A 115,554-nucleotide genomic window follows, 5' to 3' on the forward strand; every position below is an offset into this window, starting at 1 on the left:
GGGGTGGGACTGAGGACCCCTCCCGAGCCGCCTGCTCCCCCTGCACCCAGGGACGGCGGAGGGCACCCAGGGACAGGGCGTGGTGCTGTTGTTTGCCCTCCTGCCCCTGGGATGCTCAGCCCCAGAGGCATGGCATGGCATGGCATGGCATGGCATGGCATGGCATGGCATGGCATGGCGTGGCGACAAGGAGGGAGATGGGGATCAGGATGAAGACGCACACAGGAAGGGATAGGGATGGGCACAGGGACAAGACCGAGGACCGGGATGAGATGGGATGGGATGGGATGGGATGGGATGGGATGGGGTGATGATGGGGATAGGATAGCGATGGCGTTGGGGACAGGGATGATACAGAAGGATAGGACACGGGGGGAAGGTCCAAGCGCTGATCCCAGAGCAGGCCCGCCGGGTGCTGCTCCTGGGGGTGCCCAGGGGCCGCTGTCCCCCCGCCCACCCCCAGCCCCAGCAGCGGCTGCCGGAGCCGGTCCGAGGCGGGGGGTGCGTGCGCCCACGAAGGGTTAAGGGGGGCGGGGGGCTGAGGGGAGGGGGGTGTCGGCTCCGCCCGCTCCCGCCGTCCCCGGGAGATATTGTCATGCAAAAGCCCCCGGCGAGCGCAGCCTTTGTCCGCGCTCCCCCCGCCGGTATATTAACGGGCCGGGGCGGCGGCGGTGGCGGGGGCGGGCGGGGGCCCGGCGGGCAGGAGGCGGCGGGGACGGGCGGACGGCAGCCGGGGCCGCACCGGGCTCGCCATGGACTACTCCTACCTCAACTCCTACGAGTCCTGCGTGGCCGCCATGGAGGCGAGCTACGAGTTCAGCCCCTGCAGCCAGGCGGGCTCCTTCCAGTACAGCCCCATGCGGGGGGGCTTCGGGCCTGCGCCCGCCTGCGCCCCCCTCGCCTCCGCCAGCTGCGCCCTGGGCGCCCTCCGCGACCACCAGCCCTCGCCCTACTCGGCAGGTAAGGGACAGGGACCCCGACCCGCCGGGAGCCACCGGGGGCAGCCCCGGGACGGGCGTCAGGGAGCGGCCGCGCCGTCGGGGCTGACCGGGATCGGAACTGGCGGGGGACCGGGGCCACCGGCGCTCGGGACCGGCGGCTGCCGGGGATGTCGGGGCTCGGTGCCATCGGTTGCCGGAGCCGTCGGTCTCCTGTACCGTCAGTGTTCGATGCCGTCGGTGCCCGGGGCTGCGGGCTCCCGGAGCCGCCGCTGCCCTGTGCTGTCAGAACTCGATGCCGACGGTGCCCATTACTGCCGGTTCCCGGTAGCGCCGGTGCCCGATCCCACCGATTCCCGGTCCCGTTGTTGTACAGTACCGGCAGTGCTCGGTGCTGTCGGCGCCGATACCATCGGTTCCCGGTGCCGACAGTGCCCGTTCCTGCCCGTTCCCGGTGCCGCTGGTGCTCGGCACTGTCAGGATTTGTAACCATCGGTTCCCGCCACCGTTGGCGACCGATATCATCGGTTCCCAGTGACCCCAGTGCCCTACACCGTTAGTGTCCGATGCCGCCGGTCCCGGGAATTGTCTGTTCCCGGTGCCGCCGGTGCCCGTTCCTGCAAATTTCTGGTACTGTCGGGTTCTCGGTACCGCCAGTGCACGCTGCCGCTGGTGCTCGGTGCCGCCCGTCCCCGTTGCCGCCGGTGCTCGGCATTTCATGCCCGATGCCGTCGGTAGCGGCTGCTGTCGGTCCTTGGTGCCGTCAGTTCCCCCTGACATCGATTCCCGGTGCTGTGGATTCCCGGCACTAGTGGTGCTCGGTCCCACCGGTGCCCGGTGCTGCCGGTGCTCGAAGCCCGGGCTGGCCCTGCCCGGCTCGGTCCCTCCCGCCGTCCGTCCCGGGTCTCCCCGCTCGCCTCCGCCGCTGGGGATGAGCCCTCCCAAGCACGGCCGCGGATCCCCGAGGATCCATGGAGCTGTGGCGGCCCCAGAACGGGGCTGGGGAAGGTCCTCGCCCCTGCAAACCCACTCCCCGCTCCGCATTCGTTGCCACCGCGGAGGCGCTGCCTGTGGTTCCGCCGATAACGAAGGAGCTGCCGGTTGGCACCGGCACCGGCACCGCACTGCCCCGCCAGCCCTGCTCCCGCCCCGGGGCCCCGCGTCCCGCCGAACGAACGAGCGAACGGGGCCGGGGGTGCAGCGGGGGGCAGCGATCCAGCCCTGCCCTCGTCCTTCCCGCCCTGCCCGCGGAGTCTGCCCGGTTCATTGTGCCCGGTTCACCGTGCCCGGTCCATGCCCTGAGTCATCCTGCCCGGTCTACCCCTTCTCGGTTCACCGCAGCCCAGTTTGTCCTTCCTGGTTCATCCTTTGCCGATTCCTCTGCCCAGTGCATCCCCTTGCCCGTTTATGTATTCCCCGTCCATTTCTTCCTATGCGATCCTTGCCCAATCCTTCCTTGCCCTTTCCTTGCCTGCCCGGTTCACCCCTACCCAGCTCATCCTTCCCGATTCATTTATCCCTGGCCAGTGTCCCCTGCCCAGTCCATCCCTGCCCAGTCCATCCCTTCCCGGTTCATCCCTTCCCGGTTCATCCCTGCCCGATCCATCACCTGCCCAGTGTCTCATGCCTGGTCCATCCCTTCTCAGTCCATCCCTGCCTGATGCCCCCTGCCCGGGTGTCCCCCCGGTGCCCGCCACAGCCCTCCCACTGTATTGAGTCCTCCTTTCCCTCCCAGTTCCCTACAAATTCTTCTCGGACCCGTCGGGGATCAACGAGAAGCGGAAGCAGCGGCGGATCCGGACGACGTTCACCAGCTCGCAGCTGAAGGAGCTGGAGCGGGTCTTTGCCGAGACTCACTACCCCGACATCTACACCCGCGAGGAGCTGGCCCTCAAGATCGACCTCACCGAGGCACGGGTGCAGGTCAGCTCCGGGGAGGAAAGGGGGCTGGGGCTGGGCGTGGAAGGCTCTAATCCCCCTGGAGCAGGGACCCTGACCGTGGGACGCTGCTGCTCTGCTCCCTGCACTGGCAGGGGCGGCAGGCAGGGACCTGGCCTCGGCACTGCCGCAGTCGGGGGACACGCTGCTGTCACAGCCTTGCTCTGCTGGGAGCTCGGGGGGACAGCCTGACCCCCAGCAGAGCGCGGGCATTGCTTCGTGCCACAGCACCGTCACTGTCATGAATGATTTAGTGCAGTCCCAAACACCTCGAGGTTGCTGAGAGTCCAGGAAGGACAGAGAGTGGCCCTTTGTGGGTGCAGATGACCCCTGTGTCAGTGCAGATTCCTCCTGGGGGAGTCGGGACAGACACAGAGCCCCCGTGTGGATGCAGATCCTGCTCTGTGAGTGCAGACACCCAATCTATGCCAATGCAGACCCATCTTTGTGGGGCCCTTCTGTGTGGGATCCCCCCTGTGTCAGTGAAGGCCCCACTCTGTGGCTTCGGACCCCCTCGGGGAGTGCAGAACCTTTGTCCCCACAGGAATGTGGGACCCGCAGGAGTGGGGGTCCTGGCCCCCCCCCTCCAGGGGGATGGGGGAAGTGTGGAACCCCCTGCTGGCACCACGGGGAGCCGGGGCTGTGGGCTGTGGGCTCTGGCCGCACCAGGGGCAGGTGTGGGTGCAGTGTGGTGATGATGTCCCCTCCCCATTTCCCTCCCCTGCCAACACCGGAGCCCACGCCAGCAGCGCCTGGCGTCAGACTCACAAATCTACATTTTTGTGGATACGTGGATCCCTCTGGTGATGTGGGAGATATTTCCCCCGAGGGAAGGCAGGGTTGTGAAGCCCACTCCGGAGCCTGGGAGGGCTGCCTGCACCCACAGGCTCCCCGAAGCCCCAGGGACCGTGGCAAGGGGTGCTCCCACCCCCTCCATCCCCCTCCAGGTGTGGTTCCAGAACCGTCGAGCCAAATTCCGCAAGCAGGAGCGCGCCGCCAACGCCAAGGGTGCCAGCGGCACCGGCAGCAGCGGGAAGAAGTCGGAGCCACGCTCCTCCTCAGAAGACGACGAATCCAAGGAATCCAACTGCAGCCCGACCCCAGACAGCACGGCCTCCCTGCCCGCCGCTGCCCTCGGCAGCCCCGGCGGCAGCCTGAGCCCCAGCCCCGGCGCGGGGGCACCCCTGGGACCCGGCCATGCCCCCCAGCCCCTCAAGGCGCCCCTCTGGGCAGGGGTGGGGGGCGGCAGCGGAGCCCCCAACACGGCCGAGCTGCTGAAGGCCTGGCAGCCCACCGAGGCTGTGCCGGGACCCTTCTCCGGCGTCCTCTCCTCCTTCCATCGGAAACCGAACGGCATCAAGACAAACCTCTTCTGATCGCTGAACCACCGGATCCGGCTGCCCCCCGAACCCGCCTCGGCCCCCACCCTGCCCCCTGCACCCACCGCCCCCACCACGGAGCCAGCCACGACGCTCCAGCGAACGGGGACAGGGAGCGGGGACCGGCCCCTGCCCCCTCCCGGACCCTACGCTGAGCGCGGGCAGCTCCCGGCGACACCCGTGGGTGCTGCGGGACCACGGGGGTGCCAGGCGGGCGACACCAGCCCATGCCCAGCCAGCGTGGCCCTGGCCGAGCCTTCGGGCCTGGGGGCTCCCGGTGCACTCCAGGGTGGGGACAGATGTGGGGCTCCCCACAGCGCTGCGGGTGCTCCAGGAGAGCCCCCCTCGATGGTCTGTGCCGCTGGGCTGGGGGCGAGGAAGCACTTTATGGGGGGCGCTGGGCTCACCGGGGTACGCAGCGCCGGGCACTCCGCTAGGGACACGGTCCTCGGTGCGGGGAGGAGCTGATTTCACCCAGATCCCGCCTGCTGGCATGGATAACCCCCAGCAGGGAAGCAGACACCCCCCCAGCCCCGAAGGCTGTGGGCAGTAAATGCGGGGCTGGGAGGCTCAGCGCTCGCTGCAGGCGCTGCCACTGGGGACAGGGAGCCAGAACTGCCGGGCTGAGGTGGCCCCTCGAGGGGGGGATGGCTGCGGGATGGACCCCTGGCCGTGGGATGGAGCCCTGGCACAGCCAGTGGGGTGGCTCGGAGCGGCCGGGACCCCTTGCCAGCAGCAGGGCGGGTGCTCCCACTGAAGCTGGCACGGGTGCAGAGGGACCCCCGCACACCCCCAAAGGTTCCCCAAGCGGGGGTGGTGCTGGTGGTGCCCAGCCACCCACTACACCCTTCTGCTGTGCTGCTGGGTTTCGTGGCATGGTGAGGATGCTGGCAGCCCATCCATGGATCCCTGTTCCCCCTGTATCCCTCCCAGCTCCCCCGAGGTGGGTTCCCCACTTTTCTTTCGTTTTTTGGGGTTTTTTTTAACCATTCTGTAATTTATTACCCATGTTTGCAAATGCCACTAATCCAAATTAAACTTAATTTATTGACAGTGCTGCTGGCCCCAGCCCCTGTTGCACCCCACCCCCACCAGGGGTTGCAGGGGTGGGGGGGCTGCACAGTCCCCACCCTGCACTCTCTGAAACCCCCCAGAACCCCCAGGTGATGCCAGAGACCCCCAGCACCTCAGGGATTATTTTGGGTGCCCCCACTCCAAGACCCCAAGCAGCTGTAGGACGCTGAAGGGGCACCCCATGGAAGCCCCCTCAAGTGGGGTGAAGAGAGGGGTGCCCCACACAGCCCCCCTGGCCTCTGGGGGCCCTTTGGGGGGTGATGATGAAGAAGGTCTTGGGGGCATTGGGATGGTGACAAGGAGCATGCCAGGCTGTTAGGGGAGTGGTTTGAGGTACCCAAGAAGGGGACAAGGGAGCTGGTCCTCACCTTGCTGGGAGCAGTACAGCCAGCCTGGAGGGGTCACAGATTATGCCGGGACCCAGCTCTTCCCTCTGTGTTCCCACCTTGCCCCCCTCCCCACGCCGAGAGCTCCACCACACCCATTGCATGAACATGATAAAAATCACTCCAGGTTTACCAAACACCTCCAAACACAGGAGCTGGGGTTTAGTGGGGGGGACTTCACCCCCCCAGTAACAGAGGGGGGAGGTTGGGGTATGCTGGGGCACCTGGCCCATCCTTCATCTCAGCCGGAGTGAGGGGTGGGGGGGTCTGGGGGTAGCATTACCCCCACCCCCCCTGAGGACAGGGAGAGCCTGGAGGGAGCATCCCAGTGGGGAAAGCACAGTGGGAGCAGCCCTGTCCTGGGGACTCCCACCCTGGGGACCCTCCTGGAAGGACACTTGGCAAGGCTGGGGGCTGAGCACCCACAAGGAGACCCGGCTGCCAGCCCCGCTGTCCCCAAGGGAACACAGACCCCCGTGGGGGACAGACCCAGCCAGTGCCAATGGGCAAACTGGCTGGGATAGGGGGATCTGCCCCAGAGGCACTGCTGGTGTGGGCTGGGCTCTGGGGGAAGGCACTGAGCTGGCTCTGCTCTGACAGGATTCCCAGGCTGGGGATGGACTCCCAGCACGGGGACAGGCACTCCCAGAGTGGGGATGGGACCCCCATGGTGGGGACAGGGACTCCAGGGGTAGGGACGGAATCCCCAGAATGGGGACGACAGGACCCCTGGGAATGGAACCTCTGGGTGGGGTGGGACCCCTGGGAATGAGGACAGCACCCCCAGGGTGGGAACAGGGACCACCATAGCGGGGATGGGACCCCCAGGAATGGTAACAGGGACACCTGGGGTGGAGATGGAACCCTCGGAGATGGGGACAGGGACCCCCAGGGGTGGGGACAGCACATCCAGAGCAGGGATGGGGATCAGAGTGGGGGTAGAACCCCTGGTGTGCAGATATGAGGTCCAGGGTGGGGACAGGATCCTCTGGAGCTGGGACAGGGACCTACAGCAAGGGGATGTGCCCCCAGGGATGGTGAGAGGCACCCCCTGGGGGGAAGATGGGGATCTTCCAGGGTGGGAATGGGACATCCATGTTGGGGACAAGGACCCTGAGGGGGACAGGTGCCCTGGAGTGGGGACAGGGATGCCCAGGGTGGAGACAGGAACTCTCACAGTGGGGATGGGGACCTTCAGGGTAGGGACAGGATCCTTAGAGTTGGGGATAGGGACCCTGAGCTGGGCCTAGTGTTGTATGTGGGGGCTGGCTGAGCTATCCTATCCTATCCCATCCCATCCCATCCCATCCCATCCCAGGCATCATGAAGGCACTTGGGTCAAGACATGACTTTGCTCAGAGCCTCCTCCTCCTCCTAGCTGTGAGGGGTCATGGGGGGAGCCAGGTCCCAACCAGGGAGCCAGGTTACCCCCAAACACCTCTTCCCCCATCCCTTCTCCCAATAAATAAAAAAATAACTTAAATGTGAGGACACCCCATGGGTATCCTCGTGTGAAATTATCTGACCAGGACCCACCACCCCCTGACCCCCCACTCCCCCTTCCTACCCCACTACCCTGCACCCAGGGTGGGGGGTGGGCTGTGGAGGTCATGGGGTTCCCACTTGCTGCTGGTGATGGTGGGATGAATGGATGCAGGACATGGGGCTGTGGGATGAAGGATCCTCAGCTGCAGGATGCACAGCTGCAGGATCTGGGATGCACATCCATGGGACCCAGGATATGGGGTCACAGGATGCCGGGCTGCGGACACACGGCCACAGGATCTGAGGGATCTGGGATGCGTGGCCGCAGGATCTGGGATGCTCAGCTGCAGGATGCAGGGCCACAGGGTCCAGGATACATGGCAGCAGGATACAGAATGCACAGCCATGGGATCCAGGATGTACATCTGTGGGATGCAGGATGCTGGGCCACAGGACACACTACTGCAAGGTCTGAGACGCAGGGCTGCAGGATCTGGGATGCTGGGCCACGGGAAGCACGGGATGCTGGATGTGTGGTGGCAGCTACTTGCGGAGCTGCAGGCTCTCCAGAAGGACGCGCTTGTGGCTGGGCTCCAGCACTCCAGCCTCCTCCAGGTCCTCCTCTGTGATGTCACTGGGAATGAAGCACAAATATGGGGCTCTCTGAGGGGCACCCCAGACTTGGATGGGGTCCCCACGTGGGGGTGCGAGAGCCCCCACTCAGGCTGCTGGGTGCACACCCAGGCTCCATCCTGCCCCTGCTGTGGGGTTTTGTGACCCTCAGGGGGCACTGGGGATCCCAAGAGGCAAAGGGCACGTGGGAGCAGTGGGGACACCTTGGGGCAGCAGGGACCCCTGAGGGCAGCACAGAACCTTTGGGTGCCATGGGGCCCTCTGGGGGCCGTGGGGACTCCCAGGGGAAGTGGAGACCTGCAGTAGGCAGTGGGGAACCCCCAGGGATAGCGGGGACCATCAAGGGCAGCACCCCATCAGACCTCCCCAGAACCCAGGCATCATTGTGACCCCCTGGGGAAGACATGGACTCATTGGGGCTGGCCAGGCTGGTGGTGGGAGTGGGTGGGGGTCCCTCCCCACCATTCTGGGGGGGCTGCTCACCTGAGGAACTCCAGGTCGTCCCAGCCATTGCGCACCAGCCCCTCCTCGTACCGCTCCAGCCCCAGCGCCCGCAGCCACTCGCCCACGCCGGGAACGGTGCCCGCGCCACGGCCCAGCGCCTGCGCCCCAACAGCCTCAGCACCATTGGGCACCCCAAAGGGAGCCCCAGCTGAGGTGCTGAGGACCCCCACCCACCCTGCATCACCCACCTCCTCAGCCAGGTCCTCCTGGATGCTCTCCTGGATGGAGTGGGGAGGGAAGGCAAGGGGGCGGCCATAGTCAGGGTGCAGGCAGCGGGGAGGCAAGGCCCCCTTGGCCAGCAGCGGTGGTGGGGGGACCACCCTCCCCTTCCCACCCCCATAGTCCACCTCACTCAGCGTCTTGGCCATCTGCAGCACCGAGCAGGAGCGGTCATCCAGCAGCCCTCCCGGCAGGCCCCCAGGAGCAGGCAGTGCCCCAGCTGCAGGCAGCCCCCCGGGAACGGGCATCCCCCCAGCCCCCTCCATCCCAAATCCAGCCCTGGCGCCTGGGGGTGGCCGGGGGTGCAGCTTGGGCAGGGGAGCCTCTCCGAAGGCTGCAGGGTGGGATTTGGGGTCCTCACACCCACTGGATGCCAGTAGCTCCTTGGGGGTGCCCAAGAAGGTGTTTTGGGGGAGCTCCAGCTCCCGCGGCAGCGGCGGCGGGGGGAAATCCGGCGGGGGCAGGTTCAGGGTGCCGAGCTCCTCCTCCTCATCGCTCTCGCCACCGCAGCATGCCGAGGGGCACTGGCAGCGCTCCGGCACTGCCAGCTGCACCTTGGCCTTGGGGGGCTTGCCGGGGTCCCCTGGCACCAGCAGCTGGTGGGGGACCCCCTCCAGCACGTAGTACGCTGGGTTGTTGAAGCTGTTCTTCAGGGGACCCCCTGAGAGCTCTGGCACTGCCTCCGCCTTGGACCTATGGGGACAGGGTTGAGCATGGCACCCCCAGAGCAAGCCCCTCCCTAGCCCTGCCCGCGCTCCCTCACCGGCTCGGGGTGGCCTCGTCCCTGGGGGTGCTGCGGTGCGGGGCAGGGGGACGCAGAGCTGCTGTGGTGCTGCTCTTCTCGGGCTCCTCCGGGAGCTTCGCCAGGATGGTGGTGGGGGGCTCAGCACCAGCGGCCTTCCGCCCCACAGACCTGGCAACAGGAGGCGTTGGGTGGCCCACGGGGCTTGAACGTCCCCATCGGGGTTCATACCCCCAGGACAGGGCTCAGATCACCCAGGACAGGGCTCAGACCCCCTGGGATGGGACTCAGCAGCCCGGATCAGGGCTCAGATCCCCAGGATGGGGCTCTGCCCTCTAGGATGAGGTTAAGCCACCAAAACACGGCCAGAGCCACATTCAGAGGCTCAGAGCCCCATCCCTGCCCTGTGTGGCACAAAACTGGCATCAGGACTGTCCCCAGTCACATCCCACACACCAACCCAGAGGGATACTCTAAGCAATAGCTGTGCTCAGGTAAATCCCTCAGGCCTCCCGACCCCCAGGAACCGGTGCCCCCCACCCTGCCAATCCCTGTCCCCCATACTTGGCACTGTCCTGGGTGGCCCTGGCACCTAGCAGCACCTTCCCTTTGCTGGCTGTCGTCTCATCCTTATCGATGCTGATCCACTCTGCCAGGGAACAGGGGCTCAGTGGTGGAGTCCTCTCCCCAGGGTGCCCCCTTGGGTGAGGGGTGCTCACCATAGAGCCTCTCACGGGTGCCCAGGCGCTCCGTGGGCACCCAGACCTTCATGGAGCCACGGATATTGCCGGTCTCCTCACCACGGTGGGACAGGTAGGTGAGGAACTGCTGAGCTGTGCTGCCAATCATGGACTTCAGGGCAATGACACACTCCCCTGGGGGTGACAGTGGGAGAGGTTGGGGGTCTGCACCCCACGGGCCCCCCGGTGCTGGCACGGTGATGGAGTGGGCACTCACCGTAGGACTCGTAACCATCAAGGGATTTGACGGTGAGCAAGAGGTGCTGGTCCTGCAGGTACTCAATCTCAGAGAGGATGGGCTTCAGCTGTGGCCAAGGGAACGGGGTGCTGGCACTGAGCAGGGGTCTCCCTGTCTGCAGCTTCCCCCAGCACCCACCCTGCCAGCCCCCAGCCCCTCCTCACCGTGGGCAGCTGCCGGGATGACCACTGCACCTTGAGGAAGTTGATGTTGTCACTGCTCTGGCTGTCATTCTCGAAGCTCTTCTTGAACTCTGTGATGGTAGCAGGACATGGCATCAATCCTTTAGCCTTCCAGGATGCCATGAGCTTCCTGGGACCCCTCTCAAGCCCTCTGGAACCCCTCACTGCCATTCCAGTCCTCACCTTCCAGGCAGGTAGAATAGAACTCGATGAAAAACTTGGTGCGACTGGAAGTCTTCACGATGGCTTCTATGCTCTCAAACTCAATGTATGCCTGCTCTGAGGACTTGGAGAGCCCTCCATGGAAAGGCAAGGCATTGGAATCCCCCTGGGGCCTCTCCATTTAGAGGGAGAGGCTGGACCATGGAGGGGCAGGGGACAGCAAGGTATCCCCTAGGGCATAGGCACCTTTTTTGGAAACGAACTGGGATGTCACTCCCACTTCAAAGGAGCCGAAGACGGGTGAGTGGTCACTGGTGACAATGTCATCTGTGCACCCTGCAGCCAGTGGAATGGGGAAGAAGTTAGGGTGGAGTGGGGGACTGTCCCCAGAACAGAGTGCTGGAGTGGTTATAGTGCTCACCATAAGCGTTGCAGTTGACATGAGTCTCGGGGTAGGACTTCCAGAGGATGCGGTCACACCAGGATGGCACGTTGGTACGCACCTGGCAGGAGTGGGGAGTGGGTGGGGGTTCAGATTGGGGTGTCCTCCACTCCCCCAACTCCCCCTACCCCAGAACCTACCCCCGTGGGCTTCTGCTTGTGCCAGACATAGGTGTCCCTGGAGCCCCGCTCATAGCGGTAGGTTGGGGGGAAGGTGATCTCCTCCTCGCCTGCAGGGACAGCAGTGCGTCAGGACAGTCCCCACAGCAGGGGCTGCAGCACCAGACCGCCCTGGAGCCCCCCAGTCCTCACCGAAGCGCAGGAACACCTTGTGCTTCTCCTTCTCCAGATTGAGCTGATCCACCTTCAGCAGCGGCTCCAGCTCCTTGCGGCTGATGTAGTTGAGGATCTCCTGTGGGGACCAAGGTGTTGGCACTGGGCTGCAAGGGGAACCCTGACACTCCCACCTGCCTTCCCACCCCCAGCCACCCCTTCCCCTGACCTGGATGTCCATGTCTAGGCGGTAATTGAGGTCCCCAAACCAGAAGAGGTGAGTGAAGCGAAGAGAGATGTCAAAGGAGCTCAGCTGCTTATCCCCCAGTGAGAGCAGGCGCAGGATGTCCAGGTAGTTCTGGTTCCTCCTGAAGCAGGGGACACAGGAACAGAGTGTCACAGACATGAGGACAGGGCCTGTCCCAGCCCAGCCCAGGGTGGGGGTGCTCACCGTGCTGTCTTCTCATTGCCAGAGGTGAGGTGGCAGTTGACAAAGCCAAAGGAGGTGCCATTAAACATGAAGGAGACACCCACAGCGCCCTTGTTCCCTGTGAGGAATTGGGGACATGGGATGGGATCAGGCAACCCCTGATTCTACCTCAAGGATGGAGAGCCAGACGGCCCCAGGTCACGATGATGGGGCACAGTCCCCACCTGGCCAGCCACGCACACGCTGAGAGGCCTCCTCATGAAACACACCCCCAGAGTCCCCCTCATGCAAAGCACACTTATCCAGGGCCTCCACATGCAACACAAACATTCCAGAACCTTCCCCATGCACTGCACACAGAGCCCTCCTCATGAAACACCTGTGCTCTGGGCCCCCTCCCTGTGCACCAACAAACCCCTCCATGTGCAACACACGTCAGGACCCCTCCTTGTGCAACACTGGGACCCCTCCCCATGCAATGCCCACACACCAGGACTGCCCATCATGCAAGGTACACATGCTGAGATTCCTCCTCATGCAACACATGCAACAACAGGACCCCTCCCCAGTGCAGACACCCCAGGAGTCCCCCCAGTGCAGTGCACAGCTCGTGTCCCTCTGTGCCCTGCTGTGGCCCTACCCAGGGTGTTGGCGATCCCTGTCTTGACGCTGGAGGTGCTGACATGGCTGATGCGGTTCTCGTGCTCTGGCTTCACCAGCACCACCACCTTGATGTTCCACAGGGACTGCATGGCCACCTGTGGGTGCCAGCACCCTCAGCCCCCTGCCAGCACGTGCTGGGGCCCCCTGGGGCCACGGGGGCCCCTCTGGTGTGTCCACAGGGAATGCTCATTACTGCTTCATCCCAGCCTCTCCCACCAAGGGCTGTTCCCCATGGAATCCCACCACCATCCATCAGTATCCACAGCTACCCAGCACCAGGAGACCACCCCAAAATACCTTGTGTCAGCAGACCCAGAGCACCCACAGCCACCCAGCACCACGAGAGCACCTCAGAACAGCCGGTGTCACAGAGCCAGAGCGCAGCCACCCCTGGGACACTGAGCATCACACACCTCCACCACCCACCAGTGCCCGCACCCCAGAGCCCCCGGGGTCCCCTGGTGCTTACCGGGCGGTACTCAACCTCGGTGAAGTCCTTGAGGACGGAGCGCAGGAAGTCCACCCACTCCTTGTCTCCCAGGGAATTCTCCTGGGTGCCAAAGACGTAGATGTCGTGTGGTATGGCCATTGTCACCTCATCCAGGGTCTTGCCCAAGCCCTTGGAGGTGATCCAAGAAGTGATGTTCTTGGGGGGAGGAACACTGCCTGCAGGGGGGACAGCCCAGTTAGGGGGGGACCCCAGGGCCCTGACACCCCTTCGAGGGCTGCCCCTGGCCTTGCTCACCCATGTTCCAGGTGCCAATGAAGACAGAGATCATGTCAGGCTCGTCCTGGTGAGAGTGCTTGTTCTTCATCAGCTGCAGAAGCTGACAGAAGGCCTCACGTTTCTGCAGAAGGGGACAGTGAGCGGGGGGTAGAGGGGCTCCATACAACCCTTTCCCTCTTCCTACAACCCTCTCCCGCCCCCCTGCTTTGGCTCAGCCATAGCTGGCACCTTCTGGGTGTGGGGACCGCCCCAGGGACATCACCCAGCCATCAGGCACCGGTACCCAGTGCCTGTCCCTGAGGCCTACCAGGGCGCAGGGGTTAAATCCTGCCCCACCCCATCCCTACAAGGGACCCCTTGTCCCCCGCCCACCTCCAGCTGAGCATTACCCACCCGAGCACTGACAAAAACAAAGTCTTTCCGTTGCGTTTTATCCTTTTCCTTCTCAAAAACGATGCCCAGCTTGTTCTGCACCCGCTGTGACTTGATCAACTGCCGAACTGAGGAGGAAAGGAAAGAGCTTGGGAGAGTGCTGGCTGCTAGCTGGCTGCTGGAACCCCCCCAGACCATGCTTTGGGGGACCCCCCAAGATGGGGACACCCCCAGCATGAGGAAATCCCCCAGCTTCCAGCTCACCACTGAGCCTCACAGGGATGCTCCCCAGCACAAAGGGTGCTGGGGTCCCCCCAGACACCTCCCCACTCACTCTTGTCATGGGTGAAGGTGTTCCAGTCCTCCTGGGAGTCCTTCTGCTTCTTCAGCACCACTAGTTTACCCCCCTCCACATCCACGCTCAGCGTGTACTTCTGTGACTTCCCAATCTTGGTCAGGTCCCCCAGGGTGATATCCAGCTTCACCTGCCAGGGGACACTGGGATGAGGGAGGACACAGGGGACACCCCAGCACCCCATCTGGCATCGGGCCTCCCCCAGAGACACCTAGGGGTCTGTGCCCTCAGTGTCACTCTGGAGGTACTCAACTGATGCTGAAATCCCCTCAAAACTCCAAAACTGGGCAGGGCAGGGGGTAGGGTAGGGCTCACCTCGAAGGTCTGCACTGGGATGCTCTTGGCCTTGCGGGAGAGGGGTTGAGGAGGGGTGGCGGGGGTGGCTGAGCTCATCTCCTGCAGGGCCTTCAGTGCCTGCCAGAGCCCTAGCAGGATCAGCTGAGAGCCCACCAGTCCCCCAGCTCCACCAACCCAGCCCCCCACTCCCCCACTCCCACCAAACTTTCAAGCCCCACCAGCCCTCACAGTCCACAAGGGCCCACCAGCCCCCTCAGCCCCACCAGTGCCAGCTCCCAGTCTCACTGGTGCCTCAATCCCACAAGCCCATCCCCAGTCCCCCAGCCCCACCAGCCCAGCAATCTCTGCTCCAGTCCCACCAGTGCCCTCAGCCCCACAGTCTCTCTGGTTCACCCAGACCCCTCAGAACACCCCCATCAGGCCATCCACCCCTGCATCTCCAGCCTTACCTTCTTCTCGATGGAGGACAGGAAATCTTTCAGCACAGAGAGTTTCAGCACCAGGTTCTCCAGCTCCTGCTCTCCACTCTGCCCTGCTGTCTGGAACCCCCAGCAGGACACTCCAGCACTAGGATGTGAACCCCAGACCCACCCCAGAGCCTCCCCCCACCCCAAGTGGCAGAGCCCACTGGCAATCTGGGATGGGGTAGGAAGGTAGGTGTTTCTCCACAGTTTTGGGTGCAGTTCATGGTGGGGGGCTGCCACTGCTGTGTCCCCATATTCTCTTTACCTGTTGCAGGATTTTGGAGACCATGGGGGAGCTCTGCTGGTCAAACACCTTGGAGAGGATCTCCAGCCCTGCCAGCACCTTGTCCACCTCACTGGAGAGGCAAGAGGAGCCGGATCACTGGGTGGCACATACATCCTTCTGTCTGTTTGTCTGTCCCAGTGTCCGGCACTCACCTGTGCAGCCGTTTGCAGGAGGTGACGAGAGTCTTGTTGAGGTGGGGGAGGCTGTTGGCCCCTCCCTTCACCGCCTCCAGATCCAGGCTGTAGCTGCCCTTCAGGTACTCATGAGAGATGCTGCTGAGCCCATTGGTGCTACAGAGAGAGCACCCAGGGGGTGAGAGACAGCAGGGAGGAGCAGGGGACAGACAGGGGACAAGCAGGAGACAGACAGACCCTCACCTCTCCACTGGCCTCTCTGGCACAGATGGTCCCAGGCCAGTGGGGCTGAGCCCCGCTGAGGTGCCAGAGAAACTGGTGGAGCCGGAGCGTGGTGGCAATGGCGGCTTCTCATCCTCTCCATCTGCAGTGGGTCAATGAGGGGGCCAGTTACCACCACCCCAGGGGTGTCAGGACCCCATTCATCCACCCATGTCACCCTGCCATACCTGAGTAGTCCCTGTCCTCCACGGTCTCCTTCTCCTTCTCCCTCTCAACAGGGAAGAGCAGGGTGCAGACCAGCCCCTGGTTGGGCTGCAGGTACAGGGCAATCAGCTCACTGAGCGTCTTGAAGCGCCGCACCTGCACGCCCTGTGACGTCTGCGGGGACATCGGGACACTGGGACCATCAGCACCTGCAGCCACCATCACCTCACCCCCCCAGGTGGAGACAACACCAAGCAGGGAACCCACCATCCAGGGATGCCACCATGCAGAGATGTCCCCAAACAGGAACCTCCCCAGGCAGGGACACCACCATGCAGGGATCCCCAGGAAGGGATAACACCATGAGGATCCCCTTGTGCAGAGTTGTCACCATGCAGGGATGTTCCCATGCAGGGATGCTCCCATGAAGGGACCCCCTCATGCAGAGACTCCCATGCAGAGATCCTCCTATGCTGGGATGCCACCATGCAGGAACCCCTCCATGCAGGGACCCCCGTGCATGATGGGGGGCTGACCCCACAGCCCCACGGTGAGGACCCAGGGCCCGTTGCAACAAGGCCTGCAGGGTTGGTAGGTGGGCACACAGGGTGCAGGCAGCAGCCGTCCCTCAGCCTCCTCCCTCCCAGGGGCAGCTTTTCCTGCCTGCCTGGCCAGCACAAAGAGGGTTCTGTTGCTCTAAAAATATCCAGTGCCACAGCCGGCCAAGACAGGCACAGCCAAGCCATCCGGCACAGCCGGGCAGGCACGTGGCACGGTGCCAGGGCTGAGCCCAGCACAGCCAGAGGGACAGGTAATCCCACAGCACGAGGCCAACACTGAGCACTGCTGAGCCAGAGACCCGCAGTGCCCACGAGCCAGAGGTGCCCCATGCCCGCGCTGCCCACCTGCACGGCCAGGAAATCCTCCTCGTCCGGCAGGATGCGGTAGGTGTGGACGTGTTTCTGGAACCTGTGGCAGCAGGGAGGGCATCAGGGGGTGCTGGGGGGTGGGTGGTGTCCCCCCCACCTGCCTGCATGGCCCCTGCCAGCCCCAAAGGGATGCCCAGTACTCATCCAGTCAGACCCCTACTTCACCAGCACTGACAGTGAGGAGCTCCAATATCACCATTCCCCATGGAATGCAATGAGCTGACAGGGAACCCATGGAAAAGCCACGGGAAAATGCCTGCAGGATGCGTGCTGGGAGCCCGAGAGTGACTCCCCTGCGTGCTCCGGCCCCACAATTGACAGCACGATGTCCTTGGCAGTGCTGCTGCCCTGCTGCACTGCCTGTCTGTGCCAGAGGCACTGTCCCCAGCTCACGGCACAGGCAGGAGCTGGCAGGAGCAGGCAGGAGCTGGCAGCCAGGACACCAGGAAACAATTTATTTTCCTGTGGAAGCTGACAGGAACCAAGGACACGATCCCGGGGCAGGGGGTGATGGGCAGCGCTAAGAGATGGGGTGAAAACATCAGTGAGTGCAAGGAGCAGGACTGGAAGCCCTCCCCATTTCCCCATTTCAGGCACTCCGGGAGACAGGGAACCTCAGCACTGCCAGACCTCCCCACTCCAGGGCTGTCAGCAGGGACCGGGACTCCTGGGCTGGCCTCTGGCCACAGAGGTCACCATGAGCATTGAGGCTGCTGTCACCACACCGGAGCCACTCAGCTGCCGTGTCCCCTGCCCCAGTGGCAGCTCAACACAGGGCTGGAGGACTGGGACAAGGCAGCATCCATCCCTCCATGCTGTGCTGTGTCCCTGGACAGGGTGCTGTGTCCCCATGTCCTATCCCCCCCCTCTGTCAGGTCCCCTGGTGTCACCCTACAGTTCTGGTTACCCTGCCACCACCCCACAGTACTGGGTGCCCTGGTGCCACCATGCTCCCTGCAGTGCCAGGTACCCCATTTCTCCTGCCTCCTCTGGAGGTACAACCTACACCAGCATCGTTGGGGTCCTGCCAGATGCCCCAATGCCCAGTCAGGGTCATTGTGAGGGTGGGACCATGGAGAACTCTCCCAGTGGTAGGGGCTGAGTGGGAATCCACTATGGGGGAGCTGTATGGAAAACCCTGCTAGGATGGGTGAAAGGATCAGGTGTTCCCAGACTCAAAGGAGTCTGTGGGAGAATCCCAGCTGGTAGGATGAGGGGCACAAAGAGACACCCCCAAACGAGGGTAGCATAAGGGGTCTCTGGGGGAAGTCCTAACACACAATTGGGGTCTCCACAGCAGGAACACCATTGGAGGTGTGATGTGGGTGCAAGAGGAACCCCAGCACAGCACCAGTATGTGGAACTCCAGATTGGAGGGGCAAGGAGCAGGACCCTTAGGAGGAACCTCAGCTGTGGGGGACATCAAAGGGTTCTCTGTGGATAACTGGAGGGGGCTGGAGGGACACCCGACACAGGGGGTGGTGCTGTGGAGAGGGACTGCAGGGCCTCCTGGCTGCCCAGCCCCGCACCGCTGTCTGTCTGTCTGTCGGCTGCTATTTTGGTGAGCAGTGACGGGGAGGGGGGGCCAGAGAGCACCGGGCTGGCTACAAAGAGCCTTTATGCGGGAGCTACGGGACTCCCCTGTCGCTCTGACGTACAGCACCCTGCCACAACGCTGTCTGCACAGCGGGCACCCCACATCCCCACTGCTCTGTGGCACACACAGGGGCACCTACCACCCTGCTTCACCAAGAGCAGGATGTGGAGACCCTGGCAAGGGGGATACCGTGTGCCCACTGGCACCACCCTGGCACTGGTGTCCCCCATGAAGTGGCAGTGAGCCAGGATGGAAGGTCCAAGCCCCCACGCTCCCGTGGGACACCACACCAGGACTGTCCTCACTAGCACTGCTCACCAACCAGTGATGTCAGCATGCCCTGGGATGCCACTGCCATATGCTACCACTTCCCAATATGCAACAGTGAGGCCACAAGTGTGACACCCTGGTGTGCCACAGTGAGACACCCCAGTGTGCCATGGTGAGGGCACAGTGAGATGTCCTGGTGTGCCACATCCAGCCCGGTGAGTCCATGGCACACCAGTGGGAGGGTTAAAGGAAGCTGATGCTGCCGGGATCCCGCTGCAGTTCCCTTTCCTCCTCCTGATTCTGCAGCTATTTTTAGGCCAATGGCTCCACAGCCCTGTCCACCCACTCACAGGCAGTGGGGGTGCCTGGTGAGATCACAGCACCAGGGACTCCCAATAGCCCTTGTTGGAGTGCAGCCTCCCAACCTGGCATCCCCATGATGGGCTTTGCCATGCTGCGTGGTGCCAGTGCCACAGGCCAGCGACGTGGCACCCATGGCCTCCTCACCAAGCAGTGAGAGACACCAATGACAGACACACCTTACCCAGGCACCCATACCACAATGCTGTCTGCAGCCCCCTGTCACCCACACTGGGGCCACAATGCCCTCCCTCCAGCCACATGGCACCATTAGGTGCTGGAATTGCATGCTCTCCCAGTGCTGTGCCTGATGCTACTTGCCAGCCCAGCTCTGTGGTGGGGAGCCAGTGCCCAGAGCCACACTGTGTTACCCACATGGCTGGGAAACCGCATTTGCCACTGTCCACGGGGCAGGACAACCACACCACCATGGAGACTGCATGCCTGGCAACTGCACGTGGCACCAGCACACAGCAACCCCAGGCCAGGGCAGGCCAGCTCACAGAGCACTCCCAACTCTCCCACAGGCTCTCAGGGCACAGAAAAGCTTTGAGTTCAAGTGCCCTCACCACCACCCCACAACCACATCAAGGTCCAGGTGCTGGCACAGGTAGCCAGCCTCGAGCAGAGCCAGCAGCATGCCCCAGGAGCATCCCAGAATATCGAGTTGCCAGAGGCCCCAGGTATGGTGGGGTGCTGGGGTGCACCACTGGGCAAAGGCACTTCAGGACCCCCAGGGCTATCAGCCCTCACCTGTGACCTGGCACAAGCTGGGAGCCATGGAGTTCCATGGCACAACTCAAGGGCACAGAGCTGTCCCCCCTTCCCAGGCTGGGGACCCCCAGACATGAGGGCAGGAGCTGAAGACCCCCAGTGCCATGGGCAGGCTCAGGGACCCCAAGAGTGTGTGGCATGTGCCAGGACCCCCATCTCATAGACCCCCATGGTAGCAGGGGTTGGAGACACAGCCCCCCTGCAGCCAGCCCAGAGATTCCCAGCCCCTCCAGAATCTGTTGGTGTCAGGTCTCCTCAGACACACAGGCCACAGCAGATGCCACTGCCCTGGTGCCATGTTCCAGAAGTGCCAGTGTACCTCACCTGTACCCCAGGTCTCCCCGTGTCCGTGCCCCCCCAGCACCCACTGACCAGAACTGTCTCAGCCTTCCTGTGCCCAAATTCCTAGCAACCCCCACAGTACTGGTGACCCCCGTGTTCGCTGTGTCCCTCAGGTGGCTTTCCCTCTCTGTCTGTTGCCCTCTTGGTGTCCCCCCCCTCCCCAACAATGCTCCCTGCGTGCTCCCCTGGATCCCTTCCAGCGATTCCCCCCCGTCTGTGCTTCCTTGGCGCCCCCCTCCCGCCGTCGGTGCCTCTCCCACCGTTCTTCCCGGTGCTGTGCCAGTGCTTCCTTGGACACTCGCCCTGCGTACCACAGTGCTCCCCCGAATCCCTGCAGTGACCCCACCATGACGCCTCAGTGCTCTCCCCGGTACCTCTCTGGCGCTCCCCCAAATCTTCCCCTCTGCTGGCCCAGGAGCCACCCCCGGCTGCCCTCCCGACCCCCTGCTCTCCCCGGACCATCCCCGAGGCCCCTCTGGTGCCGCCCTGAACACTTCCACTCCTACGCCCCACTCTCCCCCGGTACCCCCGCCCCGTTTCTCCCGGGATCCCCCCCAAAGCTCTCGCCAGTGCCCCCTCAAGCTGCCCCCTGCAGCTCTGCCATGGTCGCCCCCGGTCCTCCCCCCGACTCCCTGCCCGTGCCTCCGCAGCTCCCCCGGCCCCGCGCCGGTCCCCTCCCGTTGCACCCCCTCCAGGCACCCCCGATGGCCGCTCCCGGCTGTCCCCCCATGCCCCGCCGGCACCGCGGGGGTGTCCCCCCGGCACCCCCCCGCCTGTACCCCACTCACAGCAGGCAGAGCGCGTAGGCCCCCGCCACGCTTTCGCTGTCCCGCACCAGGAAGCTGCCGTCCCGCCCGGCCCGCGCCAGCTGCTCCTCGGCCGCCGCCCGGCTCAGGTCCCGGTGGTACCAGGGGGGCACCGGCACCGGGGCCGCTCCTCCCGCGCCCCCCGCGCCCCCCGCGCCCGCCATGCTCCGCCGCCGGGGCCGCGCCGCGGGGCCGCGCTCTGAGGGGGAGGGGGAGCCGAGGGGCGGGCAGCGGGGCGGGGAAAGGTGGGGGACGGGGACATCCCGGGGACAGGCGGGGGCTTCGGGGGCTGGGGGCGCCGTGGGCCCCAGGGGGGCACCGATGAGGTACCCGGGGGCCCACGGGAGAGATCCGGTGGTGGCCACCGTGAAAGGCGATCGCGGGAGGGGACCCGCGGGGATCCTGGGGGAGCAGCAGGGGGAGCTCGGGGAAGCACCGGGAGAGCACTGGTGGGGTCCTGGGGGCGCACCCGAGAGGCACCGGGGCAGATCAGGGGCCCCGAGTAGGATGTTCAGGAGGGCATCGGGGGGTCTGACCGAGGGGCAGCGGCACCAAGGGGCGGAGAGCAGCGGGTAGCGGGCAGCAGCACTGGGGAGCACGGGGAGGATGAGGAGCACCGGGGCGGGGAGCACCCGGGAGGGGGAAAGTACTTGGAGAGATAGGGGCACCAGGGGAGCACCCGGGGCATACCGAAGGGAAGAGTGGGGGCACGGTGGTGTGAAGGTACCGGGGTGCTGGGCACTGGGGAAAGGGGGGCCGCGGTGGGGCAGGGCTGGGGCCGGGGGCTGAAGAAGTGGAGGCGCGACCGGGTTTCACCACCAAAACCGGGGACTTCTCCATGGGCCAGGGATTGGGAAAGTGCCACTCCACAGCTGGGAACACAGAGCATGTGGGGGGAAAAGGGACAACTGGGGTGGGCTCTGGGCCAGCGGAACTCCCTTGACAACCTCAGGGTCCCCGGGATATCCTCCCCTTTTTGCCCACAATTTTCCCAGTGTCATCCTGTGCACCCCAGGGTGTCAGTGACACCTGGGGCCCTGGAGCCGTGTCAGGTGCTAGGACACATTCATGGATCCCATCCTCCTGGGCCCCAGTGGCAGGCAGCCCTGTGCCTGTGCAGTGGTTTGGGGGAAGCAGTGCTGGATAGCCAGGTTGGTCGGTACAAATGAATAGGAGTGATGTCTGCTTCATCTCCCCACCAGAAGCAGGATGGGACAAACAGACACCCCCAGGTCCCTCAACCATCCTTTTGACCCCCACACCCATCACACAACACCCCAAGACCAAGCAGGGCAGCAGCATTTATTCATGAGCCACATGCCTCGGGCGGGGACACAGCTTGGGGACACCCCATGGAGAGGCACAAAGCAGCCTGGAGACCCCCCTGACCATCTACTGCCTGCTCCTGCCTGCAGCCCCTCCTGCTCAGAGCAGGGCCAGTAGGATGAGGGGCAGCAGGGAGAGCAGGATAGAGTGCGGGGAGTTTGGGGGAGCATCGCCATGGGCGTAATATTGGGCAACAGCAACATTGGGGTTCCCCTGCGCGGGGTCGAACCACATCTGGATGCAGCGGCCGCTGCCACGGTGGTGGGATGTGTAGCGGTAGGAGCCAGACCAGACCTGCTCGCAGAGCGCAGCCGCCGTGGGGAACACAAACTTGAACTTCTGGCACATGGCGCCCTTGGGACACTGGTTGGTGCCTGGGGGTGGGCAGAGGGTGAAGTGAGTGAAGGGCTCTGGGAAATGGGTGTTGGGGTGCACATGGGTCCCACTGGCATTGCTGGGGAAGAGAGAGTTGACCTCAAGGTGCCACAGGGTCTCACACCGCATTACCCCACACCCCATGAGGACCCTCACACCCCCTGACCCGCTCACATGCACAGGGGACTCCCACCTGACTGCCACCCCCACCCCATGGGGACCCTCACACCCCCGGACCCACTCACAGCCACCAGGGAGGGTGGACACAGCCTCCCCTGCATCAAGATGGAGGGTGAGAGGAGACCCACAGGGGGGTCGAGGCATGATGGGGGGTGCCCTGCAACCCCCACTCACCTGTAGTCCAGTTCCAGCCCTTGTGCCAGTTGACCTTGCAGGTGACAGCATCCTGGCAATCCTCCCACCACTGTTCACAGTCCTCCTGGCACAGTGGCACATCCCGGATCCGCTCCTTCCGCCAGCTGGTGTCTGCCTGCAGGGCCCCCAGTTTCCCCCAGTTCACCCCAGGGATCCTGGTGGGTGGGTGAGGGCAGGGTCTGCACCTACCTGGTCGATCCATGGCCCCAGGTTAGGGGAACACTCATAGAGACATGTGTCCTGGATGAAGTGGCGCTTGCACTTCTCTGGCATGGCCCCACAGTGGTCCCAGTTGAAGTTGTACAGGTAGGACTGGTCCCGGTGAGCTTCCAGACTGGTGTTGGCAGTGCAGCAGGCATTGTCCTTCCAGAGGACACACTGCACCAGGGCAGCCAGGGCTCAGCTGGGACCCATCAGGAGCCACCAGGGCTCAGCTGGGACCTGCTGCAGGTCCAGGAAAAGCACCAGTGCCCGTGACTGGGTGGCACTGGGTGATGGAATTCATGTTGGGGCACAGAGCCCCCCAGCCTCCATCCTGGTGACCCCACAGCACCAGTGGGTGCTGGTGCAGTGGATGAGGACTGTACCTGCCCGTAGAGCTGCCCCTCAGGGCCAGGCTCTGTTTTGTGGTGCTTGGCATCCATGCAGACGTTGAGCAGCGAGTCCTGTGTCACTGTCACTGCTGCGGTGGCAGCTGGCCAGGCCACCAGCAGAGCCAACACCGCTGCCATTGCTCTGCCAGGGCGACAGCAGGTCAGGACAGCAGCACTGAGACGCGGTCACAGCAGGGACAAAGTCCCCAGCTGCGCATGTGGAAGCACAGCAGCACATGGTCACTGCCCATGACCACCAAGAGTGGGGTCTGGGATCTTACCTGGGGGTGCCAGGGCTCTTACCTGAGGGGCAGCTGGGCTCCAGGTGCCGTGGAACGAGCACAGCTCATCTCAAAGGTCGTGGTGCAGCACAACCCGTAGCCACTGATCACGGGACGCAGGAATGCAGCGGATTGGGCAGCACTGAGGGCACGGAGGAGACAGTGCACCCCGCCCTGGCTCCCCACTGTGTCCTGGACTGACACTCGTGCCCATCCTGGCCCCTCATCAGCCCCACATGCAGCTGGGATTCATCCTCCTGGCGCCGGGCTGGGGCCAGCACCAGCCAAAATCCACTTATGGCTGTTTTTCCTTCCCTCCTGTGGGAGGTGGCCTGACTCCCTGACACCAGCACAAGGGGCAGGACCTGGCCCCCCAGCACCACAGGGTCCCTCTGAGTGACTGGGGGGGAACATCACAGTGGATAAGAGATGTTGCTGGCAGGGACAGGTACCCTGGCTTGGTCACAGATGGCCACAGGGTAGAGGCAAGTACCCCTCATTGAGTTCCAGGTACTCAGGGGATCACAGATCCCATGGAGGGGGGAGCAGATACTCCACAGGACAGCAGTCACTGTGGCTTGGGAGGGACAGGAACCCTCCAGAGTGAGACATGCCTCCGTCGGGGAGGGGCACGGGGGGGAAAATACCCTGCAAGGGACAGATACTTCCAAGGTCACACGTGATGGGGGGGGCAGACGTGCCCCGGGGATCACAGATGCCCTGAGGAGGGGGGAAGATACCCCCCGTCAGAGATGACAGATACCCCCCTCACAGGTGACAGATACCCCCAGCCATGGATGACAGTTGCACCCACAGGAGCAGATACCCCACCAGCATCACAGATACCTCCTCACTGGGGTCACTGGTACCTGTGGGGCTCACATACCCACCGTTAGTCACAAATACCCCCTGACGGGGGTCACAGATGACTCGGCGCTGCTCACCTACGCCCGGGCCCTCACAGCGGCCCCAGACCGGAGGGGGCCCAGACCATCACCTGTCAATCAAGCGGCGCCCCGCCCCCAGACGGCGTCCTAGGCCACGCCTCACTCGTTCTCCCCCTTGTGGGCCTGCACTCCTTCTGCGCATGCTCCGTGCCCTGTAACTGGTTCCGGGTCGGCTTCCGTTTCCGGCAGGGCGGCTGGCGCCGGCCTGGCGCTGCTCCCGGTGCCCCCGCCATGTCCACTCTGTTCCCCTCACTCCTGCCCCGCCTCACCGAGTCCCTCTGGTTCAACCTCGACCGGCCGTGCGTTGACGAGACCGAGCTGCAGCAGCAGGAGCAGCAGCACCAGGCCTGGGTGGGCACCGGCGTGGCGGGGAGCCGTGAGGCCGCGGGGCCGGGTGTCAGGAGGCCGGGGAAGGGTTCGGGGCCGGGGAAGCGGCCCCTGCTACTTCAGCGGGCACGGCCGCGGTGCTCGCTGCAGCCCGGGTGTCCCGGGACACGGGGCTGCTCCGCTGCGTGGCTCCCCCCGGGTGTTCACCGACTGTGCCCATGTTTCAGTGTCCTGTGCCTGTGCTGCCGGCTCGGGCACCGCTGCTCTCGTGTCCGTCATCCGTGTGTCACACCGGCTCGGTGTAGGCTGTTACCGGAGCTCCCCGGTTACTGTGGGGGGGTTAATGAATAAGATGCTGCTGAACCGAGACTCCTGCACTAGCTCCCAAATAATAAATTAACTAATTTCCCGAGGGAGGCGAGGAGCGATTTCTGAAACTGGTAACTGACAAGGGTTTTTGCTGTGAGCGTGTTTTGGTGCTGCAGTGCCCCTGAGTATGGGGGAAAGAACATCTATTTGATTAAAGTTTAGAAAAAAAATCAGTAATTAAGTTTTTATAATTAAATAATAAAGTTTAAATCAATTTAAAACCCCAGCACGTAGAAGAGGTTCCAAGTCCCTCTGGGTGGGAGATGCTGACGTATTTTAATTGAGCTTTAATTATCTGCTGTGGTTGTGTTTGTCTGTCTGATCAGATGTCCCAGATTTGGTTATTTTTTGATAAAGAAATACATAAACTTTGTTTTCGGGCTTTTGATGCCACACATGGGGACACCTCGACCCCTCTCAGCACCAGAGTGTCATTGAGATCACCCTGCTTGGTGTCAGGGTGTTCAGGCAGGGTGTTAAAGCTGCTTTTCCCTGCTTGGCTGGGGGATGCCAGGGAGGCAGCAGGACTCTAGGCATGGTCAGTCAGCCACACAAGCCAGCAGCTGAGCCAGAAGGGCCTGGTTGCTGGGGTGTCATGGAGCTGTTGGAGTGCTCAGCCCCCCTCTCTCCCTTCCCCAGCTCCAGAGCATTGCTGAGAAGGACAACAACTTGGTGCCCATAGGAAAGCCAGCATCCGAGGTGGGTGTGTGCACAGGGAAGGGGGGTGTGCCACAGGGCTTGAGGGGCAGACGGGGTTGCTGAAGCTGTTGTGTCCACAGCACTATGATGAGGAGGAGGAGGAGGATGATGAAGATGATGAAGACAGCGAAGAGGACTCAGAAGATGATGAGGACATGCAGGATATGGATGAGATGAATGATTATAATGAGTCTCCTGATGATGGGGAGATCAATGAGGTAAATAATGTGAGACCCCAAAGCAGGGGATGTGAAGTATGTGGGACCCTGAGCATGAGCTCCGGGGGCTGTCTTCTCTCCTTCACACCCTCTTATTAAGTTCTTGCTCTGGGGGAGATCTCAAACCTCTTTTTTTTCCCAGGTGGACATGGAGGGGACAGAGCAGGATCAGGACCAGTGGATGATCTGATTCTACCACAACCTCACCGGACCAGAGGCTGGGGGAGAGCCTTTGCCCCCCACAGCTCTGGGGGACAGTTCAGTGAAGCTCCTCCTGCCATGGGTGCCATGTGGGGCAGCAGGTTCAGAGTGAAGTCCCCCAGGGGAGCCAGAGGGGACACTGCCACCTGGCATATTGGGACTGACACATCTTTTCTAATAAACTCAGTTTTCAAGAAAACAACCCCAAATCTGGTGTCTGAGGCCACCAGGGCAGGCAGGGGGTAGGGCTGCTCCCCACCATCCACTGGTGTGCCTGGCCCAGCTCCCTGTGCCGTGCAGGCAGGAGCTCTATAGGGAATGAGCCCCTCGTTACCCACCGCACCCAGCACAGACCACAGCAGCCAGCGTGTTTCCTGCAGAGCCCTTGTTGAAGCCCAGGCAGGGTTTGGGGACCTGGCCCTGCCACGGTGACTGTGGCCACCACGGGGCAGGAGGTGCCTGCTCAGTGGGTGCCAGTGTAGCGGAGCTCAGCGATTCCGTCGGGAATGGTGCGGAAGTACTCCAGGCTGGCGCGGTGCACCTTGCAGTGGTATTTGCCGCAGGTCTTGGCGTACTGCAGGAAGTGGGGTGCCCCAGGGAAGAGGACGTTATCAGCCAGGATGGTGGCCCCCTCAGCCAGCAGCTGGTGGCTCTCCAGCAGCCGTAGATCCCGCAGGTAGCTGCGTTTCCAGTGATCCATGAAGACGAAGTTGGCGTTCATCAGGCCGTGCTTCTCCCGCAGGCGGGGTATCACCTCCTCCGAGGGGCCCACGATCAGCTCCACCTGTGCTGCATCACCCTCAGTCACTGGGGCGGGGAGGCAGTGTGCCCACCCACCCCCCTGCTTCACATGGAGCAGAATCTTTCTCTTCCCACATGCACTACCCCACAGGTGCCTCAGTCCCTGCAGCAAAGGACCCCCCACCCATCTCCTCCCTGGTTTCCCATGCAGAGCTGGGCTTTATCCCAGTGCCCGGGTGCTCACCGTCTGCTCGCTGAAGCCAGCCAGGCGGATCACCTTCTCGGCCACGGCAGCGTGTCGGGGGTCACCCTCGATGGTGTAGAGGCGGGCACCCGGGGGCAGCCCCTGTGCCAGCAGCACGGTGCCATAGCCACAGTACGTGCCCAGCTCCAGCACCCGCAGCGGTGCCCGCTCCAGCAGCACCCGCTCCACGATCCGCCCTGCCGTGGCACGTGCCTCTCAGCACCCAGTCTGTGCCACCCCAGCCCTGGGCAGGGCAAAAGTGCCAAGCAGTTCCCAGGGCCCAGAGGGATGGAGGACACCCATGCCAAAAATGCCACAGCCAGGTCAATGATGCCACAGCCATATCAACAGTGCCATGGCTCACTGGTGCCACAATCATGCCAACAATACTATGGCTATATCAACAATGCCACTGCCATGCTAATAGTGCTGTGATCACACCAACACTATCACAGCCATGCCAGTGGTGCCATGGCCATGTCGGTGCCATGGCCATGCCCAGTGCCATGCTCTGTGTGGTGTGGACAAGCAAGGGTGGCACTCACCTTTGTCGGGCCCCACACAGCTGAGGTGCTCACAGTGGTAGCACCACTGATCGAAGGTCTGGAGGATATGGTGGGGGTCCCCAGGGATGGCATGGGCCAGCACGTACTGGAAGGCACGCTGCTCCCGCGAGGTGCCAGTGAGCCGGTCCCGCAGCCAGGCCACCAGCACTGCCCGGTACAGCAGCACCAGGTAGTGCCGGTACCGGATCAGCAGGGTGACAATGAAGGGGAGGAAGGCGAGGGCAATCGCTGGAGACACCATCACAAGCAAGCAGGCTGTGCTTTTTGTTAGTTGACTTTGTTAGTTTCGTACTTATCTTGGGAATTCTGCCAAATGGGAAGTTTTGCACCCTTTGTGTCCACTATCAGTAGCATAACCTTGGGCCCAGGCTTTGAAAATCTCCCCTGTGCAGAGATCATTGAAGCATTGTGAGCCCTTAAGCCACAACAAGGCAAATCTATCCTGTCACGGGATGCTGTGATAGGGTGTCCTCCCAGGGAGCCTCACAGCTCCCACTCATGCCAGGAGTTGGCTGTGCTGTGCTGTGCATCCCCTGGAAGTACCTCTCCCTGGGCTCCAGTGCTGCCGGGCCTGTAGGGCTGGGGCATCCCAGGATGCTGTGGAGATCCCTGTGCCAGGGCTGGGGAGTGCTGGGGACCCGCCTGCCAGGGTCCAGATATTGGGGTTTGCTGGGCTGGCATCCCAGGGGATTGTGCTGCTGTGAGGGGCCTTGTTCAGCACAACCCTTTGCACCTCCCTTGGTCCAGCTTTGCTGCTCCCATCCCCCATATTCTGTACCTCGCACCCTGCTCCCCACACCCTGAGCTGTTGGGGGTGCCCAGCCACAGTGACAGGGTAGGGCAATGGGGGTGGCACCTACCTGTCCCCACACTCCAGGCAGGCAGAGGCAGGCAGTCCTGTGTGGAGCCCTGCTGCCACTCAATTATTGATGGTGTCACCACAGCTGCAGCTGCTATCAGAGCTCCGGTTACCAGCTCAGTGGGGCTGGCAACTGAGACGGGGCCAGGCTGGGGCAGAGAGGTGGTCCTGGGCTGTACAAGAGGGCTGGGGTGATGATACTGGAGCTGGGGTGCTGATACTGGGGCATGGGGTACCAGTATAATGGCTGGGGTCCCAATACTGGTGTGTAGTGCTAGGAGCTGTGGTCCTGATACTGGAGCTGGAGTCCTGTCACTGTGCACTGGGAATACTGGGTACTGGAAGAACTGGGCAACAGGAGCACGAGGAGCCAGAAGCACCTGGGAGCCCTAATCAGTGGAGCCCTGGGGACACTGTGGGCACAGAGAGCATGGGGGCATTGGGAGCACTGGGAGTCTGGAGGGTTGGGGCACTGGGATCTGTTGTGGTTTAGGAATGGTACTCCCGTGTTCAGTGCCCCCACTGTGACCCTCCAAACTATGCCCATTCTCTCACTCCCCTGCTTTCCTTTCCCCCTTCCCACAGGGGCAGGATGGAGAGGAGGCACAAAAGGTAAAGATCTCAGGTTGAGATAAGAACAATTTACTGGCTATAAGAAAATGAACAGTAACAGCAACAATATTAATGACAAAGGGTACAAGAAAAGATTCACATGGAAGACCCCTTTCCAACCAACAGACAATACCAGAAGCTCCCTCTGCCAATTTACTCGACAGTGAGCAGGCATATGACAATGGCTCTGTACAAACTTGTGCCACAAGGACTGTGTACACCAGACATATGGGCCTAAAGGGGACTTTGTTATTTGAATTCCTGTAGTAGACTCAACCTCCAGCATCCCTAATTCTCTCCAAGATACTGGGTACCTTGCTCCATGGTTCCACATGCCTCCATGCACTACTCGATCATCCTTGGGACAATGCCTTTCCCTCACACTTGGCAGGAGTTGCCTGCGGAGCCTGGGAGTTTTTGTGCTCTTCCCAATGCCCTTGTCAATGTTCACATCCCAGGACAAGGATCCCAGCTGCTTGGCTTCACTACCATCCCCTTCCATATGGGCCAAGATATCCCAGCACCTGAGTAAGCCAGGTCACCGGGGGCTCACCTAACTGGCAGCTGGAACCTTCTCACACATCTTACAGCTCACCTGGGGGCATGGGCCAGGTGATTTTCTCTGGCCCTGCCTCCTCCCCCTGTTCGGAGGGCCCTGCTCTGCCATCCCTCACTGACTGAGCTGGTTTTGTCTTGGATTCCTTGTTCCCTGCAGGGGTGGCTGCTCCCAGCACGGGCTGTTCCCTGGCTCAGCTGCAGTTGCCGTGGCCGTGGTGCTGTTGCTGTTTCCTCCTCCTCCTCCCCTGAGGGTGCTCTGCACTGACCACCGGTGTGCAATAAGGAGTAGCCAGGGCCCAGCACACTGCAGAAAGCTGCTCATCTCTGCAGCTGATGCAGCATCTCCTTGCAAATATTCTGGCACTTTAGCAGAGTCCTGTAGCTGTTCAGGGGTGAACTCCCAAACCACCAGAGCAGAGAATGTCTCAAACAATTGGCCAATTTTCTCGCATGTTCCATGCCACTCATGACTATTCCCCCTCAGGACAGGTCCCTGAATGGCCTTCTTGGAAATCTCTGTTCTGCATCCAAAGGTGACTCTGAACACAGTGAGGACTGCACTGAGACCAACAGGAACAGGATTTCTTACCATCCAAAGGGAATTAAAAATGCTCAAAAGCTGTTGTAACGGGCCTGAAGGAGGAAAAGGGGGGGAAAATGGAGAAAATCATCCTTCCCCTGTTCCCCCCCCAGACGAGGTATGGTTATTAATGGACTTCAAAGGGCAGGAGAGCAGCACTGAATACACATCCCAGAGTACCCTCATTGCCCTTGGTGTTATCGTGTATAAACTCACCTCCCACAGTACAGCAACAAAGAAATGCTGATCCCTGTCCCTGCTCTGTAAAAGGTCCCCGAGGAGCACATACAGAAACAGAGCCAGGGTCAGGTACCATACCCACATGAACAGACCAAGCACCACTGTGACCAGTGACCCTGGACCTAATACAGCAAATGCTGAGATCAAATTTGTTTCCAACCTACTCTGTTGTTACCTCAACCCTTAGTGCCCTGTGCTGGGTGACAAACAAGGACAGTAGTGTCCAGCCAGCAACCAAACCCAACCCATCCACTTGCCCACTCCCCCATCAGAAAGATCAGGGAGAGAATTGGAATGGTAAAAATTGGAAATCTCGTGGGTTGAGGTTAATACAGATTAATCAGGAAAGCAAAGACCGCACACACAAACAAAGCAAAACAAGAAATTAAGTCACCTATGAAAAATGCCAATCACTTGTTTTTAAAATTTTTAAAGTTTAATAGTAATAAAATGGTTATAAAAATAGTAATACAATTAGAGTAATAATAATTTGACAAATTGAATGAGGACAATATGAGACAATAAAGACAAAGTGTGATGGACGTCCGTGTACCTTTTTCTGGGCAGCACGAGCCTGAAAAGGGAATAGCCTGTTGCATATTCATACACCTCATACATGATGCATAAATTCCATTCAAACACAGGATTCTGTCTGGTCATCATCAACTTCTTCCTCTGAATCCTAACAGCAGCTTTGAGGCTGGAAGAAGTTTGTTTCTTCTGATAATGGAGCAATAAATTCTTTTTCTCTGAAAGATTTAGGTGTCCTGTGGCTGCTATCTCAGTGCGAGTCCTTTCTTTTCAAAAAAAAAGTATCCTACATAGCATAGTTTCTATTTTAACATTTCTTACAACCTAAAACTATGTTTAACACACTACTTAAGAGAATTAATACAGCATTACTTTCTAACACAACACATATAATATTCATTTTAATATTTGCGAAAAGCCAATCATAAAATACATGCATTTTTCACATCACCCCTTCGCATGGGCAAGCAGGTGTTCAGCTACTCCAGGAGAGCAGGGCCCCATGACACGTTAGAGTTATTTGGGACAACACACACCATCACTCCAGGCATCCCCCTCTCCCTCATTGTTGCCCCACTGTATATTCTGAGCGCTGGAACACCTGGGAACCCGGGAGCACCGGGAATGCCAGGATCCCTGCGGGCAGGCCGCCTGAGCGCGGGAGCGCGCTCGGGACGCACCGGGAGCGCGCCCGGGGGGGGTCGGTGCCCTGGCAGCAGACACGTGACCCCGCCCGCAGGGCCGCGTGACGTAGCCCACATGCGCGCAGCGTTCCGGCCCACGTGACGGCCCCGCGCGCGCCCCCGGCGGCGGGCGCGGCCGTGTGTCTGTCTGTGTGTGTGTCCGTGTGTCCGTGTGTTCCCCGCCGCTCACGTGACCGGCGTGACTCGGCGCTCACGTGACCGCGCGGCGGCGGGGCCGTGCCGGAGCCGGGGCCGCGCTCGCCATGGGCTGCTGCTACAGCAGCGAGGCCGAGGCCTCCGACCAGGTGGGCCTGGCGCCGGGGGAACACGAGGCCCGCGGCGGGGGTGGCGCCGGGAGGGACGCTCGGCCCCACTCCCGGGGCTTCCCGGTGGCGGGGGGGCAGGCGGCGCGCGTCCTCGGCGGGGCCCGGCCCTTCCCCGCTCCCGGGCAGTCTCTGAGCGCTGCTCCCGCCTATCGCCGCCTTCGTGTCACTCGTTCCGTGCGTGTCCCCCCGGTGCCGTGTGGGGGCTGGAGGCGGGGGCTCGGGGGTCGTGCCGGACCCTCTCGCCGTCCCGCTGCAGGTGTAAGCCCAAGGCCTCACACGGCACCGGCGGGAGCAGCGACAGTTTTTCCTTCTTGGGACAGCGTGACTGCCACGCAACTCAGGGGCCGGGACAGAACTGGGGCTGTCACCTGTCCCGCGAAACTTAATCCGGGTGCGGCGGGAGCTGGGCTGTGACAGCCCGTACCAGGGGGAGCCCAGCCGGCTTCCACTTGTGTGGCGAGAAAGGAAGGAGAAGGGCCTGGGCTAGAGTATCGCAGCAGCGTTTCCCAGCAGGAGGAAGGGGAGAGCAAGCTTCTGGCCGGGGAAGAGCTGGAGATGCCACTGACGGCGTGTGTGGAGAAGTGGTTGCACTCCCAGCTCACCATGGGTCACAGGCTGAGCATCCTTTCAGGGCAAGACAGACATGGAAAGGCTTGAGCACGTCCAGAGAAGGGAACGGAGCTGGAGAAGGGGCTGGAGCACAAGCAGTGGCTGAGGGAGCCGAGGGGGCTCAGGCTGCTCCGAGGCTCAGGGATTACCTTCTCACTCTCCACAACTCCCTGACAGGAGGGTGGAGCCAGGTGGAAGTCGGTCTCTGCTCCCCGGGAACAAGCAACAGGACAGGAGGAAAGGGCCTGTGGTTGTGCTATAGGAGGTTTAGGTTAGATATTCGGGAAAATTTCCCTAAAGGTGTTGTACAGCTGTGACACAGGCTGCCCAGAACAGTGTTGGAGTCCCCAACCCTGGTGAGATTTAAAAGCAATGTAGACTTGGCACTTGGTTTGGTGGTAGGCTCAGCAGTGCTGGGAGAACAGTTGGGCTCAGAGGGCTTTTTCAATTTTGCTGATTCTGTGATCTTGTTCTCATGGGTGTTTGTGCCCATGATCTCCCTACTGGGCTCTTCTCACAACCCCTGCAGCACCATTCAGCCAAGCCAGAGGATTGAGGGCTGGGGCACAGCTCTGCACCTCCTGGAGTAAGTGGAGGAACATGCCCTGTGACTCTGGGAAGCCCCCACCCCAGTGCCTGGGCTTTGGTAGGTGGGGTTCACCTGGCTCAGGTGAGCCCCCTGCTATGCCAGGGTGGGCTCTCCGTGGTGCCCAGTCAGGGGTGGGGCACAGTAGGTCCACGTTAGCTGGGGGGTTTAATGCAGGTTGATGCTGGCTGCAGACTCCTGCCTGCAGGATTGGCCACTCCAAATGTGCTGCCTGATTTCAGCAACACTTGCTGCCTTTGTGGCTGGAGGGGCTTCATCTGGGAAAAAGCAAAATAATTGGGTAAAGAGGTGCCTGGCAGAGCTGAGGCTGTTCTGGGTTACACTGGGATGCACAGGGAGCCCTCCTGGCTGCTGAAGGAAAGGTGAGACTTGCCTCATCCCGTGGAGTTAATGCTGCTGGTGTGGGGAAGCCAGGGCTGATTTTCCTCTTGCCTTTCCCTTCAGGAGGAAGAGACAAAGCGGCTGCTGGAGCCGGCAGCCAGCCCGCCCAACAAGGTGCTGAATGGAGCAGAGCAGAGCTACCACAACCTGCCGTCAGCACGCACCGATGAGCAGGCCATGCTGTCCTCCATCCTCGCCAAAACAGCCATGTAAGCCTCAGGCCATGTCCCTGGGGCAGGCAGCACCCTCAGGCCATGTCCCTGGGGCAGGCAGCACACCTCGGGGACAGTGGTGACCCTGGCTGTGGCACACAGCTGGGGCTGCCTGGCTGTGGGCCCCAGTGGTCAGCCATATGTGCTGAGGGGAAGCGAGGAGCTGTGGCAGAGCCCCCCATGTCCCTCTGCCCTCAGACAGCCCCATCCCTCAGCTTTGAGCCCCATGGGGACACAGAGAGAAGACCTGAGGTGTGAGGTAACCCCTTGGGTGCTGGGCTGGAAGTAGGGGCAGGGTTTGGGTAAGAAAGTGAATCCATGGGGATGTGGAGAGGGTGGCTGGAGGGGCAGCAGCACTGCATCCCCTTCTGAGGAGGCTTTTCCTCAAATGCACAGGGGCAATGTGGGGACAGGGCTGTGTCCAGCCTGGCTGGGAGGGCTTTGGGATACTCGTAGGCCCCTCTGCTCCCCTGCCTGACATTGCAGAGCTAGTGACCACTGGTTTGTGTCCAGCATGCAGGGCCACAGCAGCTCTGAGCACTGCTTTGCTGTGGGGTGTACACACTGGGGCTCAGCAGGGCCCTGGGCAGGTCCCAAGTCCTCTGTGAGCCAAGGGCCTGGTACAGGGGCTCTCAGGATATCTGCCAAGGACATTGTCGTCCCAGTGGTTCCTTTTTTCTCCAGGTAACTGCATGCCAAGCTCCCTAGAGCGCAGACCAGCTCCCAGCTTCCTGCAGCCTCTGCCTGCCTCCCTCTGCCCCAGGGCAGCTGTGGGCAAACAGTCCCTGGCATTTCCTTCCTGGCAAGCAGCCAGTCCAGCCTGGCACACTTGTGGCCGGGCGAGTTTGGCCTTGAGATGTTTGTTTTGGGGTGCTGGCAGGTGCTGGACTTTGTCTGCCCTGGTCAGAGGATGCTCTGAGACGGGGAGGGAACTCGGGGGAGCAATGAGCCTCCAGTGGGAGCCACTGTCTTGTGTCTCTGCAGCAACATCATCGACGTGTCGGCAGCAGATTCCCAGGGCATGGAGCAGCATGAGTACATGGACAGAGCCAGGCAGTACAGGTGGGAGTTGCACTTCTCCCCTGGGGTGCCCGCAGTCCTTCGCAGCTGTGTGTGTGTCCCTGGGCAGGCCCCAGGGGTTTTGGCCTGGGGGACTGAACTTGGCATAGAGAAGGGCTGCCTCATCTCAGAGAGCAGGGTGCAGCCTGCTCAGGGAAGGCTGATGGCAGTGCAGGCAGCAGAGCCCAGGACAAAGGGCTCCTGTGTTCACCCAGCCCTTGGGACAGATGGTGGGGGGCTGGATGTGACTGCTTCTGCTTGACAGGTGCCTGTGTGGGAGAGCTGGAAGCTCCCTCATCTTCCTGCTTCAGGGAGTGAAGAGGGCTGGATGCTGGGAGTGCAGCACCACTGCTCTCCCTTTCTCCCCCTGGGGGTGCAGCACCCATCTTCTGGATGTCCCCATGTCTTGGCATGGCACTGATGTTGGTTGCTCTCTCCTCACAGCACACGCCTGGCCATGCTCAGCAACAACCTGACGCACTGGAAGAAGCTCCCACTGCTGCCATCCCTGACTAACCAGCCGCACCAAGTGCTCGCCAGCGACCCTGTCCCCTTTGCAGACCTGCAGCAGGTGAGCGGGGCTGGGCTGAGCCCTGAGCCCTTGCCATGCTCCCCAGAGACACATCCTCGTCCTGGAGGAGCAGTAATGCCCTCCTGGCTTGCCCAGAGCCCTAACACAACTTGTCAGAGCTGAGGGCAAAGCCTAGGTCAGGTTTAAGGCCTTGCTAGAGGTGGGGGCAAAGCCCAAGACAGGCTTAGGGACTTGTTAGGGATGGAGGCTAACCCACAGCAGTTTCTTTGGGATAACTGGGGGTTTCAGTAGCCACCAGTGACACAGCCATATCTTCGTGCCTGCAGGTGTCCCGGATAGCTGCCTATGCCTTCAGTGCGCTCTCACAGATCCGTGTCGACGCCAAAGAAGAACTGGTTGTACAGTTTGGCATCCCCTGAACCTGCCCCCACCACTGCTGCTTCAGCGCTTTGGGTTGTTTTCGGTTTTTTCCTGATTTTTTTTTTCTCTTTATATCCCTTCCCTCCCCATGCTGCTGCCACAGAACTTGGACAGATACCCTGTTTCCTACTAAATGCCAAGGCGCCCATCATTGGCACATTGAGCCCACCTGCATTGCTTGAGGCTTTCTCCTCCTCGTGGGTGGGTGGGTGGGTGTGCGTGGGGAAGAGGCTGTGTCAGCTGGATGCTGCCTGGCACAGGGACAAGCACAAAGGGAACAGCCGGTGCAAGGAGGCCCCAGTGTGGGTCATAAGCCAGGTCACCAGGATGGGTGGGCTGGAGCCAGGTAGATGTGATGCTCTGCATGGGGCCTGGTGGCTCCAACACCATCCCTTCTCCTTTTTACATGTTTAGACCTTTATTTTGGTTGTTTTTTGGTTTTGTTCTTTTTTTTTTTTTTAATTATAATTTTTGCCACAGTAGATAAAGCCACGTTCATCCAGTGCCTGTCTCCACTGTTCTCTATCGGACACAGCATGGACATGATGGAGGAGCCATGCTTTGGTGGGGGGTACACACATCTGTCTGACCCCTGTCTCCTCTTTGATCATGTCCCACAGGGACAAGGGGACAGGGAATGTATGATGACCCATCTTTAAGGGGAAGGAGGCACCTGAGATTACTAAATGCTCAAGATCGAAAGGAACGTCAAAAGTAAGGGTTTGCAAATAATCAGAAAGTTTCATTAGTAAATTACACACGTGGCATGGAAATTGCAGGGTACCTTTTTATGGATAGGTTTCCGGAGCCTGAAGATGGATTTCTCATTTTCTATGCAAATTAGTTATCATGCACAGTCAGTTCTTTCAGGTCTTCCTGGAAATAGATCCGACAGGTTTGGGGGTCCTTGGTCGTCTTAATCCTTAAGCCACTTCCTGCCACTCATTCCTGTGCTTGTGCTGTATTGTCTTGTGCTTATCAGCAGGAGCTACAACAAGGATATTTTTCCAGGGCTGTCCTTTCTCACCTTGCCTCCTTTCTTCAGACACATCTTTTTCTTTCTCATGGTGTGTTAATATCAATAGTCTTTGTTTATTACCAGCAGTCCTTGGTTGATTCCACAGCCATCCAATTATCTATGTTTGAGACATATGCATTAGCTCTCCTATGTTCTGGGAAGAGAATGCTCAGTGAGACTTACTTTGGACTGTGGTTTATAGGGTCATCAGAGAGTGGGCTTCAGTATGCATTAGCCCTTTATAACTGAGAGCTCAAAGAGTTTCACTTTGGATTGCTGTCTAGGCCGCAAGATAGTGGGCTTCAGTCATAGTAATTTTTCATCCTGGCCACAATTTGAGTTGGTTGAAGGTTCAACAGCAAAAATACTGTTCCACTTGGGTTGTTACTCAGGCAAGAATAATAAGTTTCCAAGTCTGTTCATTAAAAAACAGATGCTCAATAAACATCTGTTAGTTCCTTGGTACAGATTATATCCTATAAGTTCAAGAGGGGCTTAGTCTGGGTGGTCTTTGTGAAGGCCAATGCCTAACAAGCATTTCTCAGGTCTTGGTGGGGCCTGGGCAGTGGTGGGGACATGTGCCACCACAGTCCAGTCCATGACTAAACTTACCTGGGCCTCTACAGGATGAAACAGGGCTGTGGCTTCAGGGACAAGCGCAGGACCCCCCCAGGTGAGAGGAGGCCCCACTAGTAGGTCAGGACAGGTTTGGGGGCTGGTGAGGACCCCTGCCTAGCTGGCACTGCAGGGCAGAGTGGGGTGTCTGCATGTGACACCCTGCCAGAGTCCCCCACGTGCCCCCTTGACTCACTGTGGGCTTCCAGAACTCCGTGTGGCCCCACACAACCCCCTCTCATGTGTGTCCTCACCTCTGACTGGGGGCTTGAGACCCACACTCCCACACACCCCCGTGGTCCCATCTGTGTCACTCTACCTTCACGGGTGGCCCCTGCCTGTGTTCCCCTTGGCCCCAGGCCCCCCTATAACCCCCCCGGCACTAGGGCTTCCCTCGCTTGGACTGCTGCACGTGTGCCCCAGGTAGCCCATGGCCCCATGTGCGTCCCGGTGACCCGCGGAGCGCTGTCCCCTCCGCTCCAAGGCGGGAGCCCAACGCCGCGATTCGCGGCCGGCCCGCCCGCGTGACGCCCCCGGCCCGGCGGTGCCCAATGGGCAGCAGCGGGGGCGGGCGCTGCCGTTCGAATAAGAGCGGCCTCGGCCCGGACCCTGGCGGCTCCGTCTTGGGAGAGGATCGTCAATACTGCTGGAGCCCCGGCGACGCCGAAGCCGGAGACGATCCCCAGCCACGGTCACGGTACGGGGAAAGCTGAGGTTACCCGCGGGGGCGGGGGGCCGGTGGTTCCTTCGGCGGGCGCTCAGGGCCGCAGAGCGAGGCTGTGCCGAGGTGGGCAAGGCGCGGAACCCTCGGGCGGGCGGGCCACGCATGTGGCACAGCCTCCGTCTCGGGCCAAGCTCAGCGGCGTCCCCGTCCCTGAGGACGGGGCGGTCGCGGCCGGAGCGCTGTGGCTCGGGCGTGTGGTTCTTCGTTTCTCGGGGCTTGGCAAAGTCGGAACCTTCGCCAGCGGCACTCGGCGGCCGCGTTCCTTGCGAGTTCCTCTGCTGCCCCCAGCGCCGGTTTGAAAGAACCTTCTCCTTGTGCCCTTCCTGTGCCGTGCTCGGGACAGCCCCATCCTGCGGCCCTGAGCCTCCTCAGGCAGCCCGGGCGCTGCGGAGATGACTTCCGAGAGTCTCCGGAACAGCAGCGAGGGGTGAGCGTCCCTTCCCCGCCCGACTCCTCCCTGATCTAGCTGGTGACCCGAAGGGTCCGGTTCCCGTTCAATCTGTGGCCGCGGGGTGTGTGGGTATCGGGGGTAGATTTTCAGGGGTCAGCTGGATGTGACCCCAGTCAGGTTAGAGGGAGACGTAGCATCGGGGGCCATTCTCTGCCGAGCCCCGGCTTCCCAGAGCTGCGCTGGGGTTGGGAACGGGTCTGTGCCGGCCCCACCGGCTCAGCTCTCCGTCACTCGGCCTGGGCAGGGTGACGGCAGTGAGCGCGTCCAGGCTCGGACTATTCCCCCCCCCCCCCCCGTGGCGAGGCGCCGGAGGTTTCTGTGCCGTGCGCCTTTAACGAGCGCGGCCCCGCCGCGGTGACGTGGGGTGGCGCAGGGCCAGGAAGGGGAACCGCCGCCTGCCAGCCCTGCCGAAGAGAAGCTCAACAACTTTTCTTTTGTGCGTGGCCGCTGGCTCCCCGGCCCTTCCCGGCTTGCCAGCGCTCATGGCGGATTAACCCCAGCGCGCCGACGACGGCCGCGCGGCCCCGGTAAGGCCCCAACAAAGACTTTCTGCCTCTTCCTTGTTTTGTTTTCCACGGGGCTGGCGGGAGCGAGGCGGGGGCGGCGAAGCTCAGCTCGCCTAGCTCCGCCGCCTCGCCGCAGCTTACGGCTCTCGGCCCGGCCCCTCGCCAGCCCCCGAGGGGTGCGGGTCCCCAGGGCCGCGGGTCCCCGGGGCCGCGGGTGGCCGCGGGTGGCCGCGCCGGGCTCGCCAACATCCGGGCGCTCGGGTCGGCGGCTGCTCTCCCCCTCTGCCCCGCGCCTGCTGCGGGCCCGTCCATGCCGGGGGCTGCCGTGGCTCGCTCACCGCGCCCGGGTGCTTCCCGCAGCCGGACCCTGGCCCAGAACAGCCCGGGGCCCGCGGGCTTTGCGTCCCCCGGCGCGTTGGCCCGTCGGGAGCTCCGGAGCGCGGGCTTGCGTAACGCCGTGTTGTGACCGGAGCGGCGCGGGGAAGGAGGGGAAGGACAATGCCGCCGCCGCGGCCGCCGCCACCTCCGGAGCTCGTTCCCCGGTCCCCGCCGCCCCCCTGCAGCTGCTCTCGGCGGGGATGCGGCTGGAAGGCGCTCACGGCCGCTGGCGGGCTCCCGACCGCTTCCTGCCTGCCATCACGAATGGCACGTCCTCACGGAGGGTCATGGAGTTGTCTCAGGCGCTCAGGGTGGCCCGTGTCACCAGTGACAGGCCAGGCTGGGACCGCGGCAGCAGCGGGTAGCCCTGCCTGCCCGTCCAGATCTCACACCAGGCGCCAGTGTGTTCGCAGACTGGTTCTGGTAAAACCCAGCTCGACGCTGATGGGACACGGTTTTCACCCAGGATCTGTCTGCATCCGGCGCTGCACGAGTGCTTTGCCCGGTGCCTTTGGGTGGATTTTTAGAGAGAGGTCTTGGCTGTGCCACCGGGGGGAGGGACAGTAGTTGCTGAGTGACCCAGCCGTGGGACAGGGAGCTGGGTTTTAGCCAAATTGGAGGGAGGACCTGTCCTGCTGAGGATCCCATGTGTCCCAGCTGGACTGACGGCAGCGGGAGCTCTGTAGTCCCCAGAGCCACCGTGACTGGTTGGCTGTGCTGCGCCGAGCAGCTGCAGATCCCAGCCAGGCTCCTGGTCCGTCATGGTGCGGGTGTCCAAGTGCAATACCGGCTGAGGAGCCCCCTCCGTATCTGGGTGACTTTTTGGCTCCCAGTGGTCCCCTCCCCTGGAAGACTGCCAGGGTGGCGCCGGGGGCAGCCAGCGTGGAGGCAAAGGTCGCTGTGAAGGGGACCTGGCAGTGATCCCAGATCCCGTCAGGGCAGCTCATCCCTGCTCCCACCCAGTGCAGCTGTGGGCTCCCTGTGCCCCCAGCAGGTGGTTCTTTCACTAACAGCAGTGGAAGGGGAGCTGGCAGAGCTTCAACGGCTTGGCCACTGCCTTGCTGGGCAAGAAATATTAGTGACATTTGGAGGTGAGGGAGGGAGGAAGGCACAGCAGGAGAATGAGGAGCCTGAGCAGCAGTTTTCCATTGACCCCTTGTCAGGATCCTAATCTGTGGGAGTGGACCAGACTGCTGCTCATCATTGCTCCCCACTCTGAGCCTGTGGGGAAGCAGGAGGATGCTGGCTGCTCCTGCACAGCTGGCCAGATGCAGGGACACGTCCTTCCTTGGCGGGCACAAATGCCTGGTGCTGGGCGCAAGTAATTTAGTAACATAATTACTGTAGTTTACCTTTTTTATCTCCCCTCCCCCTTTGTTGATGTTTTTAGGTCTGTGCAGGAACCTGATAGGCTGGCCACAATGGCACTTCATGGCGAAAGAGTTGCTGCTCTCCTGGCTTGGGTAAGTTCCCCCTCCTGTGCTGGAGCTCACTGCCAGCTCTGGCTGCTTCGAGGCTCGCTGCTAGGGCTTGTCACAGGAGGGATTGTGGCTGGGGCAGGTCCTAGGGTAGCCAAGTTCCTACTGTTCCTGGGCAGGTGGGTGTTTGCAGGAGAAGCCTTGCTCACCCTTCCTGTTGAGCAACCAGAAATGCTGGAATGGCTTGGTCTGGTCATGGAGACTGCCTGGGAGATGGAGCTGAGCCTGAAGCAGGCAGCAGCTGTACTGTAAAGGTGTTGCTGGATCTGTCTCACAAAGCACTTGTGTGTCCAAGTGAAAACTCCTAGAATGGTTTGGGTTAGAAGGGGCTTTTAAGCTCATTCAGCTGAATGCCCTGCCATGGGCAGGGAGACCTCCCACTGGACTAGGTTGCTCCAAACCACATCCAGCCTAGCCTTGAACACTTCCAGGGATAGGGCAGCCATGGCTTCTCTGGACAACCCTCACAGGGAAGAATTTCTTCCCAATATCCCATCTAACTCTACTCTCTGCTAGTGGGAAGCCATTTCCTCTTGTCCTGTCACTCCAGGCCTTTGTCCAAAGTCCCTTTCCTGCTCCTTTGAACCCCCTTTAGGCACTGGCAGTGGCTCTAATGTCTCCCTGGAGCCTTCTTTTCTCCAGGCTGAACACCCCCAGGTGTCTCAGCCTCTCCAGAGAAGAGGGGCTCCAGCAGTGTGATAAATGGGACCCGTGCCAGACTCCCAGATGTGGAGCTGTGGGGATCATGTTCATCTGTTCCCTGGGAAGGGGTGGTTTAAAGGGGTGGATTTACTTTCACCCCCAGACCAGTCTTGCTGTCCCCTGCCAGGACTGGAGGTGGCACAGCACAGTGTTGTCTTGGTTTCTGCCTTCTGACTGTCCCACCCCATTTCTAGGTGAACAGCACAAAGGTTTGTCCTGATCCCCTCAATGATCTGTCCCAGCTCCAGGACTGTAGTGTCTTCATCAGAATTATCCACAAAATGTGAGTATGGGGAGCTGTGTGCACATTTCAGACCACACAGCTGGGTCTGTGCTGTCCCTGGAGCCATGGCCTCAGCCCCCAGGAGCTAAGAGGCTCCTGTCTTGGGCAGGGTGGGAGTGGGGGTCTTGGGGTGTTTATTCCTCCTCTGGCCTATGAGATACTGAGATCTCCATCTCCTCTATGGCACTGCACAGCTGGAGTCTGCCTGCAGAGCTGTTGGGTCCCACAGAGCTGCCCAGGGAATGTTTTGGTCAGAGTTCCTGTCGTTTGAGACTTGTTATCACATCTGGCACTTAACATCTGGGTTCACTCCTGGCATTGTAGAAAAGACCTGAGTGCTGCTGCCAGTGGCACAAGGGTTCCTGCAGCTGCATAGGTGATTATCCATTTCTCTTGATGCTGCTCTGGTGAGGGAACACCCAGCAAGTTTTCCTGAGTGGCTGCCTTGGGATCCTGAGGAAGAAGCCTTGTATCTGGAAAGCAGTGTAAAGAATGGCAGTTTCTGCCTCATGAGGTGCTGCAGCCTGGGGATGTCAGGCTGCTGCTGAGTGTAGTGTGGTCAGGATGGAGCCTGTGTGCTCTGCCCTGGGACCTGAGGTGGCTGGGCAGGGGTGGGAGGAATGCCTCCTTTAGGAATTGTGTTTGTTCCCTGGGAGCAAGGGGCAACTAAAATCTACAGGCCATAATGGACATCAGAGGTGGGACAAAGCCAGGTGGCTAAGGAGCTGACAAAAACAAATTGAGAGGGTGTGAGGCTGCCATGCATTGCTTTCAAACCCTTGCGGTGGGAGGCTCACTGGGAGCCTGTCTGCTGTAATTACCTCCTGCACAGGGTAAGGAGAGCCTGCCTGGAGCAGGGATCTGCCTGCAGTGGGTGGGGAGGAAGGAGCTGCCTGCACCACAGATATATTTAGTCAGACCTGGTTAATCTCCTGGGTCTGTGCTCCAGCTGGGATTAGTAGGGATCCTGGTGGCGTGTGCTCTCTAAAGAGGCCTGGCCATTGCTTGATAAAGTGGGGTGGCAGCAGGGCAGCTGCCACAGCAGCTGGCTGATCTGAGGGCTCCTGGTGGCACAAGAGAAAGTCCGTGAGGAGGAGCAAATCCTCGTGGCAGCCCCTGTCCCAGGCCAGGTTCTTGTTTTTGGCACCTTGGGAGTAAGAGACAGTACTGAAGCAGTGCTGGTCAAGCATGATTGGTGTGGGTTTTGGGTGTGCCATTTCTGAGCAGCACTTGGGTTTAATAACCTTTGTGGGTCTCCTCCAACTCAGGATATTCCATGAACTAGTGGCTGCTCAGGAAGAGTGTAGTTGCAAATAAGTGCAAGAGGAAGCCTTAGCCTCCCCAAAATCCAGCAAAAAAAGCCCGAGGCTGCATGCACGGACTGGTCCCTGTGGTGCTTCCAGTCAGTGGGGCCACCACGAGCTCCCTGTGCTGTGCTGGATGCTGGGGCTGGCAGGCAGAATAGGAAGCAGTGCCAGGGGGGTGTTTGCTGCCTGGCTCCAGCAGGGGGATTCCGGGGGATCCGCTCCGTGTGGTTGGTACTGGCTCTGCTGGCCCTGGTGTGAGGGCAGAAGGGAGAGCAGCGCCTCAGAGGCAGCCCTGGCTCAGCAAACCCCGCTGCACAAACCTCAGCGTTGGTCTAATCCCTCCAGAAGGAGTTAATGCACACCTTGCACTCTTCCAGCCACGGGAGCAAGGAGGGGGAGTCTGTGCTGGAGCAGCCGCTGCCAGAGAGGATCTCCTTCATCCATGGTTTCCTGCAGAGTAAGACCCTCCGCTGGTGCTGGGGAAAGCGACTGCCCCTGCTCGGTGCCCCTGACCTCTGAGAGAGGGTGGTCTGCTGTCTGCAGCTTCCCTCTCCACAAAGTGACCCCCTCACCCCACATCAGCATCTTTGTGAGGTGCCAGCAGCTTTCCTGCAGCAGCCTGTGGAAGAGGAAACTTCCAGATGGAAATCCTTATCAGAGTCTGGGTTCAGAGCAAAGGAGGGTCTGGGTGTGAAGGGCAGGGTGCCAGTGGCTGCTCTGGTGATGCTGCCTGGAGCAGTTTTCCTAGTTAGGTACCTGCTCTTCAAATCCCAGTTGAAAACCTTTACCCAAGTAGAAATCCCGGGAGGGGAAATGGGCAATATCTCATACTCTTGTTCAGTGTGTTATCACGTCTGGCACTTAACATCTGGGTTCACTCCTGGTTCACTCTTGTTCAGTCTTTCCTCGAGGGAAGACTCCATATCCCACCTCATATCCCACCCAGAGATGGAGCTCTCTGTTTGTGCTGATGTTGGAGGGGAGATGCCAAGGTGGGGAGGCTGGGATTTAGGTTGGAATTCCAGGGAGGGGAATGAAAGTCGGTCAGAGTTAATTGCCAAGGCTGACCACGGGGATCTCAGCTCTGGAGCCCCTCCTGCCCCATGTCCCTTCTCCCTGGGGATGCATTACAGTGCCCTCCTGGCCATGAGTGCCACCTCAGGGGAGGCAGTGTGCCCAGTGGCTCCTGTGTGACTGGGAACTCTGCTTCTGTTGCAGAGCACTGCCGGCACAAAGTGGCTGCAGAAAACCTTGTCTCTGCACAGAAACTCCTGGATGGAGAGGAGCTGGCCCTGGCCAAGGTAACTGTGTGGCATGTTTTAGTCCCAGATGGCACCAATGTGCTTGTGGCTGGCCTGGGGTTACTCAATACTTTTCCTGCCTTGCTCAGGTGGCCGTGCTGCTCCTGTATCACACCTCCATGAGTTCCAAGGACTCTGGGGACTGGAATGAATTTGACTACAAGACCCAGGTAATCCCTTTGGGGTTCCTCCTCTGGGTCTGGGGTGCAGGGGGAAGCAGCGGTTCCTTTGGGGGAAGGTGCTCTGGGACTTGCACTCCTGGGTCTCACTGAAAGACGGTGTGGAGTGGGCACTGTGGTGCTCACTGGTGATTTTGGGCTATCAAGAGCTTGTGGCAGGCAAGTGTGGGCAGCAGCACAGGCAGGCAGGGAGCTGCCCCATGCCTGCTGTGGTGCTGCCTGTGACCTGCAGCAGAGCCACTAACTCTGCAGCTCCTCCAACACAGGTTGAACTGGCATCAATCGTCAAATTTGTGCTGGATAATGAGGAGTGCCTGAATGAGAATCTGGAGCCATTTCTGCAGAGGAAAGGTAAGTGCTGCCCTGGCTTTTCCTCCTGTTTGTGCTGCTGTAGCTGCCCAGCTGTAAAGGCAGCTGCACAACCCAGATGTGCTCAGCTACAAAACAGTCCCCCGTAAACTCCTAAGAGTAGGGCTACCTCAGACCTGCTGGCTCTTCCTACTCAGCAGTACCTCAGCCTTTCCCTGGAGGAGAGGAGCAGGTGGGATGCTGAGAGTCTTGTGGGAGCAGAGTTGCTGGGGAAGGCCTGTGGAGCAGGAGGGATGAGGATGTAGGGCAGGTATTTGGCTTCCTCAGTTGGCTATTCCATCCCTACTGGAATTTGTGGTTCCTGTGCCCCTGAGATTTTAGCTGCTCAGCCTCTTAGATAGTAAAGATGGCAGCCGTGTTCTCCCTTTTTATTTCCAGTGGAGCCGCCCTTGTCCAGTGTGTCCAGCAGCAGCTCTGAGGAGCATTCCCCACTGTTCTCTCTCCCTTGCAAGAGAGAGGTGCGTTTCCTGGAGCTGCAGAGGATCGCCTCCTTCCCCAGTGCCAAGTACGTGCCCTGCCTCCTGGCTGCCAGGGGAAATGGAGGAAGGGAGGGGTGGGTGGGGCGGCTTTTGGGACCCGCAGGTGTAGCCAGGCTGCACGCTGACTCCCCGGAATGCTCTGTTCTGCCTTGGTGCTCTCCTGCTGCATGTTGCTCCGGCATGATGTGGGGATGGATGATGGAGGTGAGCTTGGGCTCCAGCTCCTTTTAGAATCATGGAATTGTTCAGGTTGGAAAAGCCCTCTGAGACCATCGAGTCCAACTGTGCCCTTGGCAGTGCCAAGGCCACCACTAAACCCTGTCTCCAGTGGAGGCATTTTTCCATATTTGCCCCCGGAGGCCTCCAATTAAAGACCAGCTTTTATATTACCTCTTTGATGGAAATTGTTTTGTATGTGTGTTGTTTTGTTCCTAGATTTTTAAGGCAGCAGTTCCTTGGGGATCCAGGCAGGAGAACCTGCCCCAGAGATGGGTGTAGCAGAGTGGGTCTGGCTGCATGGGGCCTGGGCTGGCTCAGGATAATCCAGCTTGTGTGTGTCTCTCTGCAGCTTGCCCAGCACTCAGTCTTCGCCCATGGGGGACATCATGCAGACCCCCCAGTTTCAGCTGCGGAGGCTGAAGGTGCAGCTGGCTTTTGAGAGAAAGAAACAGGAAGAGCTGGAGGTGGAGGTGGTAGAGACTCACAAGCTCGTTATGGAGAAGGGTCAGTACCAGTACATCCTGGTAGGGCTCTGGGGCAGAGATCTCCCCATGTTTCTCTGACTTTTCTTTTGTGACCCCACCACAACTCTGCTCATGCATGGTCCATCCTGCCATGCCACAAGTGAGACTCCAGGTTCCTTCTTCCATCTTGTATTCCCTTATATATCCTGGGCAACAAAAGCCATGACTGAAGCAACATCTATGCTGAGCAGTAGCACTGGTGGTGGCCCGGCTCTTTGATCTCCTGCTGCAGAGGGTTTCTGTGCAGAAATGCTGTTGTGGGGGCTTCAGGTGACATGAAAAGTTGGTAATGGGCCCTTTCTTGCCCCCTTCCCCAGATGCTCAGATCACCAGGATGCAGCAGCAGATTGATCGCTTGGTAAAGCTCAATGAGAAGCAAGCTGAAGACCTGCTGGAGCCCAAAGAAATGGAGGAGCTGAGGGAGAAGAATGAGAGGTAATCCTCCAGGAACATCGACTCCTTCCTCCTAGGTGGGATCTTGTCACTCCCACATCCCCAGACACTATGTTGTCTGTCTCTTCCCTAGCAGTGCATGAAACAGGGGAGAAAGCAAACCTTCTTGTTCTCTGTGGTGAGAAGAAGACAGCAGGCACAGAATCAAAAAAGGGGCTGGGTTGGAAGGGAACTGAAAGCTCATTTAGCTGAAATACTCTGCCATGGGCAGAGCCACCTTCCACTAGACCAGGTTGCATCCTTCCAGGGATGGGGCAGCCACAGCTTCTCTAGACAACCTGTGCCAGGGCTTCATCACCCTCTCAAGGAAGAATTTCTGCCCAATATCCAATTTAACCCTGCCCTCTGTCAGTGGGAGACCATTCCCTCTTGTCCTGTCACTCCTAACTCTTGTCCAAAGTCCCTCTCTGGCTGTCTTGGAGGCCCGTTAGGTGCTGGAAGGTGCTCTGTGGTGTCCCCAGAGCCTTGTCAACTCTAGGCTGAACACCCCCAGGTCTCTCTCCAAGTCTGTCTCCAGAGCAGAGGGGCTCCAGTAGCCCTTGGAGCATCTCCTCTGGACTTGCCCCAGCAGCTCCACATCCTTGTGATACTGAGGACCCCAGAGCCAGAGGCAGCTCTGCAGATGGGGTCCCACCAGAGGGGAGCAGAATCCCCTCCTCCGTTGTTGCCCACGCTATGGGATCAGCCCATGACACAGCTGTGCCACCATCACGCTGACCGTGTCCTCAGGGCAGTTATGGCCTGCAGCCCATTTTTACTGCAGTGGGCATGGATCCAGTCCCAAACCATGCAGCCTGTTCTAACAGCCCACTATTAATCCAAACCCTGCATGGGAGCAGCTATTCCTGTTATGTGAAAAGGGTGTGCTGCCCTTGTGGGTCTCACCTGTCCTGGAAAAGGGGAAGCTTTCAGAGTGATCCTGGAACTCCTGACTCCAGCCCATTTCCCAGGCCTTTACTTTGATCCCATGTACTGGGCTTTGTCACACACTTGAAATCACCTGTCACACTGCATCCTGGTCTTTGCTCTGTCCCTGTGCCATTGTTTACTCAGGAAGGCTGTCCAAACTCCACTGGAAGTGCCATGTCTTTTTTTGTCCTTTCCTTACTTATTTCCCTTTGCAGGGGGGGTGGCTGGAGTCCCACAGCTGCCTCTGCTCTCAGTTTGGAGCAGTTGGGCTTCTGCAAAGCACAAACATTGCTTATCTCTACTCTGCTTTGCCACCTGTTGGGAGCCAGGTTTAGAGCTGGGTTGATGGCAGAGTCACAGCAAGGCATGGAGATCCCTTGGAACCTTTAGTTTCCGTGGCAATATCCAGCAGCAGCGATCCCTGGTGATATCCTTGCCTGCTGCCAGCATGCACCAGCTCCTTAAGCCCTTCCTTAAGCACCTCCTTTCCCACAGCCTGGTGGGGCGCCTGCACGAGGCCTTCAGGCAGTGCCAGGACCTGAAGACCGAAAAAGCCCAGATGGACCGAAAAATCAACCAGCTCTCCGAGGAGAATGGGGATCTTTCCTTCAAGGTACGGGGTGCAGTGTCCTCTCCATGTCCCCACAGCCCAGCTGGTTGTGATGGAGCCCGGGGGGAGGATTTGATGGCAGTGCTGGATGCTGGGATGTTTATGGTTCTGCTAATGCAGTCTTTGACCCAGTGACCAAGCTTGCCTTGGGCTCTGGATCCTGATCCAAATAGGAACTCTGGTGGGGGAATGGCGGCTGGGTGGAGCTGCCTGCATGTGGTGAACACCCAGAGCCCAGGATGCCCATGTGTGCTGCAGCTCTTGGGAATGGGGAGTGGGCAGAGCCCTGAGCAGCAAAGGCACACTCTGCCTCTCTTGTGGACTGGGTGGGTTTTCATTGGCAGCTGCGGGAGATCGCCAGCAATATGGTCCAGCTGCAGCGAGCCCTGAATGAGCTCTCAGAGGAGCACAACAGTGCCATGGCACAGTCGCAGGAAAAGCAGCGGCAGCTGGAGAAGGAGCTGCATGCAGCAATGCAGGATAAGGTCAGGGGGCTTGGGGGGTGGTGGGGGTGGGTGCCCCCCGTAGCTTCCCCAGGGTCCCCCCCCAGCTGGGGGACACGGCAAGTGCAAGCAGGGTGCAGCAGCCAGGAGCCCTCCTGCCCATTTTTGCCAGCACACAGGGAGAAGCTGTGTTAACTGTCAGCTCCTGTGGGAAGCCTCTCCCTGAAACTAAGGAAGGGCTCCCCAGGGTGGGACGGGCTGCTCTCCTTGGTTGGTTGGCTCTTCTGTCTTGCACCATGCTCAGTCCCATCTCTGTCTCCAGAAATGCTCAGAAGAGAAAATTGAGATTCTACAGGGAAAGATTTCGATGCTGGAGGACCAGTTGGCCAAGCTGGAGGAATGCAGTGCCCAGGAGAAGGGGGAAGTCATGGGGGACATTTTGAAGGTACACTGGGGCTCCTGCAGCTTCAAGGGCTTGAATGGTAAACGACTCCAGTTGGAGAGAGCAGCAGGTGCCAGGAGATGCATGGCAAAGGCATGTGGGGCAGAGCCTGCTGCTCTCTGCTGCTGGATAGGGGATGTGGGGCTGAGCACTCTGGGAGAGCTCCATTTGGGCTGAATTTGCAAATACTGCTGCCAGGGAGCTTCCCCAGCCTGCCACAATGTTAACTGGTTGTGAAGAGAGCGTCTCCTGCACGGTGAAAAGAAGGTGTTTGGTCCAAGGGAGCAGAGTGGCACAAGGCTGAGGGAAAAGCAAGGTGCCCTTGGGGTGTGGTGAGAGGGAAGGCAGGCACTGGGCAGCTCCCAGTGGGATGCAGCACATGGGGCTCTGGTGAGCCTGTTGGCTACAGCTTGAGTAACACCTAGGAGGTGCATGTTTTGCCCCTGTGGTAGTCTGACCTTGGCTGGGCACCAGGCACCCACCAAGCGCTGCTATCACTCCCCTTCCCAGCAGGACAGGGGAGAGAACAATAAGATGGAGAATAACTAGTAGGCTGAGATAGGGCAATTTACTTAAAGCAAAAAGAGTGAAAGTTTGTGTGTATAAGCAAAGAGAAAAGCTAATCTCTACTTCCCATCAGTGAGTGTTGTTTAGACACTTCCTGGGAAGCGGGGCTTCAGCACGTGTAGTGTCTGCTCCAGAAGGCAAACACTAAAACAATGCCCTCCATTCCTCCCATGTCCCTTAGCTTTTATATCTGAGCTGACATCATATGGTGTGGAATATCCCTTTGGTTGATTTGTGTCGCTTGGCCTCATTGTGCCCACTCCCAGACCCTGGCTGGGGTGGGTTAAGAGTTCATTTTCCCTTGGAAGCTTTCACAGTGCTGTGCTTTGCATGGGTAACTGGAAAGGTGTTGATAACACACCAGTGTTTTTGCTGAGCAGCACTATCTCTCTGTCTCAGTCAGACCCAATACAGTCTCCCTGCTCTTCTGTTTGCCAGCTGGAGGAGCTGAAGCAGGAAGTGTCCAGCCTCACGGCCAAAGGACTGCAGCTGGAGGAGGAGAAGCAGCAGCTGGAAGTGGAGAAGAAGCAGCTGGACAGCCTTGTCACCAGCCTCCAGAGCTCCCTCTCTGAGAGCGAGCGGGCCCAGGAGAGACTGAAGCGAGACCTGCAGGCACAGGCTGCCGAGGAGCAGGCTGAGCGGCTGGCTGCCCTGAGCGCCCAGCATGAGCAGGCCCTGCGGGAAAGGGACTCTGCCCTGCAGCAGCTCCAGCAGGCCAACACATCCCTCAGCAGCCAGCTGCAGGCCAGGGATGAGGAGAAGGCTGTGCTGAGCCACAAGGTGGGCGAACTGGAAGCCCAGATCCTGGAGCTGGGTGCCCAACGGCAGCAGGGAGTGGCAGCAGAGGCACTGAAAGCCCAGCTGCAGGAGCTGGAGGGCAGGCTGAAGGAGAGCCAGCAGAGGCTGGCTGAGAGGGAGAAGCTGGCCCGGGAGAACAGCCGCCTGCAGGAGCAGCTGCTCTTCCTGGAGGAATCCCTGCGGAACACTGAGGGAATATTGGAGGACGAGAAGAGACGGGCAGCTGAGTGCCTGGAAGGCAACCTGGCCAGGATCGCTGAGCTGGAGGCAGAGAAACAGCAGCTGGTTCAGGGCCGGGAGCCAGCCCTGCCGGAGCAGGGTGAGGAGCTGGCCACACGCCAGGTGTCACAGGAGAGCCAGGAGCAGCCCGTGGGAGCCCCTCCTGCCGCCCGAGGGGAAGATGAAGAGTGCAGGCGGCTGAAGGAGGAAATGCAGGCGCTGAGCCGGGAGCACAGCCGGACCTGTCAGCAGCTGCAGGCTGAGCAGGAGAAGGTGGCTGTGCTGGAGGCCCAGGCAGAGCAGCTGGCTGGCCTCCAGGCTGACTTGTCCAGCGCTCAGTCATGGGCAAAGGAGAAGGAGAGCGAGGAGCAGAAGCTAAGGGCCGAGATGTCATCCCTTCAGGAGAAGATGGCTGTGGCACAGCAAGCAGCAGCCCAGTGTGTGGCCAAGCTGGAGGCGGATGCCCAGAGAGCTGCTGAGGCACTGGAGGGAGTCTCCCAGCAGCTGTCCCAGGAGAAGCTCAAGTCCAAGGAGTTGGAAGGCACCATGGATCAGCTGCGGATTGCAGAGAAGGAGCTGGTGTCCCTCCGCTCTGCCGTCCAAGAGAAGGAGAGCTGGAAGGAACAAGTGTCCCAGTGTGTCCAGGAGATTGAGAGGAAGAACAGCCTGATCAGCAGCCTGGAGCAGGAGGTCTCCATCCTCCATCACCAGGTGAAAGAGAAGGAAGGGGAGAGCAAGGAGCTGAAACGCCTGATCCTGGCTGAGTCGGAGAAGAGCAAGAAGCTGGAGGAGAGGCTGCGGGTGCTGCAGACTGAGATGGCCACCGCAGCCTCCCGTGCAGCCGAGAGGTGCTCGTTGATGAAGGTGGAGGTGCAGCGGTGCCAGGACGAGCTGGAGAAGCAGCGGATGACCATTGAGGCCCTGAAGAGGGACCGGCATAGCCAGAGCGAGCGGGAGGATGAGCTGCGGCAGGAGGCAAAGGTCTGCCAGGACAAGTGCCTACAGAAGGAGCAGCTCCTGGCTGCTCTGCAGCAGGAGCTCGACAGCGCTCGGGCCAGGCACGCCTCCCTAGAGAGCCAGCAGCGCCAGGACCTGGAGCAGAGAGCAAAAGCTGTGTCCACGCTGCAAGCCGAGCTAGCGCAGGCCAAGCTGGAGGCGGCTGAGGTGCGGTCGCTGCGGGAGCAGCTGGCAGAAAAGGAGCGGGCCCTGCAGGAGTCTTGGAACAGCAAGGGGGCAGCCTTGGAAGAGAGGAAGAAACTCCTGGAAGAGAAGCAGAGACTGACAAGTCGGGTAGGGGTTCTACTCCCAGCAGGAGGGATGTGGATGGGGAAACCCTCCTGGCAAAGGGATGTGTTCAGCCTTCTGCACAGCCCTGAATCCATGTCCTGCTCAGCACAGGGACTAGGGGCCTGGGACGCATTTCTAGGTGTGAAAGGGACTGTCACATGCAGGTGCTGGAGTGTTTCCAGAGAAGGGCAGCAATGCAGGGGAATGATGTGGAGCAGCAGTCTGATGAGCAGCAGCTAAGGGAGTTGGGAGGGGGGCTAAGCCTGGAGAAAAGGAGGCTGGGGGGGGACTGTCTCTCCCCTGAAAGGGTGAAACAGCTCCCTGAAAAGACGATGCAGCCAGATGGGGGTCTCCCAGGTAACTTGTTCTGCCAGTTAACAAGTGGCATGACAATAGGAAATAGTTTCAAGTTGTGCCTGGGGAGGCTTAGGTTGGCTATTAGGAAAAAATTCCTTCCCTGAAAGGGTTGTCCAGCCCTGGCACAGTCTGCCCACGGCAGTGGTAGAGTCCCTGTCCCTGGAGGGATTTAACAGACATGTGGACGTGGATTAGCGGTGGTCTTGGCAGTGCACTCAGTCTCAGAGGGCTTTTCCAACCTAAATGACTCCATGATTGTATGAAAACCAGCCTATGTCTCAGCTGTGTACTCACCTCTACTTTTTGTGCTTGCAGGTGGAGCAGTTGGAGATAATCCAGAAGGACCAAACTAAGCAGGTAACACAGACCACGAGCTGGCTGCTCAGTGACAGTGCACAGCCCTCCTTGTTTGTCACTTCCTGCTGGAGCCACCCTCTCCTCTGTACTGTACTGTGAACTGTGTACTGTACAGCACTGTGAACTGTTCACAGCATGGACCCAGCCATGGGGCCCTTGGCTCCAAGTCTCTGGGCACCTTCAGCTCCAGGGGGTAGCAACTGGGCTCCCATCCTGCCACCTGCTCCCTCACATTAGTGCCTGCAACTTGGCAAGGCTTCTGACATGGCCCATGGCAGCACATGCAGCAAGTGGCTGCCAGGAGCATGCAGGCTCCTCAGCATAGGACTATCTATCATAGGACTATCTCAGTGCTGGGATGGCTTCTCCCCCACCTTTAACCAAGGCCCAGCTCTTGGCACAACCGATAGGAACAGCTGTGCTCAGACAGCATGGGCCAGATGTGGCTAGAGCAGCCTTGATCTCCAATGTGGTAGGAGTTAGCACTTGGGAAACAATGCTGGAAAAGCCACGTTTCCCTGTCCAGTCCCAGCCAGAGCTGCCCAGGACTCTGCAGAGACCTTGTGGCTATGAGCAGGGGGCTGAGGGCTCCTCAAGCATCCCCTGGAGCTGGGAGAGCATGGCCAGGCCAGAACTTGCAGCAGCCAGCTCCCTGTGTCAAGAGTGCTGGATGACCTGTGGGATTCCAGGTTGCAAGTGCTTGGGCACTGGGGACTTAACAGAGGCTTTGCTTCCAGCCCGTGACTGCTCCTTCTGCTTGGGTAGCTCCAGCCAGCCTTGCTGTAAGGATTAACATGGGGTGGGTGACTGTCACCTTGGCATGTCCTGGGATCTTCCTTGGCAGTGGGTGGTGCTGAACAGTCGCCCTGTGGCAGGAAATTTCTTCATTGTGCCCTAGAGCTGGCTAGAGAGGAGGGGCTGTGCTGCCCCACAGGAAGATTGTAGTTTTGTGGCTGGAGCTCACCATGCCATGTTCTTTCTTCCAGGTGGATGAGCTGAATAAAAAGCTGACTCAGCATGAGAAGGCCACCTGGACCCAGCAGCAGAGAGTTAAAGTAAAGAGGGACCAAAACCCTGGGGGCTGAGCCCTGGAGCTGTTGGTGCTGCCAGGGGGCTCACCTGGGATGCCTCTAAGCCCGTCTCTTCCCTGCCCACAGGCACTGGAAGGGGAGCTGCAGGCAGCAGTCACAAGCCATCAGGAGAAGGTAGCAGAGCTGCAGGTGCAGCTCACCCAGAAGGAGCAGGCAGCTGAGCACTACAAAGGGCAGGTATGCTGGGGGCTGGTATGGCCTTGCTGTTCCTGACACTGCTGGGACCCTTGACAGGATTCCTCTGCTTTATATCCTAGATGGAGAAGGCAAAAAGTCATTATGATGCCAAGAAGCAGCAGAACCAGGAGCTATCAGAGAAGCTGAAGGCCATGGAACACTTGCAGGAAGAGAACACAGAGCTTCAGAGCAAATCAGAGAGGCTAGCCAAGGAGCTACAGGAGAGCATCCTGCAGGCCAAGGAGTCTGAGATGAGCTGCAAGACTCTTACCAGCCAGATTCGCAGCCTGGAAGCTCAGGTGGGTGTGGCATAGTTGAGCTTCACCCTCCTTGTCCTTGCTTCCATCACCACCTCACTTGGAGGATAGATCCATCCATTCCTCCCTGTTTCCCATTCAGGTGCAGGAACTCAGCAAGTTCCAGGAGAAGACTGCCACAGTAAAGGGACATGAGGCTTCCTTTGAGAGTGTGGCTGACCAGAGCACTGATAGCCTCAATGAGGCACAGCAGCTCAGCTCCCCCAGGTACCAGATCCATCTGCTTCCAGCACCCCAAAACTCCACCGTTCCCAGGCCTGGTCAGCCTGCTGGTGCTACCCTCACCCCCTGTCTCTGCAGGAAGGCTGCCAGCTCTCAGCTGGAAGTCTCAGTGGTGCCGTCAGACAGTGAAGAGTCACTGCTGTCTCAGCGGCTGCCCCAGACGAAGTCATCCCTGGAGAGTCTCTACTTTACTCCCATCCTCTCTGAGAGGCGGTCACAGCTCCAGAGCAGCGCCAACTTCCCGGGAGACTTCTCGCTCGACTCCGGCTGCAAGACCCGCTCTGCCCGGCGCCGCACCACCATCAACATCACCATGACAGATGTGAGCAGGGGGCCCCTGCTGGGGAATGCAGGGATCAGGAGCAGCACTGCAGAGGGACCCAGCATGCTGGGAACTGAAAAGCTGAACATGACCTGTCAATGCGCACTGGCAGCCTAAAGTCCAGCCATGTCCTCAGCTGATCCCCCCAGCACAGTGGGAAGCGGTGCAATGTGGGCATTTTTCCCCTCTGCTCCACTCTGCTGAGACCCCACCTGCAGAGCTGCTTCCAGCTCTGGGGCCCCAATGTCAGAATGACATGGAGTTGCTGGAGCAAGGACTGAGGAGGTCACAGAAGCTCTCCAAGGGCTGAAGTCCCTCTGCTCTGGAGATAGGTTGAGAAAGTGGGGAGAAGAAGGCTCCAGGGAGACCTTAGAGCCCCTGCCAGTGTCTAAAGAGGCTCCAAGAGACCTGGAGAGGGACTTTGGACATAAGCTTGGAGTGACAGGACAAGGGGGAGTGGCTTCCCATTGATGGAGGGCAGGGTTAGATGGGATATTGGGAAGAAATTCTTCCCTGTGAGGTTGCCTAGAGAAGCTGTGACTGCCCCATACCTGGAAGTGTTCAAGGCCAGACTGGATGCAGCTTAGAGCAATCTGGTCTAGTGGAAGGTGTCCAGCCAAGGGAAGGAAGAGGTGGAAGGAGATGGGCTTTAAGGTCCGTTCAACCTAAACCCATCTGTGGATTTTTCTCTCCCAGAAACAGGCAGAGCCCGAGGAACTGGTCTGCATCAAGAACATCCCATTGGCTCATTCCACAAAAACATCTTCCCCTGCTAAGGGCCGTCTGCGCTCAGGTGCCTCCACCCGCTCCCTCACCAGCTTCTCCTCCCAGGAAACCCTTGCAAAGCTGGAAGCCTCCTCCCCAGAGAAGACCCCTGGCCATTCAGTACTGCTGGGCCTCCCTGGGTACCGACCAGTCACCCGTAGCTCCCTGCGCTTGCAGCGGACCAGCAGCTCCAGCCTCGGTGTGTATGGGCGGGGAGCACTTGGACTGCTGGCTGTGGGGTTCTGCCCTGCCTTGGGGGAGTCAGGTCTTACCTGGAAGCCCCCTCATCTTTCCTTGCTTTGGATTTAGGCCAGAGCACCATGAAGCTGGGCATGTGCCAGGATGAGCCAGAGCAGATGGATGACTGGAACCGCATTGCGGAGCTGCAGCGGCGGAACCAGGCCCGCCCTCCCCACCTGAAAACCAGCTACCCCCTAGAGAGCATGGTAAGGGCTGGGAGGGGGAGGTCAGGCAGCCCTTTGTCCCAGAACTGGGGTTTGGGAAGGGGGTCTGGGAACGGACATGCCCCCTCAGCAACATCCCCACATCTCCTCCCCAGCCCTCCACCTCCTTGGGAACCATCACGGATGAGGATGTGAAGATGGGGGACCCAGAAGAGACGCTGCAGCGTGGCAGCAGGCACTCCTCCCAGCCCATGGCTGCCGGCAGCCAGCGCAGCAGCCAGGCCAGCAGCATCACCACCCGGCAGCGGAGGAAGCGCCTCTCGGAGGAGACCCACCAGGGCCCTGACACTCCCCCGGTGAGCTCAGCCCAGTCCCCCAGCACAGCACCCTACTGGGAACAAGAGGTGTTCCAGGTTTTGAGGGAGCTGCTGTGGCCACCATTCGCCACATGTTCCCACTGATCCTGGATTGCCGTGTCCCGTATTCCCAGCATCCAGTGGTGTCTCTAGTACTCGTGATGGTCCCAGTGCTGGCAAGGAGGCCATTCCAGAGGCGAAAGGCTGAGCCTTCTGCCCTCCCTGGGCACTGCTACCCTCAATCACATCCCCTCCCTGCAGCCCCTCAGTTCCCTCGTTGCTGCCAGCCCCACAGCAGGCTGACCCCCAGATGGCAGTACTAGCTGGTCCCCTGTTTTCCAGTCCAAGAAGCCAACCAGCTGCTTCCCACGGCCCCAGAGCTCCCAGGACCGCAGTGCGCAGAGTGGCTCCCAGGTCAGTCAAGACAGCGAGCAGCAAGCCCCAGCCACACCAGTAAGTTTCAGAGGGAAAAAGAGGAGGGAGGATCAGGAGGGAGCCCTCTGTCCTGCCCCACGCTGAGCTAATGGTCCTGCTCCTCTTTTGCAGGCTCAGAGGCGCCAGTCGATGGCGTTCAGCATCCTCAACACCCCCAGGGAGCTGGGGAGGCGCCTGCTGCGCCGGGCAATGGCCCAGAGGAGCACTCCCACAGCCTCCAGCGGCACCCGCCGCTCGTCCCGCATCGCCACTGCCACGACCCCAAAGGGCAAGGTAGGTACTGCCTGACCCCCTGGGCACGCTGCTGCGCTCATGCTCAGCGCCCCCAGCTCCTGCCTTGGGTTCATACAGGCCATGGGGACAAGGGGCAAAGTCCTGCTGTCCCTGGCCTGCTATGGCAGCAGCAGGTCCCAGCATGGGGCTCGGTCACGTTCTTCGTCCCTAACCTCCCATCTTCGCTCTGTCCTTTCCAGGCCAGTCGCCAGTCGCGCAAGGACAAGCGATCCTGAGGTTTCCCCAGTCCCTGCGTGCTGGCTCTGCCCTGGCCTCCCACCTGCACCCCCTCACCTCTTCCTGCCCCCCCAGGGCCCAGGAGCACTGAGGGTGAACAGGTGGGGCCACCCACACGACTGCCTTGCGTATCCCACTGACAACTGTGGGGTGCCCTGGGCGCGGCAAGGGCCCCTTGCCCTTCCTGTACCCATTGTCATCCTAAACCCTTCCGGGACCCAAGGCAAGGGGATGCACAGCAGAGGGTGAGGGCTGGAAACACACAGGGGTGCGGGGGCTGGCACCAGGCTGCAGCTGGAGGGGCTGAGCTCTCCCCAGGGATATTCTGCAGCCTCGGCTACAGGGACAGAGGTGAAACTTAGCATCCCTCGGGTCACCACCTTTGCTCCCTGTGTGTGGGACCCCCCAACCTGCCCGGTCCTCCTGTTCCTCCCAGGGAAGTTGAGGCAGCATTTTTAAATGTTTCTACTTGTAAATAAAGTGTATTTTTCACCTGCTCTGGGGCTCCTGGCTTCCTGCTCCTACAGTCCACATGCACTGGAAGCTTTATCAGGGCTTGAGGGGAGGAAAAGCATGACCTCCTCCTTGTCCTATCACTGAACTACACAGGGTGTCCCAAGGCAGGATGCTCACCCAGGGACCCTGCAGTGCCCCCAAGCAGTCATAGTGCAGATTTCTGTCCTTCTTACTTTTCTCCTTTAACTTCCTCTTCTCCAGTAGCAACCCCTGCCATTACAGTGCTTCAAACCCCAGCAAACCTGGCCACGGGGCTGGAAGCACCTTCTCCATCCTCACACCAGCCTTGCCACAGATGTCCGGGGGCTGCAGTGTCTCTGCCCCTTGGAGTACTGCAGGTTCAGCCCTCAGGGGTGGTGACACAGGGTTTGTCCCCAGCTCTGCTGTCCTACTGCAGGTGCTGGGGTGAGGACAGGGCCCCTGGTGTCTCCCTGCAGTTGCTGGCATGCTGCTCCATCTCTGCCATGCCAAAGGGCAGCTGGCAAATGGGGCAGGGCAGCCAGGCATCAGGGGACAAGGAAGGCCAGGCTACAGTAGGTTCTTCTCCACAGTGGGAGGCGTGTGTGGGGGGAGCAGATTCAGCAGGAAGTGGCCTGTGGAAAGGGAAGGTGATATGGTTGTCACAAGCTCACTAGTGTTGGGATGATGACTGACACCCTTCCTGATGATTCTTATGGCAGCCTGGGAATAGACTGTGATGCCCCTCTAGTGCCAGGGCACCAGCAGGAGTGATGTGTCCCAGCTACAGCACTGCCACCCCTATGCCCATTTACTGGCCACCAGAGGACAGCCCTGCCAAGCAGCTGGGGCAGACAGCTGTGTCCCCCTCAATGCTGGCCTGTCCTCTGTCATTTCTCCTTCCTTGTCTCTCTTGGGGGCCACAGGTTTGGGCTGTTCCTTCACCCTGGGCGTCCTTGAGGTGGCAGCTGGGGCCCTGCAGAGGGGTAACATGCTGGAGGTACCCTATGCCACATCCTGCCAGCCCAAAAGAGTGAAGGGCTGGGCCCAGAACTGTCTGGGAAAGGCTGAGAGCAGTAAACAGCCAGGGTGAGGGCAGCCGAAGACAGTGACCCTGGGATTACCTGCCAGGGATGGGACAGCCACAGCTGCTCTGGACAACCTGTGCTGGTGTCTTACCAGCCTCACAGGGAAGAATTTCTTTGTAATATCCCATATAACCCTGTCTTCTGTCACTTGGAAGCCACTACCCCTTGCCTTGTCCTCCCAGGCCATTGTCCCTCTTCTGAAGTCCCTTCAGGCAGTGGAAGGGGCTGCCAGTTCTCAGAACCTTCTTGTCTCCAGGCTGAGCAGCCCTGCATGTCCCAGCCTGTCTCCACAGTAGAGAGGCTCCAGCCCTCAAGAGCATCTCCACAGCCTCCTCTGGGCTCATTCCAGTTGCTCCACACTCTTCTGGTGTTGGGGTCCCAGAGCTGGAGGCAGCTCTGCAGCTGGGCTCTCAGCTGAGCAGAGCAGAGGGGCAGAATTCCCCCCTGCCCTGCTGCCCACAGTGGCTGGGGGCCAGCCCAGGACACAGCTGTGCAGATTCACTCACCTGGCACTGCAGGACCTCCCACATCCTTGGCCAGCAGCTCCAGGTGACCCCCCCAGGGTGCTCCTGCCAGCTCTGGGCCTCGGTGCCTGGTTCTGGTTCTGTGCTGTCAACAGCTCCATCCAGGCACAGTGGCTGAGGTGGGCTGAGCTCCAGGCAGCCCCTTCCAGCTTCCACAGGTGCCTCCTCAGCTGCTTCTCCTCCCTGGATCTCCTGGGGATAGGGAGGGGCAGCCTTGCAGGAGGGTGTTGCTATCGGACACGAAAGAACACAAGGGCACCTCGCTGTTCTCAAGGTGAAGAAAAAAGGGAAGCTTCTTTTCTGACTCCAACATTTATAGTTTTCCAAGAGTGACAGTGGATTGGAAGGTGACAGTGCCACCTCTCCAATGACACTGGACAGACCAACAGTCTATCAACTTTCTCCTCCTCCATAAAGGAATGCAAAACAATGAGTTATTTACAGAAAGTGCGTGAGAAAGTTCCCTACACGAATGTCAACATCAGAAGGCTTAGAAAATCTTAAAAAAACAGGGTGACATTAGGACAAGGCTGGTGTGAGCTGGGGCTCTGGGCTCCAAGGAAGCACATCAAGGAGCTCCAGGCCACACTGTGCAGGGACAGGATGAGGTTTGCAGATGTCAGGCCACGTAAATGCATGATTCAGGAAAGAAAGCCCTGTGAAAGGCAGAGCTGGAGCACCAGGGGGTCTCTGTCTGAGAGCTCAGCATCCTCCTGTGGGACAAGGAGAGGCCCCAGGCAATCGAGAGAGGTTCCTTGTGCCCAGCATTCTGGGCACAGCCCCTAGCTCAGCCCAGCAAGCACCTCCTGGGCTTTCCATGGGGCACAAGTGGTGTCCGTGGAGGGGCAGCCCCTTCCTGCTGCCTCCCCACGGAGAGGGACACATGGAAGTGTGAGGGACACCCACTGTGTCTGGGGGGGCTGTGGGGGGTCAGGCTCCTGCCCCCGTGGTTTGTGCAGGCGGATGAAGGAGAGCCCAAAGCAGCTGCATGGACTGAAGGGCTGGCTGCAGGTGAGCTGCAGACTGTTGGAGACAGGCACACGACTGAACACACTGAGTTCCTGCAACAAGAGCCAAAGTTTATTGAGGGGCACCCCCTTTTAGAGGGGCTTCAGAATTCCTGCACTTGAACATTTGATTGGCTGGGGTCTCAGCACCGCCCAGCTCACTGGCCAGCTGATGTCTGCATTCACGATTGAATGGGACTGGCTGGGCTCCCGTGTTGGAGATTGAATCCAACTCATCACTGTCTTACCCAGGAACTTGTTTACCTCTACTCTTTAATGTACCAGGCTGGCCAAGTTGGGTCTGTTATGGCCAATTTTAACTGTGCAGCTTCAGACCAGCTGCAGCTGTCACAGCACGTGCTCCCATGTCTGCCCCACCGTCAGCTCTGAGCTCTGCTGTGGGGAAGAGCACTGGCCACTGTCCCAACACCACTCCTAGCTCTGCTTGTGGCTCTGTTGCTGTGCCACCCGGGACATCTGGGGGATTATGGGCACGAGAAAGGGCAGGGAAGCAGAGCTGGTACAGCTTTCCTGAGCCCATAAACAACCCTAACCCCTGGTCTACCTGTCCTCTTCCCTACCTGTCCTTCTTCTACCCTCCTATCAGCCACATGCTACTGCCAGCCCCATTCCATCACCATCTCCCCATATCAGCTCCATGCCATGACCAGGCCCACAGCTCTTCCCCATGCCTTTTTCCTTTGGATCAATCCTTACCTTCCTAAAACATCTGAACCCTGCAGCGATTCTGGTCCAGCTTTGAATCAGCTGGTGTCATCAGTGGGCACCAAGGTGTGACAGGGCTGGTCGCAGGGCCATGAGGAGCATCCCACCTCAGACTGCAGAAAGGCACAGCTGTAGTTCCCTGGGGAGCAGTGAGAAGGACAGGGGCAAGGGGGCTCAGAGCTGCTGACCCTATTGTGGGGCATGGCCCTGGCTCCTGCACGGGAGTGGGGAACAGGGAACTATCAATGTCAACACAGCCAATGGGACTGGCTGTCTCCTGCCACAGCTCCACACTCAGCTGCCTGCTGTGATCCTTGGGGCAGCCAAGCCAGGGCTGTATGCTGTCCTCACTCAGCAGGTTCTCTGCCTTGGGGTACTTGGGGTCCTGCACACACAGCAGGGACACAGCATCATGTACCAACCCCTCCCTAAACACCCTCCCCTCCAGCTCTAGCTTGTTTTGGACATGGGGAGAAGCATGGAATTCTCTGCTAACCTACAGGACCAACATCCCATTTTGAGAGAGCAAGAATGATGTGAATCCTTGCCCTTCAGCTTAACAAGGTGAGGTAGTACTGCACCCTGTCATGCCCTGACCCACCTCTCCCAAGACCCGGGCAGCTCAGAGGGATCAGCCCCACGCCCAGCCCCCCAGAGGGAACCCCCAGGCACCTGGGAGGAGAAGGACACCACACAGCTGATTTTAACCAGAGCCATTCAGGAGCCTTTGGAGACAACACTGCCAGAGTGTAACTTTCCTCTGGAAGCCTCTGGTGCCTGGTGGGGAGAGAGGAGAGTCTGATGAGCTTGGGCATCTCCTGGCTTTGGAACCATTCAGCAGCTCCCCAGTCCCACCCCACCGCCTCGGTGCCCCCCGGAGCTGCCCCACCACCCCTCAGGTTACCGACCCAGCAGCAACCCCCAGATCTGAGTCACAATCCCCCAGCTCCCTTCGGCCACTCCTGTGCCCCCAGCTCAGCCCACAGCGCCCCATTCTGCCACTCGGGTACCACCCACACGTCCCAGCCCTATTCTCCAGTGCCCTCACGTCCTTACCCGCAGCTCCACGGCCCGTGTTCCCAGAGGCACGAGCAACGCCTCAGCGCTATTCCGCTATCGCTGTAGCTCTCCAGTCGTTCCCCGCTTTCCCAGGCCTGTTAAAGCCCTGGCTGTGCCCCACAGCCTCGCCACGCCATTGCCCAAGCCAGTGCCTGACCGCAGAGCTCCCGAGTCACCGCCCAGCCCGATCGCACCGATCTCGGCCGCCCAAGTGACGTGAGCCCCGATCCCCGCCGCTCCCGCCTCCCGTGAGCGGCTCTCCCGACCGCGCTCCGGTTCGGGCCGCGGCCGGGCCCGCTGCGGGGCCTGACGGGACACGCAGCCCTCGGGGGACGGGACACGCAGCCCGCGGGGTCCGGGAGAACGGAGTAGGAATGTACGCTGAGGGCCTCGGAGGGTGCCTGGAATGGGACAGGGGCGACTCTGGGTCACTTTGAGCTTGTAGAGCTTTGGGGAAATGGGTGTGGGGAGTGTTAGGGCGGGGGGGATCCTGGTGTGGGAGGACAGGGGCAGGGTGGCACTGGGAGCTTCGGAGGGGCCATGGGGCAGGGACAGTGCGGGCTCTGGGGGCAGGAGGGCAGCCATGGAGGCATCGCTGTTGTTCCCATGCTGGCTTTAAATATTCCTGGGGATGAAAAATTACAGAACTGGAAAAAAATCTGTCTGGAAAGATGGAATTGGAAGCAGGGTGGGTGCTCTGTCACAGGTACGTGCCACTTTCCGGCACTGCTGCCCCGGGCTTTGCAGTGGCTTTTCACCGTCCCCTGTGCTTCGTGCTTGGGAGGTGTTTTTTTTTCCCACCGGTAAAGAACCAGGAGAACTTGGTTCCATCCTGTCTGCACTGTGGGAGCAGCTGCACAGGGGTCCTAAGTTCACTTAGCTTGTAGAGTCAGGTAATATTTTGTGCCTTTCCTCAAGAATTGGTGGTGTGGCTTAAAAATTGTCAGATGCTGGTGGTTGTTTTGGAGAAGATTCCTGGCAGGGCCCAGTTGTGGAGATTCCCTAGTGCGTGGCTGAGCTGTGGGAGCTTGTACCTCTGCCCTGTGCCTTGTGTTGCTGCTGGAGAGCGGTGCAGTGGGGTGATGGGAGGATTGAATCCCAGATCAGTCACTCTTGAGTTGCTGCTGGTTATATTTTAAGATACTCCTTGGTGACTTTGTATGTAAAAATGTGGAAGATCCAAATCTCTGATCCTCAGAAGTGAAATTCCCACTTTTCACTCCATCAGGGCCTGGCAGAGTGGGCATCACAAGGAGGCAGCGAATGAAGAGGTGCACATAGGACTGCTTATTCCTGTGATTCCATAAATTGTTGGAGCAAAACCTATCTGCTTGTGCTGTCCTGAGGTCTTGGCAGCTCTTTGGGCAGAGCAGTTTGCTGATGAGCCACTCATGGTAGGGACATGGCCCTGGCTCTGCCAAGGCCACCACTAAACCCTGTCTCCAGTGGAGGCATTTTTCCATATTTGCCCCCGGAGGCCTCCAATTAAAGACCAGCTTTTATATTACCTCCTTGATGGAAATTGTTTTGTATGTGTGTTGTTTTGTTCCTAGATTTTTAAGGCAGCAGTTCCTTGGGGATCCAGGCAGGAGAACCTGCCCCAGAGATGGGTGTAGCAGAGTGGGTCTGGCTGCATGGGGCCTGGGCTGGCTCAGGATAATCCAGCTTGTGTGTGTGTCACAATCCATCCTTATGAACGGGGTTTGTGATGGTTCGTGGATTGATCTCAGGCTGCAAAAGAACCAACACGGCACAGGGGATTTGCAGTAATAATCAAAACAAATATACCTTTATTGAATGACCACAGCAAAATGGCATAGAGGGATTAAGGGAGAGAAAAAGATAGAGAAAGAGAGAGAAAAGAGAGAGAGAAAGAGGGGGGTATAGCTACCAAATGTAGAGATGAAATCCTTTGGTCCAGTCCAGTCAAGGATCCGCCTGTTACATCTGGGAGATCTCAAAATCTCTAGCTAACTCAGAAGTTTTTATTATGATAACTCTATTGAAAATTGTGAGGGAGGGGTAAGAGATACAATAAGGAATAGATGTAACAGGTAGTCCATGTTCTCAGCAGTAAACGAGAGCCATTGTCTTCTTGGTCCAGTGGTCACACCTGCAGGCAAAGATCTCGCTCTGGTCAGCTTGCCTCCCCCCACACACCTCCCCTGGGTTGGGGGTTTCAGTCCCAGTCCTTGGAAGGAGGAGAGGGGCCTTTTCACATAGGGGTTTCATGTCTTGGTCTTTGATGGAGAGGTTTCTTACATCCCAGTCTGTCTGTCACGGTGGTTGTAAAACAGGTGAGGGTCTTCTGTGGGAGACCACCTGAACTCGGGAGAAGTCAGCCAGGCCGAGAGGTGGGACAGCTTCCAAGGCTATTGTTGCAAACAGGGTCCGGTGCCCCCTTCTCATTGGGCTCAGTGTAGCATACAGCAAACAAGACCTGTGAAAACAATAACTTAGCACTGTGCTCTCAGGTCTCAGGGCCTTTGGCGTGTGTAACTTTCTCCTACAAAGCCAGAGATTTTCAAGACGGGGGAGGGTCTTCTCTTTGCTGGTCTCCCCAATGACGATCGTGAGGCAGATGAGGGATATTTCAGACAGACTCTCACACTACCCTGTGACTCACGATTGTCTTGAAGGGATCTTCATCAGCAGGGCTATGAAATGTCGCTGGTAGGTCTTCAGGATTTGCTGTACGTTAGTAGTATAAGCCGGAAAAAATAGAGACAATTTGACAGAGAGAGAGAGAGAGAGAGCAAGAAAGGAGGAAAAGAAAGGATAGGAAAAAGAAGGGAAAAAGGGAGACAATAAACATAATTAATATTGATTATCGTAACAATTTTCACAAATGGTTGATTAATTACAACAATATTATTTTTATAACATTTTTTAAATGGCTAAAACAAATGACAAATAATCAAAAGCAAAAAGCAATAAACAAATCATAATACAAGTATTAATTTAAAAATAACTTTCTAAAACAATTCACTGAAATTTGAAAGTAATTCTCACAAAATCATAAACGGGAATCAGGATTTACTCTAAAACACATATGCTTAATTCATAATTGCTTTGTGTCAAATGTCTTGGGGATGTCCACAGTGTAGGGGACATCAGCCAAGTTGTGTGCATTAACTATAGATGTCAATCTTGTCAGCTGTTTCACCATCTTCTAATTCATAACAACTAGGACTGCTGATAAAATAAAATCAAACAGAATTAAAATCAAAAGGATAACAATGGAATGACACACACTGTTCAAGACACTCATGGCAGTAGGAGAGCACCAAAAAAAGAGTATCCCACCACTTTTGCTCAGCATCTTCCTCCACTCTTTCCCTGACATGGTGTATCTGTCTCACATTGTGATGAACAGTTACCAGAGTTTTCTGTCTGTTTTTCTTAATCTTCTCGAGGATTTCAACTAAGTCTCGATAGAGCAGCAGTTGTCTTACCAAAGTGAGATTCATCCCAATAGGAGTAGGCATCAGTTTGTGAATCAGTGTGTAGTTAGATTGCAATAGGTAGTGAGAGGTAACTGGAGCTTCATAAGAGAAATCACATCCTGTAATCTTGGTAAAGTTACAAGCACAAAAATTTGAATGATTTTTAGTATCTACTACAATATTTATTTTCTAGGAATACAAAATCACAAATGGTTCTAAAGCATGCACATCTATTGCCTATGTACAGAAGAACTGTTTCAGAAGTCTCGTTAGGACGAATTTCAAAATGACAGATATTTTGCTCTGTGTCTAAACAAATGTCTTGAGCTATGATTGCATTGCTTTCACAGATGAGCCCTTGTTGTTCTCGGGCAATACAAGATTCCAAATTACCAGTTTGCCATTTCTTACCAATTTGACAGGCCCATTCTCTATGTTCAGAAAGATAGAGAATAGCTCCGTCGTAATTCCGTTCTAATGCTATAACAGGGAAAATCAAGTGCCCTGAGGCATTGCGTATGGTTAACACAAAAACTGTGTCTCTGTTTCAAATGGGGTCATAGGTCAAAATTCACTAGGTTCCACCAGGATTGGAATTCTCTTTCAAAGTCAGTGGCACTGTTCCAAATTATTTTCCAAATTTCAATGGGAAAAGTGCCTGCTTCAATTCTCTTATAATTGAAGCAGAAACTGAGTGCATCCACAATTGTGCCTGGATACCACTGAGAGCCAAAGAAACATTGTTTTGTGTAGCACCGAGTGCATCACTTACCAATTTGTGGTCATTTACATTTACCTTCTCCCAGTTTGGTAATATGTTTGATAGCAGCCACTGGTGTGTTCACAAAAGCCTATAAGAACGACTGCAGTGGTTGCTGTAATTTGATCAAATCTCTAATTGTGACAGCCAATTTATTCAAGTTCAATTAATTTACATGTCATATGTAATATCATCACCGGGTGTTACCATAAAGGGAAGGGAAAACATTATTTCTGTTGTCCATCTAACTAGTGTTATCATGGTTTATCAGGTCTTCGTGTCCCTCGGAGTTCTTCTGAAAAAGTAAACACAACAGACTCTGCCATGAAGAGGCAGAAGAAGTTAGAACGATGGAGTTGTCAGAGAGGTTTTGAACAGCAGTGATACTTCCCCTACAGCAGCAGGGGGTCCACCAAAACCAGGTTGTCCAGGGTAATGTGCTGGGAGCTTGAAACCATCTGGTCTCTGTAGTGAGGGAATTATGCTTGGAGCTGTCAGGCAAAAAGCAGTGATTCTGGAACACTCGTTTACCCCCCATCTATAGTAAGAGGTGTGAGAAGTCCATTTAATCTTTTCACCTTCTGCCCAATCCTGCACACCTTTGACAGTAAAGTGAGAAATATTATCAGATTGAATTTCCTGTGGTTTTAGGGAAATTCCAAACCATCCTTGCATTGCTTTAACAGTATTATCTCCTGTAGCTCTGTTAAAAGCATCAGCCAGGAGCAACCCAAATATAAACATAGCATAGGACACGGTGTAAATACAGACAAGAAAATAATTTTGTCCCTCACTTTGGAAAATACACCAAACAGTTAACTCTTGACTCCAGCCCATTTCCCAGGCCTTCACTTTGATCCCATGTACTGGGCTTTGTCACACACTTGAAATCACCTGTCACACTGCATCCTGGTCTTTGCTCTGTCCCTGTGCCATTGTTTACTCAGGAAGGCTGCCCAAACTCCACTGGAAGTGCCATGTCTTTTTTTGTCCTTTCCTTACTTATTTCCCTTTGCAGGGGGGTGGCTGGAGTCCCACAGCTGCCTCTGCTCTCAGTTTGGAGCAGTTGGGCTTCTGCAAAGCACAAACATTGCTTATCTCTACTCTGCTTTGCCACCTGTTGGGAGCCAGGTTTAGAGCTGGGTTGATGGCAGAGTCACAGCAAGGCATGGAGATCCCTGGGAACCTTTAGTTTCTGTGGCAATATCCAGCAGCAGCGATCCCTGGTGATATCCTTGCCTGCTGCCAGCATGCACCAGCTCCTTAAGCCCTTCCTTAAGCACCTCCTTTCCCACAGCCTGGTGGGGCGCCTGCACGAGGCCTTCAGGCAGTGCCAGGACCTGAAGACCGAAAAAGCCCAGATGGACCGAAAAATCAACCAGCTCTCCGAGGAGAATGGGGATCTTTCCTTCAAGGTACGGGGTGCAGTGTCCTCTCCATGTCCCCACAGCCCAGCTGGTTGTGATGGAGCCCGGGGGGAGGATTTGATGGCAGTGCTGGATGCTGGGATGTTTATGGTTCTGCTAATGCAGTCTTTGACCCAGTGACCAAGCCTGCCTTGGGCTCTGGATCCTGATCCAAATAAGAACTCTGTGGGTGGACAGAATGTAAGAAAATAAAGATGGTGCAGAAGGTAATCTTGCCCCTGAGGAGTTGCAGCTGTCCTAACTACCAAAGATTAGAAACAGGCCTGCCCTTGATAGGCCACAGCTGTGACTCGTAAGGAAGAGTGCTATAAAAGAGTGGGTTAGCTGGCCCAGAGGAGAGTTGGAGTTTGTTGCTTGTGTTGTGAAGAGAGCTGTTGTTTGTTGGCTGTGCTGTGAGTAGCTGCCCATGAGAAATCACTGAGAAGGTATGGAGCTTTGGAAATATGATGACAAACTATGGTGACCCCGGCGTGATTCGGATGTGATCCTGTGGTGATTTGGGTAGAGAGGGCAGTAAGGAGGTGATCCTGTGGTGGTTTGGGAAAAAGGACTTAAATATTAAGTAATGTGATCCCAAGGTGATTCAGGAAGATGACTGCAGACCTAAGAGAAATAAGATAGTGGAGTCAGGCAAACCAAGAGCCTCAGAGCCTAAAAATCCAGATGAGTTATAGCCAAGCAGACCTAAGAGACTAGAAGTCTGGACAATGTATGAGACACCACCCCCAAGAAGAAGAGTGCTGGATATGTGGAGCGGATGCTACGTACTTTGCTTATTTGTCATGTTGGAGCAAGCCCTGTGCCCCCTGCCAAGGTATGGCTCCAGTCCAGAGGGGGGACCCAGGATGGTGCTGGGTTCCCCCTGAATGGCAGCGTGTGCAGCAGGACACAATGGGAAAGTTGCTGCTACATGAGCCGAGAACATGTAAGAGAAGCCTTCTAAAATTGTATAGTGGCCATCTCCACAGTAACCTGATGTGATTCGGGATGGGCTGTAGGGCAAGGTGCAGCCAGAGATGGAGCCCAGCGTAGCATTGAGAGCAGCAGGGGAGGCTGCCTGGTCTGGACCTGACAGACTTCAACACCCGGGGTACAGGGGAGCTGCTGGGGACACAATGGGAAATAACATATCAAGTGAAGAACAGAATGTTTCATCTACATGGAAAACAGCAGGGCAAGAGAGGCTTGCAGTGGCCAACTAATACAACAAAAAACTGTAAAAGGAAGAAGAGAGATATTAAAACAGCAGTCAGAGCTGGGGACAGAGTAGCTCTATCATTCAGCATGGTGGATTTGTTTGCTGATGAAACATGTGCATTTTGTTTGTGAATTGCAACTGTTAATCTTTGATTAGGCATAAGTGTAAAAGTTTATATTCCATAAGCATAAGTACACTCAACAGGTACTGGATCGATGTTGTTCAAGTTGTATAGCTATTGATAAAATTATGTAACTGTTGATTTGTTACTATCCTAATATATAGCCCTTAACTTATTCTTGTGAGTTGCCTTTATAGAGTTGTAGAGCTATTGATGTTGTCCATATTCTAGATGTGTAACTGTAAGAGTTTCTGATAATATGTAATGTAAGTTTGAGTAATAAATCAAGGTCAGGGCACAGACACATTCCAGAGTTCAACAGAAATTACACAAAAGATGATTGTCCTGGGTTTACTATCTTTTGCAAAGGGCCCTGCAAAAGATAGTAAACACAACATTAGTTTACGAAAAGCCTTAGGTTGATGATCTTACTGTGACATGTAGCCTGAACATTTGTACCCTATTAGTCCTAAGTGAGATGTGTGAATACTTCATAATAACAATTTACTCAAACATATGTTTCTAGAGATGCTACAACTTTGTCATTAAAAGAAAAGGGGGAATTGTGTGGGAATAAAATGTAAGAAAATAAAGATGGTGCAGAAGGTAATCTTGCCCCTGAGGAGTTGCAGCTGTCCTAACTACCAAAGACTAGGAACAGGCCTGCCCTTGATAGGCCACAGCTGTGACTCATAAGGAAGAGTGCTATAAAAGAGTGGGTTAGCTGGTCCAGAGGAGAGTTGGAGTTTGTTGCTTGTATTGTGAAGAGAGATGCAGTTTGTTGGCTGTGCTGTGAAGAAGAAAGAGGCAGTGCTGTGAGTAGCTGCCCATGAGAAATCACTGAGAAGGTATGGAGCTTTCGAAATATGACAACAGAACTCTGGTGGGGGAATGGTGGCTGGGTGGAGCTGCCTGCATGTGGTGAACACCCAGAGCCCAGGATGCCCATGTGTGCTGCAGCTCTTGGGAATGGGGAGTGGGCAGAGCCCTGAGCAGCAAAGGCACACTCTGCCTCTCTTGTGGACTGGGTGGGTTTTCATTGGCAGCTGCGGGAGATCGCCAGCAATATGGTCCAGCTGCAGCGAGCCCTGAATGAGCTCTCAGAGGAGCACAACAGTGCCATGGCACAGTCGCAGGAAAAGCAGCGGCAGCTGGAGAAGGAGCTGCATGCAGCAATGCAGGATAAGGTCAGGGGGCTTGGGGGGTGGTGGGGGTGGGTGCCCCCCGTAGCTTCCCCAGGGTCCCCCCCCAGCTGGGGGACACGGCAAGTGCAAGCAGGGTGCAGCAGCCAGGAGCCCTCCTGCCCATTTTTGCCAGCACACAGGGAGAAGCTGTGTAACTGTCAGCTCCTGTGGGAAGCCTCTCCCTGAAACTAAGGAAGGGCTCCCCAGGGTGGGACAGGCTGCTCTCCTTGATTGGTTGGCTCTTCTGTCTTGCACCATGCTCAGTCCTATCTCTGTCTCCAGAAATGCTCAGAAGAGAAAATTGAGATTCTACAGGGAAAGATTTCGATGCTGGAGGACCAGTTGGCCAAGCTGGAGGAATGCAGTGCCCAGGAGAAGGGGGAAGTCATGGGGGACATTTTGAAGGTACACTGGGGCTCCTGCAGCTTCGAGGGCTTGAATGGTAAACAACTCCAGTTGGAGAGAGCAGCAGGTGCCAGGAGATGCATGGCAAAGGCATGTGGGGCAGAGCCTGCTGCTCTCTGCTGCTGGATAGGGGATGTGGGGCTGAGCACTCTGGGAGAGCTCCATTTGGGCTGAATTTGCAAATACTGCTGCCAGGGAGCTTCCCCAGCCTGCCACAATATTAACTGGTTGTGAAGAGAGCGTCTCCTGCACAGTGAAAAGAAGGTGTTTGGTCCAAGGGAGCAGAGTGGCACAAGGCTGAGGGAAAAGCAAGGTGCCCTTGGGGTGTGGTGAGAGGGAAGGCAGGCACTGGGCAGCTCCCAGTGGGATGCAGCACATGGGGCTCTGGTGAGCCTGTTGGCTACAGCTTGAGTAACACCTAGGAGGTGCATGTTTTGCCCCTGTGGTAGTCTGACCTTGGCTGGGCACCGGGCACCCACCAAGCGCTGCTATCACTCCCCTTCCCAGCAGGACAGGGGAGAGAACAATAAGATGGAGAATAACTAGTAGGCTGAGATAGGGCAATTTACTTAAAGCAAAAAGAGTGAAAGTTTGTGTGTATAAGCAAAGAGAAAAGCTAATCTTTACTTCCAATCAGTGAGTGTTGTTTAGACACTTCCTGGGAAGCGGGGCTTAAGCATGTGTAGTGTCTGCTCCAGAAGGCAAACACTAAAACAATGCCCTCCATTCCTCCCATGTCCCTTAGCTTTTATATCTGAGCTGACATCATATGGTGTGGAATATCCCTTTGGTTAATTTGCGTTGCTTGGCCTCATTGTGCCCACTCCCAGACCCTGGCTGGGGTGGGTTAAGAGTTCATTTTCCCTTGGAAGCTTTCACAGTGCTGTGCTTTGCATGGGTAGTTGGAAAGGTGTTGATAACACACCAGTGTTCTGGGTACTGCTCAGCAGTACCCATCTCTCTGTCTCAGTCAGACCCAATGCAGTCTCCCTACTCTTCTGTTTGCCAGCTGGAGGAGCTGAAAGAGAAGGAAGGGGAGAGCAAGGAGCTGAAACGCCTGATCCTGGCTGAGTCAGAGAAGAGCAAGAAGCTGGAGGAGAGGCTGCGGGTGCTGCAGACTGAGATGGCCACCGCAGCCTCCCGTGCAGCCGAGAGGTGCTCGTTGATGAAGGTGGAGGTGCAGCGGTGCCAGGACGAGCTGGAGAAGCAGCGGATGACCATTGAGGCCCTGAAGAGGGACCGGCATAGCCAGAGCGAGCGGGAGGATGAGCTGCGGCAGGAGGCAAAGGTCTGCCAGGACAAGTGCCTACAGAAGGAGCAGCTCCTGGCTGCTCTGCAGCAGGAGCTCGACAGCGCTCGGGCCAGGCACGCCTCCCTAGAGAGCCAGCAGCGCCAGGACCTGGAGCAGAGAGCAAAAGCTGTGTCCACGCTGCAAGCCGAGCTAGCGCAGGCCAAGCTGGAGGCGGCCGAGGTGCGGTCGCTGCGGGAGCAGCTGGCAGAAAAGGAGCGGGCCCTGCAGGAGTCTTGGAACAGCAAGGGGGCAGCCTTGGAAGAGAGGAAGAAACTCCTGGAAGAGAAGCAGAGACTGACAAGTCGGGTAGGGGTTCTACTCCCAGCAGGAGGGATGTGGATGGGGAAACCCTCCTGGCAAAGGGATGTGTTCAGCCTTCTGCACAGCCCTGAATCCATGTCCTGCTCAGCACGGGGACTAGGGGCCTGGGACGCATTTCTAGGTGTGAAAGGGACTGTCACATGCAGGTGCTGGAGTGTTTCCAGAGAAGGGCAGCAATGCAGGGGAATGATGTGGAGCAGCAGTCTGATGAGCAGCAGCTAAGGGAGTTGGGAGGGGGGCTAAGCCTGGAGAAAAGGAGGCTGGGGGGGGACTGTCTCTCCCCTGAAAGGGTGAAACAGCTCCCCGAAAAGAGGATGCAGCCAGATGGGGGTCTTCCAGGTAACTTGTTCTGCCAGTTAACAAGTGGCATGACAATAGGAAATAGTTTCAAGTTGTGCCTGGGGAGGCTTAGGTTGGCTATTAGGAAAAAATTCCTTCCCTGAAAGGGTTGTCCAGCCCTGGCACAGTCTGCCCACGGCAGTGGTAGAGTCCCTGTCCCTGGAGGGATTTAACAGACATGTGGACGTGGTCTTGGCAGTGCACTCAGTCTCAGAGGGCTTTTCCAACCTAAATGACTCCATGATTGTATGAAAACCAGCCTATGTCTCAGCTGTGTACTCACCTCTACTTTTTGTGCTTGCAGGTGGAGCAGTTGGAGATAATCCAGAAGGACCAAACTAAGCAGGTAACACAGACCACGAGCTGGCTGCTCAGTGACAGTGCACAGCCCTCCTTGTTTGTCACTTCCTGCTGGAGCCACCCTCTCCTCTGTACTGTACTGTACAGCACTGTGAACTGTTCACAGCATGGACCCAGCCATGGGGCCCTTGGCTCCAAGTCTCTGGGCACCTTCAGCACCAGGGGGTAGCAACTGGGCTCCCATCCTGCCACCTGCTCCCTCACATTAGTGCCTGCAACTTGGCAAGGCTTCTGATATGGCCCATGGCAGCACATGCAGCAAGTGGCTGCCAGGAGCATGCAGGCTCCTCAGCATAGGACTATCTATCATAGGACTATCCCAGTGCTGGGATGGCTTCTCCCCCACCTTTAACCAAGGCCCAGCTCTTGGCACAACCGATAGGAACAGCTGTGCTCAGACAGCATGGGCCAGATGTGGCTAGAGCAGCCTTGATCTCCGATGTGGTAGGAGTTAGCACTTGGGAAACAATGCTGGAAAAGCCACGTTTCCCTGTCCAGTCCCAGCCAGAGCTGCCCAGGACTCTGCAGAGACCTTGTGGCTATGAGCAGGGGGCTGAGGGCTCCTCAAGCATCCCCTGGAGCTGGGAGAGCATGGCCAGGCCAGAACTTGCAGCAGCCAGCTCCCTGTGTCAAGAGTGCTGGATGACCTGTGGGACTCCAGGTTGCAAGTGCTTGGGCACTGGGGACTTAACAGAGGCTTTGCTTCCAGCCCGTGACTGCTCCTTCTGCTTGGGTAGCTCCAGCCAGCCTGGCTGTAAGGATTAACATGGGGTGGGTGACTGTCACCTTGGCATGTCCTGGGATCTTCCTTGGCAGTGGGTGGTGCTGAACAGTCGCCCTGTGGCAGGAAATTTCTTCATTGTGCCCTAGAGCTGGCTAGAGAGGAGGGGCTGTGCTGCCCCACAGGAAGATTGTAGTTTTGTGGCTGGAGCTGGTCTCACCAAGCCATGTTCTTTCTTCCAGGTGGATGAGCTGAATAAAAAGCTGACACAGCATGAGAAGGCCACCTGGACCCAGCAGCAGAGAGTTAAAGTAAAGAGGGACCAAAACCCTGGGGGCTGAGCCCTGGAGCTGTTGGTGCTGCCAGGGGGCTCACCTGGGTTGCCTCTAAGCCCGTCTCTTCCCTGCCCACAGGCACTCTGTAGGGGGACGGAGTATGGATAAATGAAGATAATGTAGAATGTAATCTTACCCTCCAATGAATTGCAGCGGGAACCAATTACTAAAGATTAGGAGTAGGCTGGATGATAACAGGCAACACCTGTAGCCAATAAGAACAAGTGGTATAAAAGAGTGGATGATGGAAACTGGGGTCAGAGAAGCTGGAGAGGTCAGCTGGCTGCTGCAAGGACCAGGAACAGTCAGTGCTCAGAGGAGCTGCCTGCGAGAAACATCGAGGTAGGAAACTCTGAGGCTATGGAATCCTTGCGCCATAATAGAACTCTTGTGGATCTATAAGACAACAAGTGGTGGCCCTGACGGGATTCGGGACCTGTGGATTCAAATACTAAACTATATGACTGTTGTGATTCAGGAAATGAGCTTGTGATTTGGAAAAAAGGACTTGACTACTAAACTGTATTGCCCTGTGGATTCGGGATTAAAAACCATATTACCTCGTGGATTTGGGAAGCCGGATTTGACCACTGGATTTGACCATATAACCCTGTGGATTTGGGGAAACAGGATTGGCAAAATGTATCAATTACAGCTATTGTTATTTGTTAAATATGAGTGTAAAAGACCTTAAAGATAACTACTTTGTAAGCTGGGAGAAGCTATAGAACTGAACTAACATTTAGAAATATATATATATCAGTACTATGATATGCTGTTTGAACCTTTGTATAACTCCTAGTTCTAAATGAAATGTATAAATATGTCATAATGTTAATTTATTTGAATATGTACTTCTGGCAATGATGCAACTCTGTGGTGAAAAGAAAAAGGGGGAATTGTAGGGGGACAGAGCATGGATAAATGAAGATAATGTAGAATGTAATCTTATCCCCCAATGAGATGCAGCTGGACCCTATTACTAAAGATTAGGAGCAGGCTGTATGATAATAGGCAACACCTGTAGCCAATAAGAACAAGTGGTATAAAAGAATGGATGATGGGAACTGGGGTCAGAGAAGCTGGAGAGGTCAGCTGGCTGCTGCAAGGACCAGGAACAGTCAGTGCTCAGAGGAGCTGCCTGCGAGAAACATTGAGGAGATAGGAAACTCTGAGGCTATGGAATCCTTGCACCATAATGATAATAGAACTCTCATGGATATATAAGACAACAGCACTAGAAGGGGAGCTACAGGCAGCAGTCACAAGCCATCAGGAGAAGGTAGCAGAGCTGCAGGTGCAGCTCACCCAGAAGGAGCAGGCAGCTGAGCACTACAAAGGGCAGGTATGCTGGGGGCTGGTATGGCCTTGCTGTTCCTGACACTGCTGGGACCCTTGACAGGATTCCTCTGCTTTATATCCTAGATGGAGAAGGCAAAAAGTCATTATGATGCCAAGAAGCAGCAGAACCAGGAGCTATCAGAGAAGCTGAAGGCCATGGAGCACTTGCAGGAAGAGAACACAGAGCTTCAGAGCAAATCAGAGAGGCTAGCCAAGGAGCTACAGGAGAGCATCCTGCAGGCCAAGGAGTCTGAGATGAGCTGCAAGACTCTTACCAGCCAGATTCGCAGCCTGGAAGCTCAGGTGGGTGTGGCATAGTTGAGCTTCACCCTCCTTGTCCTTGCTTCCATCACCACCTCACTTGGAGGATAGATCCATCCATTCCTCCCTGTTTCCCATTCAGGTGCAGGAACTCAGCAAGTTCCAGGAGAAGACTGCCACAGTAAAGGGACATGAGGCTTCCTTTGAGAGTGTGGCTGACCAGAGCACTGATAGCCTCAATGAGGCACAGCAGCTCAGCTCCCCCAGGTACCAGATCCATCTGCTTCCAGCACCCCAAAACTCCACCGTTCCCAGGCCTGGTCAGCCTGCTGGTGCTACCCTCACCCCCTGTCTCTGCAGGAAGGCTGCCAGCTCTCAGCTGGAAGTCTCAGTGGTGCCGTCAGACAGTGAAGAGTCACTGCTGTCTCAGCGGCTGCCCCAGACGAAGTCATCCCTGGAGAGTCTCTACTTTACTCCCATCCTCTCTGAGAGGCGGTCACAGCTCCAGAGCAGCGCCAACTTCCCGGGAGACTTCTCGCTCGACTCCGGCTGCAAGACCCGCTCTGCCCGGCGCCGCACCACCATCAACATCACCATGACAGATGTGAGCAGGGGGCCCCTGCTGGGGAATGCAGGGATCAGGAGCAGCACTGCAGAGGGACCCAGCATGCTGGGAACTGAAAAGCTGAACATGACCTGTCAATGCGCACTGGCAGCCTAAAGTCCAGCCATGTCCTCAGCTGATCCCCCCAGCACAGTGGGAAGCGGTGCAATGTGGGCATTTTTCCCCTCTGCTCCACTCTGCTGAGACCCCACCTGCAGAGCTGCTTCCAGCTCTGGGGCCCCAATGTCAGAATGACATGGAGTTGCTGGAGCAAGGACTGAGGAGGTCACAGAAGCTCTCCAAGGGCTGAAGTCCCTCTGCTCTGGAGATAGGTTGAGAAAGTGGGGAGAAGAAGGCTCCAGGGAGACCTTAGAGCCCCTGCCAGTGTCTAAAGAGGCTCCAAGAGACCTGTAAAGGGACTTTGGACATAAGCTTGGAGTGACAGGACAAGGGGGAGTGGCTTCCCATTGATGGAGGGCAGGGTTAATGGGATATTGGGAAGAAATTCTTCCCTGTGAGGTTGCCTAGAGAAGCTGTGACTGCCCCATACCTGGAAGTGTTCAAGGCCTCCTCCCCAGAGAAGACCCCTGGCCATTCAGTACTGCTGGGCCTCCCTGGGTACCGACCAGTCACCCGTAGCTCCCTGCGCTTGCAGCGGACCAGCAGCTCCAGCCTCGGTGTGTATGGGCGGGGAGCACTTGGACTGCTGGCTGTGGGGTTCTGCCCTGCCTTGGGGGAGTCAGGTCTTACCTGGAAGCCCCCTCATCTTTCCTTGCTTTGGATTTAGGCCAGAGCACCATGAAGCTGGGCATGTGCCAGGATGAGCCAGAGCAGATGGATGACTGGAACCGCATTGCGGAGCTGCAGTGGTTACACCAGTAAGTTTCAGAGGGAAAAAGAGTGATTGGGAGGGAGCCCTCTTTCCTGCCCCACGCTGAGCTAATGGTCCTGCTCCTCTTTTGCAGGCTCAGAGGTGCCAGTCGATGGCGTTCAGCATACTCAACCCCCCCAGGCAATGGCCCAGAGGAGCACTCCCACAGCCTCCAGCGGCACCTGCCGCTCGTCCCGCATCGCCACTGCCATGACCCCAAAGGGCAAGGTAGGTACTGCCTGACCCCCTGGGCACGCTGCTGCGCTCATGCTCAGCGCCCCCAGCTCCTGCCTTGGGTTCATACAGGCCATGGGGACAAGGGGCAAAGTCCTGCTGTCCCTGGGCTGCTATGGCAGCAGCAGGTCCCAGCATGGGGCTCGGTCACGTTCTTGGTCCCTAACCTCCCGTCTTCGCTCTGTCCTTTCCAGGCCAGTCGCCAGTTGCGCAAGGACAAGCGATCCTGAGGTTTCCCCAGTCCCTGCGTGCTGGCTCTGCCCTGGCCTCCCACCTGCACCCCCTCACCTCTTCCTGCCCCCCCCAGGGCCCAGGAGCACTGAGGGTGAACAGGTGGGGCCACCCACACGACTGCCTTGCGTATCCCACTGACAACTGTGGGGTGCCCTGGGCGCGGCAAGGGCCCCTTGCCCTTCCTGTACCCATTGTCATCCTAAACCCTTCCGGGACCCAAGGCAAGGGGATGCACAGAGGGTGAGGGCTGGAAACACACAGGGGTGCGGGGGCTGGCACCAGGCTGCAGCTGGAGGGGCTGAGCTCTCCCCAGGGATATTCTGCAGCCTCAGGTACAGGGACAGAGGTGAAACTTAGCATCCCTCGGGTCACCACCTTTGCTCCCTGTGTGTGGGACCCCCCAACCTGCCCGGTCCTCCTGTTCCTCCCAGGGAAGCTGAGGCAGCATTTTTAAATGTTTCTACTTGTAAATAAAGTGTATTTTTCACCTGCTCTGGGGCTCCTGGCTTCCTGCTCCTACAGTCCACATGCACGGGAACCTTAATCAGGGCTTGAGGGGAGGAAAAGCATGACCTCCTCCTTGTCCTATCACATCACTGAACTACACAGGGTGTCCCAAGGCAGGATGCTCACCCAGGGACCCTGCAGTGTCCCCAAGCAGTCATAGTGCAGATTTCTGTCCTTCTTACTTTTCTCCTTTAACTTCCTCTTCTCCAGTAGCAACCCCTGCCATTACAGTGCTTCAAACCCCAGCAAACCTGGCCACGGGGCTGGAAGCACCTTCTCCATCCTCACACCAGCCTTGCCACAGATGTCCGGGGGCTGCAGTGTCTCTGCCCCTTGGAGTACTGCAGGTTCAGCCCTCAGGGGTGGTGACACAGGGTTTGTCCCCAGCTCTGCTGTCCTACTGCAGGTGCTGGGGTGAGGACAGGGCCCCTGGTGTCTCCCTGCAGTTGCTGGCATGCTGCTCCATCTCTGCCATGCCAAAGGGCAGCTGGCAAATGGGGCAGGGCAGCCAGGCATCAGGGGACAAGGAAGGCCAGGCTACAGTAGGTTCTTCTCCACAGTGGGAGGCGTGTGTGGGGGGAGCAGATTCAGCAGGAAGTGGCCTGTGGAAAGGGAAGGTGATATGGTTGTCACAAGCTCACTAGTGTTGGGATGATGACTGACACCCTTCCTGATGATTCTTATGGCAGCCTGGGAATAGACTGTGATGCCCCTCTAGTGCCAGGGCACCAGCAGGAGTGATGTGTCCCAGCTACAGAACTGCCACCCCTATGCCCATTTACTGGCCACCAGAGGACAGCCCTGCCAAGCAGCTGGGGCAGACAGCTGTGTCCCCCTCAATGCTGGCCTGTCCTCTGTCATTTCTCCTGCCTTGTCTCTCTTGGGGGCCACAGGTTTGGGCTGTTCCTTCACCCTGGGCGTCCTTGAGGTGGCAGCTGGGGCCCTGCAGAGGGGTAACATGCTGGAGGTACCCTATGCCACATCCTGCCAGCCCAAAAGAGTGAAGGGCTGGGCCCAGAACTGTCTGGGAAAGGCTGAGAGCAGTAAACAGCCAGGGTGAGGGCAGCCGAAGACAGTGACCCTGGGATTACCTGCCAGGGATGGGACAGCCACAGCTGCTCTGGACAACCTGTGCTGGTGTCTTACCAGCCTCACAGGGAAGAATTTCTTTGTAATATCCCATATAACCCTGTCTTCTGTCACTTGGAAGCCACTACCCCTTGCCTTGTCCTCCCAGGCCATTGTCCCTCTTCTGAAGTCCCTCTAGGCAGTGGAAGGGGCTGCCAGTTCTCAGAACCTTCTTGTCTCCAGGCTGAGCAGCCCTGCATGTCCCAGCCTGTCTCCACAGTAGAGAGGCTCCAGCCCTCAAGAGCATCTCCACAGCCTCCTCTGGGCTCATTCCAGTTGCTCCACACTCTTCTGATGTTGGGGTCCCAGAGCTGGAGGCAGCTCTGCAGCTGGGCTCTCAGCTGAGCAGAGCAGAGGGGCAGAATTCCCCCCTGCCCTGCTGCCCACAGTGGCTGGGGGCCAGCCCAGGACACAGCTGTGCAGATTCACTCACCTGGCACTGCAGGACCTCCCACATCCTTGGCCAGCAGCTCCAGGTGACCCCCCCAGGGTGCTCCTGCCAGCTCTGGGCCTCGGTGCCTGGTTCTGGTTCTGTGCTGTCAACAGCTCCATCCAGGCACAGTGGCTGAGGTGGGCTGAGCTCCAGGCAGCCCCTTCCAGCTTCCACAGGTGCCTCCTCAGCTGCTTCTCCTCCCTGGATCTCCTGGGGATAGGGAGGGGCAGCCTTGCAGGAGGGTGTTGCTATCGGACACGAAAGAACACAAGGGCACCTCGCTGTTCTCAAGGTGAAGAAAAAAGGGAAGCTTCTTTTCTGACTCCAACATTTATAGTTTTCCAAGAGTGACAGTGGATTGGAAGGTGACAGTGCCACCTCTCCAATGACACTGGACAGACCAACAGTCTATCAACTTTCTCCTCCTCCATAAAGGAATGCAAAACAATGAGTTATTTACAGAAAGTGCGTGAGAAAGTTCCCTACACGAATGTCAACATCAGAAGGCTTAGAAAATCTTAAAAAAACAGGGTGACATTAGGACAAGGCTGGTGTGAGCTGGGGCTCTGGGCTCCAAGGAAGCACATCAAGGAGCTCCAGGCCACACTGTGCAGGGACAGGATGAGGTTTGCAGATGTCAGGCCACGTAAATGCATGATTCAGGAAAGAAAGCCCTGTGAAAGGCAGAGCTGGAGCACCAGGGTCTGTCTGAGAGCTCAGCATCCTCCTGTGGGACAAGGAGAGGCCCCAGGCAATCGAGAGAGGTTCCTTGTGCCCAGCATTCTGGGCACAGCCCCTAGCTCAGCCCAGCAAGCACCTCCTGGGCTTTCCATGGGGCACAAGTGGTGTCCGTGGAGGGGCAGCCCCTTCCTGCTGCCTCCCCACGGAGAGGGACACATGGAAGTGTGAGGGACACCCACTGTGTCTGGGGGGGCTGTGGGGGGTCAGGCTCCTGCCCCCGTGGTTTGTGCAGGCGGATGAAGGAGAGCCCAAAGCAGCTGCATGGACTGAAGGGCTGGCTGCAGGTGAGCTGCAGACTGTTGGAGACAGGCACACGACTGAACACACTGAGTTCCTGCAACAAGAGCCAAAGTTTATTGAGGGGCACCCCCTTTTAGAGGGGCTTCAGAATTCCTGCACTTGAACATTTGATTGGCTGGGGTCTCAGCACCGCCCAGCTCACTGGCCAGCTGATGTCTGCATTCACGATTGAATGGGACTGGCTGGGCTCCCGTGTTGGAGATTGAATCCAACTCATCACTGTCTTACCCAGGAACTTGTTTGCCTCTACTCTTTAATGTACCAGGCTGGCCAAGTTGGGTCTGTTATGGCCAATTTTAACTGTGCAGCTTCAGACCAGCTGCAGCTGTCACAGCACGTGCTCCCATGTCTGCCCCACCGTCAGCTCTGAGCTCTGCTGTGGGGAAGAGCACTGGCCACTGTCCCAACACCACTCCTAGCTCTGCTTGTGGCTCTGTTGCTGTGCCACCCGGGACATCTGGGGGATTATGGGCACGAGAAAGGGCAGGGAAGCAGAGCTGGTACAGCTTTCCTGAGCCCATAAACAACCCTAACCCCTGGTCTACCTGTCCTCTTCCCTACCTGTCCTTCTTCTACCCTCCTATCAGCCACATGCTACTGCCAGCCCCATTCCATCACCATCTCCCCATATCAGCTCCATGCCATGACCAGGCCCACAGCTCTTCCCCATGCCTTTTTCCTTTGGATCAATCCTTACCTTCCTAAAACATCTGAACCCTGCAGCGATTCTGGTCCAGCTTTGAATCAGCTGGTGTCATCAGTGGGCACCAAGGTGTGACAGGGCTGGTCGCAGGGCCATGAGGAGCATCCCACCTCAGACTGCAGAAAGGCACAGCTGTAGTTCCCTGGGGAGCAGTGAGAAGGACAGGGGCAAGGGGGCTCAGAGCTGCTGACCCTATTGTGGGGCATGGCCCTGGCTCCTGCACGGGAGTGGGGAACAGGGAACTATCAATGTCAACACAGCCAATGGGACTGGCTGTCTCCTGCCACAGCTCCACACTCAGCTGCCTGCTGTGATCCTTGGGGCAGCCAAGCCAGGGCTGTATGCTGTCCTCACTCAGCAGGTTCTCTGCCTTGGGGTACTTGGGGTCCTGCACACACAGCAGGGACACAGCATCATGTACCAACCCCTCCCTAAACACCCTCCCCTCCAGCTCTAGCTTGTTTTGGACATGGGGAGAAGCATGGAATTCTCTGCTAACCTACAGGACCAACATCCCATTTTGAGAGAGCAAGAATGATGTGAATCCTTGCCCTTCAGCTTAACAAGGTGAGGTAGTACTGCACCCTGTCATGCCCTGACCCACCTCTCCCAAGACCCGGGCAGCTCAGAGGGATCAGCCCCACGCCCAGCCCCCCAGAGGGAACCCCCAGGCACCTGGGAGGAGAAGGACACCACACAGCTGATTTTAACCAGAGCCATTCAGGAGCCTTTGGAGACAACACTGCCAAGAGTGTAACTTTCCTCTGGAAGCCTCTGGTGTCTGGTGGGGAGAGAGGAGAGTCTGATGAGCTTGGGCATCTCCTGGCTTTGGAACCATTCAGCAGCTCCCCAGTCCCACCCCACCGCCTCGGTGCCCCCCGGAGCTGCCCCACCACCCCTCAGGTTACCGACCCAGCAGCAACCCCCAGATCTGAGTCACAATCCCCCAGCTCCCTTCGGCCACTCCTGTGCCCCCAGCTCAGCCCACAGCGCCCCATTCTGCCACCCGGGTACCACCCACACGCCCCAGCCCTGTTCTCCAGTGCCCTCACGTCCTTACCCGCAGCTCCACGGCCCGTGTTCCCAGAGGCACGAGCAACGCCTCAGCGCTATTCCGCTATCGCTGTAGCTCTCCAGTCGTTCCCCGCTTTCCCAGGCCTGTTAAAGCCCTGGCTGTGCCCCACAGCCTCGCCACGCCATTGCCCAAGCCAGTGCCTGACCGCAGAGCTCCCGAGTCACCGCCCAGCCCGATCGCACCGATCTCGGCCGCCCAAGTGACGTGAGCCCCGATCCCCGCCGCTCCCGCCTCCCGTGAGCAGCTCTCCCGACCGCGCTCCGGTTCGGGCCGCGGCCGGGCCCGCTGCGGGGCCTGACGGGACACGCAGCCCTCGGGGGACGGGACACGCAGCCCGCTGACTACGGCGCGCTACAGCCCCCGCGGGCGGAGCTCCGGAGCCATCTGCGCCCTGTCCGGAACAGCGCGCGGCGGTGGTGGAGAGGGGCGGGCGGGGGCAGGGGCAGAGCAGCAGCGGCACTGCGGGCACGGCGGTGCGAGGCGGTTTGTGCCACTGGTGCTGCCCACGGAGGTCACGCGTCCCGCTGCGGGCCCACACACAGGAGCCAGCGGGCGGCTGTGACAGCTCACCGATCTTACGCGCCCGGAGGGGCGTGTCCGGCAGCCCTTCCATTCCTCCCCTCGCCTGATTGGTGGCCGGGGCAGCGCCGCGCCCAGCAATTGGCTCGAGGTGCGGCACCTCGCCCGGTGATTGGCGGGCGGCGGAGGAAGTGGCTGGCCACTGGAGGGGGCGGGGCAAGATGGCGGCTGTGCTGGAGGTGGAGGTTGGCGGCCCCGTTGAGCGTGAGGCGGAGGAGGTGCGGGCATGGGGCTGGCGAGGCGCGGTTTGGGCCGAACCGGGTCGGGCTGGGGAGGGGAGGCGCGGACGGGCTGCTTCAGCGTCGTGGGGTGCTCTGTGAAGGGCAGACACAGCGGACGTGGGGCCTGAGGGACGCGGGGTCCGGGAGAACGGGGTAGGCATGTGCGCTGAGGGCCTCGGAGGGTGCCTGGAATGGGACAGGGGCGACTCTGGGTCACTTTGAGCTTGTAGAGCTTTGGGGAAATGGGTGTGGGGAGTGTTAGGGCGGGGGGGATCCTGGTGTGGGAGGACAGGGGCAGGGTGGCACTGGGAGCTTCGGAGGGGCCATGGGGCAGGGACAGTGCGGGCTCTGGGGGCAGGAGGGCAGCCATGGAGGCATCGCTGTTGTTCCCATGCTGGCTTTAAATATTCCTGGGGATGAAAAATTACAGAACTGGAAAAAAATCTGTCTGGAAAGATGGAATTGGAAGCAGGGTGAGTGCTCTGTCACAGGTACGTGCCACTTTCCGGCACTGCTGCCCCGGGCTTTGCAGTGGCTTTTCACCGTCCCCTGTGCTTCGTGCTTGGGAGGTGTTTTTTTTTCCCACCGGTAAAGAACCAGGAGAACTTGGTTCCATCCTGTCTGCACTGTGGGAGCAGCTGCACAGGGGTCCTAAGTTCACTTAGCTTGTAGAGTCAGGTAATATTTTGTGCCTTTCCTCAAGAATTGGTGGTGTGGCTTAAAAATTGTCAGATGCTGGTGGTTGTTTTGGAGAAGATTCCTGGCAGGGCCCAGTTGTGGAGATTCCCTAGTGCGTGGCTGAGCTGTGGGAGCTTGTACCTCTGCCCTGTGCCTTGTGTTGCTGCTGGAGAGCGGTGCAGTGGGGTGATGGGAGGATTGAATCCCAGATCAGTCACTCTTGAGTTGCTGCTGGTTATATTTTAAGATACTCCTTGGTGACTTTGTATGTAAAAATGTGGAAGATCCAAATCTCTGATCCTCAGAAGTGAAATTCCCACTTTTCACTCCATCAGGGCCTGGCAGAGTGGGCATCACAAGGAGGCAGCGAATGAAGAGGTGCACATAGGACTGCTTATTCCTGTGATTCCATAAATTGTTGGAGCAAAACCTATCTGCTTGTGCTGTCCTGAGGTCTTGGCAGCTCTTTGGGCAGAGCAGTTTGCTGATGAGCCACTCATGGTGGGGACCAGAATAAAGCCAAGTGTCCCATGGCCCTGGCTCTGCCTGTGCCGAGGCAAAGGTTTAGTTTCCAGTTATCCAAATGTTTGATCAGTTGGGAGATTTCTGCTCCCTACTCCATTTTTCCTGTGTCTTATGAGCAGAAAAAATGCAGAATTGAGATTCAAAAAAAATCTTTTCAGTCTTCCACTAAAGAATATGCCTCATCCCAACCTGCCTTGGTTGCACTTACAGCACTGTGGAAGTTTATATTCCTGTTATTTCAGGTTATTCCTGGTAGGTGCTGGGAGACAGAGACTGAAGTTGGGGCAATGGGAAAGTGAGATCAGGGCTGTTTTTTGCTGTGGAGCTTTGAGCTGAAATCAGCAACTGCTTATTCTCCATCCTCAAGGCATTCTTCTTGCCTCCTTTGGAGATTTAGAGCATAAGTGGATTACAGTCAGCTCACAGCAGCCTGTGTGTTTGCCCAGAGATCCTCCCAGCTCCCTGGGCTGGAAGGAATGTGTGCTCCAGCTTTGCTGTTATCCATATCAACAGTCCTTGTGGTTTTCTCGAGGAGATTATTCTGTGACTGTCCCAGTGGTGGGGATCACAGGTTTGTGGAGGCTTTGGGGCAACAGCTCCTGTAGGAAACCAGGGAGTGGCACAAGGTTCTTCCAAAGGCCGTGATGCCACGTCCCAGGAGAGGATTAGACTTTAGTCCTTGATATCCAGTTTCTCATAGTCATCACCTGGAGGAGGCAGAGGTTTTTGAGAGGATCATGAATTACAGAGGAGACAGAGAACAGAAGAACTGTTCTTAAATCCTTTTCTTTAAAACAAAAAGTTTGTCTAAGAGCTGTAGTTGGTAGCACACTGGGTCCAGTGTTGGTGTGGCAGCTGAACGATGCTGAAACAGGAGTAGGCTGATGTTGAACACTTGGTAGAGCTGATCTTCAACTCCTTCAGTCACCCTAAATGTTCTTGTCAAACCCCTCTGTGGTGGTGTTCACAGGGGTCCCAGGATGAGGGAAGAGATGAGAATCTTGACTCCATTTTTCAGAAGGCTGATTTATTATTTTATGATACATATTATAATATAAGAAAATGATATATTAAAACTATACTAAAAGAATAGAAGAAAGGATTTCATCAGAAGGCTTGAAGGACAGGAAATGGAATGATAACAAAAGCTCGTGACTCCCAGAGAGTCCGAGACAGCTGGACTGTGATTTGCCATTAATTAAAAACAACCACATGAGACCAATCAAAGATGCGCCCGTTGCATTCCACAGCAGCAGGTAATTATTGTTTTTCTTTTCCTCTGAGGTTTCTCAGGAGAAAAATCCCAGCAAAGGGATTTTTCAGAAAATATCATGGCTACACCCCTCTTGGTAAAGGGAGATTTAGGAGTAGAGGTTCTTCTACCTAGCTGTTGGGGTTAGAAAGAGACTCAAAAGACACAAAAACTGCATGTTAAAATCAGACAACCCCAAGCTAGAAGTGGAATGAATGCTTGCTGGCAAGAGCAGGTGCTTCCTTCACTATTCCTGTGCATTTTTACCTCTAATCCAAAACTTTTGTGCTAAGAGAGTGTGCAGATCAAGGAGGGGTTAACTGGAAGGTCTGGCTCAGGGTGGCTGCTCTGCCAAGTCCTGTCTGACCGTCATCAGATCCCTCTCAACATCCCTTCTGTCATGTCCTGGCCCCCCCTTAATAAAGTTATTTCAGGAGCTTTGAGCTCTGGGGAATCTGGTGAAGCTCACTCCTTGTACTTGAGAGAAAATTGTGTCCAGGGCCACGGATCCCTGATTGGCTTGGGAGCACAGCTCAGGAGAAGCCTGCTCTGAGTAATGCCAGCAGTGTTTCCACAGGATTTGGAGCTGAGGCATCTTGAATGCATTTGCTGGAAGAATTTGGAGATTCAGGGAAGATGCCAAAGGAAAGAGGCTGGTGAATATCCCAGTCTCTAAGATGGGACCAACACTGTGGAGTGGTTGCTGGTGTGGTACAAAGGAGCAAGCTGAGCCACTGTATAGAAATGCAGATTATTGCTGTGGTTGGAAGGTGCTTTTCAAACATCTTCATCCAGCAAGGGTGGGGGCAGGGCCTGGGAGGAGTGGGGGTCTCATGCGGGGAGGCAGTGGGAGCACCCGGGTGACTCTCAGAGCTTGTAGAGGGATTGACCTGTGCTGGAGCCAGCAAGCACTAGGGGATTCTCAGAGTCTGCTGTGTGCAGTGACCAGCAAACATTTTAAAATCTCCTTTTTTCCTGTTTGTTTGGAGCAGTTGTTGCTCCAAATTACATTGCAACTACTGAACTGATGGATCTGGATGTGGCTGCTTTAGGAACAGAGGTGCTGGGGAATTTGGTGACATCTTGGTGTCAGGTTGTCACCACCTTCCCTTGGCTTCTGACACAGTTCAGTGAGCTCTAACAAGGATTTTCATAGCTTTAGATTTTGCATCTAAGTCCTGGAGTGTTTCTTCAGGCCTTGATTCTCAAGGGGTGAATTTCTTGCAGGTGTTGCTCTGGGGTGAAGCTCAGCAGATGTTCCACATCAGGCAGATGGATTGCTGTGCTGTGTTTTTCCCTACCTCCTCACCCTGGGGTAAAATTAGGTGTCACAGAGGAAACAAGGCAGCTGTGCATCCTCAGCTGAGTCTGGCTGTGATCAGAGCTGCTGCTGCAGACACCTGTGTGCTGGTGATGGTGAGCAGGCAGGTGAGGTGACTGCTGCCCCAGCATAAAGGTTGGATCCAAGCCTGTGGCCCTGTACCCAGTGGGGTGAGGTGGAGCTGGTTCCTATGTACACATCTCTGGTGCGTGCAGGAAAGAGTGATAACAGTCTGTGTTTGTGGAAACAAGTCTATGGCTTGTTTCCAGCCTTCATCTCCAGTGCCTCAGCAAAACTGGAGTGTCTCCTGCACTGTGAGGATTTGTAAACCCCACATGTATGTTCCCAGCCCAGATGAGCTGCTCTTGATCGAATCTGAGTTTGTGTCTCACCAGGAAAAGGTGATGGGAAGAGCTGTGGGATTCCCTCCCCAGTGCCATGGTCAGGGTGTGCTGCCTGCTCAGTGACCCTGGGTGGGGACATGAGGGATGCTGGAGGCTCCTCAGCAGTTAGGTGAAGATATTGTGAAAAACGCCAATCACTTGCTTTTAAAGTTTAAAAGTTTAATAGTAATAAAATGGTTATAAAAATAGTAATATAATTAGAGTAATGATAATTTGACAATTTGAATTAGGACAATATGAGACAATAAAGACAAAGAGTTACCGACAGTCCAGGTACCTTCTTCTGGGCAACACAAGCCCGAAAAAGGACACCCATTAACAGAGGATTAACCCTTAAAAGCAACAGCCTGTTGCATATTCATACACCTCATACATGATGCATAAATTCCATTCAAACACAGGATTCTGTCTGGTCAGTGTCAACTTCTTCCTCCTAATCCTAATAGCGCCTTCGAGGTGGGAAGAAGTTCGTTTCTTTTGATAAGAGAACAATAAATTCTTTTTCTCTGAAAGATTTAGGTGTCCTGTGGCTGCTATCAGGTGTGAGTGCCTCATTCTTTTCTTAAAAAAAATCCCACTTACATAGTTCGTATTTTAACTTCAAAAGTTACCTTTTAACTACAAGACTACATTTATCATATTACTAAAATGTTAGTACAGCACTACTAATCAATACAACAAAATACATGTAGTAAATATCTGTGTAGAGCCATATCATATGCACTTTTCACAATATCAAGGGAAGGTTTTGCCCAGAGAAGCTGTGAATTCCCCATCCCTGGAGGTGTTCAAGAGCAGGTTGGATGGTGCTTGGAGCAACCTGGTCTAGAGGAGGTGTTCCCATGGGAGGAGGGTTGGAGGAAAATGAGTTTTGAGGTCTCTCCAACACAAAGCATTCTGTGGTTCTATGATTCTATATAAAGCTCCAGGTGAAAGCAGAAATGCGGTGTTAAAGGTCCCGTTATTCCTCCCCTGTCCAAAAGTGAGAGTATTCACGTTTTTGTGAATCTTACTGGAGAAGATGGGATACAAGTATCCATTGTCAATCATCACTAATAACAGCAGCTCCCCTTGCTCTCTGTAGCTCCTGCCTGTGATGTTTGAGAGGAATTTCCAATTATCTCAGCAAAACAAGGCCTAAATTTTTCTTTTACTGTGATTTTGAAATCTTATTGGCATTGATTTGTTGCTGGTGTGTGACATACTGTCCCCTGTCCTGCAGCCTAGTGGGATTTTGGCCTCCTACCACTGGTGGGAGCATTGGCTTCACTGGGATCACCACTCTGCCCTGAGACCTCTGGCTGGGTTGTGAATGTGGGATTTAAGCCAGTCCTTTTGTTCTGGTCACATGGGATGTTGGACAGAGCCTTGGCTCCAATAAAATACAGGAGTGTAAGTAAGGTGGAGGAGCAGGGAGAGTTGCTGCTCTTCCTGGGAAGGTGAAGGACAGCTCTGGGCTGTGCTGGCACTGTGGGCATCTGGAGGTTTCTTATTTAAAGCATCTGAATCCAGAGTTTCCCAGCAGCTGATTTCATGGATGTTTTTTTTTTTCTCTGTAGATTGATCTTTCACACTTGTCCCCAGAGGAGAGATGGAGGTGAGTTTTGGGAGCTGATTTGGAGCACACAGCTCAACTGAGCTCCTGCTACTGAGCAGAGCAAGCAGCAGCAGCACAGCTTGTGATCACAGTGGGGCAGGAAAGGATCACTGTTTTTTGATGGGGGGAAGTATGGACTGTCTTAGAAGGCAATAGTTTTTTTCTTTTAAACTGCTGCTAAATATGGAATCACAAAATAGTTAAGGTTGCAAAAGCCCTCTGAGATCATAGAGTCCAACCATTCAGCACTGCCGAGGTCACCACTAAACCATGTCCCCAGGTGCCACATCTACATGTCTGTTCAATCCCTCCAGGCATGGGGACTCCACCACTACCCCACCACAAGCCTGTGTTTGGGCTGGACAGCCCTTTCTGTGTAGAAATTTTCCCAATATCCATCCTAAACCTCCCCTGGCACAACCTGAGGCCATTTACTCTTGTCCCATCACTTGTTAGCTGGAAGAAGAGCCCAACCCCCACCTAGGCCCACCTTCCTGTCAGGGCCTTGTAGAGAACAAGAAGGTCCCCCCAAGCCTCCTTTGGTCCAGGCCGAGCCTCCCCAGCTCCCTCAGCCATTCCTCACCAGACTTGTGCTCTTGGCCCTTCTCAAGCTCTTTTACCCCTCTCTGGACAACCTCCAGCCCTTCAATATCTGTCTTATAATAAGGGGCTTGAAAAATTCCTCTTTTTTCCTTAGCAAAACCAATTTAATCCAGATGCTTATTGAAAATCACAGTTAGACTTGACTCTCAGTATTGTACCAGCACAGGCTGGGGGCTGACTTGCTGGAGCAGCTCTGTGGAGAAGGGCCTTGGGGTACTGGTGGAGAACAAACTGTCCCTGAGCCAGCAGTGCCCTGTGGGCTAAGGAGGCCAGTGGAATTCTAAGATGTATTGGGAATAGCATTGCCAGCTAGTCAAAGGAGGTGATCCTGCTCCTCTACTCAGCCCTGCTGAGGCACCTCTGGGAGTGCTGTGTCCAGTTCTGAGCTCCTCAGGACAAGAGAGACATGGAGCTCCTGGAATGGGTCCTGTGGAGGCTGCAGAGAAGGGTAAAAGAGCTTGAGAAGGGCCAAGAGCACATGAGGGGACCAGAGCATCTCTCCTATGGGGAAAGGCTGAGGGAGCTGGGGCTGTTCAGCCTCAAGAGGAGATGACTGGCAGGGGACCTCATCAGTGTCTGTCAGTTCTTAATTCCACTGTGTTTTTTGGTCAAACAGCACAAGCTGGGCAAAGAAACCCCAGGTGTCTGGTGAGTATCAGGCTGGAAATCACTTGTTCCAGAATGCTCAGGATGGAGAGAAGCAATTTGCTGGGGTTTTACCAGATGTCAGCTGTTCCTCCTGCTCTCCACCCTGACCCTTCCAGCCTTTGGACAAGAGGGAGAACAGTGTTAGTGGTTCCAAAACTGGGCTGAGGGTTTGATATTGAGAATTAGCATACACTCTGGGTCAAACAGTTGCAATGTGCTCCAGGAAGGCACTGCTTGATTAGGAAGGTTGTGAGAGATGACCCACTGGTGGTCCCTTCTAACCTTGCCCATTCTGGGATTGCAAGTTATGCTGACAGTGCACTCCGTGTTCATTAGTTCAGGTACACCTGGGGGGAGTTCTCCGCCTCCTTCATGCTCAGATGGGCAAGGTGGTGTTCTTGGCTTTCACAGTGTAGAAATGAGCTGGTCTCAGAGCAGCCTTTTGTTCCTTCCCCTCTGGATTGTTCACAAACACAATTCTTCGTAGTGCTGTTTTTCCATCTGCTCTTCCTGGCTCTCCTGAGGTGTTTGCAGCCCAGCATGCAACCTGCACCAGTGTGCTCTTCAGCCTCCTTTTCCTGGTTGTTGCAGGGTGGAGCACGTCCGGATGCACGCCAAGCACCGCGGGCACGAGGCGATGCATGCCGAGATGGTGCTCATCCTCATCGCCACCCTCGTGGTGGCACAGCTCCTCCTGGTGCAGTGGAAGCAGCGGCACCCTCGCTCCTATAATGTAAGTTACCCCACAGCCAGTCTGCCTCCCACACTGTGTGGGGGTGCTGAGCAATGCCCTCCTTTTGCTGATGAGGAAAGTGTTCCTGGTTTTCCTATTGTCTGGTGTTGATTCCCTTGTTTCTCCCAGCACATGTGGGATTCCAGCTGAGGATGAGGATGGATGATTCGGAAGGCCTCAGGTTTCTGTTGGAAATTATGCAGATAACTCAGTGTGACCTAGTGCTTTCAATCAGGGATGGACAAGCAGATCCTGGCGGGTGTCCTGAGGGAAGCTGCATTTTGTGGGTGCTCCCTTGGAAGCAATGGGGGCTTCTTGCTGCTGGCAGCCTGGGTTTGATGATTGCTGTGATGTCTATAGAGCATGACACGGCACAAAGCACCAAGACTCCATCAGAAGGGTGCACAAGAGCAATTTATTATAGCAATGTGTTGCCTTTATAGTTTTTCAAGGTATTTGCATTTATTTAACAGACACATTCACTGCCCATCAGTCATAAGAAAGAAACAAAACTCTCAATAGGTGAAAAGGAGCCACATAATTCTGTGAGCCAGCTAAAGTCTGTATCTCTTAACTTTCTCTCCTTCATCACGTCGCCATGGTGACAGCCTTGGTGTCTTCCTCGAGAGAGATATGGGGCTTTCCTTATCTTCAGAAAGCCTTCACTGCCTCACAAGAACAGCACAAAATGCCTTTCCTACACTGCAGCACTCTGCTGAGCAGACCTGCCACTTGCTGATGCCACCAGCTTGTCTGGGTCCGTTAGTTGCATGAAGCAACTTCCTGGTCATAGTAATAATATTGATTAATGTTTCCAGGTAGCACCTGTAGTCCTCTGTGAACTTTAAACCAAACCTATTTGCCTGTTTCCCTCCAGCAGCACAGTGGGAGCTCAGCTGCACAGCTGTAGATTCTTTTGGGAATAGGCTGTAATGCAGAGGCAAGCCAAAACCTTCTTGCCTTGTGTAATTCTTGTCCGAGGTGTCTGTGGTTGCAGTGTTAGGATCCTGGGAAGGTGAAGGTTTATGTAGCTGCCTTACAACTAGTTGTGTGTATCATCTCCCATACATTCCTCTGGATATGATTCCTCTGTGTTCTCCTGCCAGCTGTACCCTTTGCTCCCAAAAACCGCGTGGCTGCTGCCTCTGACTCCCTCACAAAACCACGGAACTGTGAGTTGGAAAAGCCCTGTGAGATCATTGAGTCCAGCTGTTACTCCTGCACTAAACCTTGTCCTCAAGTTCCACATCCGCACAGCTTTTAAATCCCTCCAGGGATGGTGACTCCATTACTGTCTCAGGCAGCCTGTGCCAGGGTTTCACCACCCTTTCTGGGAAGAAATTTTCCCAATATGCAACCTTAACCTTCTCTAGAAAAACTTGAGGCCTTTTCCTAGTGTCCTGTCACTTGTTTCCTGGGAGGACAGACAGAGCCCCACTTGGCTATAACCTCTTTCCAGGTAGATGCAGAGAGCAGGAAGGTCCTCTCTGAGCTTTCTTTTCTCCAGGCTGAGCCTCCCCAGCTCCCTCAGAGCTCCCTCCCTCCCTCCCTCCCTCCCTCCCCTATCCAACTCGTGCTGAGCTTTGAGCTCTTCTCTAGGTGCCACAGGTCAAACCTCCCCAGGTTCCCGGTGCAATCCAGGGCCATTTGATGCAGGCAGGAGAATGGCTGCTACGTCTGACAGTGTGCTTCTGGTGTCTGAGGAGCAGAGAACAAGCTCCAAATGCCTTTCCTCTGTTTGTGCAGATGGTGACCCTCTTCCAGATGTGGGTAGTACCTCTGTATTTCACTATCAAGCTGAACTGGTGGCGGTTCCTGGTGATCTGGGTGCTCTTCTCAGCAGTCACAGCTTTTGTCACCTTCCGGGCAACTCGAAAGCCTCTGGTACAGACAACACCCAGGTTTGTCTGCTGTTCCTGGGAAACTCCTCAGCCCCAGGGTAACCATTGCAAGGATCTCTTTCCAGTTTTCCTGCACAGATGTGTGCTGAGCTTTGCACCCTGGCAGTGTGAGAGCCCTGCTCATGTGAAAGAGTGTGAAGCACTTAGCTGGCAGCCAGCCCAATATACCTGGTGCCTGGGTGGGGGGTGGAAAGGTGGAGTCCATGTGGGGTGGTGTCCTCACCCAGGGCATTCCCAGCATGCAGCACGCTTCCTTATGGCCTTTGGAGATCATGAGGTTTCTAGTTTGGAAGTCAAGACTGTGAGCAGCCCGTGACAGGTTGAATTAGGAATGTAAAGCTCTTGTCCGTGTGTAGGGGTAGGTGAAGTGTCTGCAAAAACACAACAGGTGTGAAAAATAAAACTCTTCAGATGATTGGCACACTTTCATTCAGGGAAAAATGAAGGAATGAAATTCTTTGTTTTAATGCTTTACAGACTGGTTTATAAATGGTTTCTACTAATATACAAGATCAGCTATGCCACTGGGATCGTGGGGTACATGGCTGTCATGTTTACGCTTTTTGGACTTAACCTATTATTCAGGTGAGTGAATCTTTCAGCTCCCACTCCTGGGGCAATCAATGGCATGGAACACACCTTTGGCTATTACTCTGGAAAATCAGTTTACTTGGCAATGATTAATGGGACCAAAGACACTATTGGGGTGTCCTTTCACTCCTGGGAGGATGACAGGATGCTGGTACCTGAACTGGTCTGGGTTGCTGGAGAGCCCTTCTTCCAGCTCACTTGTTGGAAGCTCCCCCAGCTCTGGGGGCAGCAGTGGCTTTTTTTTTTTTTTTTTTTGCTATACTGCAAGAAGCAGCCAGTCCATGGGTGGTGGCAGAAGACTCAAGCCCAAACCAGCTTCATCATTAGAGAGTTTGACTGCTTCTCTGAGTAATACATTCTCTAGAATATGATTACAGTGGCTTTGCCCTCAAAAAACCCTGTTGCTGGTTTTTCTGTTGTAGAATCAAACCAGAAGATGCGATGGACTTTGGCATCTCCCTCCTCTTCTATGGTCTTTACTATGGAGTGCTGGAACGGGACTTTGCTGAGATGTGTGCGGATTACATGGCCTCAACCATCGGGGTGAGTTCACGGTGGATTGTACCCCAGGCCAGAGTTGTGCCCCGTATCAGGAGGCCTGAAACGTGTTGGGCTCTGCAGCAGCTTTGGCTCCCCTCAAATGGGAATTCCCCCCTCAAGGAAGGGTCGCTGGATCTAATATAATAAGAGTTGCTCTGAGATCCTTCCTGAAGAGCGCAGCCTCTGCAGGGTTCCATCTCCAGGACAAGAAGTTCTTTCCTCTGAGGGTGGTGAGACACTTGGCACAGATTCCCCAGAGAAGCTGTGGCTGCCCCATCTCCTGGAAGTGTACCAGGCCAGATTGGATAGAGTTTGTAACAACCTGGATTAGTGGAAGGTGTCCCTGCCCATGGAAAGAGGTTGAACTGGGTGACCTTCCAGCCCAAGCCATTTTCTGATTCTATGGAGAAGTGGAATGGTTTGTTTAGCCCTGAAAAACTGACAAATATTTCTTTTCCTGGGCATTTAAAATCTCCAATGAACACTCCCATTTCTGACACCACTGTGCTTGCATTAACTTGTGACCTGCAGCCACCAGGGAAGGATTCACACTGTGGGCTTCCTTCCTTGTACCTGCTGCAACTTTAGCTGTCCCTGTGGACAGAACGCACGCAGTGGCCTAAAATCTGTAGCCCACTCACTTGGTATCAAAATAACCCACTCCACCAAAAGTACATGACCCAGGACACCAGTGAAGTAGGTCATGTTTCTTCTTTTCAGCAGCTGTTTAGGGTCTTGGACTTTGTGTTTCCATCTTTCTGAGCTTTCTGCTGCTGCTCCTTGAGGTTCTGCTCCAGCCCCTGGCTTGCCACACTAGGACACCTTGGCACAGGATGTCTCTTAGATTCTCAGGGCTCTGTTGGATGTTCAGAGCAAAGCTGTGCCAGGGCTCTGCCAGAGGCATGTTTTGCTGATGGTACTAAACCAGGAGGAGCTGTGACCTCCTTGGAGAGAGAGCTGGGCAAGCTCCAGCTGTGTGAAATTTAACAGGGGCCAGATTCCCTGCCTGGGATGGTGTAATCCTGGTTATAGGTACAAATTTGGGAACAAGAGTCCAGAGAGAGTTCTATGGAAAGGAATTAGGGAGTTAGGGTTGACACCAAGTTGAATACGAGCCAGTAGTGTGTCCTGACTGCTAAAAGGGGCCAACTGTGTCCTGGGGTGCATCAGGCACATCATCAATATGTGGCCAGGGGAGATGATTGTCCAGCCATGCGGAAAGGGAGTGAAGCTGAATTGGGGGGGTGCAGGTTGGACATGAGGTAATGGTTATTTACCCAGAGGGAACAGGCTCCCCAGAGACATGATCATGTCATCAAGTCTGCCAGAGTTCAAAAAGTCCCTTAGTCATATGGTTTAGGTAGTGGAGCAGGGAGTTTGACTCAATGATCCCGAGGGGTCCCTTGCAGCTGGAGTGTGTGGGACCTGGTTTTGTGACCACACTCTCTGTGTTATGTCAGCCCTGTGCTGAGCCATGAGGCTGGGAAATGGAGAGGGGTGGCTGCTCTCTCTGTGCTTTGCTGAATGAGAGTCAGGGACCTGCAGGGCTGGAGGTGGCGGCTCTATCTGACTGGCAGCCCAAAGTTGTTATTTTGGATCAAAGCTGTGACCTCCAGCTTGTCCCGCTCTCTCTCCCAGTCTCTGCCCTGGGTGCATGGCCCTGGCAGGCAGCTGAAAACCCACCTGGCTGTTGAGGAGCAGAGAGGGCTGGCCCCTTGACATGGGGAGGGTGTGCATGGGGCTGGGGTGTGACGGGCCACTGCATCACTGAGCAGCTGTCCTGTTGTAGTTGTTCCCACAGCCGGACCTGTAACAAGGTTTTTAAGCCCCAAAGGCCAAGGCTGGACTCGTGGGGAGCTGAGCCCAGTCCTCCTTAGAGCTTAGCTGTGCCAGCACGGGTGTGGGACACGTGGCCTGCCACTGTCACTGCTCTCCCTCTGCTCTGCCCCCGCTCAGTTCTACAGCGCCTCAGGGATGCCCACCAAGCACCTCTCTGACAGCGTCTGCGCCGTCTGCGGCCAGCAGATCTTCGTGGATGTCAACGAGGAAGGGATCATTGAGAACACCTACCGCCTCTCCTGCAACCACGTGTATCCTTCTCTGCAGGTGCCAGCCCCCTGCCTCACTGGCCCCACGCTGGGGTGGGCAGCAGGGAGCTCCTGCCCCACGGCTTCTCCCGTGCTGGGTGAAGAAATGCCTGTTCTGGGAAGCGAGGCTGTCCAGCTGACTTTGCATGTGATCTGTCCCTGTGTCATCACTGACTTGGCATGGGAAGAGGTGTCCCTGAAATTACTTCGTTGCCACTCCCAAGTGGTTGTTTCCTCTTCCTTCTCATCCCCAGCTCCCTCTGCCGAGTCATGGAGCTGCACCTCAGCTTTTACCTGCTTTTGACAAATCTGCTGTGACCCATCTGCCTGGCAGTGCCCCCAGCAGATATTCTGGCAGAGGTGATGGTGTGAGGTCAGGACATGAGGCATCCCTGCTCCATGCCACACTGGCCCCTCATCAGAGATGCATTGCAGTGGGTCCGAGTGTCTATAAGGAAGAACTGTGGGGAAACACTGCTGGCCCCCTCTGAAAACAGCCCCCTGGTCCGGCATGCTGATTGCTACCTGCTCTGGCCACAGCCCAGCAGCTTCCTCCTTCTCCAGAACTCCTCCAGGGTTTCCAGTACGCTGGACTCACTCAGCGCTTTCTGTCAGCTGATTGATGAGAACTGGGTTTTGAAACTGGAAGTCCTAGTTGGTGCTCAGTCCCAGCTGAGGTGGCACGTGGGGTTTTTTCCCTGTGGTGACTCAGTGTACACATGGGATGTCCTCTGGCACTGTGTATGTTACTGCCTGCGAGGTGGTTTCCAAACTGGGCTTGAGCAAAGGTCATGCTGGCAGAACAGGAGCCTAAATTTAACTCTTGGGAGCTGTTGGTGAGATTTATGGCTGACCCTGTGCAAGGGCCTGGGACTGCAGCAGCTTGGGGTGGCGTGGCTGTCAGAGGAGCTGGTTGGTGCTCCTGGATCCTCAAGGGTGATGGCTGGCTGGGCACTCCTGCATCTATGTCTCCAGGGCTGACAAGGAAGTGACTCCTGTTGCTGCTGCCTGGCATTCTTCCATGTTTTGAGCAGCATAGATATTCTGGGAAAAGTCTGTTTGCTCTGTGACACCAGTGTACGTGGCAGAGTCATCTGCAGCCACCTCATATTTTCCTGTAACTTCTTCAGGCTGTGCTCAGGTTGTGCAAATCCTTTTGACAGAGCATAGCAAGCACTTGTAAGTCAGACCCTTACTTACAGAGAAATTCCTTAAATGTTAATTCCAGGAAGCCTTTGAAGAAGGCTTCCAAAATGCATGCAAGTTCACAGAGCTCTCCCAGGCTGTCCAAACCTTCTCAGTGCTTGGGCACCATCACTGAAGAGTTTCAGTCTCCCTGGTGCCCATGCATGGGTCAGGGCCTTCATGCTGCCACCCTGGCTCTGTTCTGCTGCCCCATGAGCTCCTTCCGCTGTCCTGGAAGCTGCTGCACCTTCTAGGAAAGGGCTGTGGTTGTGCAATGCACCATCCTCACATGGGGGGATGTTTCCATGGCTCTGGGGGGACTTCCTTGGCCTTGGTGGTTTCCTCCACACTGAGCCATGTATCCCCCTCTTCTTCCAGTTCCCCTTAACGTGCCACTCCCCAGGTTCCATGAGTTCTGCATCCGGGGCTGGTGCATTGTCGGGAAGAAGCAGACGTGTCCATACTGCAAAGAGAAGGTGGATCTCAAGAGGATGTTCAGTAATCCGTATCCTTTCTCCTGCTGGGAGCCAGCACTTTGGGAAGGGAAGCAGTGGGTAGAGCACACAAGGGGTGAGAGGCTTGCCTGGCACCCTCAGTAGGTCTCTACAGCACGTGGCTCTGGCAGAGACCCTGCAAAACCCAGGGCAAGCCTGGCCACAGCTGTCCCTCCATGAGGACTCATGTCTGTCCTTCCTGGGTGCTTGTCCATCCCTCTGGGCACCTGTGTTCTCTGTCCCTGCTTTTGGGTGGCTTCTGGGTGGGTTGTGCTTCTCTCATCCCTTTCCCCATGACTCTTTAACTCCTTCCTGCCCAGCTGGGAGAGGCCTCACGTCATGTACGGGCAGCTGCTGGACTGGCTGCGCTACTTGGTGGCCTGGCAGCCGGTGATCATCGGACTGGTCCAGGGAATCAACTACATCCTGGGGCTGGAGTAAGGGCAGGCGGTGGGGAGCCGCGGAACCACGAGAGGACATTGCCACCAGGGATGCTGGCTTTGCTCCGTCACCTCTCAGGACCTTGGCCACCACCAAGGACAGCAACATCAGGGCCCCTCCTGCTGGGGCTAGGGGAGGATTTTTTTAAAAAGCAATTATTTTAATGAGCATATTTAAAACTTTCTATTGCAGCCAAAAAGAGATGCTTGTCCCCTTTCCCTGTCCCTATCCAGCCCTTTGCAGCGCCCTGCTGGGCTGAGCTTTGGGCTGGGGGCTGTTCACCAGCTCCTTCCTGCCACTCTGTCAGGGGAGGCCATGACAGAGAAGAGCCAAGGCTTTGTCAGCTCCCAACGCCAGCACCCTGGAGCAGCCTTGCTGGCAGCGAGGATGGGATATGGGGGCTGCAGAGGAGAGGCTCGAGCCCAGTGCCCTGAAAGAGGGGATGTAGGTCACCTGGCTACCCCCAGCTGCCAGGTCCGCTCTGGGTGCCACGGGTATGCCAGCAGGAACCAGGCTGCTCTCCAGCATGGTGATGGTGGGCTCTGCCTTGGGGAACCCTTTTATATGCTCCCAAATTTTCTGTGTTCCTCCCTGGAGTCCAGCAGTGTCCCCTGACTGCTCGGGGGGGCGGGGGGGTCAGCCAAGGCATGGAGTGGGGCCAGTGCTGCTCCTCTCCGTGCCCTTGTGGGTGATGGTGGCGGTACGTCAGGAGCAGCCAAGAGCAGGTGCCCCTGCCCCGGGCGCAGGTCCGCCCTCACTGCATATTGCTCTTGGCACTGGAATAAAAGGGATGGAGTGAAGGTTGGGCTGGTGCTGGCGTTTCCCTGCCCCAGCATTACTCCATGACATCCTCCTGGCCTTGCTGGTAGGAGCCATGCCAAGGTCCTGCTGGGGCAAGTGGTCTTGGGCTCAGTTTTTGGTAGTGGGTGGGGTAAAGTCCCCAATCCCAGGGCCAGTGGTGGTATTTTGGCTTGTGGAGACTTGAGTCATATTCCCTGAGGGCACAAGGCAGCTCCTGGCTCAGGGGATTTGGGAAGTGGTCACAGTGCTGACATGGCTGTGTGGGCTGTGTTCCCCCTGGGGAACCCCAGCACCATGCTGAATCCTCTGAGTTTTCTTTTGAGTGAAACCACATTGCAGTGTTGTGCCAAACACCAAAATAAGAGCCCTGGAAATGGAGACGTGGCCCTGGGTTTTTCTTGATCGTCTTCCTTGCTGCAGGGCATGGAAAGTTCCTCCTTTCATCTCTCCTAGGGGACAGATATTGGGTGGATGATGACCAAGCACCCATCTGCATTCCCTGCTCACTTCTTTCACCCTGTAGCAACCAGAGCTAAGCTGGTTGGTATTGCACTTGCCAGGTCTCCAAGATAACACTCCTGTTCCTGTCACCCTCTTCCTCTGCTGAGAATGGATAACAAAACTCACTGGGAGTTCAGGGACTATTTTCCAAGACTTGTCAGGGCCTGTGACTCAGGTAGCTGCTTCTGCCCTATTGCTGTATCCACACTGGCTCCCAGCCTTGATGCTGCTGAGAAGTGGGGTGTGGGGCCTGGCCCCTGGTTTTGTAACCAGTGGGTTGTCAAAACCACATCTGCTGTCAAGGGGCTGGCTCTGGGGGTGGGGGACTACTGAGGGACATAGGAGATGGCTTCTTGCAGCCAAGAACTAAAGCCCTGGCAGTTTCTATCTGCTAAGCTGTCCTCCCCCAGCTGGGACACCCAGGGGCCAACACCCAGCCTCTCCCATCCACTGTCGTACTCAGTCTCCTGGGGACTTCACCCACCTTCCTCCTGTCCCTGATCCCAAAGCATCGAGGAGCAAACCAGCCTGTTCAGAGTCCTGTGTTACTCAGCCAGCGCCCCATGTGCTGGACACTGGGGGGCCCAGCTGTGTCCCACATCCCTGTCGAGCCCATGGATGCTCCCCCAGGGGCGGGGGCGGTCATGGATGCCGATCACGGGAGTGCCTGAGGGATGTGGGATGTGTATCCCCAGGTGCAGGCGACATAGAGCACGGGGGGCATGGGGTGCTGGGGACACAAGGCATGTTCGGGGGGCTCGGGGACATGGACATCGACACACAGCAGCGTCCAGGTGCGGGTCCCTCTGCGGTGGCGGGGCGGGGCCGGGGCGCGGGCGGCTCCCGCTGAGTCACGGCGGCCTCTCGCCCCTCCCCGCGCCGCCTCATAAAGCCCCGCCGAGCCGAGCCGAGCCGAGCCGAGCTGAGCTGAGCGCCGTGCCCGAGCCGCGGACTGTCCGTATGTACCGGAGCGCTGGGCGGACAGCCCTGGGGGGCACCGGCCGCGACCTGAGTGACCGCGGGAGGAGGATGCTGGGGGGTACGGGATATCCCACACTCGGGGGGTGCTGGACGGATACGAGGGTATGGGACCGTCGCCTTGGGGACTCCTGGGGGGAGCATGCTGGGTGGGTTACCATGGCCAGCTGGGAGGATGCTGAGAGCACGGACCATCCCAGGCTCAGGGAGTGCTGGGGGAACCATCCCAAGCTCATGAGGAGCATCCCTGTGTGTCCAGCACTGAGCTCCGTTTTTGTCTGCAGAGCCCCTGGAAAGCCCTGCCTGGATCCTCCTGCTCTGCTGGGGCCTGGCTGCTTGCTGCACAGGTAAGTGGGGAGTACTGGGGAGCCTAAGGTCAGCCCCGGGCTCTCTGCCCCTCAAGAGACTTGTTCAGGGATCTGGGGATGAGTAGTGCCTCCGTCCCTTTGTGGGACCCTGCCTCCTCACCCACTACAAAAATGTCTCAGGGTCACTCTCAACCTCCCAGCTCACCCCTTTGTGCTCCCCCAGGTGCCATGGCCTTGCAGCCACCCAGCATCACCACCCTGCAGATGCCAGCAGAGCTTCCTCGCCCAGGTGAGAGACCCTCGGGGCCATGGCAGGGCCTGGGGGTGAGGAGGCTGTAGTGGGGTTCAGCTCCTGTGCCAGCCTCCAGCAGACACAAGGTGAATCCTCCAGCCACAGCCAAGATTTCAGGGTGCTGATGAGGTGGGGGAACGTTCCCCTTAGTTAGGGAGGGGGGCTGTGCCTGTATCTGGGGGGCACTGGGGACCCTTGCAGCCCCCCCTGACCTTCACACCCCCTGTGGCTGCAGGTGAGAGTGTGACTGTGTCATGTGAAGCACTGAGTGAGCTTCCAGAGATGACGCTGCTCTACTGGCTGGAGAACGGCTTCTTCGTGGAGAGCCTGCACCCGGACGGGGCTGTGCGTGAGGGGACAGTGCAGTGAGTATGGGGACAGGGGCAGTGACAGCGGGGCATCCCAGGCTGGGACAAGGCCCCTGGGTCTGCCCATCTGGAGTAGGCACTGATTGGTCCCTGCTGGCTTCACAGAGAGGAGCTGCAGGGCTCGGGGTGGGTCCTACACCGTGACCTGCACTTCAGCTCCTTCAACAAGCAGCACCTGCACACCAACTTCACCTGCGTGGTGCTCAGTCCCCTCGGTGCCGACACCAGGGAGGTGCAATGGCCGTCCCAAGCACCAGCCCCTGTCCCTGGGAACAGTGGGGGCCTGGGCTGAGCCAGAGGGCAGCTCCCATCCTGGGTGAGCACCCTGCAGTGCAGATCCCTGCTCTGACAGCCCCACACTATTGCATGCATGTGTGATACCCCCAGGGAGGCCCGTCTCTGTGACCTGCTTTGGGGACTGCACGGCCTCACATGTGCTGGCCCCATTGTGAGTGGGGCTCCTGGTGCCCCAAGCTGAGTCAGGAGCGCTGCCTGGGTTGGAACCAGCTCTGCCCATAGCTGGCTCTGGGACCCCAGAGTTTATTAAAGTACATCAAGGCTGCCCAGTGTCACCTGCATCCTGGGGATGGTGCTGCCCAGGGGTGTAGAGGGCACCCATGGGATGAGGAGGGAGGGAGAGGAGGTAGCCCTGGTGCCTGTGAAGGGCAGGATCCATTCCTCACCCCCTTCCAGCCTCCAAAGGGCTAGAGAGCCATAGGGAATACTTGGCACAATGGCTGTGCCCTGCCCTGGAGGAGAGGGTGGGTGGAGAAGCCCTGGGTTGCAGGGACTGTGGAAGATGGGGCCATCACATCCCTCTCTGCACTTGGGGGTTGGGGCTGTTCCTCAGCATGGCATTGCTGAGTCCCATCTGCTGCTCCATGGGGCAGCCCCCTTAACCATCCTGTGCTGGCAGGGCCCCTGCTCTTGTGTCCCAGCCCCCTTCTTGCTCCCCAAGTGCTTGTGGGGGCTGCGACTCCTCTGGGCTGTGGGACACGCTGGGGATCAGATCCCAAACCCCTTGAGCAACCCCTGGGCTATGGACATCACACTTCAGGATGCTCAGAATGTGGGAAAGATAGGGATGGAGGGGATGGAGAAGCCTCCAGATGCAGCCCCCATGAGCTGCCCTCAGCCCAGGGAGCCACAGGAGTCCCCTGGGAACACCCCAGTCCCACAGTGACTCTTAGGAGCCAGGAGAAGGCAAGCAATGGAGCAGCCACCTGGTCAGGGACCTGCCCAAGGCAGTCCTGCTGTACCCCCTAGCCCGGTTAATTCCAGCCTCCATCCCCTCTCACAGACCCCACACACAGCTGCATCCTGACACCACAGCTGCCATTCAGCAAAGGCACATGCCAGGCTCAATCAATGTCCTGGGGACACTGGCACTATGGCCAGGCTGAGCTGGGCACAGATACCTGCCATGCAGGACCCTCTGTGTCCCCCATCCTGTCCTACTGTCCCTGGCATGCTGGTGGCTCCATCCCCAACCCCTTCTCCTTGCCTGGTGCGATGGCAGTAGCACACTCCTCACTGCACAGCATGGCACCCAGCCCTGCCATGCCCTGCCATCTTGCGCCATGCTGTGTCACACTGTGCTGTGCCGTGTCACACTGTGCCGTGCTGTGTCACACTGTGTCACACTTTGCTGCCCACAGACCCCACTGCAAACCACGGGTCACAGCAGCTCCGAGATGTGCAAAGCCCTGTGCTCATGGCACGCCCCACCCCACGACCAAGATTGAGACCTCCCTGTCCTGGCAGAGCTGGTGGGACAGGACCATTCCCTGCTACATGTCCCCGTGGCCCAATGGCAGGAGACGCTGTCCTGCAGGGACATCAACTCACAAAATCACAGTTGTAGGTGCTGAGCACAGTTGGAAACAGAGCTGGAAGAGGGTGATGTCAGCGACCTCAAACATCTGGAAAAGTAGGATGAGGACCTCCTTGTCCTCATGGAAAAGTCCCCGGTAGGGACTTGTAGCAGGTCTCCATCATGAAGATGACATCTCAGTTGAAGGGCAACTGCCATTTTCCAGAGGGAGGTGGAGGTGGAGCAGCCAACATGGATAGGTTTGTGACACTGGAATGCTCCCCTAGACACAGTAGTAGCTAAGAAGGTGGGAGCCATGTCCAGCACCATCTCCTTGATGAGGTCTTGCTGGTGTGGGGGTCTACCAATGGCCAGAGTCCTGGCCAGCAGATGCTTCCTGGTGGGCAGAGCCACCCTAAGGGAAGCCCCCCGATGCTGCAGTGCTGTGGACAGGGAAGCAACTGGTTGTTCCACAAGTGGCTGGGGAGGTGTGACAGCAGGAGCAAGGTCAGGTCAGGGAGGGTGGTGGGGCCTGCGAGGGGCTGCTGAGAGATGCAGGCAGGCTGGGGGAAGCACCCCAGCTACATCAGAGGGCAAAGCCCCTCCTCTACACACGTCCTGGCACTGACCCAGACACTGATGCCAGCACCAGCTGAGACCTGCCCTGCTGTGTGACCCACCAGGAACAAGCCTGCAGCAGCATGTCCTTGGGGAGACATGCTGGTGCATGGGTGCAGGGTGCTCCTGACCTGGGATGTGGTGCTCGCCCCAGTCCCCTCATGCTGCTGAGGAGTGCATAGGCTGTGGCTCAGGTCAGCAGGAATACCTCTCCCTGGGTACCCAGGTCTGCACAGCAGGGCACAGCACACTTGGAGGATCAGAGACAAAGCAGGGGGACCATGGGGCCAATGCTCCTGACACTGGGATGGCAGCCTACAGCTAGGCCCCCAGGCTCAATTCCAAGCCAAAGTGAACCCCCAAGACTTTATCACTCATGTGTTCAGCCACCTCTGACTCCTCCTTTGCTGGCAGCAGTGACTTGGCCATGCTCACCCATCACCCCCACATACCGGCACATACTGGCAGGGTTTGTGTCCATCAGAAGCAGGGTCCTCCCCAGACAAAGGGCACCATCAGCCAGCAGGGAGATGGACAACAACCAGATATAGAGGGATATCCATGGGTGATGGGGTGTCAGGGGGATGAGAGTTGGAGGTGCTGGGGACACCGAGGAGGAGGGTTCCTGGGGCTCGCTGGGATGGCACACAAAGGATTTGCTATAGTGGGGAAAGTGCAAGCAGCACTGTCCCTGGCTGAGGGCAGGAATCCAGCTGGGGGAGCTGTGGGGAGGAGGACACACTGTCCCCTTGGTGCAGCTGGGATGAGGAGTAAGATCTGCTGTGAGGAGAGCCTGGCCAGGGCAGCCCTGGAGGCCAGGAGAAAGGGAAAGTAAAACCACATGACTCCTGTGCTCGCCTTATTGTAAATTAGTCTGATTCTCATTAGTGGCTGCTTCTGCTTACTGTGACCTGTGGATGTGTCCATGTGGAAGCAGGACACCCCAAAGCATTGGTGGCCGTGGATGTGTCCATGCGGAAGCAGGACACCCCAAAGCATTGGTGACTGTGGGTATGTCCATGGTACAGCAGGAGCATTTCTGAAGGGAATGTGGTCCGAGGATAAGACCACGGCAGAGAAAGTACACCTTGAAGCATCTGTGGCTGTGCTGGAGGTCATGCTGGAACACCTCAAAGTGTGTGGCCATGCATAAACCCCCAACAGAGCAGGTACACTCCTGGAGGCACTGCAGCCATCCAGAAGGCCAAACAAGAGCAGGTATATGCTCCATCCCCAGAAATGTTAAATGTTGAATGGGGCCTGGAGGGCACCGTGGTCCAGTGGAAGGTGTCCCTGTTTATGGCAGGGGGTTGGAACAAGATGAGCTTTAAGGTCCCTCCCAACCCAAACTATTTTGTGATTCTGTGAATTTGTGAACATTTGTGGACATTTTAAGGGCATTTTATGGGCATTTCATAGGAGTGGTCCATAGACTAAGGGAATTATATCTGTGCATATTAGCTAAGGGTGGGAAGGGGCTGGTGGGTATTGGATATCTCAGGACCTGAGCAGGATGTACATGGCATAGAATAAGGAATGGAGAATGTACTGTTTTGGACAGAGGATAAGTTCCATTTCTTCCCTGGGGCTGTGGGTTGGGTTTTTGCTGGAGGGAGGATTGATAAACCAGGGATGTTTCAGTCAATGCTGAGTGTCAAGGCCTTTGGTGCTCCTCATGCTGCCCCACCAGCGAGTAAGGTGGGGTGTGAAAGGAGTTGGAAAGGGACATGGCCAGGACATTGGACCCCAGCTGACATATTCCCAACCACAGGTTGTCATGGTCAGCAGTAGAACTGAGGGAGGTTGGTCTGGGGGGTCCACTGTTCAGGTTAGAAACAGGAAAGTTGTACAGACAAATCCCTGGCTTTAAGCCAGGTGTCACCAACAGAGGTTTTTGATCATGGGATGGCTTAGATGACAACAAGCCTACTGGTGACAAGCCTACTGGGTACACCTGTCTCAGAGGGAAAAGGAGTTAGCAGGGCATGTTGAATGAACCTTAAATTGGATTTAAAGGGGGAAGGGGATAAAAACCAGGTCACTTGAGATAAGCCTGGGAGTGGCTTGACACTGTTTGAAGGATGGTGTGTTAGTGAGGTCATTCAGGCTACCATCTCAGCAGACATAGGAAATGTCTACTTCATTGCCATGAAGCAGCAAGAGTGCAAGTGTTATTGATGTCCTAGAAACCATGGAAGCTCCGAAGAACGGTCACTCAGGAACTCTCCCCAAAAAGGCATTGGGATTGATAACCCAACTGAAGTGCATCTGCCCCAGTGCCTGCAGGATGGGCAGCAAACAGGAGATCCTGGAAGACATGTTGCAGGAGGAAAACCATGGCATAGTGCCATCACAAAGACATGGTGGGATGACTGGCACCACTGAAATGGTGCAATGGTTGGTGGTGAACTCTTCAGAAGGGACAGGCAAGGAATGAAAGGTGATGGGGTAGTCCTGTATGTGAGGGAGTGTTTTGACTGTCTAGAGCTTGACAGTGATGATGAAAGTGTCGAAGGTTGGTGGGTAAGAATTGTGGGGAATGCCAACAGGGCAGATATCCAGGTGGGAGCTGGGTACAGATCACTCAACCGAGGACCAAGAGGCAGACAAGAAGTCTCATGATGGCCAGCCCTTGTCTTCATGGGGGCTTCAACACACTAGACATCTGCTGAAAATACAACCAGCACAGAGGAGAGAATTCAGGAGGTTCCTGGATGTTACTGTACAAGCTGATTTGTACTGGGCAATTAATTCAGCTATAAATAAGATACTGAGCTGGCTCCATAAAACCAGCCCTTGAGTTGAGTGACAGGAACCTCAGCCAATTATGTTCTGTCCTAAGCCGCAGACATCTCACTGGTCCGGGAGCTGGGCAGTGTAAAAGATCAGACCAATGAGTTATCCAGACTGGGTTTTTCAGATCGTCTTTATAAAGAGGAGCTTGAAGAAGAAACTTGCTCTTTTGCCACGTGGACATTGGGGTGTGTGTTGTCCCTTCTCTGGATGTGGTCACCTCTCTCTCAGTAACCATAAGTACCTCAAAGGTACATAAAGTCCCTCTCAAGGCTCAGGTGCCTATCAGGAAAGGATTGAGTGCATTGTTAATTGGAAGGTCCAGTACCACAATGCAAGGTATCATTGTGCACCCTGATGTTGTTGATGCAGATTTTACTGGACAAATACATGCAATGGTTTGCACCTCTACTCCACCCATGACTATACCTGAAAAAACCCAGAATTGCTCAACTAATCCTTTTTAAATCTTCTGTCCCCAAAACAGATTCTAGGGAGTGCGGAGACCAAGGCTTCGGATCAACAGGACAGCCTCAGGTGAGCTGGATGCATGTCATAGGAGATCAAAGACCTAACATGGTTTGTGCTGTTTTGATGCCTAAGGCAAAGCCTTTGCAGATAAAGGTCAGTGTTTGCAACTGAATGCCAGAGATCCTTCACAATTTATTATTCCTACAACACAAGAGCAGTTTGAATGGTGTTCTGCTAACTGTACAACCTTGCAAAGTGCTTTGCAAAATTTTTCTGACGCCTTGGGAGGCTGTCCTGAAGGGCAAAGGAGCACAGGAAGGTTGGATGTGCTGTAAGAAGGAATCTTCAGAGCACAGAAGCAGGCTACGCTGAAAGAAGAGCCAGAGGGAGGGGAACTTTGTCTGGAACTCAGAGTAAAAAGGAGAGTTTATAATATTTGAAAGAAGGGGCAGCAAGTCAGGAAATCAACAAGGATGTGATGAGGCAGAGAGAAAACAAGAAGAATGGAAGCTCATCTGGCCACTGCTGTAAAAGACAATAAAACAAATGTGTCTATAAATGCATTAATCACAAAATGAGGGCTAAGGAGGATCTCCTTTACTGGATGGCCAGGGAAATCTAGAGACAAATAATGAAAAAAAGTCTCAGGTACCTTGAAAGGTAGTGCAGCAGACCATCCTGAGTGCCATAATTTGGCACATGCATAACAACCGGGGATCAGGCCCAGCCAACATGGGTCTGTGAAAGACAAGTCCTGCTTGACCAACCTGGCTTTTGTGACAAGATGACCTGCTTGGTGGGTGAGTCAAAAGGCTGTGGATGTTGCCTACCTGGGGTTTAGTAAAGCTGTTGACACCATTTCCCACAGCTTTCTTGAGGGAAAGCTTTCAGCTCATGGCTTGAACAGGTGTGCTGTTTGCTAGGAAAAAGAAAATGCCTGGATGTTCAGGCCCTGAATGGCACCCTAACTCCTCCTGACTTTGGCCAAACGTTCTTACCGTGTCTCTCAGTTTGGAAAGACAGGAGTCTGCTAAGGAAGGAAGGCAGGAGCTTCTTCTGAAATGGAGAATGTAAACTCTCCCCACCCCTCTGAATTGCTATATATTTTAAATTAAGGGGCTCTCAGGTGAAAAATATGGGAGCAGGAAATAACAGTTCTTTAATAGGGAAGAAAATAAAAGGATAAAATAAAACAATGCAGTACACTAGAACAACACTGACAGTCAGAACTCAACCTGACACCCTGTTTAATTGGAAATGTGGCTGCAGCCCTCCTGGAGTGTCAGGTGTGGTTCTGCTAGAGCAGAGATCTTGTAGAAGAGGGTGTAGTCCTCCTCCAAAGATCTAGTGGAAGAAGAGGCAGCTGCTGTTCCTCTGGGAAATCCAGTGGAGAAGCTATGCAGTAATTCCAGTACCTCCAGATTATATCTGGGTAGGAATGCTTGGCTTCTCCCTCTGGGCAGAGCATCTCCCAATGGGATGTTATAGTTCAGTCATGCAGTGACATTCAATAGCCTGTTATCAGCAGATGTCCCTCCTGAAGGAGGAGTAATTGTGATCACTCAGAGACATAAGGCAAACTGCCCACTTGACAAAAGACAACTGCCATACAGATGGTAATGGAAAACATCTTGCCTTGCAATCTGGAGTACCAGTATCCACTGTTCCCAGAGGGACCTGGAACATGTAAAGGCCAGGCATTATTTTTGAAAAAGCAGCAAATATCTTTTTCATTTGAATCACAGCAGATCTTAGTCTTTGTTCCTTACATGTGCCCTACTAGAGTGCCTTTGCTCCACAGCACTTTGCCTTATGATTTTTTTAGTGTAGTCTTACTGCATTTCCTTGTGAAGCTGCTTGTAAGTTCTTGCAAATAATCTCACTGCTTATTCAGGATAGTTAGTCCCAGGCTAGCAGCAGAAATTCTAGTATTCAGTAAGTACTCTGCTGTGAAAACAGGAATGTAAAACATGCCATAAAGGTGGTGTTTTCCATGTGGATTGGGGAGAAGCATACACAGTGTTTGAACAGTTGAGAACCAGCTGTACCTCTGCTAACTGTGACTGAAAATTTCATAGAGTCACACAGTATCTTGACTTGGAAGGGACCCACAAGAATTGTTGTTTCCAGTTCCTGGTCCTTCACAGAACACTCCAACAATCCTACCCTGTGCCTGAGAGCATTGTCCAAATGCTTGTTAAGCTCTGGCAGCCTTGAGGCCATGACCACTGCCCTGTGGAGCCTGCTCACTGCCCAACCACCCTCTGGGGGAAGAACCTTTTTCTAATATCCAGCCAAAACCTCCCCTGATACATCTTCAGGCCATTCCCTCAGGTCCTGTCCCTGGTCACAGAGAGCAGAGAGCAGTGCCTGCTCCTCTGCTCCCTCTTGTGAGGAAGCTGCAGACTGCTATGAAGTTTCCCCTCACAGTCTCCTCTTCCCCAGGCTGAACAAGCCAGGTGACCTCAGCCATTCCTCTTATGGCTTTCCAGTTACTCCCTCCAGTTGGATGGACAAACCCATCTGCTGGCATTCAGAGAAAGAGTAACTCACTGTTTTGGCTCTAGGAGGGGGGTAAATAAGAGAGAAACATTTAACAGCTTGTATTTTTATGAATGAGGATGTTTCTCTCCCTTTCCAGTAACTCTTCCTAGCAGGTATTTGTGTTTCAAATTGGTTGCCTTGTAATTGAGGTGAAGTAACAGATTCTGCAAAGTTTGCCTTTCATGTGTTGCCATTGTTTATACACCGTATCTGTATGCCTAAGGTAATAATTAATAGTTCTATGAAAAATAACCACAAGGAATGGTGGAGTGATTTTGCTCCATTTTGCAAAGACTCCTTTAGTCAAATCTTAAAAGGGGACAGGAATTTTCATGGGGATTATTCCAGCTGACAGGATTTGAGACGTTTTATTTAGTTAAGACTGCTTTGAGAAGAGCATTGGAAAAGAAGGCTCAAGGAAAGAGCATCTAGGACCTCTGTTTTATTCTGCCATTTAATTTATAAATAAAGTCAGTGATACAGGAAACTAAATATACTATTTCTAGATAGGTCTGGAGTCTCAATGGCAATGACAACATTCACTATCTGAGTGAACAGAGCTGAGATTTTCAGCCCCAAGGTGCCCTGCTCCAGAGTTTCATTCTCCAGCTGCTTAGTGACCACTAATATTTCATACCAGATTTTTGATCATGCAACTTTCTGCTCTTTTTTTTCCTAATTTAGGATCTGAACAATAGAAAATTAAGTGCTACTATAGACTGTAATTTTCAGCATTATGTTTTGGGATTAGGTAATATTTAGTTTCATGTAATGTTTAACTTGAACTTTTCTCCAGGTCACGTTAGAAAGGGTACTGGGAAATAACCAAAATTGCTGTCAAACTTTATGTCCTAACTTTCTCTCAGTGTAAGTGCTCTTTTTCCAGGGAGTAGTTGGTTTGACATACAGAAAAGAAAATTTAAAAAGGTTTTCAAAAAATAAATGTAAGTACTTTAGTGTTGAAGTGCTTAGCTTGAATCACCAAAGGTAGTTCTGTTTTTTGGATAGTGCTGATCACCCATCCTTGGGATGCCTGGCTTCCCAGAAGCTTTTCCCTTTCTCAGGACACATGAATAAACAGGGCTTTGACTGTGCATACCTTACAATTACAAAAGCACTTCTTGTATTAAAATACAATTGTGTACTTGTGAGCCTGCACATTCATGCTTTATGCATGGATATAGACTTGTGGGTTTTTTTGAATACTTGGACTTTAAATCCCAGGGAGCACAATTCCACCAATCATTCCACTTTACATCTGTGCAAAACAGTTCTATCTTCCCGTGCTGGTAAAACTTTATAACACTTCCTTCTCACTTTTCATTTATGTAAATGCTTATCCTGATGCAATTCAAGTGTGACTATCCAGGTCAGTGTGTGTCTGCCTTCCCAGACAGCATGCACTGTGCACACCTCCAAGCTGGAATAGCTCCAAGTGTGTTCTTGCAAAGCAAATCCTGCCACTCATCCTGGCCCCCTACTCTTCATTAGGAAAAGTGCAAGCTGCATGTATGAAATACAGCATGAAAATGAAATTCTTGCACATGCCTCCTTTCTGCTCTCTCAGGGTTGGGAATAACCAGGCTGTGACCTTCACCCGGGGGGAAAAGGGAGATATCACCACTCCCAATTCTTTGGGAGGAGAAGGTTTCCTCCTTTCCCTTGAGTTTTCTCCTGTTATTCAGCCTCCCTGCAGTTCCATGTCACAGCCTTCCCTGCTGTAACCTTTGCCTCTGCTGTGGACAGAAGCTCTACATAGGATGGACAGGCTTGAGGATTTTACAGAGGTGTTTATAGATGAATTGCCTCTCCTGGAGTCTGTGTACACCTGAAAATCAAAATACCCATACAGTTAACATTTCAAGGGTCAGTGTGCTGTTCAAGTTCAGTGCTACACTATTGCCTATTTTATCTTGCATTTTTATCTTGCTGGGAAGGAATTTGTTCCACTACGCTTGAGCACTCTACCTCTACAACCTAATGCCAGTAGCCCAGGCTTCAGCTGCACAAGCAGACACAAATATCATTTTCAAGCTATTGACAACAAGAATGAACCATGCTGCAGCCTGAAAGGCTGTAGAACTTCAGCTTTGATCACAAACTTATTTGCTTCAATTTATTTATGGACTAACTAAATAAGTACAGTATTTGTTTAAGCAAAGAGACTGAAAACAAAATTCCTGTCAGCCATCAGCCCACTTAGGGAATTCCTAAAATTCCCATGGAGTAAAACCAGCAAATCCAGCATTTTGTTTTCCTTAAGGCCACAGTCTCCCTAGGGCTTTCTGATCAGATTATGTAGCTAGTCAGATTAGGTTTATTCAGAGACTGACTCATTGCATTTTCCTGTAATCTTGTATTTTAACACCTGCTCAGTTTAAAATGCCATTTTAATCTAAATTAGATGGGTTTTCTATTCATCCTGTGTATATTACTCAAGATTTAAACTCCTCTTTGCTTAATACACCACTTTCAGATAGGCATATGTTAGCACAAGTGATGAATGAGGGGTTTTAATTAGTTTTTTTCTGAAGGAAGAATGGAAGATATCAATTTTATAGGCTTGGAACTTCCATTGAATAGGATGAACTTTCCTTGTGAGAGTAGCATTCTCACACACAATAGTCAAAGGCTTTTTATTGCTTTTTTGCAGTTTTCTTAATACACAGACCTGCAATTAGAGGGGAAAAAAAGTGGAATTATCAAAGCAGATTAAAAAAACCTGAAATGATGCTACTACTAAATAAACACTGAAAATCTCCTTTAGCAGTCAAATCCTGTGAAGCAAAAGAACAGGGATGGAATCTTGTGCTAGAAAACTTTTGGGATAACACGTAATAAACCATGGGTTTCCATGCTGGCTGGAGGACACATATCTAAAACCATGCATGGCTAAAACAATCAAACAATTTTCTGCTGCTATTTATATCTAGTCTGATTTTTACTTGAGAGGCCTCTCACTCAGGACAAAAAAAATGAACAAATTATTTACTACATTTAGATCACTCAAAATAGTTTTTTTCAGAAGCAGGTTTTTGCTACCAGAAGTAAGTATTTCCCTAAAATAATGGGTATTTTTGCTTGTTGCTAAGCAGAGGATGCAGCTTCCCTTCTCCCCTCTCTATTGCATAGATACCAGCTGCAAAGCAGCAGTGGCCTTACCCCTCCCAGGCCAGCACTGCAGGCTGCAGGTAGCTTTTGGCATCAAGTTTTCAATCACTTTGGGTATGTGCTACCAGTTTCATTACTCCAGCCACTTTCAAGCATTGATGAACACTGGGTATAAGGTTGGACAAGAATAAACCAGCTGTCTTGGACAATTATACGGAAATAAAATAAAAACCAGCTCTCTCTTAGCTTGAGCTTCTGTAGACAAAGGAGTTATTCTTTTCATCAGAATAGATACATAAAAGCAGGTAGGTTTTGGTTACCCACCAGTGAGCAAAAAGCATCCAGATAATTTGCCAAGTTCAGATTTTAAATCCTATTCTTGTTTCCCGAGTTCCTGAGTTCAAAAGTCTTCTAAGATAAACTAGAAGGCTGAAAAAGGCTTCTAGATTTTTACAGAACTTCTGTACCTGCTACATTACATAAAGACAAGTCAAATAGCTTATGGAAGCCAGTTGTAAAATCCATTGTTTCAGGTGGATGAGACTTTGAATTGTTGTACTGATTATACTGGAAGTCTAGCTAAATTTTACTGAAAAATTAGGGAAGAGAAGAAAGTATACCCACCAGTTTTCTGAGAAAATTGCATAGAAAATCTTGACATTTAGCATAATCTGCTGCATTCTTTGCGTTTCTATAGGTTATGCCTAAAACTATTTTGGTGAGTTCGAGAGATAAATTATCTCTGTTAAGGGAAGTGGGTAATGCTCAGAGAGCGACCATGGTGGAAAGATGCACCACACACACCATATTCTCCAGTTTTCTGAAATACTTCATTTTTAAATTTTGGAGATGATGGAGAACAGAACTACAACAGGCAAGAAAATCATCCCATATTTTATTTCATCTTAATGGTAATATTACAAAAAAGGGCTCTGTATATCTCTAAGAGCTCTACTGAAGGCAGTTCTCCCATTCCTAAAAATTAAAGCAAATAATTTTCCAAGCCTTAAGCAGTGGAGACAGCAATGTGGTTTGATTAAGAACCATATAATGCATATTTTTCTGTAGATAGTTGTTAGGTTAAGAAAAGATGCATTGCAGGTGACTTTGACACTTCACAGACATACAACCCTGAACATATATTTAACTTCTTGCATATCCCTCACCAAAGCCACACAGAAACTAAATCCTGAGAACTGGATAGGAATGTTTCTGATTTGCAGGGAATGGTGAAGAATAGACATATTTCTGGAGTTTAAATTTCCTGGAATGCCAGAATTTAGACTTCTGTTTGGATTCAGATGGATGGAGCCCAAATGTTATCAGCTAAGCTAAACCTGATTGTTTGGCTGCAAACCAGTAGAGAACTTTAAAGGTTCTCCACTCTTCATGTACTGAGAAAAAAGAGTTTAAACTAATGAGGATGCATCAAAGCATTTTATTCTAATGTTTGATGAATATTAAGCCCTCAAATGTTTAGTGGAAAAAGCAGTATCACTCCTTTTGATATGGGTGGGAATTTGAATCTCTTTTACTTAGTCCAAACTCTTGTTGTCAACATTGTCTAGGATTTCTTGCAAATAGTACCTCCAACACAGAAAAATCCAAATAATTTAATTTAGCTGTGAAACTGTTGATATTACAGATTTCTGGTCTATCACAACTGTTAGCCACTGTTAAGGACTGAGAAAATGAGCAGTGTGGAAGTCTAGAAATAGGATTTCCAATGTGATTAAATGCTTAGATAGTGGAAACATTTCTAGCAATAATGATACTGCAACAGCTACAACTTGTGTGAGTCTGACCTTTGGAGGTAAACATCAGCCAGCAGCTGGACTGGAATTTCTGGTATGTTCCACAACATAGATTAAATATTTGATTTAAAAACTTAAATATCTGCATCCTTCTGTCATGGTTTGGGAATGGTATTCTCCACTTCAGTACTCCCACTGAAAAAGCCTCCCATGCTCCCTTTCCCCCACCTCCAACTGGAGGCACAAAAGGCAAACAGCAATGAGATAAGAAAACAAACAGGAAAAGGAATAGGACAAACAGGAACAAGAATATTAATAACAAAAGTCTACAAAACTAGGTGTATTGCCATGTTTTCTGAAGTGCTGCAGACAAACATTCTGGATATGAATCAGTCTTTTTACATGATAAGGATCAAATTCTATATCCATCATGTGCTCTACTGCTGCTTTCACTAGAACCTGTCATCTTTGGTCAAAATTTGTCTCTAATGCTTTTTGGTGCTTCAAATCAGTTACATCAAATTAGAGAAACTTTCCAACATCTTTATAACTTCTGTTAAGAAACTGCACTGT

At 55.9% G+C, this 115,554-nt stretch overlaps 12 protein-coding genes and 1 long non-coding RNA gene across 20 annotated transcripts; 8 read left to right on the plus strand and 5 right to left on the minus strand.

The window, feature by feature from the left end:
* The first annotated feature begins 752 nt into the window (after positions 1-752).
* PHOX2A (paired like homeobox 2A) lies at positions 753-4,252 on the plus strand. 3 transcript variants are annotated; one of them, XM_066568564.1, is made up of 4 exons: positions 753-960; positions 2,674-2,861; positions 3,404-3,410; positions 3,711-4,252. In XM_066568564.1, the coding sequence occupies exons 1-4, from the start codon at positions 753-755 to the stop codon at positions 4,250-4,252; spliced, it is 945 nt and encodes a 314-aa protein (XP_066424661.1). The 3 variants fall into 3 exon arrangements, with proteins under 3 accessions (XP_066424661.1, XP_066424664.1, XP_066424663.1); XM_066568567.1 differs by lacking the exon at positions 3,404-3,410 and having other exon boundaries at positions 3,824-4,252; XM_066568566.1 differs by lacking the exon at positions 3,404-3,410 and having other exon boundaries at positions 2,674-2,857; positions 3,793-4,252.
* A 1,568-nt stretch (positions 4,253-5,820) lies between these two features.
* INPPL1 (inositol polyphosphate phosphatase like 1) lies at positions 5,821-20,730 on the minus strand. 2 transcript variants are annotated; one of them, XM_066571975.1, is made up of 28 exons: positions 20,549-20,730; positions 16,394-16,457; positions 15,512-15,662; positions 15,306-15,426; positions 15,081-15,218; positions 14,908-14,998; positions 14,628-14,717; positions 14,197-14,295; positions 13,861-14,011; positions 13,548-13,654; positions 13,173-13,275; positions 12,897-13,093; positions 12,405-12,522; positions 11,786-11,882; positions 11,564-11,702; positions 11,374-11,473; positions 11,203-11,291; positions 11,042-11,123; positions 10,867-10,956; positions 10,642-10,755; positions 10,441-10,529; positions 10,256-10,343; positions 10,018-10,173; positions 9,863-9,947; positions 9,320-9,469; positions 8,526-9,249; positions 8,317-8,435; positions 5,821-7,834 (listed from the first exon to the last, which is right to left on the minus strand). In XM_066571975.1, exons 1-28 carry the CDS (start codon positions 20,728-20,730, stop codon positions 7,744-7,746), a joined length of 3,825 nt encoding a protein of 1,274 aa, XP_066428072.1. In that variant the 3' UTR covers positions 5,821-7,743. The 2 variants fall into 2 exon arrangements, with proteins under 2 accessions (XP_066428072.1, XP_066428071.1); XM_066571974.1 differs by having other exon boundaries at positions 8,317-9,249.
* Positions 20,731-21,854: 1,124 nt separating this feature from the next.
* Positions 21,855-24,489, minus strand: LOC136571524 (folate receptor gamma-like). Of its 2 annotated transcripts, none has more exons than XM_066571977.1 (6): positions 24,461-24,489; positions 23,539-23,619; positions 23,230-23,377; positions 22,832-23,020; positions 22,622-22,757; positions 21,855-22,266 (listed from the first exon to the last, which is right to left on the minus strand). In XM_066571977.1, exons 2-6 carry the CDS (start codon positions 23,583-23,585, stop codon positions 21,992-21,994), a joined length of 795 nt encoding a protein of 264 aa, XP_066428074.1. In that variant the 5' UTR covers positions 23,586-23,619; positions 24,461-24,489; the 3' UTR covers positions 21,855-21,991. The 2 variants fall into 2 exon arrangements, with proteins under 2 accessions (XP_066428074.1, XP_066428073.1); XM_066571976.1 differs by having other exon boundaries at positions 23,539-23,658.
* Positions 24,490-24,608: 119 nt separating this feature from the next.
* ANAPC15 (anaphase promoting complex subunit 15) lies at positions 24,609-26,479 on the plus strand. Its single transcript, XM_066571978.1, has 4 exons — positions 24,609-24,814; positions 25,799-25,858; positions 25,939-26,076; positions 26,219-26,479. The coding sequence occupies exons 1-4, from the start codon at positions 24,695-24,697 to the stop codon at positions 26,264-26,266; spliced, it is 366 nt and encodes a 121-aa protein (XP_066428075.1). The 5' UTR covers positions 24,609-24,694; the 3' UTR covers positions 26,267-26,479.
* A 261-nt stretch (positions 26,480-26,740) lies between these two features.
* Positions 26,741-28,069, minus strand: TOMT (transmembrane O-methyltransferase). The gene is made up of 3 exons (XM_066568577.1): positions 27,824-28,069; positions 27,263-27,475; positions 26,741-27,061 (listed from the first exon to the last, which is right to left on the minus strand). The coding sequence occupies exons 1-3, from the start codon at positions 28,067-28,069 to the stop codon at positions 26,741-26,743; spliced, it is 780 nt and encodes a 259-aa protein (XP_066424674.1).
* Positions 28,070-32,001: 3,932 nt separating this feature from the next.
* On the plus strand, positions 32,002-36,205 carry LAMTOR1 (late endosomal/lysosomal adaptor, MAPK and MTOR activator 1). Its single transcript, XM_066568581.1, has 5 exons — positions 32,002-32,196; positions 33,878-34,023; positions 35,011-35,088; positions 35,530-35,656; positions 35,944-36,205. The coding sequence occupies exons 1-5, from the start codon at positions 32,155-32,157 to the stop codon at positions 36,034-36,036; spliced, it is 486 nt and encodes a 161-aa protein (XP_066424678.1). The 5' UTR covers positions 32,002-32,154; the 3' UTR covers positions 36,037-36,205.
* Positions 36,206-39,271: 3,066 nt separating this feature from the next.
* Positions 39,272-58,108, plus strand: LOC136571527 (nuclear mitotic apparatus protein 1-like). The gene is made up of 26 exons (XM_066571980.1): positions 39,272-39,372; positions 41,120-41,192; positions 42,104-42,192; positions 43,877-43,956; positions 44,718-44,800; positions 44,890-44,970; positions 45,246-45,330; positions 45,727-45,853; positions 46,396-46,550; positions 46,888-47,005; positions 48,428-48,545; positions 48,887-49,027; positions 49,308-49,430; positions 50,433-52,301; positions 52,971-53,012; positions 53,999-54,067; positions 54,170-54,280; positions 54,361-54,579; positions 54,680-54,804; positions 54,898-55,141; positions 55,838-56,105; positions 56,216-56,352; positions 56,466-56,666; positions 57,009-57,119; positions 57,213-57,374; positions 57,575-58,108. Exons 2-26 carry the CDS (start codon positions 41,151-41,153, stop codon positions 57,608-57,610), a joined length of 4,836 nt encoding a protein of 1,611 aa, XP_066428077.1. The 5' UTR covers positions 39,272-39,372; positions 41,120-41,150; the 3' UTR covers positions 57,611-58,108.
* A 2,023-nt stretch (positions 58,109-60,131) lies between these two features.
* Positions 60,132-62,424, minus strand: XNDC1N (XRCC1 N-terminal domain containing 1, N-terminal like). Its single transcript, XM_066567729.1, is given in 5 exon segments — positions 60,132-60,758; positions 61,441-61,486; positions 61,488-61,559; positions 61,664-61,926; positions 62,335-62,424. Coding segments are annotated over 5 exon segments (750 nt in total). The 3' UTR covers positions 60,132-60,479.
* A 1,825-nt stretch (positions 62,425-64,249) lies between these two features.
* Positions 64,250-83,173, minus strand: LOC136571530 (uncharacterized). Of its 2 annotated transcripts, XR_010785713.1 has the most exons (5): positions 82,815-83,173; positions 82,430-82,535; positions 81,749-81,896; positions 80,011-80,220; positions 64,250-66,990 (listed from the first exon to the last, which is right to left on the minus strand). It is a non-coding gene; the product is annotated as an uncharacterized lncRNA (long non-coding RNA). The 2 variants fall into 2 exon arrangements; XR_010785712.1 differs by lacking the exons at positions 82,430-82,535; positions 82,815-83,173 and having other exon boundaries at positions 81,749-82,408.
* On the plus strand, positions 70,492-74,917 carry LOC136571528 (nuclear mitotic apparatus protein 1-like). The gene is made up of 5 exons (XM_066571981.1): positions 70,492-70,628; positions 70,908-71,030; positions 72,040-72,627; positions 73,286-73,327; positions 74,305-74,917. Exons 1-5 carry the CDS (start codon positions 70,509-70,511, stop codon positions 74,401-74,403), a joined length of 972 nt encoding a protein of 323 aa, XP_066428078.1. The 5' UTR covers positions 70,492-70,508; the 3' UTR covers positions 74,404-74,917.
* On the plus strand, positions 75,241-78,434 carry LOC136571529 (nuclear mitotic apparatus protein 1-like). Its single transcript, XM_066571982.1, has 7 exons — positions 75,241-75,742; positions 75,823-76,041; positions 76,142-76,266; positions 76,360-76,603; positions 77,391-77,481; positions 77,569-77,702; positions 77,903-78,434. Exons 1-5 carry the CDS (start codon positions 75,596-75,598, stop codon positions 77,403-77,405), a joined length of 750 nt encoding a protein of 249 aa, XP_066428079.1. The 5' UTR covers positions 75,241-75,595; the 3' UTR covers positions 77,406-77,481; positions 77,569-77,702; positions 77,903-78,434.
* A 378-nt stretch (positions 83,174-83,551) lies between the features above and the next one.
* RNF121 (ring finger protein 121) lies at positions 83,552-99,808 on the plus strand. 3 transcript variants are annotated; one of them, XM_066568595.1, is made up of 9 exons: positions 83,552-83,626; positions 89,369-89,406; positions 91,249-91,390; positions 93,137-93,291; positions 93,769-93,876; positions 94,305-94,425; positions 96,379-96,528; positions 98,073-98,199; positions 98,509-99,808. In XM_066568595.1, exons 1-9 carry the CDS (start codon positions 83,570-83,572, stop codon positions 98,580-98,582), a joined length of 972 nt encoding a protein of 323 aa, XP_066424692.1. In that variant the 5' UTR covers positions 83,552-83,569; the 3' UTR covers positions 98,583-99,808. The 3 variants fall into 3 exon arrangements, with proteins under 3 accessions (XP_066424692.1, XP_066424689.1, XP_066424702.1); XM_066568592.1 differs by having other exon boundaries at positions 96,379-96,512; positions 98,098-98,199; XM_066568605.1 differs by having other exon boundaries at positions 96,379-96,512; positions 98,098-98,196; positions 98,495-99,808.
* Positions 99,809-100,895: 1,087 nt separating this feature from the next.
* On the plus strand, positions 100,896-102,316 carry IL18BP (interleukin 18 binding protein). Its single transcript, XM_066568620.1, has 5 exons — positions 100,896-100,970; positions 101,194-101,256; positions 101,441-101,506; positions 101,745-101,874; positions 101,983-102,316. Exons 1-5 carry the CDS (start codon positions 100,961-100,963, stop codon positions 102,167-102,169), a joined length of 456 nt encoding a protein of 151 aa, XP_066424717.1. The 5' UTR covers positions 100,896-100,960; the 3' UTR covers positions 102,170-102,316.
* The last annotated feature ends 13,238 nt before the right edge of the window (positions 102,317-115,554 follow it).

Source organism: Molothrus aeneus, chromosome 2 (assembly GCF_037042795.1).
Source record: "Molothrus aeneus isolate 106 chromosome 2, BPBGC_Maene_1.0, whole genome shotgun sequence".
In the NCBI taxonomy this organism is placed as follows: domain Eukaryota; kingdom Metazoa; phylum Chordata; class Aves; order Passeriformes; family Icteridae; genus Molothrus; species Molothrus aeneus.

Bases quoted from the DNA above. Each gene is read 5' to 3' on its own strand.
- RNF121 (XM_066568592.1), top strand. From the start codon at position 83,570: ATGGCGGCTGTGCTGGAGGTGGAGGTTGGCGGCCCCGTTGAGCGTGAG. The intron at 91,391-93,136 runs GTAAGTTACCCC...CTGTTTGTGCAG, and splicing joins GGCACCCTCGCTCCTATAAT to ATGGTGACCCTCTTCCAGAT. The intron at 94,426-96,378 runs GTGAGTTCACGG...GCCCCCGCTCAG, and splicing joins ACATGGCCTCAACCATCGGG to TTCTACAGCGCCTCAGGGAT.
- INPPL1 (XM_066571974.1), bottom strand. From the start codon at position 20,730: ATGGCGGGCGCGGGGGGCGCGGGGGGCGCGGGAGGAGCGGCCCCGGTG. The intron at 12,523-12,896 runs GTAAGCACCAGG...TGGCACCCACAG, and splicing joins CCGAGGTTGAGTACCGCCCG to GTGGCCATGCAGTCCCTGTG. The intron at 7,835-8,316 runs GTGAGCAGCCCC...CTTCATTCCCAG, and splicing joins GACGACCTGGAGTTCCTCAG to TGACATCACAGAGGAGGACC.
- PHOX2A (XM_066568564.1), top strand. From the start codon at position 753: ATGGACTACTCCTACCTCAACTCCTACGAGTCCTGCGTGGCCGCCATG. The intron at 961-2,673 runs GTAAGGGACAGG...TTTCCCTCCCAG, and splicing joins GCCCTCGCCCTACTCGGCAG to TTCCCTACAAATTCTTCTCG.
- ANAPC15 (XM_066571978.1), top strand. From the start codon at position 24,695: ATGTCCACTCTGTTCCCCTCACTCCTGCCCCGCCTCACCGAGTCCCTC. The intron at 25,859-25,938 runs GTGGGTGTGTGC...TTGTGTCCACAG, and splicing joins TAGGAAAGCCAGCATCCGAG to CACTATGATGAGGAGGAGGA. The intron at 26,077-26,218 runs GTAAATAATGTG...TTTTTTTCCCAG, and splicing joins ATGATGGGGAGATCAATGAG to GTGGACATGGAGGGGACAGA.
- TOMT (XM_066568577.1), bottom strand. From the start codon at position 28,069: ATGGTGTCTCCAGCGATTGCCCTCGCCTTCCTCCCCTTCATTGTCACC. The intron at 27,476-27,823 runs GTGGGGCCCGAC...GGGTGCTGAGAG, and splicing joins ACTGTGAGCACCTCAGCTGT to GCACGTGCCACGGCAGGGCG. The intron at 27,062-27,262 runs GTGAGCACCCGG...GATGCAGCACAG, and splicing joins CTGGCTTCAGCGAGCAGACG to GTGGAGCTGATCGTGGGCCC.
- IL18BP (XM_066568620.1), top strand. The intron at 101,507-101,744 runs GTGAGAGACCCT...CTGTGGCTGCAG, and splicing joins AGCAGAGCTTCCTCGCCCAG to GTGAGAGTGTGACTGTGTCA. The intron at 101,875-101,982 runs GTGAGTATGGGG...CTGGCTTCACAG, and splicing joins GTGCGTGAGGGGACAGTGCA to AGAGGAGCTGCAGGGCTCGG.
- LOC136571524 (XM_066571977.1), bottom strand. From the start codon at position 23,585: ATGAGCTGTGCTCGTTCCACGGCACCTGGAGCCCAGCTGCCCCTCAG. The intron at 23,021-23,229 runs GTACAGTCCTCA...GCCCTGGTGCAG, and splicing joins AGGGGCAGCTCTACGGGCAG to TGTGTCCTCTGGAAGGACAA. The intron at 22,267-22,621 runs GTGAGTGGGGGT...GCCCACCCCCAG, and splicing joins GGGCTGGAACTGGACTACAG to GCACCAACCAGTGTCCCAAG.
- LOC136571529 (XM_066571982.1), top strand. From the start codon at position 75,596: ATGATAATAGAACTCTCATGGATATATAAGACAACAGCACTAGAAGGG. The intron at 76,042-76,141 runs GTGGGTGTGGCA...TTTCCCATTCAG, and splicing joins TTCGCAGCCTGGAAGCTCAG to GTGCAGGAACTCAGCAAGTT. The intron at 76,267-76,359 runs GTACCAGATCCA...CTGTCTCTGCAG, and splicing joins CAGCAGCTCAGCTCCCCCAG to GAAGGCTGCCAGCTCTCAGC.
- LOC136571528 (XM_066571981.1), top strand. From the start codon at position 70,509: ATGGTCCAGCTGCAGCGAGCCCTGAATGAGCTCTCAGAGGAGCACAAC. The intron at 70,629-70,907 runs GTCAGGGGGCTT...CTCTGTCTCCAG, and splicing joins ATGCAGCAATGCAGGATAAG to AAATGCTCAGAAGAGAAAAT. The intron at 71,031-72,039 runs GTACACTGGGGC...TCTGTTTGCCAG, and splicing joins TCATGGGGGACATTTTGAAG to CTGGAGGAGCTGAAAGAGAA.
- LOC136571527 (XM_066571980.1), top strand. From the start codon at position 41,151: ATGGCACTTCATGGCGAAAGAGTTGCTGCTCTCCTGGCTTGG. The intron at 45,854-46,395 runs GTACGTGCCCTG...GTCTCTCTGCAG, and splicing joins GCCTCCTTCCCCAGTGCCAA to CTTGCCCAGCACTCAGTCTT. The intron at 52,302-52,970 runs GTAGGGGTTCTA...TTGTGCTTGCAG, and splicing joins AGCAGAGACTGACAAGTCGG to GTGGAGCAGTTGGAGATAAT.
- LAMTOR1 (XM_066568581.1), top strand. From the start codon at position 32,155: ATGGGCTGCTGCTACAGCAGCGAGGCCGAGGCCTCCGACCAG. The intron at 34,024-35,010 runs GTAAGCCTCAGG...GTGTCTCTGCAG, and splicing joins ATCCTCGCCAAAACAGCCAT to CAACATCATCGACGTGTCGG. The intron at 35,657-35,943 runs GTGAGCGGGGCT...TCGTGCCTGCAG, and splicing joins CCTTTGCAGACCTGCAGCAG to GTGTCCCGGATAGCTGCCTA.